Source organism: Carettochelys insculpta, chromosome 27, assembly GCF_033958435.1.
Source record: "Carettochelys insculpta isolate YL-2023 chromosome 27, ASM3395843v1, whole genome shotgun sequence".
In the NCBI taxonomy this organism is placed as follows: Eukaryota; Metazoa; Chordata; order Testudines; family Carettochelyidae; genus Carettochelys; species Carettochelys insculpta.
Window position 1 is genome coordinate 11,560,721 of NC_134163.1, and position 121,977 is coordinate 11,682,697.

At 48.6% G+C, this 121,977-nt stretch overlaps 7 protein-coding genes and 1 long non-coding RNA gene across 12 annotated transcripts in view; 5 read left to right on the forward strand and 3 right to left on the reverse strand.

Annotated features, from left to right (window-relative positions):
* Window positions 1–2,680, reverse strand: part of CIMAP1D (CIMAP1 family member D) — an 8,163-nt gene extending 5,483 nt beyond the window's left edge. Inside the window, exon 1 of the mRNA XM_074977939.1 lies at window positions 2,541–2,680. Within this exon, the coding sequence (XP_074834040.1) occupies window positions 2,541–2,592 (52 nt within the window). The 5' untranslated portion in view covers window positions 2,593–2,680. The remainder of the gene's footprint in view (window positions 1–2,540) is intronic.
* Window positions 2,681–19,393: 16,713 nt separating this feature from the next.
* On the forward strand, window positions 19,394–35,321 carry LOC142002265 (hippocampus abundant transcript 1 protein-like). 2 transcript variants are annotated; one of them, XM_074978241.1, is made up of 12 exons: window positions 19,394–19,708; window positions 24,208–24,303; window positions 26,401–26,463; window positions 28,298–28,425; window positions 28,980–29,094; window positions 29,579–29,797; window positions 30,964–31,077; window positions 32,226–32,297; window positions 32,561–32,673; window positions 33,006–33,103; window positions 33,892–34,055; window positions 34,143–35,321. In XM_074978241.1, exons 1-12 carry the CDS (start codon window positions 19,625–19,627, stop codon window positions 34,350–34,352), a joined length of 1,476 nt encoding a protein of 491 aa, XP_074834342.1. In that variant the 5' UTR covers window positions 19,394–19,624; the 3' UTR covers window positions 34,353–35,321. The 2 variants fall into 2 exon arrangements, with proteins under 2 accessions (XP_074834342.1, XP_074834343.1); XM_074978242.1 differs by having other exon boundaries at window positions 24,214–24,303.
* A 13,902-nt stretch (window positions 35,322–49,223) lies between these two features.
* MADCAM1 (mucosal vascular addressin cell adhesion molecule 1) lies at window positions 49,224–57,418 on the forward strand. 2 transcript variants are annotated; one of them, XM_074978369.1, is made up of 5 exons: window positions 49,224–49,420; window positions 51,518–51,772; window positions 52,988–53,305; window positions 54,388–55,041; window positions 55,886–57,418. In XM_074978369.1, the coding sequence occupies exons 1-5, from the start codon at window positions 49,369–49,371 to the stop codon at window positions 56,026–56,028; spliced, it is 1,422 nt and encodes a 473-aa protein (XP_074834470.1). In that variant the 5' UTR covers window positions 49,224–49,368; the 3' UTR covers window positions 56,029–57,418. The 2 variants fall into 2 exon arrangements, with proteins under 2 accessions (XP_074834470.1, XP_074834471.1); XM_074978370.1 differs by lacking the exon at window positions 49,224–49,420 and having other exon boundaries at window positions 50,263–51,772.
* Window positions 57,419–59,411: 1,993 nt separating this feature from the next.
* Window positions 59,412–62,594, reverse strand: LOC142002372 (uncharacterized). 2 transcript variants are annotated; one of them, XM_074978443.1, is made up of 2 exons: window positions 62,548–62,594; window positions 59,412–62,087 (listed from the first exon to the last, which is right to left on the reverse strand). In XM_074978443.1, exon 2 carries the CDS (start codon window positions 61,842–61,844, stop codon window positions 61,179–61,181), a length of 666 nt encoding a protein of 221 aa, XP_074834544.1. In that variant the 5' UTR covers window positions 61,845–62,087; window positions 62,548–62,594; the 3' UTR covers window positions 59,412–61,178. The 2 variants fall into 2 exon arrangements, with proteins under 2 accessions (XP_074834544.1, XP_074834545.1); XM_074978444.1 differs by having other exon boundaries at window positions 59,412–61,861; window positions 62,548–62,567.
* Window positions 62,595–63,042: 448 nt separating this feature from the next.
* On the forward strand, window positions 63,043–67,300 carry TPGS1 (tubulin polyglutamylase complex subunit 1). Its single transcript, XM_074978333.1, has 2 exons — window positions 63,043–63,368; window positions 64,882–67,300. Exons 1-2 carry the CDS (start codon window positions 63,043–63,045, stop codon window positions 65,411–65,413), a joined length of 858 nt encoding a protein of 285 aa, XP_074834434.1. The 3' UTR covers window positions 65,414–67,300.
* A 2,623-nt stretch (window positions 67,301–69,923) lies between these two features.
* Window positions 69,924–84,212, forward strand: CDC34 (cell division cycle 34, ubiquitin conjugating enzyme). The gene is made up of 5 exons (XM_074978480.1): window positions 69,924–70,245; window positions 77,567–77,653; window positions 78,847–78,944; window positions 79,398–79,532; window positions 83,128–84,212. The coding sequence occupies exons 1-5, from the start codon at window positions 70,069–70,071 to the stop codon at window positions 83,339–83,341; spliced, it is 711 nt and encodes a 236-aa protein (XP_074834581.1). The 5' UTR covers window positions 69,924–70,068; the 3' UTR covers window positions 83,342–84,212.
* Window positions 84,213–92,372: 8,160 nt separating this feature from the next.
* On the reverse strand, window positions 92,373–95,268 carry LOC142002445 (uncharacterized). The gene is made up of 3 exons (XR_012642671.1): window positions 94,797–95,268; window positions 94,529–94,572; window positions 92,373–92,980 (listed from the first exon to the last, which is right to left on the reverse strand). It is a non-coding gene; the product is annotated as an uncharacterized LOC142002445 (long non-coding RNA).
* A 373-nt stretch (window positions 95,269–95,641) lies between these two features.
* BSG (basigin (Ok blood group)) lies at window positions 95,642–121,257 on the forward strand. Of its 2 annotated transcripts, none has more exons than XM_074978251.1 (8): window positions 95,642–95,806; window positions 112,657–112,816; window positions 114,966–115,054; window positions 115,552–115,688; window positions 116,100–116,373; window positions 118,043–118,067; window positions 118,972–119,043; window positions 120,074–121,257. In XM_074978251.1, exons 1-7 carry the CDS (start codon window positions 95,731–95,733, stop codon window positions 119,027–119,029), a joined length of 819 nt encoding a protein of 272 aa, XP_074834352.1. In that variant the 5' UTR covers window positions 95,642–95,730; the 3' UTR covers window positions 119,030–119,043; window positions 120,074–121,257. The 2 variants fall into 2 exon arrangements, with proteins under 2 accessions (XP_074834352.1, XP_074834351.1); XM_074978250.1 differs by having other exon boundaries at window positions 95,643–95,806; window positions 120,070–121,257.
* The last annotated feature ends 720 nt before the right edge of the window (window positions 121,258–121,977 follow it).

Here is a 121,977-nt window from a genome sequence, read left to right on the forward strand (position 1 = left end):
AAACCCATCAGATCAGCCCCTCCAGGGCTTTGTCGAGGCGAGGCTTAAACACCTCCAGGGATGGAGACTCCACCACTTCCCTGGATAGACCATTCCAGTGCTTCACCACCCTCCTCGTGAAAAAGTTTTTCCTAATGTTCAACCTGGACCTTCCCAACCACAACTTGAGACCGTTGTTCCGTGTTCTGCCATCCGTGACCACTGTGAACAGCCTCTCTCCAGCCTCTTTGCAGCCTCCCTTCAGTAAGTTGAAGGCTGTTATCAAGTCCCCCCTCAGTCTTCTCTTCTGCAGACTAAACAGTCCCAATTCCCTCAACCTTTCTTCATAAGTCATATGCTCCAGCCTCCTAATTATTTTGGTCGCCCTCTGCTGGACCCTCCCCAGTGTATCCACATCCTTCCTATAAATGGGGGCCCAGAACTGGACACACTACTCCAGATGCGGCCTCACCAAAGCCGAATAAAGAGGAATAATCACTTCTCTGGATCTACTGGCAACGCTCCTCTTGATGCAACCTAATATGCCATTACCTTTCTTGGCTCCAACGGCACACCGTTGACTCATGTCCAGCTTCTCGTCCACTACAACTCCCAAGATCCTTTTCTGCAAAACTACTACCAAGCCAGTTGGACCCCAGCCTGCAACAATGCTTGTGATTCTTCCGGCCCAAGTGCAGGACTCTGCACTTGCCCTTATTGAACCTCATCAGATTTCTTGCAGCCCACTCTTCCAATTTGTCTAAGTCAGTTTGGACCCCGTCCCTACCCTCCAGCGTATCTACCTCTCCCCCTAGTTTAGTGTCATCCGCAAACTTGCTGGGGGTGCAGTCCAACCCCTCGTCCAGGTCACTGATAAATATGTTGAACAGAACAGAACCCAGAACCAAACCTTGGGGCACGCCACTAGAAACCGACCGCCATCCTGACATTGAGCTGTTAGGTAAGGGTACCAATGTAGGACAGCTGATAGAATTACAGTAGCAGATACACACACATGCTTCCACAAACAGCGGTGGAATGAAAGCATCTTTCATAAGCCATTCATCAAAACGCCGGCAGCAAACGAGTCTAGTGACAGCCCTAGGGAAAGGGCTGCCTGAATCCAGAGCATCACAATGAACAGAAACGAGACAGCACCCAGACCAGCTACCTCCCACCAGCTCCTGTTTCCGGCAGCGATGTCTAATGATTTTGCACTTATGGGACACTTGACATCTTCCTAGCTGTCCTGAAGAGACGTTTTAGCTTCACCACATCCCTTGTCCCTGCTGTGACAGGTCAATGTTACAGTCCTGCCTTTCGCGAATGAGGAAACTGAGGCACTGAAGACTCAAGGAATTTTCCCCAGACCAGCCCCACTGTGTGTGGTTGGGGTGGGTGGGGTTTTATTTTGGAACCATCTTAGAAATAAGCATGTTAAGGCATTTCAGGGTCCTTACAAATGGGCACAAAAAATGTGCTTCTGTAAAGGAGCAATTCGCAGGTGAGTTTCATGAGGTTCCCATGCTAAGGTGCCTGCCAGATAAATTGCTATCACCCAGTATTTGTATGATGCATATTGCTGTCATCCCAAGAATAACCCTCACTATTATACAGAATCACGGAACACTAGAACTGGAAGGGACTTCGAGAGGTCATCAAGTCGAGTCCCCTGCCCTCATGGCAGGATCAGGCACCATCTAGACTCTCTAGATCTTTCCTGGTAGGTGTCTATCTAACCTGCTCTTAAATATCTCCTGGGATGGAGATTCCACAATCTCCCTAGGGAATTTATTCTGGTGTTTAACACCCTGACAGTTAGGAAGTTTTTCCTAATGTCCAACCAAAACCGCCCTTCCTGCAGTTTAAGCCCCATTGTGTCCTATCCTCAGAGGCCAAGGAGAATAATTTTTCTCCCTCATCCTTGTAACCCTCTTTTAAGTACTTGGAAACAACTATCATGTCCCCTCTCAGTATTCTCTTTGCTAGATTAAACAAACCCAGTTCTTTCAGTCTTCCCTCATAGCTCATGTTTTCTAAACATTTCATCATTTTTGTTGCTCTTCTCTGGACCTTGTCCAATTTCTCCACATCTTTCCTGAAATGTAGCGCCCAGAACTGGAGGCAGTACTCCAACTGAGGCCTTATTAGCACAGAGTAGAGCGGAGGACTGACTTCTCATGTCTTGGTCAGCACACTGCTGTTAATATAGCCCTCTCCATTGGGAGATCGCAAAATGCTGTGCAAAGAAGTAAAAATCACTATTCCTATTTTACAGAAGGGGAAACTGAGGCGGAACAACTCATCTGCGTCAATTAGCTCAGCTTCCCAATGTGCTCAGGGCTGTACAAATGTATGGGAAACCAGAGTCCTTCCGAGAATATTTATTGTTCTCAGCAGCACCAAAAGATCATGGTTGCATGGCGTTAGACACCACACACACACACACACACACAAACACACACACACACACACACACACACACACACACACACAAGACAGCCCTGCCCCCAATGGCTTCCCCACACCAAAAGCAGCTGGAGCCTCACAGCAAAGCGTACCAGTCTCTTGTGCAACAATGGAAGGCGTCGTCCTGCGCCCTGTCTCAGCCATCCCGGACCCGTCTCTCACTTTCCCATCTCCAAAACTACCAGTGATCCTCAGTGCAGATGCTAATGGGGGGTGGGATTTCTGTCACCCCTGCCAAAGCCTCCCTACAGGGATGCAGGAGAGAAAAGGCCTTTGCAGCAGGGTTGTCCCCGGAGGAGCCCCGCGTGGGATGCCTGCTGGAGTGAAGCATTAGACCATCAGCTCTGGTGACAGCCACTGGCCACTTGACATGAAGAGCACTTGCTGAAAGCAGACACCCGCGGAGGAGGGACCAGGGGCGACACTGTAATCTTATCCCCGCATAGGCTCCACCGCAGCCCTACCGAAGTGATGCAAGATTGATGCCCACTTAGCAACCTGCAGATCTGCGGCAGAGACAGTCGCTCTGCCCTGCTCACTGGAGCACGACGCCTCTTGTTCCCCAGCTGCTGTCCGCGGGGGTCGAGAGGCCGGATTAGATTCTGATGAGCGAAGCCAGCATAGGCAGGATGCATAGCGTGTTGAGAAATCCACACCAGGACCACCACGGCAGGGTTAGGTTGCTGCCCATCTGCTTGATGCTTCTGGGACTTGTCAGCTGCCTGAGGAGCGGGTGTTTGGGCCTTTGCCTTCGTAAGGGGTGGGGTGGGCACTGGACCCCTTGCCAGTGCAGGATTGCTGAGGGCCAGCAACTGTTCTCCCTTGGGAAGGGCAAGTGCAGAGCCACAGGGAAGTGCAAAACCAGCAGAGCAGACTGGAGAGTTAATGTGAGTGTAATAATAGCTCCAGTCTGCCCTCCTGGGCAGGCACGTATGACTTCGGCCTCGGGCAGCTGAACCTGTGGCAACAAACACCCTGCAAAGGAAAACGCAAGGGGCAAATTCCTCACCTCTCCCTGCCTGCGTGGCCCCAGGTGGCTGTGAAAGGCTGGTTCAGTTTGCACCAAGGATGCGGAGGTGTAAACCACAGCAAAGAGAATCAGCGTTGAGGCCCAGGAAGGGAAGGGGGCTGGCAGGGCGCAGAGCACATTCATCTGCACAGACCTGCTGCAAAGCCGTGACAGGCCAGGATCAGCTGCCTCAGGCTCACGGAGCTCAGACTGTGGGGCTAGAAAATTATCATGTAGACACTGGAGTTTGTGCTGGAGCCTGGGCTCTGAAATCCTACAAGGCCAGGAGAGCCCCAGAACTGGGGGGTGCTGCTCCAGCCCTGCCAGCCTGAGCCAGCTGACTTGGGCTCTAAAACTGAGTGCTGTGAGTGTCTAATCCCATCTGGTCCCACCCTGGGCTCACCTGCTATTTGGCCTGCTGCTAAGGCCCCTTCCCTGGCTTAGTGGGAGGGACTCCTGGACCCAGGGACCAACTGAGTTTGGGGGGCAACAAACGAGAAAACGGGAGCGAGGTGCAGGTCACGGGTGTAAAATGAGGGAACCGGAGGGGGCCCCTGAGCAGAGAACCCCACCCAGCACCCACTGCTCCTTGAAGGTGTCTAGGGAGCCAACGGACATCTCCCAGAGGAACTCCGCTCGGATTTGTCAGACAAGGGAGCAACGGGAACAGGCCTCACAGTCCCAGAGGGTGAACAGGTGAGGGGGAAAAGTGCAGCCAGAACCTCTGGAGAAGTCTCTCGAGGAGCCAGAACCGGGGCTGCAACTTGGCACACTCAAGGTAGGCATACGCCAGGTTCTCCCTCACGCTGCAGAAGGGGCAGGCATTGGGGATGGGGGGTGAACTGCGCCAGGTTCATGCCCATGCTCCTGGCTCTGTGAAAGAGCCACCAACTGATATCCCCGGTGGACTGTGGGACCAGGGTGGAACAGAGGCTGCCCCCCCTGGGGTTCTTCACCCTCCTGAGGTGGCAGGTAGTCCCACCACTTGGTACCTGGGCAGGATTGGAGGGTGAGGAGGTGGAGTGTGTGGAGCACGAGCACGCACAGGCGATTTCTGGGCATGGTCTGGAAACGCACCAGCTGCAGGTCATGCATTTGGCCAGGGGTGCAGGGGGCATGAGGCTGGGAGCACGTGGAACAGGTGCTTGAGAACAAGAGCCGTAGGATTTGCAGTGGGCTGCGGGGAAGACGACGCACCCTCTCGCAGGGTTAACTGCAGGAAGGTGAGAGAGGAGCACAGCAAAGCTGCTGGCACCTCCTGGAGTACGCGCATTGGGTTCGAAGGGCGGAGAGCCCATTCAGCCACCACGCACTCAGGGATCCACCCAGCTCCCCATCATAATCCAGGAGGTCTCCTACCCAACTGGCTGCTGCCAGGACGACCCTCAGCACACCCCAAGGGATGGGCTCACCAAGGCAGCCTGCCTGTGGGCCCAGTGCTTGACCCCAGCTGTACAACATGCCAGGGTGGTGAATTAGCAGGGGGCTGGACTAGATGACCCTCCTGAGGTCCCTTCCAGCCCTAGGATTCTGTGATTCTGTGAATTATTTTGCCAGCACTGAAGCATCCCCAAGTTGCATGTCCTTTAGCTACTACAGGTAATAAGCACTGAGATAGATACAACAGTATGCTGGCCAAACTTTATGGAATCACATTAAACCTCAGGGAAGGAGGCTTGAGTATTTTGAGAGTCCGTTGTCATGAAAACGCAAATGTTCATATGCTACGGTGGGATTGCATGGGACTGCGTTAGCAGAAGAGACATGATTAATGAAATCTCCAGAAGAGATCAGGGCCGCGGCGTCCGGCACGCTGGCCACATGGGGCGAAGCGGACGCTGCAGTGGGGTGAATACGGCTCGGGAGCCCCACGTGGCTCTTAGAGCCTTTAAATGCGGCTCCTTGGCGTTATACAGGCAGCGTGCCCTCCACCTGCTCTGGGCACGCACCCCACCCTTTGGTGGGACAAGCACGTGGGTAGCGGTGACAGTCCCTGCTGCTCTTGCCCCAGCATGGCTCGTACGGCCCAGAGCCATGCGGCTTCTGCAACCCCACTTCAGCCCCGGCCTGGAGCCGTACAGCTCCTGTGTCCCCCTCTTCTGCAGCCCTAGGGGCCCCAGTGACAGTGGCTCCGGTGAGTTGCCAGCATATTCAGTTGGGGGGGTGCCTAGTTTGGGGGGGTGCATTGTTAGACTCTGGGGGAGGGGGAGGGCATTTATTTAGAGCAGGGGGAGGGGGCTGTGGTGAATGTGCAAGAATGACAACCACAAGTGTGGCGATCCTTGAATTGCTCCTGGACTCCAATATAACAGGGATTTCAGAGGACTTTCCTTTCCGGGGAGGGGGGCAATATGAGTGAATCATATTTCCTAGGAAGTCTTTGGAGATGAAGGAAATGCAAATGACCCAACTCAAACGCAGCCTTTTGAAGCAGAGACTCATTGGTGCCTCTTCACAGTCAGTTCACAGACCTTGCAAGTGTATGGAGAGTAGATTTGAAACTTTTCCGGCCTGGGCTAGTTCTCAGAGGAGGGTGTGATGAACTTACAACCAGAGGAAAATCTCTGGGTGGGGTGGGACGTCTGGGCATTTCAGTAGGACAGGGGTGTGTTCTTTTATTGCTGTTAATATGTTTTCTTTGTAGTGCTTTTACCTGAGAATAAAATACAGTGGTTTGTGGTACTGTGTGGTAACTTAGAACGGTTGGCAGTTTCTGGGTTGCTAGTTTCTGAGGAGAAAGCAGGAGAGGCCTGCTTCAGTGAACAGTTCTTTGCAGAGAGGAACACAGGAAGGGAGATGAAAAAGAAATGCCTCCACCCAGGACAGGCAACAGCTAAAATCCAGAGCACGGTTGTCTTTGCTGGAGCAATAAGGAAGAATACAGGAGCAGCTTTCCTGGACTGAGCCCCTGGTATAAAATAAATAACATAAAGGGAAAGGGGCTATTGCTGATGTCATGAATGAATGACTGTAAAGGGTGAAACCCAGACAGAGTGGGTTCTCCATTGACAAGCAGCCAGGTGAGCCAATGAGGAGAGAGGGATCTTTCGCGTTGAAGTAATTTCCTGCTTTGTCTGGCCAGAGCAGAAAGACCAAGAAGCCTAATCCTGAGTAGCCTTAGTGAATCCATTAAATATTCAGGCTACCCCGCAACCTGGGCATACAGCTATGTAAGTAGAAAGGAAACGTTTAGTCAGATGCAATCAAGTCGTTGTTTATTTTGGGTTTGGTGCAGGATTTAGACTGGTGGATGTATTCCCCTCTGCACACTGCAACTTGTAAACTGAATCCCAGGGAGTGATTCTCTGTGCTTTTATCTACCTTCTTTTGTAGTTGTTTTGTAATACCTAGCAACCGCATGGGTTTTATCACTTTCTTGGGATACTTTATCTTTTGTTTTAATACTTTTTTTAAGGCACTGATTGATTCCTGTGTCCCAGAGAAGGGTCTGTGTGTATATCCATGCCTAAAACAAAACAATCGGCTATCAGATTGCAGCTTAATTTCTTCCTCTTTGTTTTCAAGCTCTCTCCTAAGGGAGGATTAAGAGTTTGGGGTTATCCCACAGGGAGGCATCTCAAGTGTGTCTTCTTGAGTTCTAGGGAAGGGTTTTCTCAGTTGGGTGGGGAAAGCTACCTGGGAATCTGTGACCCTGGGAAGATTGTTAAGCAGAACCTATAGAGGCAAGGTATTTTAAGGTCTTTTGCAGACCCTCGTCTGCACTTGTCGTGTCAGATTGGGGCTCAGTTTTGGCAGCTGAGATGAACAAGTTGTCCTGTGGCACCTCAGAGGCCAGCTATGAGCTCTTGTGGGTAAAATCCACTTCATCGGATGAAAAAGAGTGTTCTACCCAGAAAAGCTCATGAGCTAATAAACATGTTAGTCTCCAAGGTGTCGCAGGCTTGCTTGTTGATTTTAGAGAGGTAGCTGTGCTAGGCTGGGAGACTTATTGCTGAGATGTTCTGCCTGCCTTCCACACGCAGCACAGTGACAATGGTTAAGCTCTACAGAGCCAAATACCTGTAAATGTTTCTGTCTTCCAGGGGTCCTGTGCTCAGCATGGGGAGCTTGGAGATCTGCAGCAGAAGAATGGGGTTTTTCCAGCAATCCCCCCTTTACCCTGACCACAAAAATACTGAATAACGATAGCAACGACATAGCACTTTTATCAGCCCATCGATGGGAGCCACTGAATGGATGAGAACTGTGGGTTCCCCCAATAAATGGGTTCCCATCTGCTGGGGAATCAATGGAACTGCAGCCGGGGAACTTGCCTGCCTGCACCAGTGGCACCCTGCATTACCAGGGCTTGGATTCTGGTGGGGAGACAGCAGGTAGTGTACATCCATCACTGTGCATGACTCATCACTTGGAGCCAGTTCCCCCTGGCAGGCTTAATTGTCAGCTGCTAATTTTAATGCAGCACATTTAGTCACTCCAGGCAGACAGCCGGTGGGAATGTAGCTCAGATGCTGCTGTGACCCCACTGTCACCCCTTCCCACAAATATAGCCTTCCCGAACAACAGCCAAAAAACCAACCCCGCTCCCCTGGAGTTTCTCCGCAGAAAGGCAGCTGCAGCTTAGAAGAGCATCGCTATCTCGCAGGAAATCTGGCCTGTCTCTCCTATTGAAAGGCGCGACGTTGACGCAAATGCTGGGCCCAGTCCTCAGTGGATCCTGAGGTTGGCCAGTGACCGAACCCAAGAGCTGTAGCAATGCGAAGCCATCTTGTAACGTCCCCTACAGCTTTATATCAGGCAAAGTTCCTCCCACCACCCCGGCCACACACACACGCTGCTCCACAGCCCTTTAGGACAGCTTAATGGTCAATTTTCATTGCTCCAGCTGTGTAAAATGACCTATAAAAAGGGCAAGATCTGTCACACCTCCTCTAGAATGTGCTTTGTAAGGAACTCGCCGTCTCCCCTGCCCCGCGGCTGCTTGGTTGTGTGTTGCAGGGGCTCTGCCGCTACCTCTGCCACTAATGAAGCATCAATCTCCTTTAGCTTAGCAGCAGCAGTCTCAGAGGACTAGCTCCACTCTTGGGCTCATGAGGACCCAGACATGGAGTGATGACATGACTTGCCCAATTGAAGCAAGACCCAGCTTCTGCCTTCGTAGTGCGGCCAGTTATCTGGCTTGCAACTGGGAAGTCCAGTCAAAAAGGGGGACCTGACAGTGTCCAGTCCCATCTTCTGACCAGATATTCATAGTCCAATTACTGTAGACAGGGAAGGACAGGGCCACCTCCTACCTGCGTCGGGCAGCTGCAGCTCCCATCTCTGGCTCTGCAGGTGAGTCCTTCCTGACCCAGGTGGTGTGGGAAGTGGTGGTGAGAGGAAAAGCAGCCAGCAACAGGAAGATGGGGAGAAAGGAGTGAACAGAGGGGAGGGCCTGAGGACGGGGGAGAGAGGCAGGGTGGGGCGGGGCCTGGGGGCGGGCAGAAAAATGAGGCAGGCACAGATCGTCAGGGTTACGAGGTGGGATGGGGGAGATTCCAGCCCTCCTGTTAAAAAGTCTGGTTTTTAAATACAGGTTGAACCTCTCTTGTCTGGATGAGGGAATTTACTGAAGCACAAAAGGTCAATATCACCAACATTTTCATTGCTTACTGGGCTCTTAGAAGGAATTTAGGGGTAAATTACAGCTAAATAACAGCACAGAACACTGAGAGCCAGGGCTGGTGGCTGGAAACAAACCTTATGGAACCACGGAAGAGTTGGCCACACCCAGATGAGTGGTCATCCAGCTAGCTAACGCTACGTCTAAAAAGAACCCAGAACTTCTGATTCCCAGCTGTGCTCTACCCAATATTGTTTTGCAATCGAGACCCAAAATTGTTAAAGATGTGATGACTTCTTCCTCTGTCCAGCACTGAAACTGTCAAGCAAAAGTGCTGGAGAGGTGCAGGTGGAGAGGATGGGTTCCCCAGAGAGCCAGGTATACTCAGTGTTTTGACGAGTGTCCAAAAACCTTGCCCCTCACATTGGAAGTGTCTCGTTCTTCCTTGTGTTTGATCAATAAGTCAAAGCAAGCATTTGTGCTGAAACTGCATAATTGACCAAAACAAACATAATTAAAACCTATTGAAGTCTCTTCCTTTTGGTGGCAAAACACCAGTCGCTCTTATTTTCACTCCCAGTTTTTCTCCGAGGAAAAGGAAAGGGTTAATTTTGCTCTCCGTCCTGATGTTTGAAGGCTATTTGCTTCTCCTGTTCTAAGGAACAGGGGGACGCAAGTTGGAGGAGAGACAGGCTGGGAAAGGTGGAGAAATTTAGCTTTTTTTAATGTTCTTAGACCAAGGGGCTGCTGGTTACGTCATGAATAGATGCTTCAGGCTGGCCACAACTCCTGTTGCTTGAACCTTGGCTTATATTCTGAACAGGGAGGTCACCCAGTCAGCTCCTGTCTCCTCAGACAGGGCAGGGCTCTGTCGAGCTCTACGTACAGCTGATTCCAGGATCTGCTGAAAAGCTGAGAGCGAGAGATGGGAGAGGAGGACAAACAGTTGGACAAAAAGTAACACAAAAAGGGAAGGGAGACGGAGCAGGCTCTTACCTACCTCTGACTGGTGCCCAGGCAGTACTAACAGTGAGGTGTCCTCACTGATAGGTTGAGGACAGAGCATCATGATGTTATGGTGATTTTCAGGACTGACAGATGAAAAACAATGGTCCTTAAACAAGAACCAGGCCTGATGGCCTTACTGGAAGGAAAATCCTTCAGTTTTCAGGCCTCCTCCTGCCCTCACGAGATCAGGGAAGATGAGCTGAGCTGAGGCAAGGCCAGCTGAGGTGAGATGACTTGTCAAGGTCTCCTTTTATGGCCCCTCAAAGGGGAGGATGTGGGTGACCTAGTTCCTCTCCTCATTATTTTGTCCAGCAATTAAATCCATTGCCATGAGTCCATATTCAACTGCTATCTGACTTCATGCCACATTTTCTTAAATCTGATTTCAATGCACTCCTTGAACAGCAACAGTAGGCTATTTTCTTTGGACTAATTTAGTCTCTTTGTCTGGCTTCCTTGCAGTGCTAACACTCATTACTGCCCATAACTTGACTTGTTTTTCACGGTTAATTCCTAAACAGGCAAAAGTTGTAGACTCAATTGTTACAACACTACTCTGCTTTCATCTGGTGGCTCTGTTTACATATGGATGTGGAGAGTTAATGTTGGTGCCCAGGCCAAATTCCAGCATTGGGTAATGTCATCCTGCTTCTTTATGCATCTCCTGTGGTTTCAACGTATGACTTGTTCTTTATTTCCCCATCTGAAAATGCTTCTGTGGGTCTGAACTGCAGGAATAGAACAGCTCCCCTGATGGTTTGTGCTAATGGGTGAATATAAAGTGCTTTGACATCCTTCTGCATGATAGATACAAAGGGCTGTTACTGTGTCCTGTTCTGGAGTGAGGGGTTCCATTATATGGAGAAATGAGCTGAGACACAGAGGGACATCTTCTGACCCCCCCGCCCTTCACTCCTATGTAACCCTACTGGAGTCCAGGTGAAAAACAGCCCCATCTAACAGGAAGATCTGAACAGACCCTGATTCAGTGCAAGATACCAAGATGAATACGTGCGGTTAAAACTACCCCAGGCCAGACGCTCCAAAAATTCTGATAATGCCTGTGACAGTAGCACCAAAAGTCCTCACTGAAAGCAGGACCCGATTGTGCCAGGTGCTGCACAGACCCAGAAGGAGAGCAAGTGTGTGCGCTGGAAAGCCTGCAGTTTTAAAAGCCAAAGGGAGAGATGTAGATGGAGTTGTCAGTGATATTTGCAGTGCTGGAAAAGAACCTGGATTTCCTGACTCCAAAGGCAAAGCGCTACTCACTAGACCATGCTGCCTCACTGCAATAAGCACAAATGCTCCAGGACAGATTTCCAAGTGCTCAGCACGCCCACCACCAGAGTTGCAGAAAGGCTCAGCTCCCAGTTAGGGGCACAAAGCAGGGCTGGGTTTTCAAGAGGGTGCAGCATCCAGCCAGAGGTGCAGGGCTGCTGCAGCACCACAGGTTTGTACCCAGCTTTCTTGCACCTGGGGACCAGCCCCACTAGTGGCTCCACCAGCCCCAGGTCCTGGCCTCAGGACAACCCCTACTCCATGGTTTGACCTATCTGTCTCCTCTCTCCCCACCCTGGGTTCCACAAGCCCTGCTGCAGGCTCCACCAGCCCATCCTCCCCCATCCAGGGTCCTGCCAGCCCTTCAATGTGTCCCACCAGCCTCCCAGGGCCCCATCAGCCCTGCTGCGTGTCCTATTGGCTCCCCGGGGGTCCTGACACCCGCCTTTCCTGCTCCAGCCTCCGCTGGCCCTCAGGTTCTGCCACTAGCCAGCCCTCCAGCAGGCCCTGTTGGCTGCTGGTCCTGACAGGCCTGGGATCCCACGGCCAGCCGAAGACTCTGCAGCTGCTTCCAGCTGTGACCGCAGCCTGGGGCAGTAAGGGTTGCCAACTTTCCGTTGCTGCAAACAGCATCCAGTTCATGCAGTCCGGGAGTCTGGTCCGTCCAGTCCGGGAGAGTTGGCAATCGGATCTAACCAGGTCTACAGGGGGGCTGCAGCTCAGCACCCCCACCCCAAAAATAGTTTCAGTACCACTGCATCCCATCAGCTGTTGAACAGAGGCAGCCCCCTCATGACGGCACCCAGATGAAAGCCAAGCCCTGGTGAAAATGTGATCTGAACATTCCAGCCGCAGCAGTTCCCGCACCTTGCTGAAGCAGTAGTCCTGAAGCAAGGGGAGAGGACTCCCCCCAGAGGCAGAAGGCAGGGCTGCAATGTGAAGATGCTGATGTTTTGTCAACAACTTTCACCCCTGAAAACCAGCAGGCTGTTGGCTAGTAACAGAGAAAGCTGTGCTAGTCTATATACCATCAAAACAAAAACACAGTCATGGAGCACTTTAAAGACGAACAAAATAATTTATTAGGTGACGAGCTTTTGTGGGACAGACCCACTTCTTCAGACCATAGCCAGACCAGAACAGACTCAATATTTAAGGCACAGAGAACCAAAATTAGTAATCAAGGTTGACAAATCAGAAAAAAATTATCAAAGTGAGCAAAAAAGTGATAATTTTTTTTTCCGATTTGTCAACCTTGATTACTAATTTTGGTTCTCTGTGCCTTAAATATTGAGTCTGTTCTGGTCTGGCTATGGTCTGAAGAAGTGGGTCTGTCCCACAAAAGCTCACCTAATAAATTATGTTGTTCATCTTTAAAGTGCTACTTGTTGGAATAAAGTCTGGATACTGTATGTGAAGCAACAAAGGTTTATTACAACCAGCTGGTGGAGTGATTCTGAACTTGGTTGAGTTTCAGAATGCACTGACAGGCATTGACTTGTGATTGGTTATATAGAGATCTGATAGACAGAGGAAAGGATAGGAGCAGACAGTGAGGAAATGAGCATAATCAATGAACAATCAATGAGCAATCCACGTGAATTAACAAACAATCTGGGAGTTACAAAGAGTTTCTGTGCACAGTTTACAGAACATTTTCTCTACAAACAACAAGGCCTTTGAAGAATGCAGTCCTCAACATCGATGTATAAAGTGATATCTCATCTGTAATACACTGATGTGTAGAGCAGTGATGTCTCGTCTGGCATCCTGATGTAATCTTCATAGGGACATGATCGTTCGTGTTATCTCTACAGAATCAAAGCAAGTGGGCAATACAGGATCAAAGCAGAAGTTTAGTCCAATTACCTTCCCCACAGGGTACCTTCCTGGAATGTGTCTGCCTAGGGACTTGTACATCAACTGGGATGCCCTTCCCAGATGGCTGGGGTTGAGGGGAGGTTACCAGACTCCATTTTGGAACAGTGGTTCTTAGCAGATATCATGGCCTACTTCAAATTTTTATCCTGCTTTTTTGTTTTGACAGCAGGCTGTTGGGAGTGAGGTAAGAAGAAGCGAAGGCCTGAAGGAGAGTTCCTTTTACACAATGCTCTACCCAAGAAGAAAAGGCTTTTTTTTCTTTAAACAACTAACAAAATCATCCAAAGCACAGGACTTGTTGGTGCTGGGGGACTTCAACTCTCCAGACATCTGTTGGGAAAAGAAAATAGCAGGGCACAGATTATCCAGTGAGTTCTTGGAATGAGTTGGAGACAATTTTTTAATTGTGAAGGTGAAGAAAGTTACTGGTGGAGAGGCTGTTCTATATTTGATTTTAACAAATGGGGAGGAATTGGTTGAGAATTTGAAAGTGGCAGACAGCTTGGGGAAAAGCAATCGTGAAATGACAGAATAAAATCTAAGGAGTGGAAGAAGGGAGGACAGCAAAATAAAGACAATGGATTTCAGGGAGGCAGACTTTAGTAAACTCAGAGAGCTGGTAGATAAGGTCCCATGGAAAGCAAGGCTACAAAGACAAACAGTTGAAGACAGCTGGCGATTTCTCAAAGGGACATTATTAAGCATGCAAGAAACAGGAATCACTCATTCCAGGATGCACAAAGCTCAGCCTAAGGTTGGATGTGTCCTACTGGGACCATCTATTCCTGCTCCTAGTTCCCTCTGTCTTTGACTATTGTTATTTGTATTGGTAGGAAACCTGGTCCCCAACTGAGATCAGGGCCCATTCACACAGTAAGAGACAGTCCATGCCTAGGGTTACCATATTTGACCTTTCAAAAAAAGAGGACACCCCTGAGAGGGAAAGTATCTGTATCAGTATCTACCAACGCACATTGGATTAATGTACTACAAGTTGAACCTCTCTAATCCGGAACGCTCTCTTCCAGCAACATCCATAATCTGGCATGATTTCAGTTAACTGGATGACCACTTATCATGGGTGTGGCCAAGTTTCCAGCGGTCCCATAAAGTTTGTTTCCAGCCACCAGGCCTGGCTCTCAGTGTTCTGCGCTGTTCTTTAGCTGTGATTTACCCCTCAATGTCTTCTCAGAGCCCAGTAAACAGTGGAAGTGTTGGTTATGTGCTAGACAATATTGCCCTTCCATGTTCTGACAAATTCTCTCATCCGGCACCAGTCAGGTCCCAAGGGTGCTGGATTAGAGAAGTTCAACCTGTACGTATACTGTAACACATTAATACAATATGAGTTAGTAGATACTGATACACTCTCTCAGGGGTGTCCTCTTTTTTATCTGATAACCCTAAAATGCTGACGGTGTAAACAGGAAGACAAAGAGCAGAAAGGGAAACAGAGACCGGAGAGGTGGAGTGATTTACGACATATCCCATAACAATTCAGTAGCCAAGCCAGGAACTGAATTCAAATCCCTGAGTGCCACTTTAAGACCCTCTGCTCTAGTCTTCACTGCCTCAGAGGCACACCACACTCTTTGTACTCCTGGGTTGGAAGTAACCTGTTCTGCCTGCCAAGCTGAATCAGAAGAATTTCTCTGTATCTTTATCTGGGGTCCTAGATCCTGATGCTTGATTTATGGAACCCTGCATTTTGCATCTAAATTGACCAGATCATTAGCCTCTGCAAACATTTCTCAATAGCCGGGACCTTTTCACAGCAAGAGAGAAAGTTTCAGAATTTTTGCTTCATTGATTATTTCAGTACAACAGAGAATAAAGTGTCAACACTGACAAGCTGCCCTGCCTGTTAGGTTTCCTCTTCAACCTTCACAGTTTGTAATATGAGTAGCCTTAGAACGACTCCATTTCTATTTTTTTAGGATATTGATGGACAATATCAAGGTTTACATTTATCCATTTAAATTTTGATGGCTGCAGGAAATGATGGGGAAAAGGGACAGACAATAATTATTCAACAACAGCACATGCTGAGATTCAAAGTTAAAGCTTTAAGAACCATTTAAACCCAAACTGGCAACATCACAAGTCAAAATATACAAGCAAATATCCTTAAACCAAGTAACAGAGAGATAGTCGTTTTAGTCTATATTCTTTCAAAACAAAAAGGCAGTCCAGTAGCTCTTTAAAGACAGAAGAAGTGGGTCTGTCCCACGAAAGCTCACCACCTAATAAATTATTTTGTTGTCTTTAAAGCGCTACTGGACTGCCTTTTTATCCTGAAATCAAATTCTACTAAGTTCTCAAGTAGTAGTTTTCTTACCCTGCCACTCTGTACATTTTTATCATCATCAAAGGATATGTTTTGTTACTTGCATGTGTGCGGTGAAATCAACAGCCACCGGCATTGACTGATAAGCCTAGAATCTTTCCTAACCCAAACCTGAGAGAGCATGCTAGGGCCAGATCAGATTTACATCAGCTGAGCATCTGGCCCTTTGGATTTGGTTTCTAGAATTGTATCTCTCTCACCTTGGCACAGCCAACTGAAAGGGTAGCTTCCACCCCAGCCAGATCTTTTGTTATTGGAGCCATTGTTCATTATTGAAGCCAATTGGCTCAACAGCAGTTTCAGTCAGAAGCTAAGGTTTTTCGCACAGAATCTACGACTTCAAACTAGATTGCCGGGGTGTGGGGGGGGGCACTCCAAGAATTTGGTAAATGGTCAAGGGCCACCATCTTCCATGATATTAATGGAGGAAGTGTGAGGTCTGGGATGGATGCTGGGTGCAGAAGGAAGACTGGGTTAAGGGCTTCGGGTGCAGGAGGGGATGAGGGATTTGAGAGGAGTTTGGGTGAAGGAGGGGATGAGGGATTTGAGAGGAGTTTGGGTGAAGGAGGGGGTTGTGACCTGGGGCAGGGACTGGGATGCAGGATCTGGGAGGGAGTATGGCTGCACGAGAGGATTCTGACATGGAGGAAGGGTGAAGCAGGGGGAACAGGGTCTGGGAGGGCGTTCTGACCTGGGAAAGGAGTGGGGGGGATTTGGGTTGTGATGGGGGGGTAGGGAATTGGGAAGCAGGGCCTGGGAGGGGATATATGTGCAGGAGGGAGGTGCAGAGAGTTTGGGTTACATGGAGCAGGGGTGCAGAGGGCTTGGGTTATGTGGGGTAGGGATGCAGAGGGGGGTAGAGGGTTGGGGGATGGAAGGGCTGGGGTGCCAGAGGCAGGATCTGGCTAGGAGGCGCTTACCTAGGTTCCTCAGCCAAGTTTCCTGCCAGCCCCACCTCCTCATGCTGCTCAGAGCAGCCAGCTGCTCTCAGCCATGTGCTGCTCTGAACACTGCCAGCCTGGAGGCTGGGGGGGTAGGGTAATTCCCGCCCTGCCTGGCCTTCAAACAGGCAGCTCCGATTGGCCAGTTTCTGGCCAATGGGAGCTGCATGATTGTGCTGGGGGCAGCGGCAGCACAAAGGCCTCCCCCCCAACTCCCTCCAGGCTGGCTCCTCTCAATGGCATGTGGGGACAGAGCAGGAAAGGAGCTTTGCTGAGACTCCCACTTCACCTGTGGACCAGATCTGGCCGAATTCAGCCCGTGGGTCATGTTTTGCCCACCCCTGCTTTGGACTGTACAGAGCTGAAGGCTCTGGCTCTTCACATTTGTGTCCACTTTCACATAAGAAGGATGTTAAGTATGGGAGGGGTAGCCGTGTTAGTCTGGATCTGTAATAGCAACGAAGGGTCCTGTGGCACCTTATAGACTAACAGAAAAGTTAGACTTTTCTGCTAGTCTATAAGGTGCCACAGGACCCTTCGTTGCTATAACAAGGATGATGCGCTAACAATCTGCATCTTGTGTCTGCCTCACCCAGGCCTGTCTCTCTGATATTTGTCAGTCTAAAAGGCGAAAGGATGAAGGTATTTGAGGACAGTTTATTTCCCTGTAACAATTCAGCCATTGTTAATCATTGATCATATTAAATTATTAATAATTATTTCTGCTTTTTTGCTTGGAATATTAACCACACCATTCTAGAGGCAACAGCGATGATGGGTCTTAAACTGATCACAATGTACAACCACCGACACACGAACAACATTTTGATAATGGGCTCGTTAGTCTAACAGACAAAGATACAGGTTCAGGCTGCAGACAGGGTGTGCATTTTTAACAGTGAGGGAAATTAACCACTGAAATGATTCACTAGGGTTATGGTGGATTTGCCCTCCCTGGCCATTTTTAACAAGAGTGGCTTGAGGAGTTTTTTATATATTGTGGAGTAAGGGAGGTGGATGCGAGAGTGTAGAGGCTGGGTCTTCACTAGGGAAAGAAGTCAACTCCAATATGTCAATTCTAGCTATGCAAATGCCGTAGCCAGAACTGCATATCTGAAACTGACTTATTTCCCTACTACAGACTTAACTTTAGACAGCAAATCGGACTATGATCACAGTAGTCCCATCTGGCATTGGACTATGACACTGTGATGAGAGCTTTCTGGCTAAGATCTCCCCAGGGGTTGGAAGGGATTCCTGATGATGCTATCCCAGGACTTGGCATGTAGATTTAACTGCTTCCCCTACTCGAGGATCTTAATCCTTCACCATGCCTAGCTTTTGTGAACTACATTCCTCCCTTTGTGATGCTGGCCCCTTGCCCATTCTCTAGTATCACGAGGCTTGTTGATGATCTGTTTGTTTGGTCTGAAGGGCAGCAGGGAAAACAGGTTGTTGGTTATGACTAAAACAATCCATAGCTCAGCAGTTCTCTAATTCTTGCTCAGATGGGGAGCGCGTGTTGGTACTGAACAGAGCTCAAACGCTGTTAACTAAACTGTATTCAGTGGAGAAGACTACAGCTTAGAGGACCGCTCCCAGTATGCAATGCTTCATTGTGACCCAAGTGGGCTAGATAGAAAACCTATAAGGATGATGGTCTCCCAGCACGCACTGCTTCCTCATGACCTCCAAAAATAACACCCAGGGTGCACTGCTTCATCTCGATCCCCTTTTGTGGCACATAGGGTTTAGGACTCCCAGCATGCCCTGCAACATCAGGTGCTTCATATAGGGCCCAGGGTGATTAGAGCACGCACTGCTATATCATGATCTCCATCAGGACACCCAGCACGCACCGCTCCATGTGGCTGTCCCTCATGACACAGGAAGATTAGGGCTCCCAGCAGGCATTGCTCCATCATGCTCTCCATGTTCAGCTCCCAGCATGCTCTGCTCCATCACCTCTCCATGCACAGTTCCCAGCATGCTCTGCTCCATCACCTCTCCCTGCAGTTCCCAGCATGCTCTGCTCCATCACCTCTCCCTGCACAGTTCCCAGCATGCACTGCTCCATCACCTCTCCCTGCACAGTTCCCAGCATGCTCTGCTCCATCACATCTCCCTGCAGTTCCCAGCATGCACTGCTCCATCAGGTTGTCCCTGGACAGCACACAAGGCTCCCAGCATGCACTGCTCCACGTGGATGCCCTTCTGTGCTCCCAACACGCACCTCTCGGCCCACTGGGGCAGTGCATGATGTCAGCACGTCCCCATTTCCCTTTGCCGCCCCAAATCTTTCACTGAGGTCGCTGGCACAGTTGAACTCAGTGGTACAGCCGTAACACACACCCCCTACGCCCACGCCGTGGTGGTACAGTCTTCCCATTGTTTGCGAGGTAGGGCCCAACCCCCTGTATTGTACCCCGTGGTGGTACAATCCTTCCCATCCCCACAGAGCCTCCCTCATCAGCTAGTGGAACAGCCCGATAAAGTGTTTTATCACAGCGACCGTTATTGGCCGTTACCCAATGGTTCCACCTTCCCCCCCCCGCCTATCTACAGTCTCGTCCAATCAGAGGGCTGGACTGCTTACTGCGCCGGTGTAGAAGAGGCAATCCCGAAGGGGGGTGGAGAAAACGAGGCTGCGCTGGGCAGCCCGCCCCCGCGTGGTCTTCTCATAGAACCGGCCCGAACGAAAGATGGCGCGGAGCTCCGCGATAGGCGGTCAGAAATGATTGACGGCCACGACAATCAATAGCCCGGCCGGAGAGGGCGTGGCAAAGGGCGGCACAGACCGGATGGGACGCGAGCGGGGGGCGTGGTCGGTCGCTGCCGCTGTGGGCTGAGGGAAGGGGCGGGGCTGGCGGAGGCCGTTCTGGGTTGCGCGCGCAGCGAGCGGAAGCGCGGGCGCGACGCTGAGGGGGAGGCGCTGACAGGCGGCGCCGCCGCGGCCGGGGTGGGGTTGGTCCCGGGAGGACGCAGCGGGTCGCCGCCGGCGGGATGGTGTGGGCGCCGCCGGCGTGAGGCGGTCCCGGTGGCCCTGAGTCCTCTCCCACCCCCCCCCGGGCTCAGTCTGGCCCGGCCCCCGGGGGGAGGATGGGGCAGCGGCGGATCCCGGGCAGCAGCAGCAGGGGCCCGTCCTCAGCATGACCGGCGAGAAGAAGAAGAAGAAGCGGCTCAACCGCAGCGTCCTGCTGGCCAAAAAAATCATCATCCGGGATGGAGCCAACGTGAGTCCTCCCGGGGGAGGGGTCGGTCCGGGGGGGGGGCTTTGCTCCACCCTATTTCCCAGGCCTCGCGCACGGGTGCTGGGCATTCCCTTTGCCGCCTGGTGCAATAGCCCCCGCACACGCCGCAGGCATCACTGATGGAGCCCGACGTGGGGGGCGGGAAATGTTTGTGAGTTGGGGGCCACTGACCCCCTCCCCAGGAAGATCAACTGGGGGGACACACAGGTGAGCAGCGGGCCGGGGTCCCCACGGATTTGGCCCCCAGGTGAGGAGGCGGCGAGGGTCACGTTCACCTCACTCCCTTTGAGCTCCAGCCCGAGGGAGGGGGATGCCAAGGCTCAGGAGTCACCCCAGGACTAGATTAACACTTCAGGAGGCCTAGGACGAGCAGATTTTGTTGGGGGCCCTCAGCCCTGCGTTGGGGCTGAAAATAGGGGGTGGTCATTGTCTGCCGGGGCAGAGGGGTGGGAGGTGGGATCTAGAGCCAGGGGGATGTAGGCAACATTATTTTAATTTTTTACATCCATATGTGGAATAAATGTTATGTGCACTGAGGCAGGTGCTCTAGTAGAAATGTGTGCTATGGGCGCTCTGCTAGTCAGCTGGGCGGCACTTAAATCTCTTCCACAGTGCACAGAGAAAGCTGGATGTGGGGTCTGAGTTGGAGGGAGTAGGGGATGCAGGTGTCTACCTGGCACAGGTCCCCAGCAGGGGGCAGCACAGGTGGCTCCCTATGGCTGTGGGCTTGTAGGCATTCCATCCCACTTGTCCTGCTAGCCATGAGCAGATGGGAGTGGACCCATAAGGGAGCACAGGAACAGAGATTCCCTGCACTGCTGTTCTCAGACCCACTTCTCCCTCATGCCAGGCAGAGCCCACAATCTGGATACAGTCCTGGTTTGCCTCATTCCAGCCTGCAAGGCTCAAGGCTGTCCCTACTGTGGAGATCCAGGCAAACCGTGGGCCATAGATTGCCCATCTGTGCCCTACTGGTGGGTGAGCAATGGGCAGCACTGGCCTAGTGTGATGTTCTTGGTGAATAGGGTGTAAATCCCAGATTGCAGCTATGGGGATCCCTGGTGGGAGCCAAGAGTGCATGTGCTGGTTGCACTGCTCTGGGCCCATCTTAAATGTGGGAAGACACAGCTGTGGTCTAATTTGGAGCCATTTTTTGAAAACCTTGGATCTTATCGGTGTAATGGTTCCAGTGAAATGAGCCCAGCTGGGCCAATCTGTCAGATGTATTCTTCTTTATTGAGGGCTTGGTTGCCTTGCTGGGTAGGCTGTCGCTTACTTTTGGATTTTAGGTTGTCTGAAGTATTTTGGACCTTCTGTTTGGAAGTATTTTTGAAATAGGGAGAGACCAGCAATGCACATCAGCAGATACTACCTCTAATGTAGATTATTATGCTCTACTATAGTTAAATTTCAGCACCATGCTTTTTATTTTAATCGGTTAGTGTACTGGGTGCACCAGAGTTTGTCATTGAGTGGTGAGCTCTTTCCCACCAGGCTGACCCTCATGAAAACCAATATACTAAGTTGTGGTCTTCTCCTGCTGTGCTGGTTCTCATGGTTCCCAAGCCATCATATCTGTAAAGTAGATGCTTGCTTCTGAGGCTAATAGCACCATAAAAACTTTTCATATGGCAGTTACAGCACTGTCCTGGGAGACGGTCTTTTTGGGTAGAGTGATCTCTCCATATATTGGAAGCAGTTTAACCATTTTCCTATTTCATCAGACTTGCTAAACTGGTTTGGACTAGTCAAAACAGAACATACTTATTTAAGTTGGAAACAAGGCAAGCCTGAGTTTTGCCTGTTTTTCCTTGTGAAGTAAGAGACAGCTATAAGCCAGTTTAACTTGTGATACTTAGCATTAAAACAACTTTGGAGCCATCTGACTCAAAGGGTTACGAATAGATGGGTTTTTGTTAAATCCTTCCCATTAACAGAATAAACATAAATATCTGAACATCTGTTTGATTAATGGTGTTTTCTCTAGGCAAACTAAAATCAGTGGGAACTGAACACTTGCAGTAAACAGACTAAATATGAAAGAGGATGGACTAAGCAACAGCAGAAGCCAGAGAAATGTTAATTATACTATTTCAGGGATGGCTATAAGCGCAAGCACAGTGGGTCATTCAGAACAGTAAATCATGCCTTGGTGCCTGAAAGTTTAGCAATTAAAGTAAACTTCACTTAGTCCTTAGTGACCAGTGTCCCTCATCTACAGTCCAATCTTAGTCCTTTTATTGAAAGTCCGAGAAGCTGGTTGAGACATTGAAATGTGAATTATAAAAACAGGTAGAAGATGCAAAATGCCGTAAAACAGGAATGAAATTTTTTCTATTAATGTTTTGTTTAACCAAGTCTAATAAAACAGGAATGTTTTATTACAGGAAAGTATGACTTTACAAGGTAACTGTACTCCAAATGCATATTAGTTTGTTGTGAAATTATTCAGATTCCTGACACCATCCACTGTGCCTGTTAAGGATTAGTCATGGCATTCTGAAATAATTTTCCAAATATTCTTCTGCCTGGCAAGGTTTCATCCACACCCAGCATAACTGCAGTCATGTTAATGAACCACATTAAATTGCTTAAAGAGGTTACATTTGTGCTGTTGTCTGGCATAATGTAATACACTGTCTCAATGGCTACATCTACACTAGCCCCAAACTTCGAAATGGCCACGCAAATGGCCATTTCGAAGTTTACTAATGAAGCGCTGAAATGCATATTCAGCGCTTCATTAGCATGTGGGCGGCTGCGGCACTTCGAAATTGACGCGGCTCGTCCTGACAGGGCTCCTTTTCGAAAGGACCCTGCCCTGCTTCGAAGTCCCCTTATTCCCATCTGCTCATTTGCATGGCCATTTCGAAGTTTGGGGCTAGTGTAGACACGGCCAATATGTGTTGATCACGTCTTCTAATGTCTGGTCATATTAACTATAACAGCATGCTAATGACAGCTAAAAAAATTATGGTTTTAACTTAGCTGTTGGGTTTGTGCTTTTGGTGCTGAATATCCCAAGTTCAGTGCCTGCTGACAACAAAGTGCCTTATTTGGCCACAGGTTGTTACATTAGTATGGCTCTTAAATACAATTTCCATGTAATGCTAGACAGGAAAAGGGCGTTTTCAAAAACAGTGTTGGGGAGAAATATCTAATTGTGGTTAATGCTTATTTTCTCCAACACAATTGTTTGCATGGTCTGTGCTGTGTTATAAACTGGTCCCTGCACAAGTTCTTTCTAGTTCTGTTGTGATTTAGTCTGTTTAAATAGTTGCTGCTCCTCTGAAGCAGCATGTAGTCTTTCTAACATGAGTTGAGAGCATACATGATTTTTGTTTTGATCTGAGTGACAAAAAGATCCAACTGCAGAGCTTTGGTTGAGAAGGGGTAAGTGAAGGCTCTGATGGAGGAAACTTTCTGGGATGGGAAGGGGTATCTCTCTTCCTACCAGGAAAGTGTAAACTTGCACTTTTCTCCAGCATTGCTGGCATTCCATCTTCACATTTTGTAACAACAAAGAGTTTTCCCAGTTGTTTGTGTAAAATAAAAATAACTTCAATGACCATATTTCCCTGGGGTGTTGACTGTTTTGAAGGTGTTTGTCTTTGAATGAAGTTTGCAACCTATTTAAAGGATGTACTAAAACTCTCAGTACACCCAGAATCTCAGAATCTTCTTTAGTTGTCTTCTCTTGCACTGTTTACAGTTACCCTAATTGTAGTTCTCCTAGATAATTCTCTTTATGTTTGAGGCAACAGCATGATATAAATTCCAGCATACCTTTCACACCATGCCACTAGTAAACCGAACAGGAAGCCTATTAGTTTACTCTAGAAAACACACACAGGGGCTTAGGTTTTCCACAACTGACAGGAGATTTGGACATACAACTCCCCTGAATGGAAGCTGCATCTAAATTCCTTAGGTGGCTTTGAAAATTTTAAACAGCTGCGTTGAGTTACAGGTGTATTTTATAATGCATCTTGACTTGTTTTGATGCTATCTGTGCTTTCTAGTGTGTTTAAGTTGCACTAAAAAGAAATCCCATTTTGTGAAAGGCACACCTTGCCTCAGAGTAATTGACCTGTGCAGTTCCCTGAAGGCTGAGTTCAGCCTTGTGTACTTTCTACACTCCCGTGTGTCTCCTGTTCTCCATACGCCTATGACCTTGTAGGTACACCCTACACAGGAAAGAAAAATCTGAGTAAGTAGCTGCAATTTAACACTTGGGGAAATGCTTATTCTGTAACTAAGTCCAGCATTTGTAGGGAAAATTGGTTGTCCCTAAAGAACTAAAAGGAAGACTTTTTCAAAGTCACAAAGGGTAGTGAGTTCCCCCACACGCTTTGAAAATCAGTGAAAGTTGAGCACCTACCTGCCTTTGGTAACTTTAAAAATCTCCCCTTGTATGGTTTAGAATTTGTGCCCAAAACTGCCTTTCAGATTTCAGGGTATTAACGTGTTTTTTCTTTCAGCGACAGGGGATTGGAGACCCCAGTGTATACCATGCCGTGGTGGTTATTTTCCTGGAGTTTTTTGCCTGGGGGTTACTCACGACTCCTATGTTAACGGTGAGTGACTTATGCTAATGGTAGCAATGCTGAGATTGAGGATATCAGCCAAGATCTTGGTACAGTTTGGGTTTGGCATGTGTGGTAAACCCGGTGGTAGACCCTTACCTGGAAGCTTCCGGAGCCTTCTAGAAGGACAGTATACTGGGTGGTGGGCCAATGCGTTTCTGTTCCCTGTCTAGGCCCAGACCTTCATTGGTCAGATAGGCCCTGTGCTCCCTATAAAAGGCTCCCCATCTGGTAGCAGGGGGGAAGGTTTTGGGAGGTGCACCAGAGGAGCAGGAGCACAGCAAAAAGATACCACAGGGAAGCAGTGGGTGAAGTGGCCCAGGGTGAGACTACTACTTTGGGGCAGGGGTAAAGGTCCTGCCGGTTGCCTCTTGTTCTCATAGGGACCCTGGGCCGAAGTGCAGGATGGAGGGTGGGTCTGGACTCCCCCCACCCTTCCCCTGAGGGATCACTTCAGTGGAGCAGGCACAGGCCTGCAAGGGGACTGGTCTTATTCTCCCTGTACTGGTCCTGCCTCTGATGAGGATGGCTCGCTAAGCGGAGACCCCTGCCTTTGGAAGGGCCTGGGCAAAAGGGGGGCCTCTGTGTGTCTCTGAGGCAGCACAGATCCGCCAGGAAGCGCAGGGACCCACAGAGGCTGACAAGGGACTTTGTCACACGTGTAAGAGTCAAAATCTAGAATACTGTAGTTTATATCTGTAGAACTCATTCTGCAATGTACTTTATGCATGGCAATTGCTGCAGCCACATCTTAAGTGGAACACGGTAATTGTTTAAAAGTGTATAGGACAGATAATCCCCCATTCCATTCAAATATAGTCTAAATTTAGGGATGGAAAGTTTAAGAACCCAAACAGAAATTTGTCCAGAACTTGTCATTTAGGTCTTGGATACTAGTGAAAAATGCCAGGGGAGATACTTAATGGTTGAGCAAGGCATTAATTTTTTTTCTAACTCATTTAGTGACCACAGCTTTTGCCCTTGTGCAGGACGCTGGTTTAGTACTGATATAAAGGTAGGGTCGCCTCTTTCTGAATTATCAGCACCACTCAGCACCTGGTCAAATTGTTGGGAGGGGCTCTGTCCAATTACTGACCATACCCGTCCACGTGGATCTGAAATCTCTGCAAGATCTCAATTGGTGATGACAAACTGTAGTAACCAGTTATTTTTTGGAGTGTTCTTTTGCAGTGTTGTAGCCTGTTGGTTGGTTAGTATTAAAAAGAAGGCGGGTGAGATGAAATGCTGTATTGGACCAACTTCTGTTGGTAGAAAACACAAGCTTTTGAGCTTCTTCATAGCTGCGTTAGAATTGCAATGTAAGGGTGAAAGCTTGTCTTCTTCACCAACCAAAGTTGGTCTGTTTAAAAAATACTATTTCACCCAATGTGTTCCCATGATGACCAATATAGATGACGCAGGAAATGGCACAATGAAACCAAGAACTAAGGGTTAGCTTTATCAAAAGAACTCTAATTCCCAACTCAAATTTTTCTTGAATTAATTTAGTGACTGGAAACTTCCAAACTGGCAGTTTCCAGAAGGATTCTCAGCTTTCAGAACTTATTTTCTGCAGCTGGTATGACAAGTCACATTAGAGTTTAATGTAGCATACTGATCTTTCAGCTGATTTCTGGGATCTATGTAATTGCTGTAGAAAGAAGTGCTTGTTCACAAAAGCCCTTAGAAGTACATCTGTTAAAGTAAATCATGTAGATAGGGGTGAGGGCTTGTTGAGTCAAATGAAAAGCGTAAGTAGGTATTAGGCTCATGAGGTGATGATGGAGATATCTTTGTTTGAAATGGCCTCAGTGTTAGAGAAATGTGGTCATGAGCTCACCCCCTCCCCAAATCCAACACAGTCCCTCAGAGTCCTGTGGCTAGTGAGGAGAAGTGGCTGCTATTAGCATAGATGAGGGAACAATAGGGCTCCCTATATTTTGTTAGCCGGTCATGTGGTGACTGTGTCATGGGAATAGGAGGACTGCTGCTATGGGCAAATGTAGATTGCAGACGTATTTAGTCTCTTGGCCTTTAACAGCAGAACATTGTGAGGGATCTGTAAAATAGTTGACTTGGTCTCCACAGGTGTTACACCGGACTTTTCCTCAGCACACATTCCTGATGAATGGCCTGATCCATGGGGTCAAGGTAAAGAATTCTTTCGTTCTATATTAAAGAACCAGTGCTGTAGAACTACAGTGGGCCTGGTCATCTCATCTGGGCTTTGTTCCAAGCTGAGAAACAGGGTCAGCAGCAATGGAAGGTCATTATAATTAGGGATGTAATCAAGTATCTGGTTACACAACTAATCAATAAGCTGATGCTTACGGTTATCGGGTTAGTGCTACCAGTTACTTGTAGCCTCCCTGCAAGTAAATAAGGAGTTGTGGTTTCACCTCTGTCCCTTCTTGTACTAGGATTAGGCAGTTTCCCTTGCTGATGTTCTGAGGTTCACCTTCTGTCTCCCCTTCCTCTGCAGCTCTCCATTTAAAAGGCTGAGTCAACACAGTGGCAGGGGTGGAGGAGGAAGAGCCCAATCCCCATGGTGGGGACAGAAGCTGAGCCAGCCTGTGTGCCAGCTCAGCCTTTTAAATGCAGAGTGGCAGGCAAGCAAGGGTAGGGGGTGGCAGTTAATTGAGTAATCATCAGAAATTTTAGTGGATATTCGGTTACCTGATTACTTGCTCTTTAACATCCCTAATTATTATCAGAGAGCTGTTTGTAGTTAGTCTGATCTATGGTGGGTAAGTGGACACATCATTGGCAAGCACAGCAGAAGGCCAGTTCTGTTTGCATACTCTGTTGATTCTGTTTGCTCACCCATTTAGGTATTTTCTTCCAAAATAGCACTGATAGTCTGCTGGATAGCTCTGGAAACATGCACCCTTTACTGTGCTTACAGCTAATAATATGCCAGAACAGCGTGAGAACACCCTAGAGGCCAGATACTAGACCGTAAGAAAACAAAATATTGGTACTGTTGTAGCTGTTCAGTAATAAAATTAAAAACAATGTAACCATAGAAACTCAGCCTTCCTGTGGAGAAGTTAGTGATTATGGAGCCATGCAGCAACTGCCGAAATGGTTACAGAATGGCCCAGTGCCTGTGGGGGAATTACAGAAGCTGGCAAGCACTAGCACAAAATCACTTTCTAATTTGCTTGGTAACATGGCAGAATTGATCATTGAGCTGGGCATTGGTTTTAGCAGGAGCACACCAGTACAAGGAGCATGATGATCATTGAAGGATTTTTCTCATGAGTAGGGCAACTCAGGTAATTCCACATACACCTTAAAGAGCTTTTGTTTGAGTATGAAAAGCTTCTAGATCTGGAGAATTATAGGATCTGAATGGACTTGGTTTCTCTTCATATACACCAGGTCTTAATGTTGAGCCAGAACTTTCCCTGAAATGTGGCAAATGTGACATTTTGAAGCTTTGCCAGCATCCCCTGGCAATGACAATTCCCTGCTGTAAAACAGGCATGGGAAGCCAACAGCTGCAGATTCTGATTGCTTACGGAGAAGAGAAATAATTTCTGAGCACTTAGCAGTTTCAACTTTATTGAGTTTTTCCAGTGTAGAGATTTCAACTGGCTAGTGAATTGTCATGTCTTAGTAACAGAGAGAGAGCTTTGTTGGTCTGTATTTTATCAAAACAAAAAAGCAGTCATGGAGCACTTTAAAGACTAACAAAATAACGTATTAGTTGATGAGCTTTCATGAGACAGACTTGTTTCACATCTGAAGAAGTGGATCTGTCCTACCAAAGTTCATCACCTAATAAATTATTTTGTTAGTCTTTAAAGTGCTCCATGACTGCTTTTCGTCATGTCTTGATGACCTTGCTTCTTCCTAGAAAACCAGTACAGTGGATTGCTGTCATCTGTACTGGTTACATTACAGTTCTTACTCTCCTATTGACAATCGGAGAAAGTGCCTGTAGGATCTGTACCGAGTATGAATCGCTCTCTTCTCCTAGGGCTTGCTGTCCTTTCTGAGTGCCCCATTGATTGGTGCTCTCTCTGATGTCTGGGGCAGGAAGTCCTTTCTTCTCCTCACTGTGTTCTTCACATGTGCACCGATACCTCTCATGAAGATCAGCCCATGGTGAGTCTATGGTTGTAATAGAGATGATGTGAAGATGCAGTGATATGGGAGGGATCAAATTCAGAAGATGAGTAAGCACGTCAGAAGAGGGAATTCAGAGGTGTAATCACTCAAGGTATTGGAGTGAGGAGGATCTGGAAGTTCATTGGCTGTGGAGAAGATCGGAGGGGCATATATGATGAAGGAAAGAGGCCTGAGGAGGCAACTTTTCCTTGACCCCCAGAGCTTCCTTCACACCACATTGGATCCTAACTCCTGTAAGAAAGAGAAGCCTTCTAGTGTTTGCTTCACACTGCTAAAAACTGCATCAGTACTGAGTCACATTGATATTCCCTTCCTGTGTGAAATTCAGCCAGAGATGGGTCTGGATTGGATTTTTAAGCCATGAAATGTTAAAATGAAAGGAAGTCCAGCCGCGTTTCTGTGCACTTCAGGATGAAGTAAGATAAAATGAATGGAAGCAGGGATGTGGAGAAGACTTTTGTTCACCAGCATTAGGCTCCAGTGTTTTTCTTGTGGCTTCCTCTCACTCTGTCCCTGGGAATCTCTTTTAGGTGGTATTTTGCAGTCATTTCCATGTCTGGAGTCTTTGCTGTCACCTTCTCAGTGATTTTTGCCTATGTTGCTGATATCACACAGGAACATGAACGCAGTACAGCTTATGGCTTGGTAAGGACTTGCTTCATTAGTTTATTCCCCAAAGACTGACTTTGGCTCTCCAGAATTCAGAGTTGGTGGGGTGGGACAGCTATCTTAAGAGTGGCCTCTCTGTGTGTATTCTGCTCAGGACTTCTGCACCATCCACAATCCACTGTGTGTGTTGACAGTCCCATTCCTGATTCCAAGAGTAACAACATGTTAAAAAAACAAAACAGTGGCTGAGCACCTGGAGCTTCTGCTGTTCTTGGATAGTGTTCTAATAAGATTACTGAAAACACCTCAAGTATTGGTTGAGATGCCTCTGGTTATCGCCTGTTGTCATGACCTAGCCTGAACGCTATCATGAAGTAATAGCACATTTCTATATTCAGGAGACCCTGCCCCTGTGATTAGGCTACTTTTGTTAGTGGCGCTGATGGCCTTGGACGACTCCAGGAAAGAGGGTAGGCTTTGGTCAGAAGACATTATAATAACATTTTTATTTATGCTGCAGGTGTCAGCCACTTTTGCAGCCAGCCTGGTCACAAGTCCAGCAATTGGTGCATACCTGTCCCAAGCCTATGGTGATACACTGGTGGTGGTGCTGGCTTCAGGGGTTGCTCTGCTGGACATTGGCTTCATTCTGCTAGCTGTACCAGAATCTCTGCCGGAGGAGATGCGCCCTGTGTCTTGGGGAGCTCCCATCTCTTGGGAACAGGCAGATCCGTTTGCAGTAAGTAGCTTACTCCTGGCTATTTTTCACTGCAGTTTAACTTCTAGAGCTAGTTCCCCAGGTTCAATTATGGCTTTTCTAATAAGAGGGTGATGACAAAAAGGGAATCATCTTGCAGGAAGTAAAGAATGTGAATTTAGACATTGTATCAGGCGCACAGATGATGTCTGGCTGTATCTAGCGATTATCCAGTGCTAGATAATGAGTTTTCAGTGTACACGGTTACATAATGACTGAAAACATCTCCCAATGCTCCTGAATAAGCTCATCTTTTGTTGTAAATAACACTTGGTGTGAAAGCAAATCCTATTGCTTTGCAGATGCACTCTCGGTAGTTATGCAAAATACCTAGCATGTTACTACTTCTCTTAGCCTGGAGGGTGCTGCTTGGAGCTCAGAAAAGCTTGAGGCTTTTTTGCTCCTTACCTTTGTGTCACTTAGGAGCAATGCTGACAGAGTTCTACAACTAATAATGCTCTTGACTATGTAAATTAAGATATGAAAGGTTAAGAGATTCCCTTCAGGATGCAAGCTGACCACCTTGGTCATGGTCATGGCTGTCGTTCCACCTGCCACGTAGGATTGCATGGATTCCCAGGAGCATTAGAGGAGTCTTTACCTTCCTCTGAAATTTGTAGTGTGTTATCCCAATAGGAGCAGAAATCTTCATGGAACAATGGTCTGATCTGCCAAGTCTTTGGATTCTCTAAGCCTCTCACTGCTTCCTGTAAAACTTAGTGGCTTTAGAATCTGGATGAAGTGAAAAGGAATGAAGGGGATTATCTTCACGATGAACTAGTGAATTAACGGAACTCCACTAGTGAACAAAGGCATTGTTGTCCAGATTAGCCTCTAACCCAAGTACTGTCAAAGTAGAGTCACTTCCATGTTAACGCTTTGAGGAGAGCCAGAGTTCCAGAAATCCATCTGGATTCTCGATGATGCTAAGCATTAGATGAAGTGTCCCACAGCTGGGGGAATGGGACAAAAGGAGGAGCTTGCCTAGGCAGAAGTAATTTGGTGCCAGGCTGACTGATCCATCCTACAGACTTGTCCCTCTGATGTGCAGAACAAGCCTTTCTAGGGCACGCAGTGTGCTAAGTAACAATCTGTGTTGGGTTTGGATCACAAGGAGCCTAACGGTCTTGTTTGTTTTTTCCCTCCAGTCTCTCCGTAAAGTGGGTCAGGATTCCACTGTGCTTCTCATCTGCATTACGGTGTTTCTCTCCTACCTACCTGAAGCCGGCCAGTACTCCAGCTTCTTTCTGTACTTAAGACAGGTCAGTCACTGGGGTCAGAAGGTACCCATTTTGAAATGAAAGGGTTATAGGGCTTGTTGTACTTGCATACATTTCTTTAATTTCCTTCCCGACTCCTCTGTCTGGTGCAGCAGCTTCTACCCACTCACGCCAGACTGTGGGAATTTGCACTTGGCCACACACCAGGGCCGTGTCTACACTTGCCAAAAACTTCGAAATGGCCATGCAAATGGCCATTTCAAAGTTTACTAATGAAGCGCTGAAATACATATTCAGCACCTCATTAGCATGCGGGCAGCCGCGGCGCTTTGAAACTGACGCGGCTTGTCCAGACAGGGCTCCTTTTCAAAAGGACCCCGCCTACTTCGAAGTCCCCTTATTCCTATGAGCAGATGTGGTGGTGGGGGGGGTTGGGGATGGTACAGGGGCTGTGGTTGAGGAGGGGGTTGGGGATGGTAGGCAGGGCCCTTTCAAAAAGGAGCCCCGTCTGGACGAGCTGTGCGGCGGTGAGCCGCATCAATTTCGAAGTGCCGCGGCCGCCCACATGCTAATGAGGCACTGAATATGTATTTCAGCGCTTCGTTAGTAAACTTCAGATGGCCATTTGCATGGCCATTTCGAAGTTTTTGGCTAGTGTAGACATAGCCCAGCAGTTCCAATTTGCTGCTGCTGAGTGGAAGCTGGTTTCCAGTCAAACTGTCACCTTCCATTGCCTCTCTCCCCAGTATAACCAGACCTCATCTGCTCTTTTCCCTTCTTCTGGATGATCCAAACTGTGGTAGCTTTAAATAGGGTGAGAGGAGCTGTGCAAAACTGGTCCCCATTCAGCAACTTCTCCTTGAGAGAGGTGTTCTGGGCATAGTGGAGGTGTTAATGAGGAGATGAAGGGTGTGGTTTTTTAATGCTCAAGCAACACATAATGTATATCAGTTAGCACTAGAGAGAACTCTTCTGGCATGGCTTTTCTCAGACACGGCACAAAACTCTCTCTGAGATATCAGAGGGGAAACCGAGTTAGTCTGTCTTCAAAAACAGCAAGAAGTCCTCTGTCACCTTATAGACTAACAGATATTTTGGAGCATAAGCTTTCGTGGGCAAACATCTGTTAGTCTACAAGGTGCCACAGAACTTTGTGTCTGAAATAGTGTCCCCTTCTGGTGTCTTGGCAGGTCATTGGATTTTCCTCAGAGACTGTGGCAGCCTTCATTGGCGTGGTTGGAATCCTCTCCATACTGGCTCAGGTGAGAATCCATTTTCTGCGCCGTTCTCTGGGTACTACTCTCAACCCCCTTGTTGAGTATAAACCAGTATTTGTAACATTGAGGATTGGATTGGCAACTGCCAGAATCCCTCTGTGATGACTTCTCTGTGCACATTACTTGCTTCAAGACAGCCCAAGGTCTGACAGATGAGAATTGCCTCCTTTTTCTTGGCTTTCCTATTCAGTCATGTTGCTGCCTTTCTTTCTATTGTTTGATGCCCTTGCTTCATTTTCTCTTTCCAGACGGTAGTGCTGGGGATTCTCATGCGTTCAATAGGAAACAAAAATACCATCCTCTTGGGCTTAGGCTTCCAGATTCTACAGCTTGCCTGGTATGGCTTCGGATCACAGCCTTGGTAAGATTGGCACTATTAAATAAACAGTTGGCCTGCCTCTCATCCCTCTCCTTTAGCAACTGCATATGCCCAGTATAGTTGTGAAGTGTTCTCCATTTCACCTCCAGAGGGAAGTGTGCGTCTGTGATTCCAGCCTTAGCGCGCAGAACTCTTCCCATCTATGTAGCGAGCTTTCCTCCTTTCGGCATAATACAGCGGTTTTTAATTTGCAGCCCATGGACCCCTGGGGGTCTGTGGACTAGCCTAAGACTTCCAAAGGGGTCTGCATCTCCATACAAATATTGTTAGAGTTCTGCAAATGTTTAATGGGGCGATTTCTCTTTCTCTTGGAGGATGATGTGGGCGGCAGGAGCTGTGGCTGCCATGTCCAGTATCACTTTTCCAGCCATCAGTGCCATGGTGTCCAGGAACGCCGATCCTGACCAGCAGGGTATGTCACACATGTTGTTTTTGTCTAATGTTTGGATTAAAATTCATCCAACAGTTATCCTAACAAGATTTCTGATTCTTCTTCATGGTGGGAAGGGAGTACTACTGAAAGTCTAAGTATTGTATGCATGTATTTAATCCTTTGAAACCCAGTGAACATCTGGGCACATCCTGTGCAACATCTCTGTATGGCTTCAGAGCTGTATGCCAGCCACTCTGCATGTTACATCTCTGCTGTGTACAGCATGAGTACTCTGGACATCCGTATACTCAAAAGAAGGGAGAATTGAGAACATATTCTATCACCTATACTAGTTTCTAGGAACTAGCTCACACCATCAGCCCCTCAAAACTTATCTGCATTTAATGATACCTGATGCTTGAGTGAGGATTTTGTAACACACTCCATAGTTCTTAAGTGCAACATTGAGCTGCTGCTCATTTGAAGTAGAGAGGAAGTTCCTTCTTGACTATCCCATCTACCTTGAGTTTATTCCCTTGGTTGCAAAGTCAAACTGCCTGTAATTCAATTTCCTGTTTTCAGCTGTCGTGATTTGCCTGTGTCCATGCTCTGGGAAAGGGCAGTTTGATTGTTGTTAAAGAGTTTGTAGGGAACTAATGCTACATGGGAGTTGAGATCTGTTTTCAAAATTGTCATTGGTTTGTGTGTTTTGTAGATCTTCTGATTGTGGACTTCATCCTGTTCTTCTGCATACAGATGTCTTGTCTGTAACGGATGCCTTTAGGAAGCTGGAGGTTTATGTCTTGTCTTCCCCTTTTTCCTCCCAGGTGTGGTTCAGGGAATGATCACTGGAATTCGAGGACTCTGTAATGGGCTAGGGCCTGCTCTCTATGGCTTTGTCTTCTACTTGTTCCATGTGGAATTGAATGAAATGGCTGAGGTGGAAACCCTGGGTAAGGCCACGAAGGTCATGGTCAACCCTACTGATGAGGTATCTTATCCAGCATCACTATATTTGGCTGTATTCTCACTTCACTGTATGTTACAGCATTAATCATTCCTGTGCTTTGCTTTACAGAGCAGCATTATCCCAGGGCCCCCTTTCCTCTTCGGAGCGTGCTCTGTCCTGCTGTCACTCCTAGTGGCCTTGTTCATTCCAGAACACAATCTTTCACTGAGATCGGGCAGCCATAAGAAACACAGCAATGGAGCCCAGACCCACATGCACAGCCCACAAGCTGGCGGATCAGATGGCAAGGAGCCCCTCCTGGAGGATAGTAGTGTATGAGAGTGAGAGGAGAGAACCTGAATCTCTTGCATTTTGACTCCAAGCCAAGGATGGACTGTATCAACTGGAGTTGGGGTGAGAAGTGGGGCGGGGAAGCAATGGACTGTACCACTAACAGCAAATGCGGGAGAGGAAAATTGTTCTTCAAAGCCAAATACATCCAGATGGTGCTGTAAAAGAGATTGTACTGTCTGGTGCTGAAGGAAGAAATGGAATTGTACCATGTAGAGGGATAGTTCTGAAGGAAAACCTGTTATTGTTTGTGAATGGTGAACGTCAGTATCGCCTGCCATATATTCTCCTTGCCAATGAAAGTGAGGAGCCAGAATTCTATCCCTGTTCTTTAATGTAAACAAAATGATCTGACAGCAAGAGAAAACCAAGGCATCACTTATATGTCCTCCCCCTCCGCCCCCAAGTATACTCAGCACTAGCCTCTGGCCTACCTCTGCATGATGGGCTAAACTACTTCAGGCTAAGGATTGGGCGAGTATAGGAATCACAGTCCAAGCCTGTGTACTCAGCTCATGCTGACAGTACAAGATCAGCTGGTGCATTAAATACAGGCCAGTGGGTGTGTAGAATAGACCAGTCACTGTCCAACAGAGTAGATTTTTATTTCTTGAGGATTGGAAGAATTTACCTATTCCAGCCCATGCAGTAAATTCAGGCACGATTGTATTTCAGTAATATTCTGAAAGAGGTGACAAAAGTAGAGATGATGTTGTCCCACTGCCGTTAAGTCACACAGGAGTGAGTTGATGAAAAGGCAGTGGAGAGTTAGTGATAAGCTTCAATTTCCTGTTTTGGAACAACTACACGGTTACTTCAGTGTAGCATTTTCCTGTGGTTCCTTCTGGAAGCCAAATAAGAGGTTTCAAAAAAAATCTTTCATGGAACTGAGAAAGTTCAGAGAAATGGCTTACTCCGTGTTACATGTTACATCTGTGTTTAAAAGCATATTAATTTCCCCCAAAATGCTGCTATCTGATGATTGTCTTGGAGTTACAACACAGCTGGGACACCAGCCTTTTGCTCAGTCTGTCTGAAAGGCTGCGGCATAAAAAATGTATGTAGATTTGAATTCCTCTTTGCATTACTGAACCTCCTGCAGGGGACAGCCATCTTGGTGAAAAATGGCATCTTAGGGACCTCAGTTGTAGGCTTGAGCTTTAGTTTAAAGAAGAGCAGCAGAGTCGAGTAAAGGCTCGAAACCTGAGTCACGGGAAAAGCTATTTACAAATCCATAAAGGGGCATTCGGAGAGGAGAGGAAGCAATTATTCTCTTCAGCCTGCGAGATCAGAATCTGAAGGAATAGGCTTAAACAGTTATGGGGAAAATATAAGTCAAATATTAGGAGTAATTGTAAACCAATGAACACGTAACCTAATAGATCTAATTTAAGGGGGCTGTGGATTCATCCACTGAAAATAGTCAAGGCTTGGACTAGAGCAGATTTGATGCGATAGATCTTTCTTGTTATGGAGAGAAGTCTTCTGTCCAGTGATTGTGGTTTGGGTCCGTTTCCTGCTGGCATGGATTTGTAGTAGGTAACTTAGCCTCTCCGTTCGTTAGGAACAGGAAATCACAGCTACCTTCCTTAGGGCATAGTGGCAGAGGTCAGTTCCTAGGATGCTGGTGTCACAAAAAGACACTTGAAGCAAGGCTCAGAAAATACCATTTATTTCTAAATGAATATTAGAGCTGGTGAGATGCGAGATCTCCAGTTGCCAGGACTGTTGTGCTCTGACCACATGCCAGGTACTTCCTCCCTCCATCCTGCTTGTATACTTCAGCCTGCCCTAGAGGGACTGATGGGGATGTTGGGAGTTCAGGCTCCAGGGCTCATTTGCTTTTTGGCCTCTTGTGAGGCTACCACCATGTGGGACCAGTTGATATCAGTGCTGTCGGCAGTGTTTTTTTGTGATGTGGACAGCCATCCAGTGGGAAGTGGGCTGGGGTTTGTAAAATGAACTTCACATGGGCTATTGAACAGCTGTTGACTAGTAACAGCTCACAGTTGCTGTTCACCTAGATGGGGTTTGAGCTACTGACATAGTTTGTATTCACCCAGTCCTCGGATTTAGCCAGTTATAAGAAATGGTAATATTAATTAAAGTGTATAACTCACAGTTTAACAGTTTGGAAACAATTTTTGTCACCCAAGGCCCCAGTTGGACCCATCCTCTTATGCTGTGTTAAAGCAGGGAACAACCTGGGTTTGCTCATGTGGATCTGATTGCAGGACTAGGGAATAAATTAGCAGAAAGCTTCACTAAACACATTGGCTCCAGTTTTCTCAAGACTTGTCTTGGTAGTGCCTCAGAGTCCGTGAATCATGATCAAGAAGATCTGGTACTGTCCATGTGCAGCAAAACCAGATCCTAAAGCAGATCGCCCCATTTAAATTCCTTTTCCCTCTGCCCAAAAATCCTAGCTCTGTAGAATAACATAGCTACAGATTTAAAAAAAAAAAAAGGTACAAAAGTTAAACTGCTGTCTCGTACTCTAACATTATGCATTAAAATTTGGCTACTGTACTTGTCTACCCACAAATAAAAATGAAAGTCATAAATACATTACTGTGGTCATACTGAGGCAAATATAAATGATGAAACACCACAAACTGTAAACTTAATATATTATATATTATAAATTATATATTTTTAAAATATCCTTCCCTTTATTTAATACCTTAGCTTATTAAAACTGACATGTTCTGAATCTAATGTCCTTTTAACTGTTGCTGCCTGTAAATTTTTATTCATCATTCTGCTTGTCTAGGGAAACTGGTGTGGCTAGTTTCACCTCTTTGTCCTTAGAACAATGTTCTGATGTTTTTGAGTTTTCAGCACTGCAGCAAAGCACTTAAATTCCCCCAAAATCTGTTCTGACACATTCAATACAAGTTTTCTAATAGATTATATGACAACACATAACCCTAACTTTTGGACCCAAACGACATGTTACTTTAAGCAAATTATACTTATTAGCGTAAAGCTGTCTGTTTACAAGCAAATCCCTGAAGCAACTAGTTTCTGAGGCTTGGTCTACACTTACTAGTATAAATCTTGTCATTCGGGCAGCAACTTTTTTACCAACTGAGTTATACCAGTAAAAGTCTTAGTGGGTTTGGAGCTATACTAAGTAAAAGTGCTGTGCTGATATAAGTATTTCCCCTTCTGTGTAGGGAAAAACCACTCTGGTAGAGTTAAATCAGGTCTTGTCTACACTAATAGAAAATGGCAATACTACTGAATTATTCACTCTGAAAGCCTGAGTGTGGCCCGGTGGCAGGGATGTTGCATTCCATAGGAGATTCCGTTAATTTTTAATAGTGAAGCAGACAGAGGAATCAGCAAATTCTTGAAATTACATCTACCTTCCCAGGAAACTGGGGAAGGTCTAACACCACCTCACCCCCCCCACCCAGGTCTAATCCGTCCCCTGTACATGTAAGGGTAAAAGCCACCATTCTGCCTTTTGACTGAGAAGGATTTTGGCCAGCCTGTAAAGGAGTTAGAATTACAGGACCTGAATGAAGAATGTCATTATTCTGAAGGGCCGATAATTCTGTATCACTCCCCATAGAAGCTGGAAAAACCTGTACAGAACATTCATTTTTCAACTAGTATTTGTTAATTTTTTTTGTTTGTTTGAAAAGTACCTTTTTTAAAAAACCCTGCAGCAGGATGCCAGATATTGGCTGTCCAGGATCAATATTATTTCTCCAGTTCATCAGCTCATCATCATAAAACAGATGAGTAAGAGTGTTAAGACTCAATTTTTGGCAGAAAATGTTGCACTTAGTATCTCCTGACGGTTAAGGTAATAGCAAGTTTCTTCTCCAGCAGTGATGCAGGGTTTCTCATTTAAAAACTAACTTTTGTTGGAGTAAAGATGCATTATAACAAACGTTACTTTCTCACGCGGCCTTTTGTTTTGCGAATCCGAAACAAGCCAATGAAAATTTACGATTTTATTCCATCTTTCTGTGCGCCTCGGTGGCTTCAAATGTTCTTGGTGATCAGGCATCTGGAATGGCAGGTTTTAATAAAGAATGGCAGCACCTCCACTTTTTTTAAATGAATGGAGTTTGCTATTATGCGTGACCTTGGTTTGTGTTCTTAGCTTACGAAGAAATGTATTTAGTTCATTGTGTTTAGAACTGGCTAATCTCTCCCACTGACGGGTTATTTATTAAACAGCTGCTTTCCTGTTGCAGTAAAGTCCTCTTTGCAATCTCACTCTTCTAACCCATGTGAAACAAGGTGACCTTTAAAAAAAAAAAATCTGTGTCTGTGGTGCTTTTGAAATGACTTTGCAAGGGTCCTAAATATTTCTCCATCCTTTGCCCAGGTGTGCTCTCGGAATTAGAGCAAAGAACTGCACATCAGGTCTCCTAACATCTTTCCTCAAGCTCTTACTGAGGGCTTATCTACAGGCATACTTGCATCCATTGAATTATGAGCATCCTAAAACAGATTATTTCAGGGCAAGCCTGTGTAAATGCTTATTTTAGGTAAGTGGTTGGTCAGATAAGGTCAGTATCCAACTTTCTTCTGAAATAAGTGTCCAGACAAAGTGTCCATACCTGTTGCATTTAAATCAGTCCTAGAATCCTCGAATACCAGGGCTGGAAGACATCAGTCGGTCATCGAGTCCAGCCCCCCCCCAGTCCTGAGCAGCTGTTCTTCTGAGTGAATCTGCCTTTCTTCTACCAATTTCCTATCTCATCGCTATTATAGTGAGGTTTACATAAAAACGGAAGTGTTTCTACTGTGCTTAGATGAAAGGTGCTGCTTTACTTGGTGCATAAGTACTGTATTTCTGAGATACACGCTTCAGTAAACCACACTGGGTCTGATAGAGTAACACTAGCTCAGCTGCTGGGGGCAGCATGACAGCCCTTCTTCCCCCCTACCCCATCAGTGCAGAAATGCTGCACGTTTGTCAAGTGTCTGACCCTGACTAGTACAACTTGTGGATTGTTTTGGATTTGCATTCACTAAGAAGTCCCAAATGCTTACCAGGACTCATTGGCAGTCAGGTACGATCTTGATACAGGTGTTCATCATTCCTGCCTTTGCCTATACAGGTTGAACCTCTCTAATTTGGAACACACTCATCTGACGACATCCATAATCCGGCATGATTTTAGTTAGTTTGATGACCGTTTACGTTGTGGGCAAGTTTCCTGTAGTCCCATAAAGTTTATTTACAGCTGCCAGGCCTGGCTCTCAGTGTTCTGTGCTGTTTGTTTAGCTGTAGTTTACCCCTAAATCTCTTCTAAGAGCCCAGTAAGCATTGGAAGCGTTGGTAATGTGCTAAACCAGCATTTCCCAAAGTGTGGTCTGCCACCCAGTACCAGTCTTTGCAGGAAAATATACTGGTCCTTAGAAAAATATAAAAATTATCACTATGTACTCTTACTGTGAATGAATAAACTGTGAATTTATTTGTTTTTCACTTTTTTGTGAGTTTATATTTTTGGGACGCAAAAGAAGGTACTGAAAAAATCTGGGTCCCAACTATATAAAGTTTGGGAAAACCTGTGCTAGACAATATTGACCTCCCATGATCAGGCAAATTCTCATCTGGCAAAGGTCAGGTCCCGAGAGTGCTGGAAGAGAGATGGTTCAACCTGTACTAGATTTACGTGTTTCTTGTGAGAATATTTGCTGTGCTAAAGCAATGTAATCATGAGAAATAAAATCAGATTTCAAGCAAAATCATCTGTTACATGAATGGAGTCCCACAATGGGCTGGAAAGGCAGGTCACATTTTACAGGATATGCAGCTTGTGCTAATCTGAAATTACTTTGCGGTGTGACCTCAGAGATGGGGAGAGAACCAGATGCGCCACATGAAATTGATTGGACTGGGGAACCTTTCCCTGTCGCACTCCATAGAGTTTAGACTGGGATTTTCAAAAGACACTGCAGTATTTGTTACCTAAATTCTTCAACTTTGTGGGAGTTTGTTACCTAACTTTCTTATGAAAATTCTGACAATGAAAATCTGTCAAACTTTTTTTTTAAAAAAACCCCACCATTTTTGGTGAAAGTGGCTTGTTATCTCTTGACCCAAAATCTGTTTTTCATGTAGGTTACTCAGCAGTGGGCTGAAAAGCCTCCAGATGGCAACCTTTTGTGAGTTTCTTGTCACCATTTGCTCATTCCTGGACAGAAATGGTTTGTTTACTTGAAAGACACCTTTGTTTTAGAGCCTTTCCTTAAGGATTTGTTCACCCACAGTTGGTCACAACTTCCAGCTCAGGACAAAACCCCAGTTAATAAGTTAACATAACCTTTCAAGGCTGAGTTCTAGCTCAAAGTAATGCAGTAATACAGATGAGCCCTAATGGCAGACAGCTTAGCAGAGGCAGTGGTGCTGAATGACATAGGATCTTGTGTTGGTTCTCAGGGCGTCTGGGCAAGCAGCATAGAGCAAGGGTCCAACATCATTGTGTCAGGGTGTAGCAGAGGAAAGGAACAATGCAATTGGCGGGTTAAAATAACCTTCCACCCCCTATGGACTAGCATAGAGGAGGAGGAAGTAGTGAAGCTACAGTGGAGAGATGAATGTGAAGGAGGAGGCCTATTAACGGCTGTGCCACAGCCCTTTGCCTCTGCTTGTTCCTTGTGCTAGAGTGCTTCCAGCCAGTGAACCTGGAGTTGACAACTCTGGTTCCTTCTAGTAATTCTAGCTCTATCTAACTTTCTTTCCCCACCCTTTAAGGGAGTCTAGAATGACTCCAGGGAATGGGGAATGGGAGTTTTATGTACCACTTACTTTCTACCACACTGTAAAGCCCAGATCAGAGAAAAGGCCACTAGGTGTATGAGCTGCTTGTCGCTAATCTTCCCTGAAGTGATTATTAAAAGCTAAAAATACCATCTGTTTTTTATCTACTTGACTTTGATTTATGCTTGCGCTGACTTTTCCACTAATTGGAGTTCCAGGTTGAGTTGGCTGTGTTGCTCTGCCATTTTGGTATTCCACACAGAGCACAGGCTAGCAAGGGCATGGAGCTGTACAGACTTTCTCCTGCTTCTGTGTTTGGTAATCCACAAAGGCAGCTCTGGAGCGAGTTGCACCTTGAGCATTCTGTGCATGAAATCTTGAAGCCTCACATGAGCAGGAGAACAGAAAATATCCTGTGTGCTTCTTGCTGTTAAACAGTTCTCGCTAACCAGACAAGGTGCGTCATTAGTATTAGTGCAGTAGCACCAAGAGGCCTGTATGAGGTTCGGGGCCAGGTATTTGCTGGACTGGGCAAATACAGGAAGATGTAGAACGTGAAGTTCAGATGACAAGCATGGGAAGGGTTGTGGAAATGAGATTGGAACATGTGCGGGACTGAGCATTGCCCCCTTTGCCTGGAGATGGTGCTGACTGAGGGGATAAGTTCAGAAAAAAGCGTTTCTCACCCAAGGGGCAGGATGGGTGATGGGGCAGAGACAAACTAGTGAAGTAGTGTCCTCACCAAAACAGAGGGGATGGAAGGGTGGCCCCCTGCATGAAGCTGTGGACGAGCAGCTTCAACATGAAGGGGACCTGATGCAGGTATCTGAAGGGGAATGATGTAACCACAGACCTAGGCATAGACAGTGATCCCAGAAATATTTTTGAACGGATAGAGGAGGGTGAAGTGGATGTCACACTAGCAGAGAGGTCCTTACAGTAACTGAGGAAGGAAACAATCTGGGGCTCCGGAGAATTTTGGCCATCTATGCTGACCAGGTCTCAGGAATCTTCCAGAAGAAAAGGCTGTGTGGAGGTGCTAGGAAAGGACGGAGTGCAATCAGACATGACTTTGAGATTCCAAGCCTGAGTTTCCTTTTAGAGAGTCATTTACATCACCAAAGCGGCAGAGGAAATTCCCTAGGCGACGGCGCTAGACGTTTGAAAGAGCTTCGAGAACCAATAGGAATCAGTCCATGCAGCTCCCTGAAGTACTCGTGGAAAGTCAGGAAATGGATTTGCTGACACAGGATGGAAGGGAACAAAAAAAGAAAACCCCACAAGCCATTAATCATTCTGGCTTGGGCTGTTTGCACACCATCTAATTCCAGCAAGTTTACACAGGGCTTCCTTTGCTATCAGGAGAAAAGCAAACGATCAAAGATCCGTTAATTATCCAGCCACGAAGTGGAAAAGAATAAGCCATCTACCACCAACCCTTGGAATCCAGCTGCTGGGAAGTCACTGGCTCTGTACAGATCTCCTTCCAGGGGTCAGGAAGCTTCCTCTCCTGTTGAGTTTTGTGATGGGAAACTGGTCCTTCTGGAGAGCCCATAGTAGAGAACAAAACCAAATGCTGGCTGTTGCTTCCTGAAGTTACTATAAAGGTTGGGCTGCGGTTCCCAGATGGCCCAAATCCCAAGCAGTCACAAGACCAAGCATCAGCACTGAGGACAAGGACCAGAGGGTAGGAACCATCTGTACCGAATGGGTGTGCAAGAGAGGGGCCAGAGAAATTCTTCGTGACGTTGCCAACTCCATTCCAAAAGCCAATTCCCACCCCCCACTTTCTGCCCATAGCATGTTACTGATCTTTGCAGAAATGCCTATCTAATAACCCCTCCTTCATCCCTGAGCATTTATGGTCCTGTGTATATAAATACTCTTCACTCACCCAAGGGGAAGTAGTATCCTGTTTTCGGGTGGCTGTGGCCTTCCCTTTCTGCCGCAATGATGCATCTTTGCAGCCTCAGCATTTCAGGAGAGTTGCACACTTGACTGACAAGATCAGTTCTTCCTGTTTGACTCAAGGTCGCCACTTAGCCTCGGCAGTGGGGAGGTCAGCTCCTACGTGCCTTATCTCCCGCTGCCTTTGTTCCTCGTTCTATAGCCAGGCGCTCAGAGGTACAGGAGGTGAGAGCTCAGGGGATCAAGCTACATTTGTTTGCTTACACAACCCGCTGACAGATGCTTCAGCTGTTACTGCTCATGTTTCCGCAGTCTGGTGCAGAGCTGTCCCATCCTAGGATGGGATGGGGCAGCCATCTCTGTCCCCATGCTTTGGAGGGAGCCCTGTGGCGGCTGTCCCTCCTGTCCTGGGGACAAGACAGGAGGCTTATCTGGGGCAGGGTATGGTGACAGGTGGTGGCAGCAGCAGGGGGTTGCCATCCCTCCCTGCTGCCACCACACAGGTTGCTCCCCTTTGCTGTGCTCTCCCATCCCCTTGAGCCCCACTTCTCCACAGCAGTGGGAAATGGCCTCTGCTCCTTGCATCCCATGAAGAAGCAGGACAGCAGGCTGGGAGCATGCAGCAGGTGACCCCCTGCCGCTGCTGCCACCCTCCCCGCTGCACCCTGACCCAGGTAATCCCCAACCTGGTTGGTCAGGGGAGGGGGTAAAAGGGCAGGGTGGGGGACAGAATGGGGGAGAGGTGGGGCAGTGGGAGTTGTCCCAGGTCCCACGTCTGGGGCACTGGGAGGGGATTTGCCTCACACTGCCCTTGGGTTGGTCCTGTATATCACATAAGAACGGCCATACTGGGTCAGACCAAAGGTCCATCTAGCCCAGTATCCTGTCTGCCGACAGTAGCCAATGCCTGGTGCCCCAGAGGAGGTGAACCGAAGACAACGATCAAGCGATTTGTCTCCTGCCATCTATCTCCATCCCCTTTATTCCTCCTCCTCCTGGCCCTCACCAAGGTGGGCTGTAATCATTTTCTATAAGGGTATCTCCGGTCTGGAAAGACCAAACTCATCTGGCTAAGTGATGGGTTCCTGCCCTGCCTGGCATCCAGTCAGCACAGCAAGAAAGGAGCAGCCCGGGCTGGGACATGGGCACCCAATTAGGGGCCCAGCTGTGAGAGCACGTGTCCTACACTGCATGCCCTCTGCCACACCCCCAGTGTGGCTTATGTTAATGATACAGTTAGGATGGAGCAGACGAGCCCATCTTATGTCTCCCTCCCACCTGCCTCTCCTGGCTTGTCTTTCTGAGAATGTGCTCAGTGGTGCCTAGGTGCGGTAAAGCCAGACTGTCTGGGGCACCTGGCACTAGCAACTGTTGGAAAACAGGGTAGCGGGTTAAAGGGAGTCTGGCCATGGACCCAGTCTGGCCATTCTTGTTTTCTTCCTCTGCCTAGCTGAGATGGTTCAGGACGAGTTTGGGTTTATAGGCCGAGTTTTAGGTCATCTTCTAATCTTGCCCAAACCCTACATGTGTATGTACCAGGCTAAGTGAACTTTGACCAATGTGACATCCTCTCCCAGGTAGTGTGCAATCTCTCAGGCAGACAAGACTTTGGGTCGTTTCTGTAAGTTGCTCTGAAGGGGCGACAGACATGCACGCCACGGTGCTTTTCAGGAAGCGCCCATGTGCTCTGCAGCGTGTTGTGATTCCCAGCAGCTATTCTTTCTGGAAGCACTTTGAAGGAAAGCTGCATTGTTCTGCTGGACAAGGCCAGACCCCTGGGCTGCCTGGTGGACACTCAGGGCGGGGTCCATAAACCCCCACACTCCATCAAAACAGAAGCTTGAAGACAATTGTCTGAAAGGAGATGATTTTCCTTCTGAAAAATTGTGCATTAGGTAAACATTTCCCAAGGCCTCTTACAAAGTTTGAGCAATAAGCGGCGCCAAGTTCCAGCTGGATAATGGAAGGAGATCAGAATGTCCGTCAGAGGCCGGGGTCAGCAAGGGGACAGGAACAGGGGAATCCCAAGCTATTCAGCACCTTTTAGAATTTATCTTGAAGGCTTTCTGGGAAAAGCTCCCTCCACCCACCAGTAACCATAGCTGGGATTTGCATCTTTACTGGGCTGGATCTGTGGTTCTCCAGTCTTCTCCCACCCCCGCAGATCACTTGAAAATTGTTGAGGGGGTTGGTGGACCACTTAATTTTTACAGCTGGTTTGTACTCTACGCTAGCTATTGTAAAACACTTTGGAGAAAAGTGCTATATAAAAACCCTTCATAATTAACGTTTTTTGTTCTGCAGATGAAAGCAGACAACTCCTGTTTTAAAACAATAACCCTGCCAAAGCTGTGAAAAGTCACCTCTTTGGCCATCAAAACCCTGCATGTCCCAGATTCCCTCCCACCCTTTCTTCTCACCCCATTGGCCCTCCATCTACCTATCACCTATTCTCCTCAGGCCCTCACCTGACCTTATATGTGCATGTTCTACAACCACCTAATTAGTGGAGCCATGCCAGAGAGCCACTAATTAGGTGGGCAGCCCTTCGTTCTACAGTATAATGTGTGGCTGCAGGTGTGCACCTTAGACATAACTTATCTGCAGACCGCTTAAATGGAGCTCATGGGCAAGTGGTTGTCCATGAATCAAAATTTGCAAACCTCTAAGCTAGATAAATTATCTCATCTACACAGGGCGCTCATCAGCCTAATCTCACTTCTCTAATGTATTGTTCTTCCCACCAGCCTTTTTCCTTCAGAAAAGGAAAGAATCACACCCAAGAAGACTGTGGAAGGGAAACCTATGTTTAATGTCTCCAGAAGCCTATGCTAATGCCCAGACCGCTAGACACCCTTGCAAGAGATGAACGTGAGCTTGGACTGCACAGATTGTGGCACTAGCAAACTGTAGGTGAGCTGAACTCCCCCCACTCTCCCTGCAGAGAACCAAGACGTGTCCCAGGGATGTAGATTTGAAGAGCTGGAGTCTGCATAATCCGAGGCCCCAAGGAGCCTTACCTGCCCCTGGCCCTGAGCAATTCCTCTAAGAAGTCTCAGACCAAGAATGTGATAAAATTCCAGCAAGGGAGGTTTAAGGTTGGACATTAGGAAAAGTTTCCCAACAGTCAGGGTAGTTAAGCCCTGGAATATGTCACCTAGGGTGGTTGTGGAATCTCCATAGGAGATATTTCAGAAAAAGGTTAGATAAATATTTGTCAGGGATGATCTAGTGGTGCCTGATTCTGCCAAGAGGGCGGGGACTGGACTTGATGACCTCTTGAGGTCCCTTCCAGTTCTAGTGTTCTAGGATTCTATGCCCAGAACTTTAAATGATCTCTACAAATTGGAGAATGACTCTGAAGTCAACAATGAAATTTAATAAAGGCAATTTTATAATAAAGTAATATTGTCTACAGTGAGCTGATTGGATTACTTACCATCTGAGGTGTAGAACCCCGGCTTTGTATAGTCTAAAGGACGGGCCTCAGGAGGAAGAGTACTTGAAGCATTGCCCTGGTTGCAAATGAAGACTGGGATTGCGCTATTGCTGGCTGCAAACCTTGAAAGGTCATGAGTCTGAAAATGAAAAGTCAGGAGACTAGCTTAGCACACATAGCTAAAAAAATACCTTTTCAGCCATTTTTGTTTGCCCTCTAGTTTCTAGGCCTCCAGGTCACACTCAGCTCCCATTTTCAAGCTGTCGTCCACAATCCTGGGATCTAGAAACTCAGGCTAGTTTGGACTTCTTTTTTTAAACAAAATTGGTGATCCTCTCATGACTCCGAGAGTTGGGTCTTTGCACAAAAACCCAAATATTGCAAGCCTTGTGATAAAACCACGTGAAGTAGCCACCCCGGGATGAGAGACTGGCTAAAAACAGATTTTACTTTAGGTTTGGGGGATCTTTAAAATCCATTGGAAGCAGTAGGGTGTGTTACCTTGAGAGGTGGTGGCATCTCCATCCCCTAGAGGTTTTTACATCCTGGTTGACGTAGTCCTGGCTGGGACGGTTTAGTTGGGGTTGGTCCTGCTTTGGGCAGGGACTGGACTTGATGATCTTCTGAGGTCACTTCCAGCCCTAGGATTCTATGATTCAGTTCTGGGCCCATTTAAACAAGAATGACCAAAGGTGGGAATTGTAAAATGGGATGCAGGCACACATTGGCTGGGCAGTCAGATTTGAGGGGACCTACCTAATCTTCATACGCTCTGAGGAAGAGGCCTTTCTCAGTCACGCCTGTCAGTCCCTGCTCCCGCAGTGCTGCTCTGAGTGAATTGCTTCCTGACTTCTGCATCAGTTGGACGTCAAAGCCTGCCTATAAATAATAATCCTTCCGGCGCATGCAGATTTCTTCTGCAGGTCACAGAGGTTTGTCAGTCATTTGGTCAACGGGGAAACAGGCATGGAAAGGGACAGTGATTGGCCTGGGGTCATGCTACAGGCCTGGGAACAAGCAGGACCTGGAACACAGGTGTCCTAGATCCTACTCTTGTGACCAAACACCAGACTGGCCCCCGTGTGAACTGCCTATAATTTTAGGGCTGCATCAAACACTTGCCTTTCCTGCAACCTTGTCCCTGAGCCTCAGTTCTGTTTAGCTATAAAATTACCATGGTCTGGGGTTTATGCTGTCTCAGGATGTGCTCTATGAAACTGAGACGGAACAATTTGCTGGGAGAGGAGAGGTTCTCTGGAACACAAGGGTCTGGAACAAGTTGGCACAAGTTAACTCTGGAGAACATAGGGAGGGTAACGTGGAACTTCCACAGACTGAACTGTGCTTTGCCTCCCAGAGTTAACCCTTGCTGTGCTGCAGGACTCAGCCCAGCTTGTTACAAGTAGATGGTTTTCCAACTACTACTTGAAACGTGTGCTGGCTTGTGAGGAGTTAAGGATGGCCTCACGCTTTTTCTTAGGCACGTCTGACTCTTCTTCCCTTCCCCACTGAAGGCTATGGCAAACCCCCTGGGCTCTCCCTTCCACCTCTTCAGCAGTGGAGGAAGGGAACAGGATTGGCTGGGGGAGATTTCAGCATCTCCCTTTGTTGCAATGCTGAGAATTGATTGGAGGGGCACAGCAGTTCGGACTGCTCTCTTCTGAGGCCTTGGCAAGTCTCCCTAGGGGGAGACTGGAGGGATTGACAATGTTTGTGTGTCACAGCTCAGATCTAGGAGCAACCATGAAAATGGCTTCCAAATACTGAGACAAAAGGGTTTAATTTGCAGGGTCTTGGGATGAATTCCTACTTCCTATCTGTCCAAATGCCTCCTGCAGAAGGAGCTGATGAGTCACTGATGTCCCTCATTTTAAGACTTCGCCCTTAGAGGATTCGGGATGAGCTGGATGTGTTCTTTAATTTCTCTCCATAACTCTTCTAGGCAGAGCTGATGTTTTCTTCCCCAGAGGTGTCCACATATCAGAGCTGGACAAAGCAATTCCGTAACTAGTTTTTGAGAGAACTTGGTGCTTTGGGTGGCTGGTTTCCATAAATGTCTGTTGTTGTCTATTATAGATGCGTCTCGTGGCACTTGTAAAACTCAGGTATGGGGGAAATGTGTCCGGAAAGCAGATCACCACACAAGCGTGTCAGATCAGAGAGTTTAGTCCCTAAGGATCGCAAAGTGCTTTACAAAGGAGGAGCAGTACCATTGTTCCCATTTTACAGATGAAAAAACTGAGGCTCTGGGGCTCACCTATGATCACTGGCAAAACAGAGCATGGGGTCTCCTGACTTACAGTATGGTGCTCAATCTGCTGGATGAACAAGATCTGCATCCACTGTGTGTCTGTAGGGGGCACATAGCTATGTGGCAGAAGGGGTCAGAAGACAGCACATAGGATGGTATGTTAGGGAGTGAATTGTGCCTATACGTCTGTTCAGTGTATAGAAGTGGGAGGGGGAGTAACACAGAGCTGTTCTGTGGAGGAGGAAGAGGGGAGGACGGGTAGGAGATTCAGTGCATGGATGGGTGTGGTAATGGGGCTATTCATGTAGGATCTGGGTGCTTACTTGGGAGAGACAGCACGAGAGATTCAGGGGTTAAAGCCATTCGTACCATGTGGCTAAAATTCCCCCTCTGGAAATACCCAGAAGACCAGCAGGGTCAAGAGCCTGCTGTCAAAAGGGTGGCTTTTACCATCAGGGGGCGGTTCCACTATCAGGGAGAGCGGGAGGGTGGTTCCCACCTTGCTCTTAAAGAGCTGCCTGAGGATGGGACGTCCAGGCAGATAGAGAGCAGCCCCAGGCAGCGTCCAGCCAACCGTCTGGTTGGGAGGGAGGGAAGGAAGCAGCTGCCCGCAGAACCAAGTCACAGGGACGAGATTAGCTGGAGCGAATACATCCCTGCGGGCACAGAAATGGAGCCAATTCCTCTCCTCCTGCTTCTCAGCCTGGGCGGGACCTGCAGCGGTAAGTTCCCTGGAGACCACATCAGGTCTGGGCTGGAGGGATTGGGGGTCCCCTGCCTTCATCCAGAGCTGAGCAACTTGTTTCAGCTCTTTCTCCGTGCTGGCCTGGGCAGCGCTTTGAAGTTCTCCCTCTTCACCCTCAGCTCCTGCTCTGCCACTGGCCTCCCTTGCAGCTCCGCTGCCTGGGGTAGCTGGCTGAGCAGCGGCGTCTCCATCCAGCTGTGGTCTGTGTAGAGGGCTCACAGCCCAGTCGGGAATGGCTGACAGGCAATCCATCACAGTGCTGTCTCTATCCTTCCACACATGTGCATCTGTGGTTAGTTGGTGCCTGGCACAGTGGGGTGCTGGTTCATGACCTGGGGTTCTAGGCATGCGGGTAATATAAGCAATAATCCCACTTCCCTTCTGACATCCCCACTCCCTGAATCTCCCCTGAACATGGCACTTTGTCACTGATTTTTTTTTGCTCTGAGCTTAATGTTAGACCTGGCTCCGAAAGGGAGAACGCACATCACCTTCATCCCCCAGACACTGGCTCCATCTAGAATGAGATGACTAGGGTTATAACATGTCAACTCATCTATTGTAGCTCTTAGAACAATACAGATAGCTCACCACCTAAGTAATCCGTGGACGTTTTGATGCTGCACAGACCTGGCTATGGCATGAGATGGGAGTACAGTGGCTACCCAGGGCTCTTGAACTCTAGAGCAAGGGGGCCAATGTCCACACTCAGGGCCAACGCTCAGGTATTTTTAGAAACACCCAGTGAGATTGCTTTACTGCATGTTGGAACGAAGTCTGGACACCGTGTGTGAAGCAAGCAGGAGGGTTTATTACACACAGCGCTGGTAGAGTGCCACTTTGTCCCTCAGGACTCAGTGAAGCACTGCCAGACAATAGATTACAATTGATTATGTAGATTATTGATGGGCGGGGGGGGGAAACTACTATATGGGCATCACCCACGCCTTGATAGGTTCTAGCAGCAGGAAGGAATGAGCACAATTAAGCCAATAATCTAAAAAGGTTACAGAGTATCTCCGCCCATAGCTTATAGAACATCTTATCTCTAGCACAGGTGGTTTCCTCCACATGTTAAACAAAACAGATATACAATGACCGATTCATGTCAAGATAGGACAGAGGATGTGGCGGGGAGCTCTGCTTCTGTGTTCTCCCCTCAACTCCTTACAGTTGTTTTGTAAAACAATTTTTAAATGCATGTTTCATTTTCTTACTTGGAGCAGTCAAGGGTTTAACAAACCTGGACTGAACGAAAACAAGATTTTCAGCCCTTTGTCTTTCAATACAAGAACGAGAATGAGGGATTTATGCAGCTTGCCTCTGACTGGCAGACCTTTCCCAGGAGAGCAGAGCCAGCAGTAGCGGGTTAATTCCTAGAGGATGATGGGTGTTCAGGCTTATTTTTAATAACCACTTGTAAAATCGTTTTGGGAAGTAGAGACTTGGATGACGTTAAACCCAGGCTGTGTAATGGTAAATCTCAGCCCATGGAAACATCTGTGGCTAAATAACATTCCTTCCACTAGAGCAGCACCTTTCCTCTGTGAAGGGTCCCAACACTGAAATGCTGCCGCCTCGGTGATGGTAGGACCCTGCCTTGCATTGCTTGACACTTGTGGGGAAGGGAAATTTAAGCTAGCAACCCAGGAGTAGATGCTTGCTCTGCAGACAGAACGTTGGAGTCTTTGCTTGAAGTTCCTTTTTGAGGTCACACGCAAAGACCCAAACATGACCTGTTTGAGGGGAAGTGAAGATCTGTTACAGCCTCAATGCACCAGACCCCTTCCATTTTAGTGCAACTCGTGTGATATTCAGTGTTTTGAAAGCTCTGGCTCCGGGAGTCCTGGGATTATGGGGGCATCTCATCTTTAAGAACAAAACAAGATTATGCAGAGAAGCATAAAGTGACCAGCGTGCAGCCTGGTGGCTCAGAAAGCAGAAGCCTTAATCCAAAGATCTCACCATGTCTCTGCTGCCCTTTCCCCTGGCAACTGTTGTCGCTCACACTGTTCGTTTACTGCTCTTCTCTAAATGATCCTTGTTTTCTCCACTTGTTGCTTCCCCTCTCCAGCCCAGCCATCCATACTGCCCCAGGAGCCCCTGGTTGAGATAGGAGGATCCATTCAATTGAACTGCTCCTGGGACTGTCCAGATGGGAAGGTCCAGTGGAAGGGGCTGGACACCAGTCTCGGGAACATCATTTCCACCCCCACCTACAGCCTCCTGCTGGTGACCAACGCTACCGTCGCCGTCGAAGGCACCAAGATCTGCGTGGGGAATTGCCAAAGGAAGAACTTCCAGGCATCGGTCAACCTTCCAGTGTACTGTAAGTGGCCTAGTTCGATATAGCTACCACCCCCCCAAGTTGCATGACACAATCTAGACCCCATGCCCTTCATAGCTCCGAGGGCACACAGTCAAACTGAAACCTAGAAGTCCTCTCAGCTATTGCCCTGGTGCTTTTCTGGCCCAGGCAAACAGGAGGGACTGGCCAGCCCGTGCTGGAGAATCAGTCTGACCAGCACAAAAAGCCGAACCACAAAGACTTCAGAGCGGAAGGAAAACCACCTTCCTGCTCATCCTTTTGTTTGCTTTACCTCTGGAGTTATATGCAACAACGTTCAGCTAATGGTCATTTGAATGACTGTGTCCCTTGCAGGGGCTGATCCTGTATCATCTGCAATCTCTCATCCTCTCCAGCTCCCAGAATGCAGCTAACATCAGATCTTACACACTAGAATAACCTAAGAGTCCACCTCAGGTGATACCCCAACCCTGACCCAGGCAGGATATGTAGAGAAAATTATCAAGCCTTCCTACCCCCTTCTTAAACCCTGGGGTTCTTCCTGGCCCAGCTTATGTCCCAAAGCATGAGGACAGATCACTAAAATGCAGCCCCTACTGGGGTGGAGGGTGGCAGCAAACCAGGGCAAGAGATCAGTGACGATCAGGAAGCTTGTATCTCAGAGGTGAGAGGTACCTGCAGCAACCACAAGAGACAAATGGGAGTTGTCAGTACTCTGCCACTCTGAAAAATCAGGCCCTGGGGCTGAAGGTCTGACTTGAAAGGCCCTCTCCCCTGCATGAATGGCTGGCCACTGTGGAAGGAGAAAGGGCTGAGCTGACTGGTTGAGGGTTTGACTCTTAATTCCAGGCAGCCCCAGGACTGTAAACCTGAGGCCTGGCTTGCTAAGGCACCCCGGCCTCTTCTTACAGGCATGAATGTGCCATTAACAGACCATGGATGTAGTTTTGTGCATCACAAAGTGACCACTGGTCCCTGGGCTCTGCAGATACCACCACTGAGGGTACTTGCACTTCATAGGTGGTCAATGGGGAACAACCTTAGAATAAGGCACGTTACATACAAGCCCAAATCCTGCAGCCTTTTAAAAGGGCTGTTGTGCATCTCACAAAGGTGCCTTTGAAAGTCCTGTGATCTCCATTGGGTGTTGCAGCCCTGTTCCCCCTGGGCACCCTGTCCCATGGCCATGGGGTGGCTAGACAGCCCACTGTTCCTCACATACCCTTCTTTTCTCAGCTTTTCCAGACACACTACAGCTGGATACCCAGCCCACGGAGCTGGTGGCTGGGCAGCCGGCCCACCTCCGCTGCTCTGTTAGCAAGGTGTACCCACCCGGTTCCTTGACTCTGAGCTGGTACCAGGGGGGCCAGAGATTGGAGACCCCAGAACCTGAAGAAGTGAGTGAGGATGAGGAGCTGTTCAGTTATCACTCTGAGCTGGAGGTGCCCGGGGAGAAGGTGACGGAGGGCCAGGAATTCAGGTGTGAGGTGAAGCTCCTGCTGCCATCGGAGAGGAGTTTCCAGCGAGCTAGAGCAGTGACTGTAAACACAAAAGGTAGGTGCTGGAGATCTGAGGGAGGAATCCTTGCATGGAGGGCATATGACTTCTGCCAAAACCTGCTCCAGCCAGCACACCCCCGTTGCCGGCAATTCCTGGCTGCAGGGCGAAAAGTCTCCTGCTTCCATGCTGCTACTGGTCTGTGATGCCCTAACCCAGGCCCAGCAACCCCCAGCACAGGTGCCAAAAGGGGCAGATGAGCCAATTCTCATCAGTTTGCAAGCCTGGCGCTCAGCCCCACCCCACCCCACCGTGCCTTCCCCATGCAGCCAGGAGCTTGCTCAAAGCCATGCAGCTGTGCATTAAGAAAAGACCAGGCAATGCAAACAACCCCACCTCAGCAGGGAAGTGCTGCCGCTTTATTTGTGAATGAAGCTGTTGTAAGTAGGCCTATTAGTGGCTTGAAAAAGTATCACCGGCACTCGGACCGCCCCTAGAGGTCAAAATGTCAAACTTCAGCCCTCCGCCTCGGAAAGATGGCTGACCTCACCCGAGGCAGCATGGGAACCATAAAGCTGGCTAGGCCTGAATCCACCCCTGTGAAGACCCTTTGCTAAACCCTTCCCCCTGTCCAAGAGGCACACAGCTCCCGGCACCTTGCCTCCACACCAGCTGGCCTTGGTTTATTCTCTTCTCCCAGCCCTGCAGCCTTCCTTCTGGGGACACCATCCCTACCTGTCCTGGCTAAAAGCCACTGATGGACGGAGCCTCCATTAATCTAATTAGTTCTTTTCTGAACCCTGTTAAAGTCCTGTCTTCCCGACATCCTCTGGCAGGGAGTTTGGAGTTCCACAGGTTGACTGTGGGCTGGGTGAAGACTGGGCTCTATGGAAAGGGGAGAGCAAAGGCGGGGAGAGGGTGTGGGGTTTCTGACACAGCCATAGCTCTGGAGCTGGTTCAGAGGGTTGGAAGGAACTGACAGCCGCTTCAGTCCCCTGCAGGGTGACGCAGGATCATTCTGTGACCACAGGGGTTAGAGGGCCACCTCCCTGGCTTGCCTGCTCACACTCCTCATGGACCAGGGCATGGAACATGCGTAGCCAAGTGGCAAGAGACTAATCAAAGCTTTCTGTTCGCAGCTGTAGCCATGGAGCCCACAACTGAGTCAGTCACTGGCCAAGAGCATCCCACAACCAAGTCTGTGGCTCCTAGTGAGAGCCCCACAGCTGGGCGTGTGGCCCCAGAACTGACAGCTGCAGAGAGCTCCCCTGTAACACTCACTGTCACATCATGCAAGCCCAGTCCCAAATCCACCTCTGCCCACCGCTTGGCAACCACAGAGACCCTCACCACCGACCCCACCACTACCCTGCGGCCCCCCAGCACTGGTGCAGCCACAAGACACTGGAACCTCCACCACAACCTGAGCTCTGCTGTGGAGAGCCCCACTCCATTGGGCGTGGCTAGCACAGAGAGCCCTCCACCCAAGAAAACCACCAGTGGCTGGAGCCCCAGCCCGGAGTCTGTCTGCAGCCTTCGGATCAGGCGTGTCCCGCCAACAGGGACCACCGGGGAACCCCTACAGATCATATGCGAGGCAGAATGCAGTGACCGCGTTACCATCAGATGGGTGCAAACCCCTGTGGCGCTGTCTCAGTATCGAGAGGAGGTGTCCGAGGGCAAATCCACCCTGACTGTTGACCGTGTAGGTCTCCACTACCAAGGGGTCTATGAGTGCGTCATGCTGAGCAGGAGAGCCCAAACAGCAAGACTGCATGTCACTGTGTCTGCCGGTGAGTTGTGGTAAAGGGCTTGGCCTGCAGGTGTGGTTGGTTCCTCGGGGGAGGTACAAGCCAAGTCGGGACCAAGGGGGCTGCCCAGAACTTGTTTGTTTCCTTCTCTGCTCTGCACTCCCCCAGGTGACAACAGAACTCAGACTACTGTTCCTGGTCACGGTAGCCCTCTGCCCCAAAGTGGTGGCATACGGAGAGGCGGAGTGCATGCTCGAGGGCCCAGCGTTACGCAGGCACCTTGGCCACATGCTTTTTTTGCCTGCTGAATGCTACAGCGGATAACAGCTGGGGCAAGTTGCTGGGTTGACAGCCCTAAACGTCCACGCACAGGCCCTGTACAGGCAGTGGCAGTTCAAGTTGCCTTGTCAGTGTGCCTTAACCCTTGCCTGGAAGATCCACCTCGAGGCATGAGCCTGTTAAGCCCATTAAATCCACACACCTGAGCTCCTGATCAGGGCCACAGACAGGGAGGATTCGTTGGATGTAAAGACCCAGCTGTGGGTGGTCAGCTGGGGAACCTCCCGCTGGTTGTCAAAGAGCTCTTTGTACCCTGCTCATGGCCATGGCTGGATTCCATAGGCTGTGCCGTGCTACTGAGGCCAGAGCCATCCAAATTGGCTCACTCACCTAACCCACACGGCGCGGGGGGGAGGGGGGGAGCTGTTCCTCTTGAGACAATCAGCAACACCTGCATTTTAAATATCTTCGTTACCCGAGTGCCAGTGAGAGCCGAGCTGCACCAGGAGCAGCCCGGCTGTGATGCTTATAGTTGTGGGGGTAGAGACTGGCCATGCGAAGGGCTGACATATGGCAACAGACGGTTTCTCTTATCTCTTCTTTGCAGCCACCTTCAGCACCGACTTGGCCATTGCCATTGGGACAGCAGGCTCTCTCCTGGGGCTGATAGTCACTGCATTTGCGTCACGGCACCTGTGGAGACGACTCCAGGCACTGGGCATGAAGAGCCCTATGGGGAATGTCGTTTAGGTACCGGTGGCCCCATCACAACTCATTTTCAGCATCCATCATTTTTCCAGCCGTGAGGTTATGGAAAGCTCGGTACAGTATTAGACTCAGCCAGGCCTCCTGGACTGCACCTGTCCAGGGACGGGGATGGAGGATCTGCCTGATGTTTGGGCTGCTGCTGGGAAAGCTGGGTGTATGGTCATGATGAAATGTGCTCTGCAGAGCTGGGTTGACTCCACTTCACTCCTTGACATTGTGGTTTCCTTTGCTTCCAAGTGTAATGGCAGCATTTTGGTCTGAAGTCCAGACAGAGGCTGAGACTTGGCTGCTAGTCACACCTGTGTGTCTAATAAGTGGCTTCCCCAAGAGCTGCACAAGGGACACGAACAAGACACAGGTGTCAGGTACAGTCATTTCTAAGAGACCAATAGGTTTTTCCCTTCACGGTATATTTAAAACTGTCTCCTTGCTCGAACCTTCTGGCTGACGAGGTGCCAGTGACGTCTCCTGTGGAAGAGGACTGGTTTGAAATTCCAAAGCCGTTCTGGCCTTGTTCCCTTGGATGTTGTCTTATTTAAAAGCTCTGGACTCGGTTGCTCCCATTTTTGTTTCCGAATATACTTCACACTGCCAGGGGGTGGGTGGAAATTCCAGGTGCATCAAGGGCTGCTTAGGGAGAAACAAGGTGAGACTAGTCACATCCTGAGAATTGCCTGGGGTCTTTAGCAAATGCACAACAGCAAGGAACTATCAATGAGACGCTCTGTGCAGCTCTACATGGCCACATCTCCAGGCACTGGATTTCCTTTAGCTGGTCTTTTGCAGCCACTCTCTCCTACTCCGAGACGGGACTGTAACCCCGCCTGGATACAGCTGTGAGGCAGCTGTCCGGTTTCCTTTTACCCTGCCATTATACATGTGCCAGCTCCATCTCAAAAATGGGATGGAAACTGAAGTCAGTTAATCTGTGCACTTAAAAACAATGTCCTAGGAAACCCCTCCCAACAGCTGTAATCAATCAAACTTGGCTGCTTGTAAATAACCTGCACCGGATGTTGAGAATGTAGCAGACCTGCCGCGGGTGCGGAGTTTCTGTTGTATAGTGCAAACTGCTGCACTAATAAAGGGTCCGTTTTTACGTAGTCCCTGTAGTGGTTTCCTTGGCATATATTGCTTCTCCATACACCAGCCCTACTGCCTGCCTGCACCAGCAGAGCTTTGTGTTACACACAGAAGGCAGGTGGGGCCAGAGAGGATATTCACTGCCTAGTGTAGTGGCTGGCAGGTCTGTAAGACGAGGCCCATTGAGTATAATCCTGGGGGCATTTGGATCTCAGCCCAGTACAGCGGATACCATCAGGATTTGCAAGCGGCTCTGAATTGCGGTTTGCTGATAACAAACCCACTTGCTGGCTCCCAAGCAGAACACCTGGCTGGCACGTCTCAAGCAGAGGCAGAGAGAAGGGAATCCTAGAAACAGCGTAGAGAAAAGCCAGTTCTCCTCAAGTCCTGCAACAGAACTATGCCAACTGTGTTCCACATGTGCCTGTCTTCCCCCACCGGCCCACGTGCTCAGTTCCTTACCGCACAGCAGCTCTTCTCTCTACACTAGTTCATGTGGAAACCTCTGAGCAAGGAACTCCCCAAGGGTCTGGGCTGCCGTATATGGACCCTTTGAAACCTTCCCAGAGCCAATTCTGCCAGTCTACGCTTGGATTCCTGCTACCTGGGGCACAGGGAACAATGCCATGGTTAGCAAGGCCAGAGGAAAAGGAACAAGCAGAGAGAAGCTCATTTAGTCCTACTCGGTCAATAGCGGCTTTAGCAACGTACCCTTCCTGTCTGGCAGGGTGGAACAGCCCCGGGCCTCATTGGGTCAGTATTCCTACGCCTAGCCCTGCAGGTGGCCTAGCGTTTGTGCTCAGCCGGGGTGACAGTGGCTGAAGCAGCTGCCAAGCAAGGGTGAGAGTGTGACCTCTCTGCAGGGAAAGCTGTGAGGTTTCATGATGCCCCGTAGGCCACTCCGCGGTAGCAGACAGCACAAAGCTCAGCTGGGTCATTGGCTACGGCAGGGCTGGCCCAGTCTGTCTGTGCAGCTGCCGCAATCAGAGCTGTTCCTCTCAGGCTGCCTGCCACATATGTGGTGACTCAGGCCAGGACTTTGGAGTGGGGGGGCAGAAGAGAGCCACAACAGAGAACTACTCCCCTCTCCGGTAAGGTCAGGAGGTAGCTGAAGGTTTTCCTGGGGAAAGGGACAAAACTCCTTTCAAAGAACTTGGCAATAACCCATCTCAGTGAAAGTTCCCAGTAGGGCAGGAAAAGTGACTGCTTAGGCCTCTCGTGCCTAAATTAAGCACTCGATTCCTGCCTCTGTTCCTTGTGCCGAGAACTCCTCTCTGGTCCAAGCTCTTGGAAAAGTCATTTCTCAGCCTGTCAGAAGCCAGATGGCCCAGCGAGGGTGGGTGAGCCTCCTTGCACCCTCTGACTTCCCAGTTCCTATGAGCAAATATCAGATTCAGAAGGGCTCAGAGCACTTACCAGAACAGGAACCTTCTGCCGGCAGCAACCAGGCACTCCCACTTACGGAAAAGGAGAAGTTCTCCTGCACAGCCAGGCAGGAGGGGAGATTAATTCTTCAGAATATAGTGACCCTGTTGGATTCAAGGGGTGAATGAAGGCCTCACAGCTTGTGTGCTCTGCAACCACGCTTGGTGCAGTTACACAAACCAGTTCCCCCAACTCTGAGCTGTAGCAGTGCACCCTGACGCTGCATTGGGGTCCTTCCGAAATCATCACCAGCTCCTGTTATCTAAAGCTCTCCCCATACAAACACAGCCTTGGTCCAGCCCTGTGTGAGATGAGAACAGATGAAGTCCTAGCTAAGGCCGAAAGACCTTGGGCTGCTGCTCTGTTAGCAGCCACGGTTTGCTGCTCTTCTCAGTTCACAATGTACAAGCCACAAAAGCCTCCCTTGTTAAAAATGAAACAATCATCCCTGCATGAACCCAAAGGGCCCCTCCTCCAGCTCCCGCACAAAACAGTTTTAAACGAGCAGCCAAGGGTTGTCTTGTGTTCGATAACAGACTTCTCTTAAAGCACAGCCTGCCTGCTGCAGGCACACCGCCTGGGCCACTGCTACTTACCCAGCCTGCTGCCCCAGAGCAGATTCAAGGGCAACACCAGCCTTTTGACAGATGCTTCATTTAAGTTTTCTTTAGCTACAAGAAGACCTCTTCCCCCCTCCCCCCACCGGTAAGCAAAACACAGCCCAAGGTTCTGCTGTGACCAGCCAGCTAAACCCCTGGGCAGATCCTGACTGGAGATGGTTGCTGGGCTGCATTTCAAGTGAACAGCGCTGGAGAATGACACCTTTATTCAGAGAACAGGCAGCAGAGAAGCTTCCCTAGCCCCGTCCTCCCAGCCATACCCCAACTGCGAGACCCACAGCTCAAAGGCAGAAGACAGGTGACATACTGCAGGGCAGCCACCGTGTGATCCATCTGGAACTGGACTAAGACTATTGCATGGTTATGGCTGGCACAGCTGCCCTGAGTTGAAGGGTGAGTATTCTGTCTGGGGCTGAGGAGTCCAATCCACCACCAGTCTGAAGGGTATTTAAAGAAAAGCAAAGACCCTCAGGGTGTAAAGGGGAAGCACCCTCCTTTTCAGCCATGATTAATGGAAGAATGGTTAGAGCTTTGGATGGGCAATCCCCTCGTGGTGTACACCACTCCCACTGGGGAGACAGTGGAATTCTCTTCTCTCATCCCACCCTTTTGGGGAAACCAAAAAGCCCATTTTTTCTCCGCACTGAAGCCACTAAATTCAGAGCAGTGCTTTCGGTTCCACAAAAACAGATCACTTCCCTCCTTGCTGAAGTCCCCACTCTGGTGCCCACACACATGCCTCAACTGTAACCAGCTGCACGTCTGTTCTTACAAGACAGGCTCCTGTACGAGCCCAGAGCAGCTGCTTTATAGCTGCCTTCAGACCCCGCCCCCCACTCCGCCATTTTTCTAGCTAGGTAGGAATCAAGGAAGCTTTTGACGGCTTTGTTTAAAATAGCCCTTTGTGGCTCTCCTGTGCCTGACTCTTTATAGGCAGGATGAGTGATGCGGGCCCAATTCTGCAGAACTGACTTTGAGCTTTTTTATTAATAACCATAGGAAAATACTCAGACTTTCAAGTTAAACCTGGTCCTTGGGCTGGAGCCCATCCTCAGCAGAGGTATACGTTGTGGGGAAATCTCCTCCTCTTCACATACGCTCCTGCAATTTTAAATCTGTTCCCACCCCATCCCTTCTTCTCCCAACACCCCATCCCTGGAAAACAGGCCATTAGGCTCTTAGAGGCAGGGACCTTCTCAGCTTGCGTGGCCTCTCCCTGGCTGGAGAGCACAGTAAGGTGGAGGAGTTTAACCAAACTACAGTGACAATCAGATTACAGCAAAAGCCTCCTAGGGACATGATGCAGAATCCCACTTTCTACTGCCACACTGAGGTAGGTTTGTTTTTGAGAACATTGATAGGTTCCTGATTTCAAGCAGCTGATGGCAGTGTTACGGTCACAGGAACATTCTCACCCTCAAACACATGACGCTTTCTGGAAACCATCCTCTTTGGGATTTTTCTTGAGTGTGCATGGATCAGTCATAATTTAGATGCATCCGCTGAAAAACCAGCCACTTCCGGGAAACGGGACATCAGGGCCCATTGCCCCCTTTTCTCACCACCACAATCCCGGAGGCACTAGACATGTTCGAACAGCACTGAAACCAAGATGAGGGGGACTAAACCCAGGCAGCAGAAGCAAAGACACCTGCTGCAGTTTGCATTGTAGTATAGGAACGATCTGTGGGACAGACAGCAGCATCACTTAGCAGCACTCTGCTCAGATCTGAGCTTGAAGCACCCAAGGTCTCTGTCCTGGGCTAAACTGGCAAGTGTCACCATCCTGAGGGAAGCTTTGGTCGGACTGTAAACCAGAGTCCAGCCAGCTGATAGCATCACCAAAATCTATGCACAGCCACTGCCCACAGCTGCCTCATCAACTGGAGCTGCTCCAAATCCCAGTCTCTTTCTCACATTTCCTCAGGGTTCTGCGCACATTCCCAGCCTTCCTTAGGCTGCTCAAAGCTGCATGGAAGCAGGACCCTGGGAACTTGCACGTTCCTAGCAATGGACTGTGCGCTGGTGCTTCAGAAGGTTGGATTTGTGGTTGAAGGACCTGGAGCAGCGTTTGCAGCTGAACTGCTTCTGGTCCTGGTGAGTTCTCTTGTGCTGCAGGAAAGTGGAAAAGTGGGTGAAGCTCTTGGTGCAGTGCTCACACTTGAAAGGCTTCTCGCCTGTGTGGATGCGTTGATGCTCCTTGAGTGAGGCTTCCCATTTGAACCTCTTGCTGCACTGGGAGCACTTGAAAGGCTTCTCCTCAGTGTGGATGCGGAGATGCTTGATGAGGCAGGATGTGCGCTTGAAACACTTGGCACACACGTCACACCGGAAGGGCGCCTCATCCGAATGGACCTTGCTGTGCTTGGCCAGATCTCCAGCCAGCTTGAAGTGCTTGCCACAGGCATCGCAGCAGTGGGGTCGCTTGTCCGAGTGGACCAGGCGGTGCTTGATGAGGTCAGCGCAGCGGATGAAGTTCTTCTGGCACGTTTCGCAGTGGTAGGGCCGCTCACCTGTGTGGATGCGCTGGTGCTCCTGGAAGTTGGAGAGGTGCTTGATGTCCTTCTTGCAGATGTCACAGCGATAGGCCTCCAAGGGGACGGCCACCCGCCTGAGGAGCCGGTGCGATCGCTTCCGCTGTCTACGGACTGGGGAATTTGGAGCTTCCATGGGGTTCGAAGCCGCACCTGGAAAAGCGAGGATTTAGCTCAAGACCGTGTCTTCACGCTGCACTTTACGAAGCACGAGAGAAGGTAAGCTGCCTGCCTGGAGGGCCTTCCGGGCTCATGCAGGCCAGAACAGGGCATCAAGTCAGGCTCTTCAAAGCTCCACTGGGCACTGCACCAGGTTCAAACACAGAAGCAGCTCTGCGGCAGGGCAGGAGGAAAGCGAGACGGTCCAAAGGCAGGCGGCCTCAGGGGAGAAACAAAGGAACAGTTGGGAAAGAGGCTGCAGAGAACAGGGAGCGGGCGGAGGAAATGCGAGCACAATGGGGGGCTATTAGCCGCATGCTGCCCTTCCCTCTCCCAGCAGCTGGCGGCGGGGAGGGAGGAAGGAGACAAAGGCTGCATCCTCCCCCTGCCCTCACAGCGGCCCTCCCTCCGGGCACTCAGCGCCCAGGCCCCTCCCGGCCGAAGGGGGGCTGGGCACAGGCCTGATCCCTGCATGTCCCTAACGCGGGGGGGCGGGGGGAGGAGCCTCGGCCTTCCGGCCCCTGCTGTGGGGGAGGGGGTAGATACTCCCGCCAGTGTAGGACGGGGGGGGCCCAAGCGCCCGCGTTCCCCACAGCCCCCCCCCCCCCGATACAGGACGCGGGGACATGGTCCCTGCCGCCCCCAGGCCTGGAAAGGGCATTAAGCAGCTCCCCGCTTACCGGGAGGTCAGCCAGGCTCCCCCGCACCCATCCACCTTCCCACCCGCAGGGAGGGAAGAGGTCAAAGGGCACCGGATATAAACTCAGAGGTCAGCGTCCGTAGATACGCGTTGCTAGGCGTCCGGCACTCGCCCGCGGTAACTACGGCACTCGAGGTGGGTCAAAGCGGAAGCGAGGGCGTGTCCGGGTGTGGACGCAGACTGTGCGTCGCCCGGGACCCGGACTAAGAGGGAGGCGACCAGGCTTCGTTGCCCACAGTCAAGATGGCGACCACCACGCCCCCTAGGATTGAGTCGTAATTGAGCAAGATGGCGGCCAGCAGCGCCTCCCGCGAAAGTTGATTGGATGTAGTGGTGCAAGATGGCGCGCCGCAGTCTCCTCCGCCCACTGATTGGCTGCCAGTAAGAAATATGGCGCTCAGGCGGGGTCTTTACAAATGGATTGGTAGCCCATACTCAAAATGGCATCAGAGTGGCCTCGATGCCCACAATCAAGATGGCAGCTTGTGAGAAGCGGCGCTCCGCACCAGCCCCGGTGACTGGGAGCGGGCTGGTGGAGCCGGTTCGCGGGGGAGCTGGAGGCCGCGAGTCAGAGAGCGAGGCTGACTTCTTGCTCCAGGCCGGGGTGACCGCCATGGTGCGGGAGGCGCTACTGAAGGTGCTGGAGGCTCGGCCCGAGGAGCCCATCTCCTTCCTGGCCAGTTACTTCGAAAAGCTGGTGCTGAGCGGCCCGCAGGGTGGCGGCCCCGGGGAGCTGCACGGGCAGCAGCAGCGTCTCGTCCGGGCCCTGTGGTACTTGCGCCTGGCCCACCATTCACACAGGTGCGGAGTCGGGGGATGCGCGGCGGCACTACAACTCCCGGCGTGCTTCGAAACAGGCCCATTAAAACGTCTTTGAACGGGCGCGTAGAGCATTCTGGGAGTTGTAGTCTTGCGTAGACTGCTGGGTCGGATGGGTAAGCAGTGCATGCTGGGAAATGTAGGCCCCGTGGCTGTCGTCATCCTGGGCTTTTGTTCCTGTTAGTGAAGGAGGCCCTCAGGTGGGCTGGTACTCTCTAGGGGCTGCTGTGAGGTACCAGGGCCGTGCACTGTCTTTCGCCTGCTCATCCTGGACTATTCTGCCCTTGGTCCTCAAGTCTTCTGCTGCAGGTGCTGGAGGAGGGCCCTACTGCTTTGCAGATCAGGTGGGAGGGTGCAGAGCAGCTTGTGTGCGCTCTGTATCATCTGCCCGGAGTAGGGCCAATCGGTTTTGGTTGCAGGTTTGATAGTCCTGGGCGTTTCATCAAGTGACATGAAGATTATGTCCTGGAGACTTCAGGGCAATCCCACAGTGTTGGCAACTGCGACTTGAGTCGTAAGGGAGCCAATATACCCTGTTTTGCTGTCCAGAGCACGGGATTAAAGAGGCTGGAGCAGTGACAGAGAGTGGGTTTGGGGTTCAGTGTTTTCTACCATGTATTTGAGAGAGACTGTTCATTCAGACTTGTTACTAAATAGCAAGAACTAGGACTATTGAACACACTTTCCTCTTACAGCATAAAGCAAGGTGAGGAATTGATTGTGCCAGGAAAACAGCATGTGCCCGAAATGGGACTGCTCCTCATAAAACCACACAGAAAAGCAACAGAATCACTAGGAAGGCAAAAGGGGTTTGCTTGGGGTGCATTTCCTCCCACCCCCAGACGCCCTTTAGGGAGAGTGGGGGGATCTGAAGGTTGCCTCCCCTGCCTCAATTCGTACAGAAACATTGCTGGCTATTCCCCTTCATCAGGGAGCGAGGGGAGAGTGCAGTTTACTGCATTCCCCCCTCTGTCTGGGGATGCAGGAGTCAGTGGAGTCTGAACTTGCCCCAGATGAGGGGCTATTGCACTGCTCTGCTCGTTGTGCCTGCTGGAGCTTTAGCAGCCATGGAGAGGTGCTTCCCACCTGGCCCCAGGCTGCTGCAGTGAGAAGGGGCTGGGACAATCCTCTCTCCCTATAGCAGCCTGCGTACTGAACCCCTCATCTCCAGCTCTATCCCCAGGGCAATGATTTAACTGAAGCATGTACACTTTTTTTTTTAAATAAAATGAAACACAAATTAATCGTGTTAAGGACTGGAGCAATGCCCGGTACATCGTCTGGTTCAGTATAATTCATCTTACATGGCAGGAAAATATGCCCAGAACTGTAGGTTGTCTGGAATGTTGCAGAATGTAACAACTGTAGGTTGTCTGGAATGTTCACCCAGTTGTATTTTCATAGCAGTTGTGTTAGCCATAGATATGTAACTTCCTCCTTCCCGCCAACCCAAATCCTGTGTGCTAACAAATTCTTCGATTGTGTGTCATGATAGGACTGCCTTTAATAACAACGTCAGCATGGCTTATGAGTGCCTGAGTGCCAGGGGCAGGAAGAAGAAGCCAGGTGTCAATGGGAGACTCTACAGTGAGTTACTCAAGAAGATCTGTCAAGATGGGGAAGCTCCTGAAGAAGTTGTTTCTTCTTTGCTGAGGAAGACCCAGTGCCGGGACCATGAGGCAGTGCCTTTTGATGTCTTCCGCTATGGGGTGCTCAGCTGCTTTGTGCTGCTTGAGTTTGTGGCCAAGGCTGATACCTTATATGATGTACTTGATGACAGTTCTGGTGTGGCAGATAAAAGGGTTTGCCAGGCAGTCTTGGGCACTCTGGAGGAGGCTCTTGGAGCCAGTGACTTCTCTGTACCCATCCATTACTTGGAGGCCGGTTCCAAGCTGGGACCAGACTGTTTGGCTTTGGCCATGGACAAAGCATTGGTAGAGAGAAAGACTTGCTCCTCTATGAACAGGGAAGAGTTTCTAAAGAAAGCCACAGCCCTATTCATTGCAAAAGTAAAACCCATTGACTGATTTCTCCAGTAGGGACAACACTCTCTTCATTCTCCTAGGGCTTCAAATGGAGCAAGTTACTCTGGGAAAACATCAGATCAGGTGGCCAGAGTAGGCCACAGAGGGAACAAGGTGGGACCTGCCAGTTCCTATCCTTCCCTGAAAAGCTCTGGATCTACTTGACTAAAGAATACTTGTTTTAAATTTCCTATTCACTTCCTGACTCCATCCTGAAAACCTTAAATGCCAACCACTTGTAGCATTTGATCAGCTGACTGCTATATCTGGGACTGAGAACCTCCTATTTAAAATACCTGCTTATTTTCAACTCCTGTTGTAAACATCTACTTAGGTTATAGCTTGGAGAATATCTGGGAAAGTACCTAAAAAAGAGACATTATGGCCTGAGCACAAGACTAGGAATGGGGGACTTCTGAGCTGTTGTCCTGACTCTGTCACTGATACAATTTCTAATTTTGGGCAAGTCATTAAGTTCTATTTTCCCTGTTTATAAAATGGGGGTAAAATACCTCAGAGGGCCATGGTGAGGCATAACAAATAAATGAAGTGCAATTTAAGTGTTACTAGTACAGACATGTAACTTTATTAAATACATAAGATGATATATCTGGCAAGAAAACAGATTTTAGCAAAGCTATGGCTAGTTCTGCTTTGGCCAGTAGCTGAATTTCAGAGCCCTTTATTAGCATTAAACTCTTGAGTGTTTCATCCTATAGCAGTGTACTAAATTGCACCCTGTAATGTGGCCATTCCCAAGCAGAGCTTGTACATGATTGAAATCTATAAAGCAAAACTGTGGTATCTTACAGACTTGTGAGGAAGTTTGGGATTTGAACACAGAATTTAGCCTGTTTTTGCTGCTTTAATTCCCTGATGGGATGATACACCTTGTTATGTTTACTTAACCCCTCATGTTGGCCCATACCCTATTTATTTGTGAGTTTGATTATTCATGCAACGCAATTGCTGAATTATTAGAGGACATTAAACTATTTAAATTTTTGTTAGTTTGGTTGTACACATATTTATAGGATGGTAACCTTTATTGCCAGCAATCTCAAATGTTGTAGCTTTCTCTGGGGATCTCAATGCACTGGGTGCCCTCTGTACATTTAAGAAATACCCCATTTTGTAGAACGGGGCAGCATGGGACATGGAGGGAAAGACTTTGAAGTCTAACTTTGGGTGTTCCATGTTTAACATCCAGAGTGTCGTTTTCTTCAGAGATGCTAAGCGCCTGCAAGTCCAGCAGGAGCTCTGCAAATCAGGTTTTTGATGTTAGAATTTGGGCATCCAAAATTAGAGGCCACCGTTCTAGATTAGCATGGGCTATTACATGCCTTCATGAGGCAGAGGAGGGAATACAACCCTCAGACATCCTGGCTCATGGTTCTGTGCTCTAAGCAGCTAAATCGTAGAGTTTTGGAGGCAAAAGGGTCACTGTGATCATCTAGTCTGACCTCCTGTATAACAGATCACACTGCAGCTTAGCTCTTTCCTAACTCCTTTACAGCAGCAAATGCTGATACTACCGTAATTGCATTCCCTTTCTTGGCAAGGAGCTTGAGTGCTTTCAAAGAGAGTTCGGTTGTCAGCTAGTCTGATTGAAGCAGACTCAGTGGCTGCATAGACCCCCTTTCCTCCATTCTCTGTTCCGTAGCTGTGGTTTTAATAGGAGTAAGTTTGCTGTCTTGTTGCAGAGTATGTGATGCATGTGATCTCAGCCAGCTAAAAGCCAAGCACACCCAAATGCCAAATTGTACCAGGAAATACATTCTGATTCTTTCATAGAACATGTGCACTGCTAATGTGTTTTGCCAAACTGCTTGGCACTGTTGCATTCTCAGTAAAGCCAATTGCTTCAGCATTTCCTGTTTGTGCCTTCGATGTTTACCACTAAAATGGGGACCTTGCTCCATCTTCCTGGTGAAACAGGGTTATTGTGAGATGGATGGCAGGAAGGTGATGTAAGTTTTGGGTTTGCTCTCACTGCATATTACAGAATTGTCAGTGCTGAAACTTGTGTCCCTGTCACTTTTGCCCAGGTAAAAAGCAGGCTACTTGAAATATGCACAGATCCTGTGTTCTGAACCTCTTCATCAATCAGGTGTGTTCCATGTTTCAGTGTGATAAGTTGTGAAAGGGCCCTGTTAACTTCTGAAATTGTTGCTGTGGTAGAAAACGTGGACATGCCACCACTAGTCCAGAGATCTGCTCTGTCTACTTTAATACCTTTTATCTGAGGAATAGGAGAGAAGTCGTGAAGTCATTGAGTGGATGTTTTTAGAACACTATGCACAATGTGCAGCAGCAGTCAAATAAGCGAACAACGTTAGGCATCATTTTTTAAAGAAAAACAAGGATAGAGCATAAGACAGAATATCTTACTGCCTCTGTACAAATCAATGGTGTGGCCACATCTTGAATATGGCATGCAGATGTGGGCACCTCATCTCAAAAGAGATATCTTGGCATTGGAACAGGTTCAGAAAAGGGCAACAAATGGTTCAGGGTTTGGAACAGGTGCCGTATGAAGGGAGTTTTAATGGACTGGGACTCTTTAGCTGAGAAAAAAGGAGACCAAGGGGGGATATGATAGAGGTTTATAAAATCATCATAGGTGTGGAGAAAGTGAATCAGGAAAAGTTATTTACTTGTTCCCATAACACAATTTCATTTGGTGAACCCTAGTTCTTAATAGGTAGTGGGTTTAAAACAAACAAAAGGAAGTATTTCTTCCAACAATCTACAGTCAATCAGTGGGACTCCCTGCCAAAGGATGTGAAAACCAGGACTTTAACAGGGCTCAAAAAAGAATGAGAAATTCGTGGAGGATCGGTCCATCAATACTTAATAGTCAGGATGGGTAGGAATGGTGCCCCTAGCCACTGTTTGTTAGAGTTTAGAAATGGGTGAAAGGGAAGGGATCACATGACAATTACCTGTTCTGTTTATTCCGTCTGGGGCTTCTGGCATTGAGCATGTTGGAAGACAGGACACTGGGCTAGATGGACCTGTGGTCTGATCCAGTATGGCTGTTCTTATATTCTTATTTAGAAACATTTCATCCCCAGTGAATTAGGACTCGCAGTTTTTAAAACAGCTGGTTTTCAGAAAGTGTTGAGTACAATTCTCCTGAAAATCAGGATGAGTACCCAAATTCACTAGCTGTTTGTTAATCTTGAACGTTAGGCCTCAGAATAACAGTGTAAGATAAGTTATACACCCATGTAATTTAGAGACGAGAGAAGCAGAGGCCCTTGAGTGTAAGTGATTTCCCTTAGGTAACCAAACAAGGTAGCACCAAACTCTGTGAGGTAGCATGGGCCTCTTTTCTCCCAGTAGACCGTAGCAACTAAAATTGGCTGCAGTCTCGCCAAGTTTTGATATTCTAGTAGTAAAGTAAATCTACTGTATTATGCCTCATCAGTGGGTGCACAATCTCTTGGTTCATAGATTAACAGAAGAATGTTTCTCCATATGTGATGCCAGCATCAATTCCAGCTCCTCTTGTAGATTTTTTTGCAAAGTCCTTACCTGAAGTACGGACAGCCACCGTCTCTGTTAAGCATGTAGGACTTGTCATTCCCAGGACTAGATGACCTGGCAAAGAGAAGAAGGCCAGTGGTGTGTATTCTCTGAAGGTAGGTGCAGAAAAGAGCATGCTAATGCATCCAGAAAGGACTCTCCTGTAAATTTGGATAGTAACAGAGGTAGCTGTGTTAGTCTGTAGTCCAACAAAACAAAGCAGCAGAAATGTAGCACTTTAAAGACTAACACAATGATTTATTCAGTGAAGAGCTTTTGTGGGACAGACCCACTTTTTCAGATCAGAGGATGTGGGTCTGTCCTACAAAAGCTCATCACTGAATAAATAATTTTGTTAGTCTTTGAAGTGCTACATCAGTTCTGGTTTATTTACATGCGGTGGGAGGGGAGGCTTGTTTATAAAAATTTTCACTTCCATGGGGAATAACTGGTCTGCAGAATCATGTGTTCTACACCACCATCTTCTCCCCAGCCCAGTCCCATCTGACACCCTGCCCCTCTAAATCCCCCACCCAGGAGAGATTGAGGTGCCATCCAGCTGTTGTGCAAAGTGTGCACAGCCAACCCAGGGTAGGCAGCGTGTGTTGCTGCTGGTGGGGCACATCCACTCGTGCCTGGTGGTGCATAACAGTTTAATTTACCTATGAATGGAAAAGAATTAGCGGGAACTCTGCTTCTCCCCAAATTCCCCTTCCTGCTACCCCTCCCGACAGCCCTCTCCCTGCTGTCTGTCCCGCCCACCTCCCCTAGGGGGCGGTAGCTCCCCCTCCACCCGCGCCCTTCGTGAAGTCACAAATCCCGACCTCCCTCGCAAAGGCTGCTGGGAGCTGGAGTCCTCAGCGGGCGGCCTCATCTCCCGCCCCGCCCCCCCCCCCCCACGCCCAGAGCGTGAGCCTCCCATAGGTTGGCGTGAGCGCTCTGGGCGGGGTCTGCCCGCCCCCTCCAGTGAACTACCGATCCCGTCGTGCCCCGCGAGAGCGAGCGAGCGGCTCGGTCCCTCAGCCGTAGGAAGTGCGGCCCGCCCGGCGCCATCCGTCCATCCCGCCCGCCCTTCGCCCCGCTCAGGCGACTCCCCGGCTTCTCCGCGGCCTACCCCGGCTGTCGGCATGGCCCGGCCGCTGGTGCCCAGCTCGCAGAAGGCGCTGCTGCTGGAGCTGAAGGGGCTGCAGGAGGAGCCCGTCGAGGGGTTCCGGGTCACCCTGGTGGACGAGGGCGACCTGTACAACTGGGAGGTGGCGATCTTCGGACCCCCCAACACCCACTACGAGGGCGGGTACTTCAAGGTGAGCGGGGGCCCGGCGTGGGGGGCGGGGCTGGTCTGTTGAGGGGCATTGTCCCGGGTGGGGGAGGGGGCCGCCACGGGGAGGTTAGAGGCCTGGCCTGGCCTGGCCTGGCCTGGCCTGCGAGGGGCTGTTCCACGGCGATCGGTTGGGGCCCTGCAGCGAGGGGCCTTGTCCGTGGGGGGTTCCCCGGGGGGTGGGGGGGTCTCTGGCGCGGTGAGCGGTGATTCGGAGGGGTCCCGCGCTCTGGGCCTTCCCGAGGGGTCCCCTGCGCGCGGGAGGGTCGGAGGCGGCTGCGGAAGCTGGAGGGGTTTTTCTGGCGAGCGCGATGTGGGGGCATCTTGGGGGTGCGGGGGAGGCGGGTGGTGGCAGGGCAGCTCCCAGGCGAGGGACTTACCCGAGGGAGCTGGGGCGGGGGCGGCGCGATCCAGTTGGGGTGGGTATGGGCTTTTCCCTGGTAATCCCTTCCCCGGGGTGGGGGCCTTAATTCCCAGCAGTTTTGTTGGAGACCTGCTCCCCGCCCGATCCCTGGGTAGAGGAGCTGTTCTGTTGCCATCCGCGATAGAAGCTACTCCGTCTCTGTCATTTGGAGGGCTGCTGCTCTCCTGTAGGGGGTGCAAGGGTCTGCTGGTATCGTCACACCCTCGGCAGCCCTGCTCCAAGATGGAGACAAAGGACTCAGGCCCAGTCTGGGGAGGAGAGTAGTTCTGGCCTAGCGGTGTGCTCCTCGTTGACAGAGTATAGGTGCTTCTCCCAGGGGAAGGAGAGCATAGGTGCTGGAATTGGGGCTCTGTGGGGTTGTGCAGCACCCCCTAGCTTGAAGTGCTTTCCATTGTATACAGAGATTCCAGTTTGGTTCCAGCACCTCTGAAGGAGGGTGGGATATTATTTTAGCCGTGACCCTGCGGGTTATGTGGGGGGTGTCCTGCCTGTCATGCAGAGGTGTGTATGTAAATATTAAGTCTATTGTGCAATATGGGAAGCTGCTCCATTCCCTTATTCATCCTCTTTTGATCTTGGGGATCGCTGGGTGAAAATGAGCACAGGGAGTGAGTCAACCTAAGGTCATCTGTGCCCAAGAACCTGACAGGCTCCTTTTCCCAGTGCCAGGGCAGGCAAATCTGGCACTGCAATTCCAGGTTTGCAGTGTAAACTGTAAATGGGTCTCCACCCAGTCACGATGGGACTTGACTATCCCTACCCAGGCTTTGAAAACAACATGCAGTTGTGCCACCTTAGAGACAAACGAATTATTAGGTCATGAGTTTTTGTGAGTAAAACCCACGAAATCACATGGCCTGATTTGTTAGTCTCTAAGGTGCCACAGGACTGCTTGTAGTTTTTTAAAGTTTACAGATTAACGTAGCCTGCCCCTGTGGGACTTCCTACCTGGGCTGTCAGCATGAGGCTCTCATGGCTCCTCTCGGAAACACTGGTTTCAGCAGCTTTTGCTTTCCCCATTTTACCCGAGTCTTCTAGTCCAATACATTGATCCACAGTCACTAGACATCTTGTATACATGTATAGTGGGGGCAAGACAATGACGACTTCTTGAACTTGTGTTAATGTCCACATGCTTTGTTACTTGAAAGCAACAGCACTTTGCTATGATCCTCTTCTTGTGAACTTTCTGTCTCTGGAAGGTTTTGTTCTGATCCCCTCTAGCACAACAAAGGGGATTATTTCAGAATGCTGTTCCTGGCTAGAGCTTGGATCTGTAGAGTGGGTGCAGGGCGGGCAGAACAATATATAGCTCTAAAAATCTTATTTCTAAATCCCAACTTCTCCTATTTTCACCCCTCTTTCTGCCTCCTGGAGAACAGGATAGTGAAAGGGCTGTGCTTGAAGGCAAGTTGGTGCTATATTTGAAGGGATAGTAGACTCAGTAATAATCCCCCTTCTCCTCACAGTTGTGCAGTGTTCTAAGACACAAGACCTAATTTGTGTTTGAGGATTGAGTTTGGCAGAGAAGAGCGATGGATAATAGAGAGAGACATTTGAACAGTGGATCAAATTCAGGTCCATTTTGCGGGTTGGATAGGGAATCTGTTGGAATCCAGTGTGGCAAAGCAGATGTCTCTTTGTTTTACACTAATCTTTTAATGGCTGTTACCCTGTGGCCCAGTAAGGTAGCATCGAGTGATGTTCATGTTGTAATTACAGAAGTGTCCTAAATATCATCTATGATAACCTTCCTGAATGGGGCCTGTGTTGGGATTATGGGCCTGGGACCGCAGAGGCAGCCATGGGCTGAGACTATGTTGCTCATTGGAACAGGATTATTTTACTGAGCCAGAAGCACTTTTAGTTGGCGCTACCCCTTAACAGGCTTTACCTTCCAACTCTCATGTATGGGACCCCAGGGACTCCAATGCAAAGCACATCGTAAACCTTAATCTTTCCATTTCATCTGCTGTGGTTGTGCAGTCCTTTCTGAGAGCTGAGTGCTCTGTTTTGGTGCTGGTACTCCTCTACCTGCCTCTGGAAATCCCCACAGGCCTGGGGCATCACCCCCATCTTGGACAGTGACATCACTGGAACTCTGCATCTTTACTGTATGGCTCTCTGTACGTGGGACATGTGGAAGGTCTGAGTGCTGACAGACTGGAGTCCTGGCTCTCAAGGGAAGGGTACACTTGGCAGGGGTGTTGCTTGGCTTCCCAAACACTGCTGTGCATGTGATTTCACCCCCCACTCAGAAAGATGAGTGAAAATCTGTCTCCCTGGCCCACTTTAATCCTTGGATTCCCTGTTTCTAATGCCTGTGAGTGAGATTGCATCATGACAGCTTGGTTTGCTAGAGACCTGGACTGATGTGCAAAATTCAGAGGGATTTATTTTTAGCATTTGAAGTATGCACCCCTGCCAGTTTTTTGCGTGGTCTTTCTCAATGGGGGGTTGGTTATTCTTAGGGATTAAGTCAACTTGCATTAGTCACAAAGCTCCAATTCTCCACAACAGCTGAGGATCTGCAAGTAGCTTACAGGCAGCTAAGCTGTACTGGAGGAAGACACTATCCCATTCTGCAGATCAGGGGACTGAGGCACATAGGACTTTTGGTAGCTGTGCTCAAACTTGGCTCTTCTAGCCTCAGCTTTCACCAATAGACTTAACAGATTTCTGGGTTTCAAAACTAGCTTTTCTGTATGGGGTGGTGGTTTTGTGCAGACATGCTATAGCTGCTCACCTGGGGTTAGTGCTTTGAGCTATTTTTGTCTGAGTGCTATCACACTGAGGGTAAGGCTGTTTTGCTTCATGTTAATAAATTGGATTGGGAGCAATAGCCCTGTGAGAGTTCGCTGACTGTGCTTAGCCAGTGTGTTTCACACACCTACTTCTTGGTGGGGAATGCTGGTAGGGAGAGGTGGCAAGTGCAGGGACCGTGGAACAGTCTGTAACCACTAACAGCCTCTCTCTCCCTCCCCACCTCTGCACTTCACTTCTCCCTATTACAGTACAAGATGGGTGTGAATGTGCCACTTCACCCTGAATGGCCCCCTGGAATGTGTTAACTGCCACTGCCAAACAATCTGTTCCATCTTGTATTTAGCTGTGACAATCTGTGTAGGTTTCCCAGATCTGAGCTCTGTTAAAGCTCAGTTTCTCTCTCTTACCAGCAGAAGTTGGTCCAATAAAGATACCATCTGGTCTTGCTAATAACCTGGGACTGACACAACTAGAACAACACTTCAGGAACACCATGTCTGTCCCAGGATGGTCCAACATTCATGGTATTAGATCAGCCTAAGATCTTATTTATTTCCTGGCAGCTCTTAACTTGTCTGACTCCTTGGCTTCTGCATTTATCCTCTAAAGCAGATGTCAGCAAACCTTTTATGTTGAGCCCCACTTTAATTAGCTGGGCCCCACAACCTGTCTAATATTATCCAAACTGCTGGAAATTGTGGTTATGTTCATATGAAAAAAACCCTTTCAGCATGAGCAAGAAAATAAGTTTGTAGAATGTAAAACTTTATTGATCAGTATATAAATGTGAATCCACACACACACAAACTAATATATTTTCTGATTTTTAATGATGAATGAGCCTGCGACCCAGCAGTCAATAATGCTGTACCCCCTTACGAAATTTCATACTCAAACGCACCTTCCCTCTCTCTCTCCCCCCCCCCCCCCCCCCGAGGGCCTGCTTCCCACTTCGTGCATCCCTCCTTTAAGGCAACTTCTGAATAAACTGCTGATCTTTTATCAACACCAACATATAACACTTCCAGCTCTTTCGTTTATGCTGTTACAGGTTGAACCTCTATAGTCCCGCACCCTCAGGGCCTCACTAGTGCCCAACAAGAGAATTTGCTGAACCATAGGAAGTCAATATTCTGTAGCAGCATTACCAACAATTGCAGTGCTTACTGGGCTATTAGAAGATATTGAGGGATAAATTAGAGCTACGTAACTGTACAAAACACTGAGAGGCAGGACTATTGGCTGTTTAAAAAAACAAAAAACCTTTGTGGGATGATGAGAAACTTGGTCACACCCATGATAAGTGGACATCCAGCTAACCAAAATCATGCCAGACCATGGATGTTGCTGGACGAAAGCGTGCTGGATGAGAGAGGTTCAGCCTGTGCTTGTATTTGGGAAGGAAACTGTTTGGAAACCATGGCTGGGATCTGGATTCCTGAGTTATGTTCCTGACTCTATTATATACCCTGCAAGTGCCTTAGTTTTAGTCTGTAAAATGATGAAATTTGCCTGCACTGCCTGCTTGCTGAGATATTTAATTTTTGTACAGAACTAGTAAGGTCCTAACATGATATTGCTCTAGAGAGCAAAATGCTTGATCTAGGAATGATGACAGGTATCAGGGAGGTAGCCGAGTTAGTCTGTATCTTCCAAAACAAGAAGTCCTGTGACATCTTATAGATTAACGGATATTTTGGAGCATAAGCTTTCATGGGCAAAGACCCGCTTTGTCAGATAGTCTGTAAGTGCCACAGGACTTCTTGGTTTGATCCAGGAATGTTTCTCGAAGTTGTGTAAAAGGTAAACAAAACTCTCTTCATTTCAATTCTAGTTTCTTTATGCCACCTGTAGCTATAGCATTCAAAAGTTTTAGACAATCTAGGTTTATAATGTTGCTTTAAGTCATAGAATCATAGACCTGGAAGGAACCTTAAGAGATCAAGTCTAGTTCCATGCATTCAGGGCAGGACCAAGCACCATCCCTGAGAGGTGTTTTTCTAACCTGCTCTCAAGAATCTCCAATGATGGTGGCTTCAGAACCTCCCTAGACAATTTATTCTAATGTTTAACCATCCTTGACAGGAAACTTTTCCTAATTCCCAACCTTAGTCTCCCTTCCTGTGAGTTGCAGGAAGGGCAGGGGAGCACTGGGGGCCGGAGGAAGCTATTGAAGGACATGGCACACATGGAAGAAGTATGGCCAAAACTGTCCCCAATAGAGAGCAGTAATCCATGAAGCGGTGGCACAATTCGAGAGGTCCCAATGCAACACAGGCAAGGAGAAAAGAGCGACATAAACTGCCCTCACTCCTCAAATAGCGACCAGTGCCTTCCCCTTCTGCAATCAGATATGCAGCTTCCCATTAATGGACTCGCAAATAGGAGGGTGACATGAAGGCCTCGTACTCATTGAGTCACCAGTAAGAAGACTTTTCTGTTAGTCTATAAGGTGCCACAGGACCCTTTGTTGCAGTAAGAAGAAACTTCCATTACTGTTCAGTCCTGACTAGATCTGGCCAACTGTGTCTAGGCCCTAGACTGAATTGATCTTTTGAAACAAAGCAACTCATATACCTACTTCTGTGCTGGCTCTGCTGATCTCCTGTTTGTTTCTTCGTCTGCACTTTAACCTGGTTTCACTTCAGCCTGTGGAGCAAGAACAAGAAGACCTGGAGCTGCAGGCTTTCACCCAAACTTCAGCAGGATTTTTGAGAGACCACCTTGATCTAGGATGGTGGAGTCCATCTTTCTAAATGAAGGGGAGAGGCTCAAGCCACTTTAGCTATTTCCTGTCTCTAAAGGAATTAACCCAGAAGAACTTGTTAGACAGAGAGCCTGAAGTTCTTGCCTTAAGCTATTATAATTATAATACCACAGGAATAAAGTTTGTTGCTCGCTGTCTCTGCAGTAAACAAACTGACTGCCAGCAAACCTGACCCAGTTACCAGGCTGCATGGTATGGTGCCCCTCCATAGAATTGAAGAGAAAAACTGATCTGTGGGTAGACCCCTCATGCCAGCTTAGCAAGAACACTATCTGGAGGGTCACAGTTTGCTGGTATCTTTTGTCATTGCTGTCCGTCGCCATAAGTGTGTCATGGTTTGTTCTGGGTTTTTTTCCCCCCTTACACTAACTAGTCTCTTGAGCACTGACTCATCCCTCCTCTGGGGAAAAAAACGTGGGCGTTAGAGGGAATCATTTGCTGGGGAAATGGCAGAGAACTGGTACTCTGCTGAGGCCTCCTGAAGAGGGAAGTGATGTGATGGGGAATACACAGAAGCAGATTAGGTAAGGAGGCAAGGCCCTGGAAGGTCCCTGCCAAAAAGTGCTAGCCTGGGAGCTCTCCTTGCCTCTCTGCTCTGAGTCTTAACCTGAGCTCTGACCACCAGTGCTCCTTCAAATATCTTCCTGGAAACCTTATCACTGTATGGATGCCTCTTTCATCAGCCAGTATTGCTGAGTAGCAAGGCACGTTCCCCTTTCGTAGGGATAACGTGGCCTCCATGCAGCAACACGAAGCTGTTCCACTAGAGCTGCAGGGATTGACCTCCACCTCTCAAAGGAGAGGGATTTCCAGGGGTCTGTTATCGCCTGAGGCAGTAGAAAGTGCCTAAAGCCCTCTGAGCTGGTGTAATGTGATCTTCCATAGCACTGTCTACTTATGAGCAATGGCCATATCCTTCTACTTATACACCCCATCCGGGGAAGCTATTATCTTCACTTCACAGGTAGGAAAAGCGGCACTGAGAGTTAGTGACTTGCTATGACTCAGCTGTAAATAATATTCTAATTTTCTGTGCCTGTGTTCTAACCATTCACCCATTCTTCCTCCCCCACTCAGCTGTAGAAAAGAGAATTTGGAAGCTTAGAATTTAGCCACTGTGTAGGAAGTGGTACTGGTGCTCCCACTGCACAAGGCTAGTCAGTCATTTCTTGTTGGGTGTGCAGGTCTTCTGTCTTGTGCGGAGGGCCAGTGGGGCATGCCTGGGCTGTGTGCTTTCACAACTCATCTGTATTTTTTGTACAGACTTGACTGGAGTTCTGCAGCTCCTCCAGAAGCACGGCCATGACACACCCCACTCCTGCCTCTAACAAATCTTTTGTTTCTTCACAGGCTCGTCTCCGGTTTCCTATTGATTATCCCTATTCACCCCCTGCCTTTAGGTTCCTGACCAAAATGTGGCACCCTAACATCTACGAGGTAGGTCACACAGACTGTCTTCTCATCTGCAGCCCAGGTCAGATTGAGTTTCTGCTCAGCTGCTGCAGAGGTACCAAGCCCCCTCGATCGCACTTGAGTGTTGTCCACAGTGCTGTATCAAACACCAGCCTGAGTTGGTCCATCCTGGGGTTTGTAGTGGAGGGTGTGTGTGTTAAGCAAATACATTGGGATTCTCCAAATGTACCTATTTTGGGGTGTGTTGAAAACACAGCAGCTCGCTCAGGCTCGTGCTTGTCTCGGACAGATCATCTCCTTTCCTGGAATCCATTCCAGAATTAGGTTGTTTATCCAATCTTGCAGCCACCATTACTTAATTTTGCCAGCAGCGCCTGGCTGGGATGTGATCATGCCCTGTGAGCTCTGTGGGGAGACCCTGAGTGAGCAAGCAACCTGCAGACTCCCAATGCGCAGCTGTTGTGGCTGACTGCAGAAAGTATCTAGGGAACAGTGTATACTTGAGTCTTGCTCAGAGCCCTGGGGGATATGGCCTAGGGCAGCAGCTCTACAAATGTCCCAGGAAATCAGTGTTTTGTGCAAATGATTCAATGGTCATTCCACTACTAAGTCATTTGCTCCCATCCATTATCTGTCCTATCTGCCATGCAGCAGCTGTGGCAGTCTCCAGTACACGTAAGGGCTGGCAGATGGGTAGTGGGTATGATTTAGATCAGTGCTTTAAATCACGACACGGGTGATTGGCATGAACATCTCCTTAAAGACTCTCCACAGGGTGCCATATTTGGCTCAGCCCATAGGCACATCTCAGTAGCATCCAGTCTGGGGAGGTTCTTTGGCTCTGACCCAGCAAGATGCCTTGCATTCTCCCCGGGAGACCTTTCAGGCTCACTGAAATCCACCCTAACTACCGGTTTAGGGGAGGCCAGGAGAGCTTTGAAGTCCATGTCCTGGGACTTGTTTGCCAAAACGTGGTTGAAGATAGGACGGCCAAACTGACCTGGCTTTTCTCTGGGCATTAGCAACCACAGTTGGCTGTCCATTCTTTGGTACTTGTCAAGTCACTGGGTGGCATTTTCCTCACATCCACCCTAGAAGTAAAACGTGGAGGCAAACAGGGTAACAGGTACGATAAATCAATTACTCTGGAGATGGCTTGAAGTGCCCAATCTTGGGGCATTGGCTCATGGGTAACCAGATTTTCTCTGTGCTTTCAGACGGGCGATGTCTGCATTTCAATTCTCCACCCCCCGGTGGATGACCCGCAGAGCGGGGAGCTGCCTTCCGAGCGATGGAACCCCACCCAGAATGTACGGTAAGGTCTGGAGGAGGGAGGGAGGAATGCGTGGGATGCAAGATGCTTCGAGGACCTGATGCACAGGGTGGAAGCAATGGCTGGGTTTACCCAGACTTAATATCCTTTGAAGTTCAAAGGCAAATCAGCTTCTCTTAAAGCCTGCATGCCAGCCCTGTTGAAAGATGGCATCAGCTAGCAAAGGAATTCAGGTCTTTCATGAACCATGGACCAGTTTGCCTCCTAAGTGGCATTCAATTTCTCCTTCAGCTTACAAAAGTCACGGTATCTACCCTGCTCCTGGGAATTATGATGTGATCATCATTGTAATGTGCAGAAGTGGCTGCTGCTCATGTTCTATTAAACTTCATGCCATGCAAGAAGATACTGTGATTTCCAATCCCTGTCAGGTCTGGGTGGTGCAGTTTAGCCGATCTCATCCTGGCTTCCAGCTGCTTATTGACTGTTTTCCAGGACCATCCTTCTGAGTGTGATCTCGCTGCTCAATGAACCCAACACCTTCTCACCAGCAAACGTGGATGCCTCTGTGATGTACAGGAAGTGGAAGGACAGCAAAGGGAAGGACCGAGAGTACACAGATATCATCAGGTGCGTGGCAAGCTGAGATCTGACTTGTCAAAACTTGCATTTAAAGAAGAGAGAGGAGCATCTTGCACGGACTGCCTTCTTGCAGTGTGTTTGTCTAAATAGACCCACTCAGACTTTGGGGCGAACACATGTGAGATAACTGAATGCAGGAGTGATTCTTGTTCCTGTAGTTTACTGTGCTGTCCAGCCACACCTTGGTTAACATCATGAAAGCTTGCTGCCTCCGGCAGGTCAGGGACTACTCTTTAACATAAGACATGGATTTTTTTCAGAGACCGAAGCATGCACAGATCTCAGCTATAGCTCCTGCTCTTCCCACAGCCTGGTGAAGGCACAGCAAAGGACCTGGGCAGGGTATGAAGTGGTGGTCTAGAGAGGAAGTTGCTGTGTGTGAGCCTGCATACTTAGGATCCAAGCCTTACTCAGTCCCTTTGGCTTAGTGTAGGGGCCCAGAGCAAGTCTTCTACCCTTCCCCTGTACCTCACATTAAAACAGGAGGCATGTTGAGGCATTGAAATTGGCCTCTGAAAGGTGCTGGGGAAGCACCAATAAATGGAAGATGTGGAGGTGTTGGGGGTGGAATAGTGATGGAAGCATTTTCACCTTAGTCACACACTGACACTGTGGCCACACTTGGCCAGATCTCCGAAGTGGCCATGCTAATGGCCCAATCGAAGAACACTAATCAGGCACTGAATTGAATATTCAGCACCTCATTAGCATTAGCACGCTTCTGGCCCTGGCACTTCAGGCGCCGCTACACAGGGTCCTTTTTGAAAGGACCGTGCACATTTCAGCTGAGAGGAATAAGGGGATTTCAAAATGTGTGGGGCCCTTTCAAAAAGGGCCCCCGTGTAGTGGTGCCAAGCCACGCACATTTGAAAGTGGCGCTTTCAAAGTGCCGCGGCCAGAAGTGTGTTAATGCTAATGAGGCACTGAATAGTCAGTTCAGCACCTCATTTGTATTCTTCGATTTGGCCATTAACATGGCCATTTTGAAGATTTGGCCAAGTGTGGCCACAGCCTTAGTGTCTGGGCTTGGTTCTTTTTATTGTGGCATTGTCTAGAGAGATGGATCGGAGCTCTGAAAGCAAACAGGCCCTGCTCTGGACAGCTCACAAGGTGTTATTTGGCATGGCACTGTCAGAAATGACACTGCTTCATTCAGTTACAGATATTAAATTAGGGTTCTTGACAGATAGATGTCCACGGCAGACACCTTTACGCTGTGCCTCATTGGAACATTCTGGGGTGCAACCCAGGCCAGTGAGCGGTTGTTGCCACCTGCCCTGTAACCTTGAATGCCTTAAAAGGCTCTGCTGCTCGCTCTCTTTTCTGGATGCTCTCAGCCAGCAAACAAACATGTGCTGAGTCTCTGGCAGTGTCTACACTTATGAAAAACTTCGAAATGGCCGTGCTAATGGCCAGATTGAAGAATATTAATGAGGTGCCAAAATGAATATTCAGCGCCTTACTAGCATGCCTGTGGCTCGTCTACACGTCAAACATAGAAATCCCCTTCTTCCTTTCAGCTGATAGGAATAAGGGGATTTCAACGTTTGCAGGGTCCTTTCGAAAAGCACCCCCCTGTAGACGAGCCACGGGCAAGCAAAACGTGGCACTTTCAAAGTGCAGCAGCCAGCAGCACGCTAATGAGGCACTGAGTATTCATTTCAGCGCCTCATTGGTATTCTTCGATTTGGCCATTAGCATGGCCATTTTGAAGTTTTTTTTGTAAATGTAGACGTAGCCTCTGTGCGATAAGCAGACCTGTATAAGCAACGGTGCCTAAGTCTACGCCAACCCAGAAGATCGGCTGGCTCAGGGTTGATCTTTCAGTTTTCAGTTTCACGCATCTGGTAGGGATGTGCAAAATCAATCTCTCAGAGGTGGCAGTTGACCTCTGTACTTCTCGCCAGATGCAAGGAGTAAGAGAGGTCAGTTGGAGAAACTCCCCCCGACTTTCTTCACTAGGGACGGCCAGCTAAACCGAGCAGAGAGATGTTGACTCTAGCTCACACAATTCTACCTACAGCAATTGTGATCTGCAGTCAACTTACTTTACCTACTGTAGACACAGCCTCTGAATCCGGCAGCCTGCTTGTTACCCCACAGCTACACTCTAGTTTCTACCAGTCTGCCCCCAAAATACTCCAAGACCTGAATTTCCTCCAAACCATCTGCCCCAAGAGCTCCAGCCCTCTCCTGGACTACTCAGAAGTAGTAAGGTTTGTTTGCTCCTGCCAAGAGTGAGTACTGGAAAGCTTGGCATATTAACTGGAAGCACCAATCCCTTTAGTCCAAATTCAGCACTAGGTTGGCTTATTGTAAATATAACAAGTTTACTAATAGAACACAGGATAAGTGATGACAGGTAAAAGAAATAAAGGTAGAATTGGTTACAGTAAAAAATTTTACTAGTTACCGAGACTTACCAAATCAGTCTTGGTTCAAGATGGATGTCTTCCAACCGATGGGTGATTCCTGGTCAGGAACTTCCACAGAACTACTGGGTGCTGGTTTCTCTTGTCTTCCTAGGTGGAAAGATCCTTGCCCCAGCAGGTGTCAGGCCCCAAAGACTTCATCCTTCTCGGGTTTAGGACCCATCCTTAGTTTGCAAGAGCTCTGGTCTGGTCCCTTGTGCCAAGATGGCCTCTTCTCTCCCTGTGTTTTCCTCCTGTTGGTTTTGTCTGTCTAGGGACTTGCTATCTCCCTGCTGATTCGTCTGTAAATTGATCTTGCTTTGGTTTTGGTCACACCTTGCTTAATTTCATTAGAGACAGGTAGGTAGCTGCCTTCCTTCCTGTCCGGGGTATGGTGAGGGAGAGCCTCTTTCTTCCCTGTGTTTGGTCAGTTTCTAAGGTGTGATATTGAGTACTGATGTTTCCTCATAGTGTTCATTCATAGATTTCACTGTGACAGTCATCTCCAATGTGTCATTAGCTTTCATAAGAGACCTTCCTGGTTACATGTTGCATAGAATATTTACTGTATTATTAATTAGTTGATTTAATTACTTCTCATTAGAGGTTTAGACCTCAGGTGCTGCTTCTGGAGGCTCTCCTTAGGTTGATGGCTTTACCTTTTTTACCTTTGCCTGACAACCAGGCTGGCCAGACAAATACATGTTCCTTTGTGTAAGGGAAATTGAGCTTATGTATTGCTTACCAAACTTAATTCTAGCCTATATTCATCACTTGTATGACTCTTGTACGGACACTGTACAAGAGTACTAATGATCAGTGAGCTACTGGTTTTCCAATCGCAGCTCACAGGACACAGTTTAGATGCAGATTATGGCAGCGTGTTAGGTGGAGTGATGTCAGGCCTGATAAGAGCTGCTGATACAGAGCAATAAATGACTAAAAGGTATCTCCACACCCATCTCATGCCTGCATCATACTCTACTCCTGATCTCTGGAGACGTGACCATGGATCAGTACCCATTAACACTAGAATGAGAGAAGCACGTCCAGCTCTGTAGAGGACTTTAGCCTCCAGGGCTAGCAGGCTGGCACCTCTTAGCCTTCACACGTTGAGGGGATAGCTGCTCAGTGTCTTTGCCCTGTTCTCATCTGCTCCTTTCCCTTTTCAGGAAGCAGGTCTTAGGAACCAAGGTGGATGCTGAAAGGGATGGAGTGAAGGTCCCCACCACGCTGGCAGAGTACTGTGTGAAGACCAAGACTCCCGCCCCAGATGAAGGCTCAGACCTCTTCTACGACGACTACTACGAGGATGATGAGATGGAGGAGGAGGAGGCAGACAGTTGCTATGGTGATGAGGATGATTCTGGCAACGAGGAATCCTGACGCCTTCCTGGCAATCACAAAACTTATCATAAACTATTGAATTTTACCTCAACTAGGACATACAAACTGGCTTGAATTTACGATCTGTCAGCCCTGAAACTAACTCTCTACCTCACAGGGAGACTGTTCTGCTGTAAAGGAAAAACCACAACTGTCTTTGTAAAAACCCTGTTTTATAAACTTCCATGGGCTGGGGTGAGGCGGTGGGAGGCTGGGGGCAGAATTCATAGAGCAATTACAAATCCACCTTGAGCTGGGAACTTAGCAAGCCTGGTTACACTAAGCAGACAGTGACAGACAGGTGTGACAAATCATGTGTGGTACCTGGGGATGTGTGTCTTTGTCTTAAATCCAGCACAGGGGAAATGGTTTCTGGGAGTTAGCAGCATTAATGAAAGGTGGAGAAATTGGGGAAAAGTGTGTGTGCTTATGACTAGCTTCCTGCACGCTATCAGTCAGTCAGTAGGGCGGATCATAGTGGTACCTGGTTCCCTCTCCCTCTGCGCTTACTTCTAAAGTTTCAGCTGTTTGATACAGAGCCAGGCCAGCAGAGAGTACTAGGCTCGAATGGCTGCCCAGCCAGCATTAGTGGCTAAGTAGCTCACTTATTCCCCAGCACCTTTCTGCTGCTCTACACAGAGCCTCTCTTCTGCAGTTGCCAAGCTTGGACAGTGGAGCATTGTGTGGAAAAACTAGCAGGGATGGGGAGAAGTGAAGAGTGTTCCAGGGCAGAACTTCAGGGCTGCACTGACAAGCCTGGGGTTGGGGGAGGGAGTTTTTAGTTCTTAACTGGGCTGGGGGGTTAATTTTCAATCTTTTGGCTTCTGTTTTGGTTTGTTTTTTGCAATGTATTTAATAAAGTACTTAAGGGAGTAGGCGTGTGACCATATGCTGCCTCAGCATAATTTGGTGATCTGCCTCTCGGGTTTGGGGACTTAAGTCAAGCCTTGCATGGCCATGACAAGAGTAGGACTGGAAGGAGAAGTGGCATCTCTGCAGTACACAGCACAAGCTGCCCTGAGTGAATTGGAAAAGGATTTAGGTAACCAAAGTGCAGTAGAACCCCAAGGTATGTGCACTCAAGTTATGTGCATCTCAGGTTAATGTGACTGTGAGTGGCGGGGATCTGGCGCCTGGCTCTGGGCTGCCTGATACTTGAGAGTCGGGAAACTGACCAGTGCACCAGTGCTGGTCAGTTTTCCAGCTCCTGTGAGTTGTGGGCAGCCAGGTGGCAGCTTCTGCCACTGGCAGGAGTGGGGAAACTGACTAGTGCTGCAGGGCTGGGCAGCCCAGAGCCAGGTTCTCCACCGCCTGCCACTCACAGGAGACAGGAAACTGACCAGCACCTGCTAGAGACTGATATATTTATTAGGGCATAAGCTTTTGTGCATAAAACACAGTTCATCAAGTAAACTAACGTGGAAATGCAAAAGCAGGTAAATATGTAAGGAAATTACTGCAAAGGAAGGTACTATCCATTGTTAATCAGGGTGATCAGCCGGCGTGATTGTGTTAACCAGTTAAGTTCCTTATTGCAAATGAGCTCCACTTGAGCTGTTTCCCTTTGCCATCGAGGGCTTTTGATTCTTTTGTAGAAGGATGGCTATTAAAGTCTTTACTGGCTGTCCAGGGAGGTTAAAGTGGTCCCCTACAGGTTATAATTTCATGAAGCTGTCCACATCTGAGTAATTCCAGCCAGCAGGACCAGGTATGTGCTGAAGTATTTTTGTGAAGCGGGGCCTTGAGTTACAGATTCTTCAAAGCTGGGGGCCTCTTGGGCTGAACACACAACTGTGCTTACTTGCTACCTCAGGCTACTACAGACCACAGATGGCTATGGAAGAGTAAATTGGATTCTACTTCCCCTCCCACTGGCATCCCCAGCAAAATTGACTCCTCGCTGCTGAATACATCACCTTCTGTGCTGGAGATGACATGGAGAAAGAAGCTGATGTCTCTCGCGTCCCAGGCTGAGTTGGTAGCACAGGCAGCTGGGGAAAGGTCTTAACTCGAAAACGTAGATGCTGAAATTGAGATTTATGGAGTCCTGGTGTGTGCTGTCTCTCATGGCAGAGGCAGGACAGAACTCGAACCATCCGGGATCCAGTGCTGTCCTGCAGGTGGCAGTCTTCACCCGTCTCTGGGAACTGAACTGCCCAGATTCCAGGGGCTGGAAGAATAGGGCTGCTTGCGGGGGGAGAGGAAGTTTGATAACGTGACCTTTAATGGCAAAGAGAGAGAGAGAGAGGCATTAGGGGCTGCAGCCCACACCCTGGGCTAAGAGGAGCCCCAGGCTGCAGCCACTGAAGCCCCTGCATGTTGGGGCTCTGCACATTGTGATTTCCCCTCTGCTCTTCCCATTGGAGCTGTGTGAGCAATCACTAGCAGCATTTGGCAGCAGGCTCCACCCTGTTGCTCTCATTGGCCAGGAATCACAGCCAATGGGAGCGGAAGGGGCAGTGCTGGCAAGCACAGCTGCACAGAACCACCTGTTCCCTCCAGGAGCTGCACCAGGTAAGTGCCCCATACCTCCCAGATCCCACATCTCACCTGCTCCTGCACCCTTCCTCCTCCCTAGAGCAGAGCGGGTTGGTGGGACAAAAGGGAGCTATCCCAGGTTGGTGACAGAGCTTGTTTTAGCAGTGAGCTGGCAAGAGAAAGGGATGTGACCTACTGCCTAAGACTCCACAAACCCTGACAGACTCCTCGTTCCCCCTGCCCCCAGTGGGGGCAATACCTGGAAATATCCCGGTCTCTGAAGGCTAAGCTAAGGCAGAGAGGGAGAGAAAGTAACTTGCCCAGGGCTATGCCGCAAGTCAGTAGCAGTGTCCTGTCTCCAATGCTGCCTCCTCCCTGCAAATGACAAGCAGTTCAGTGGCACCTGGGAGATTAACAAATGCAGGGGGTCAGAGTTTTTGTGGGTAAAGCCTACTATTTCAGGTGAAAAGGGAGAGGAAAAATGGAATCCAGGGTTTGCAGAGGGGGGGCAAGGGAGGAAGGCGTAACCATCACTAGTAGGACCAGTTAATGAAGCAAATTTAAGTTGGATCTGTCTCATTCCTGTGAACATAAAGATGGGGAAATTGCCCTTATAATGCAGAAGATAGTTAAGATTCAGGCCAAGGGTGAAGGTGTCCAATCTGTAAATGAATCATAGAACAATAGAGCTGGAAGAGACCAAAAAAAGCCGTCAAGTCCAACCCCCTGCCCGAGGTAGGACCAGACCGATCAGATCAGCCCAGCCAGGGCTTTGTCGAGGCGAGACTTAAACACCTCCAGGGATGAAGACTCCACTATGTCCCTGGATAGACCATTCCAGTGCTTCACCACCCTCCTAGTGAAAAAGTTTTCCTAATGTTCAACCTGGACCTTCCCAACCACAACTTGAGACCATTGTTCCGTGTTCTGCCATCCGTGACCACTGTGAAGAGCCTTTCTCCAGCCTCTCTGCAACCTCCCTTCGGTAAGTTATCAAGTCCCCACTCAGTCTTCCCTTGTGCAGACTAAACAGTCTCAGTTCCCTCAACCTTTCTTCATAAGTCATATGCTCCAGCCCCCTAATTATTTTGGTCGCCCTCCGCTGGACCCTCCCCAGTGTATCCACATCCTTCCTATAAATGGGGGCCCAGAACTGGACACAGTACTCCAGATGTGGATTCCAGTTCAGATGTTTCCCTTGGTAATCTTGTGGTAACGTTCTTTTCAGGAAGAATGACTGACTACTTTTAAAGCTGTTCTTGGATGTCCAGAGAGGGTAAAGTGGTCCCCAGTAGGTTTGGGTATGTTCCCATCTCCTGCCTCCATCTCCCTCGCAGGTACAAAAAATACTCAAGGGCAGGCATGTTGTGTCCTGCAGGGCTGAGTTTCAGGTCTCTCAACAGGAGTTGAAACCTGCCCAAGTAAAGCCAGAAATTCTGCTGGCTACGTGCCAGTGCAGACCCTAATCCACCTTAGCAGTGCCTAATAGTGCTACGGGGATTTGTTTTGCTCCCAAGCATATCTAGTGTGCCTGTGTTGTGTATCCCTGACCTGGGCCAGCCTCGAGAGGTGTACAGGCTCTGCCCCCCTTGAGCCACTCAACTTGGACGTGGGGGGGGGCAGTGGGGTTGCTTTCGAAGGCCTAGTACGTAGTCTCTGCCCCCCCAAAGAGTTTACACGCTAAATAGCAAAGGCAGGATAATCTTCCTTTTACAAATGGAGAAACCGAGGCGGGGTGAGTGATTTGCCAGCAGTCACCCAGGAAGACTGGTGCAGCTGGGAATTGGGCCCAGGCCTCCTGGCTCTCAGTCCAGTGCCTTAACCACAAAAATGCAACCTTCCTCTGCAAACTGGATAGCTCAGTGGTGTGTGCACACGGCATCTAGTAGAATGGGTCCTGGCCCACAGTTAGATTTGTTCCCCCTCAGCACCTACATTTTCCGCTCATAAGGGCAGTGGGCTTGTCCTGGAAGTTTCCCTCGCTAGAAGTTTCATGATTAGTCTGGGCATGCCGCCCCAGCAGTGGCTGCATTTCAGCCTTGTGCTGCACATATATTATTTGTGACATGCTCCAGAATCATTCCAGGACAGATGGACACTGTTCCCTCAGTGGGACTGTGATTCTGTTGCCTGTCTCCAGCTAGTCTCATTGAAAACTGTCCCTGACTTTCCCCCCGGTTGGTAACCTGATGCTGGAACTAAAGTCTCCTCCCAGTTACTCATGGAAAGGGAGAGCCAACAAACTGATCATGATGCCTCCCTGGGAGAAGACAAGCAAATCCCTCTATGGCCCTTCACAAAGTGGGGGCGGGGCCTGGTCATTGTCCCTTGTTGCTGCATCATTGGGAAAGTTGTGCGGGCCTCTTGCCTGCTCATCTAGGACTGTCCCAGTTTGGAGCGTCTCCAGAGGGCAGCAGAAAAAGAGGTGGAGCCGAGAGAAATAGAAGATTGCTTAGGGTGAGTGTTCCATCCACTCTGGGCCGGAGCAACTCCCTGGGACCAAGGATGGAGTCCAGTTGCAGCTGGATCTGTTCAGCCCTGCCCACCTCCCTCCAGGCCACATCAAGTGGGTCTCGAGGAGCCTTGTGCTTGTTTTTGTTATGATAGTGCCTGGAGCCTGACCCCACGGTGCTGATAGGGGTTTGTACAGTCAGAACAAAGAGACAATCCTTGCTCTTAATTTTTCAGAGGAAATCCTTTTTAAATTAAAAAAAAAAAAAAAAAAAAAGGCAAAGCACAGGTCCTGTTTGCTCTTTAGGAGCACCAGACCCCACATTGCCTCTCTTAAGGGCAGGGGGTCTTGAACAAGAAGCTTCATTAGGAAATTGGCCCTGGCACGCCACCCCAGAAATGGCTGCATTTCAGCATTGTGCTGCTATGTATTGTTTGTGGGGCACTTTCGAATCATTCCAGAGGAACAGGTGGACACTGGCATGTTCTCAGAGCTTTTAGGTTGGTGAGAAGTGGGTAATGGAGTTCCTAAACGCTGGAGGGGGATGGTCAGAAAGCCATGCACCAAACCCACAAAGGGCAGGAGATAACAAGGGCTTTGAGCAAGTTAGCATGCTGAAAATAGCAGAGAAAAAAGGGTGAGCTGTGGGACTTAATTTGGGTGTAAAATGCCTGGAGATCTGCCCATGAAATGCTCAAGAATTATCTTGTGTTTTCCTTTCTTTGGTCATCCTTTCTTAGCCCATCACGTGGGTGGTGGCTCAAAGCTGCAATGCCTCAGCTGCCCCCCTTTTTTTTTCCTCCTTGCTTTATTTTTACAGACTCTACGTGAATTTTTAAAAACTTTCCTGTGTCTTTGCAAATATCTGGGTTTCTAGACATATTTCTACTTTCCACATCTCGTTCAGCCCCAGTTCTGCAGACACTAGGTTGCCTACTGCCGTGGTTTTACCATGGGCCTCCCGAGGGCTATGACTACATTACAGCCAGATGGGGACAGAAGTTGGAAGATTTCTGTCAACTGATTGCGGCAAGGGTGGGGACGGTGATTCTGCAAAGTGGCCACAGGGTGGCAGCCGCACCTGTAAGAGAGCGGCCAGCTGGAGTTGGGACTCTGCATGTTACAGGCCACTGGTCACAGGTAAGTAGTCTCCCTGCCCCAAAGCCAAACCACTTCCAGGTCCTCAGCCCCTGCCCTGCCAGATGTGGGGAGGGGAGCCCCATCAGCCAGCAACTCTGCTACCACAGCCCTCCCCTGACCCCTGTAAGAGCCGCCACCAGGGCAGTGCAGCCCCAGCCCCTGGGGAGCACAACCAGTTGGGGCAGCCCACGCAGCCCCTCTCTCTGCACACACACACCCCGCCAGGTGAAGCTACTAGCTGGGCAGCACAGTCCCAACCAGCCTTGGGGCTCCCCTTAATCTCCCATACCATCTAAACCTCTGCCCTGAGCCCCCCAGGCCCCTGACTTGAGCCCCAACATACCTCCAAACCGCAGGCCCTGAGCCCCACCACACACAGGTCCTGGCTGGACCTGGGCAGTGCCAGGTTGCTTTTCTATCTAGTTTCAGTATATAACCCAAAACAAATGTTGTAACTTCAACTAATTGTTCTAGAATGCTTTTGTTTGTTTCTTTTGTTGCAGGAAAAATTCAGAACTTTGATCCAACGCAGAATGAAATTAAACTGGAAAATCTCAGGATTCCACCAGGGTATGCAACCTTTTTTAGTTGAACCAGCTCGCAGTAAGAAGGAAAAGCCTAAAAACTGCCTGAAGGCAAAGTAAAGGAACCCGGCTTCTAACATCTCATGATTTTATTGGGCTTGACTTCTAACAAAACAAACCAGCAGCCATGGAGGACTTCAAAGACTAACAGAATAATGCATTAGGTGATGAGCTTTTGTGGGGCAGACCCCCTTCTGGGTCTACAGCATTTCCAGTCCAGACTCAGTTATATAGCACAGAGGTCCAAAAAAAGTCAATAAAACCTGACAAATCAAATACATGGACCTGAAGGAGATTGTGTCTTGCCTGAGATAATTACAAGCATTAAAGTCAGGGAGACAGTCCTTGTAACGTGTGAGATAATCGCTCTCCTTGTATATGCTGAATGTTAAGGTGTCGAATTCGAGTATGAACTTCAATTCACAAATCTCCTCATGTAATCTGCTTTTAAAGTCTCTTTGTTGTAGGACACACATTCTCAGATCTTTAACAAAATGGCCCACACCACTGAAATGCTCACTGACAGGCTTATGTGTATTGCGATTCTTAATGTTAGCGCTGTGTCCATTCATTCTTTGGCAAAGCGTTTGCCCCTTTTGTCCAATATACGTAGTAGAGGGGCATTACTGGCACATGATGGCGCATAACATTGGTGGAGCTGCAGGAGAATGAGCCCCTGATCTTGTAATTAAAGTGATTGGGTCCAGTGATGGTATCCCCAGAACAAATATGTGGACGAAGTTGGCAGTGGAGTTTGTTACAAGGAAAAGTTACAGGGTTAATATTATTGTGGTGTAGCCTGCGATTGCTAGCGAGAATGTACATTGGGTTAGCAGGTTGTCGAAAGGAGAGAACTGGCCTGTTACCTAGGGCCTTCCGGAGTGTAGCATCATGACCTAGAATAGATTATAGGCTTTTAATGATGTGTTGGAGGGGTTTGAGCTGGGGCTATAGGTAATGACAAGTGCTGTTTTGTTATTGACCTTCTTGGGCCTATCTTAAAGTAGTTGATTTCTGGGTATTCATCTGGCCCTGTCAATCTGTTTTTTTACTTCCTCTGGTGGGTAACTAACCTTTATGAATGCTTGGGAGAGATCTTGAAGTTTTCAGTCTCTGTCAGTAGGAGCAGGGCAGATGTGATTGTATCTAAGGGCTTGACTATAAACGATGGATCGTGGGGTGTGTGTTGGATGGACGCTGGAGGCATGTAGGAAAGTGTAGCAGTCTGTGGGTTTCCGGTGGAGAGTGGTATTGATCTGGCCATCAGTGATTTGTACCATGGTGTCCAGGAAATGGACCCAACTTCTAACATCTCACAATTTTATTGGGCTTGGCTCCTGACAGTCAAACACAAGGGATTTAGTGACATGCCAGACGCACTAGCTTGTTCCTTTCAAACCCAGCAAGTTAAGTCTCAGGAAATGCCACCATTGACCAGACCAATCCTTCGTGTATCCTGCCCTTCACAAGAGTCTGCTTTTGGGGGAAGTCAACACCCCTCCTGAAATAATGCACCTGGCTATTTGCTTGGTGTGATAACCATTCTGAAAGCGACATACTTCCTGATCCTGCCATGATCCTAGTGGCTTGAAAAACAATGTGAGCTTCCTGGAGTGGTGGATGTGCTATCAATTGACCTAACCCCAAGGGATGGCCTCAGACTTTGAAGTCAACTTGCTCCTGGCTTTGACTTTGTTGTGCAGCCAGAGCATTGTTCTCTTTCCCTACCCCACCTCGCCCCATGTTGTCCCTCCTGTTTCAATAGTCGCTCCTGGGCAGGCAGATTATGTCAAGACCAAAGCAGCTCTGAGGACCAATGAAAGTGCAGAGGGTGGAAAATGGAGAAATGAGAGGCACTATCTGAGAACCAAGCATCCTTCATTGCAACTAGAAGCCCCTAGATCCTTAACAAATTTTTGCTAATTGAGTGCAAAGTGTAGACAAAGTTTATTTCTTCCCTTTCTCTCTCCTTCCAGTTAAATCTAGTGCTGCCAACTGCTTTTTCTGAACAACAATCCACTGCACAGAGGGTTCAAGAAGGGCTGGCCATCTCTGGTCTCCAACTCCTGTTAGCTATTGGCATTCAGTTTGTGCTCAAGGGCCCATAAAAGATTCAATGCTGGATTCTGTAACGCAGGGGTGAGCAAACTTTTTATGTCAGGCTCCACTTTTCATCCCTGTAATTAGCAGGGCCCCCTTTCCACCAACCTATCTTATATAATCCAAACCCACCAAAATTTCGGTTAGGTTCATATGGGGGGGGGGGGCAGGGGGAAAGAGAGCTTTTTGGCATGTGTAAGAAAGCGAGTCTGTAGAAGGTAAAAACTTTATTAATGGGTATATAAATGTGAATCCACAGACATAAAACCAGTAACATATTTAGTATATTTCAATGTTTTTAATGAGCTGGACAAGCCTGAGAGACAACAGCTGATCCTCTATGCCCCTCCCCTTATGAAATTTCTTGCCTCCCCCTACTTTGTGCACCCCTGTTCTAATGAAATGATCCAGCTTGGCTCTGAAGCTGTAAGTTGATGCCTGTGAAAGTGCCCCAGGAGAAAAGACACGGCATTTAGTGCGGCTCAGAAACTTGCTCACGGCTGCACCCATCTCTTAAAAGAGGCACCGCTGACCTGGGTTCCTTCCATAAAAATTAAAGTTTAACACGCTTGTGTGTCTGCAACAGAATCCGCTGGAGAAGGCATGTGAAGCAGTCAGGCTTATTGTTGACTTGGAAAACAAAGTCCCCAGGCGTGAGACTTGTGGGGAGTGGCAGGTTGGGAGGAAAAGTCAAAAATGGGGAGGCCTTTGCGACTGAAGCACTGCAGCCGTCCCCTGAACTTCTATTCCGGCACTCTTGTCTTTAAAGCTGCACGTGACTGGTCCTGATCCTGCACGTGCTGCTCCCATTGACGACAGACCCAGCTGGATTCAGACTTCGACAGGCGACAATTTCATTCTCCCGTTTCCAGGAGCTACTAGTGCCTGTAAGGAAGAGGGTGCAAAGAGGACTGCTCAGAGGGAGGAGGATGTAAGGGCAACTCCTTTACCACCTCCTGAGTGTTACCATAAGTCACCTGTGCTCCCTTCCCTCCTTCAAATACATCCATGTCTGGGATCAAACACTGAAGAGCTCCCAGCAAGACCACAAGCTTGCCTTAACAACAGTGCGTTTAAACACAATGGTGACTGTCCAGGGAGGCTTACAGACAGTGACTGGATAGCACAGTCTGAAAAGCAAAGAACTAAGGCAGCTGAGTTTAGGCACTATGGTGCTGTCTTCGTAATTTTTGTTCAGCTTTTTTTAGCTGTTCTTTATGCAATTAATATTCCACCTCAACATGGGGAGGACAGTTTCAGCTGGCAGTGACCAATGGAAAAAACTGAAGAGGTGAAAAAATTTTGCCTGGGCAGAACGTAACGACTGGAGCTGGACTTTGCCCGGCATGCTAATCCGCAGGGGCCCTGGGATCTGCAAATACAGACCTGGTCATAGCTCAGTCAGTGACCTGGAGCATCAATCCCTAGAGCTATTGTTGCTTGGCTTCTAAATGGGTGTGTGGGGGCAGGGACTGTTTTTATAGCTGCTTCTAACCAGCCAGCCCTGGCAAGTAGCCCTGACTGGAGTAGAGAAGACACTGTCAGAGTGGAGGTTATATCCAGTGCTCCCAGTAAGCTGAATGCTTGTGCAGACACCCACGAGAGATTCCAATGCCGCCCAGCTGATTAGCAGAGCTCCCACAGCTAGTTTTTGTTTCGGTCGGTGGTGCATATTCATACATGCCTTGGTGCACAGAAAAAAATTATTCTGCCCATGGATGGAAAAAGTCCTCACATAGACTAAAAAGATTGGAGGGTGGTTGTTGTTGGTTGTATCTGTCTGGGGTCTTTTACGAGCTGAAGAGAAGATATGTGCCTCCCCATGTGACTTTTATGGTAACAAGCACTGCTGAATAGTCACAGAGAGGTGGCCATGTTAGTCTGTATCTTCACAGACCAAAAAAGCAATCCTGTAGTGCTTTACAGATTAATAAAATTATTTGTTAGGTGATGAGCTTTTATGGGACAGACCCACTTCTTCAGATCTGGAAAATCCGATGAAAGTAAACTGGCACAACAAAATATAAGAGAGAGAAAAGAGTGAAATGAAAACTAACAAATCAGCGTCTGTTCTGGGCAGCTGATTCATCAGTTTTCATATCATCATTTTCTCTTTGTTATAGTTTTGTTGTGCCAGTTTACTTTTATCACAATCTCCACTCCCGGACGCCCCACCCCCAAGTAAAAGGCTAGCAGACGCTGGTCCCCTATAGGAATGGACGGCTTTACTGTCAAATCAGCCAAGGCGAGGCAGTATAAGTGCTGCTCAGTCATAGAGACAAGCTGGTCCCATTAGATGCAACTTAGATATAAAGATGATGGAGAGGGAGTGCCTCTCTCAGGGTGTTCCTGGAGAAAGAACAGATCTTCAGCCCTCCTGTAGTGCTGGGATCATTGACAAATCAAACCCCAGAGTGTGGAGTGTTTCCATACCATCTAGGAGTCTATGTTGAAAAGTGGGTAGAGGTTCTGCATTCCTATCATGAAATCAGAGAAAGGAAGATACGAAAAAATTAAAAGATCAGGTAGTAAGTAGCATGGTTCAGAACAGATCCTAGATTTTAAGATCTCTTTCTGAAGATGCTGAATGAATGGATCACTGCCCAATAATCCATGCCATTAGCAAATTCGGAGCTAAATGTTGTGATGGCAGTTTTATTGCAGCCTTGAACAATTTCTCTTGGACTACATCTATACTCACCATAGATGGACTGCTTCAAGTCGATCTTCCAGGGTGCCGTTTTGCGCGCACACGAAACAGCGTGTTCCCGGGTCAATGTCAACCCTGGAGCTCCTTGCAAGCCGTGAGGATGAAGGAATGTTGACAGGAGTGCTCCAGTCGACCTGTTGTGAAGACAGGCATGGAAGTCGACAGCTGCAAAGTCAATTTCTGGTACACAATTGGCGTCGACCTTCAAGGTAAGCATAGAGTAGCCTTGGCATAGGAGGTAGTGAGCTGCCAGAGGGAAGGTAGGACTACGGTTGTGCTTATGTCTGTCCACAGATGTGCCGCTGCCTTACGGTGTGACATCAGGCAATTTAATGCCTGGAGAATAGCTCGTGCGATGCCAATTTTTACAAAAGGGCTCTAGAGGTGATCCTGGCAATTATAAGCCAGTAAGTAACTCAGTGCCTGACCAGGGGGGTTGAAATGCCAGTAAAGAGCAGAGGTGGTGGAGGAAACTGACTGTGAGGGCCCAGTCCCTGCTCCCCCGCACCCTATACTCTGTCCTTCCCCCCCCCCACATTCCCCTTGCCCTTCCCCCATCTCCCTCACCCCCTCCTCTCCCTGCCCTCCTCGCCGCAGCCCCTTCCCCCTCCCACAGGCGCACGTGACTCTCCTCTCTCAGCCCCGCCCCCTCCCTGCTCTTTGAGGACACGGCCCGGAGGGGTAAGATGTCCCCTCCTGCATTCCGTCCTTCCCGTCGTCGAAGGTCAGTGGGCGGGGCGTATTGTGTTGCGGCTCCGCGGCCGCCCCTCCCTCCCGGGCGCTGTGATTGGCCGCCGCGGGCGGCGCGGGGGCGGGGCCGAGGGGCGAGCGCGAGGGCCTTTGGCGCGGCGGGAGGCGCGCGCGTGAGGCGGCTCTTGGCTGGGCAGGTGGAGCAGCAGCGGCAGCAGCAGCAGCGTCGTCGGAGATGGGAGCGTCCGGGGCCACGGGGCTGGTGCTGCTGGGAGCGCTGCTGTGCGCCGGGAGAGGCGCCTCCGGGGCAGGTAGGGACCCCTCGGAGGGGCGCGGGGGCTGGGACCGCGTACGGGGGGGCGGGACCCCGTCGGGGGCAGACTGGGACCCCCTCGGGGAGAAGCGCGGTGGGGCTCCAGGCGTGGGGGGATCCTGCAGCGAGGGGGAGGCCGCGACCCCTGGGGGGGGGGGCTCGTGGGGGTCCGGGAGTGGGAGGGAAGCCTGGGCCCCGCGTGGGGAGTTCTGGGGGGGGGACGGACTCCTGGATTGGGAGGAGGGGCACTAGGGCTCCCTGGTGGGGGGGAAGCTCGTGGGGGGAGCCTGGCGTGGGACGGGGGCTAGGACCACCCGGTGGGAGACTCCTGAGGGACCCTGCCGTGGCAGGGGGGCGTCCTGTGAGGGGAGGCTGGTGGGGGGGGGAGGGGAAACTGAGGCCCAGCCGCTGTCGGGCGGGAAGCGGATCCGGGGGAAAGGGAGGCGAGTGTGTGAGACAAGCTGGCTCATGGGGCAGTTAAGGGTGAGGGAGAGCCTGGGACCCTGAGGAGAACCCCACTGGTGAGGGAAGACTGGGACTCCTCTGGGGGAACTCTTGTGGGTGGCGGTAGGGACTAGAGGGGTAGGCCGGGAGAGTAATGATTGGGGTGGGGAACTTAGGCGTGAGGGGCAGAGTGTCTAACGGGAATCCCATGCTGGGAGCTTCCTGTGTGGGAGTAGAGTGGGAGCCTGTCTGGAGTAGGGGCACATGTGAACGGAAGGAGTCCCTCTCTGTCCCTTCCCCCGTGCCCCCAAGCACATACAATTCTCCCTAGAGGGACCTGCCATCTTGGGAGGGAATAGGGGACGTGCAGCTGGGACTGTTGTATGACTCCAGGTCATATCCCTCTGGGGGACAGGAAGGTAGGAATTGTATGTGGGACGACATTCTTTATACCTCCACCCCAGGGTAGGACTTGGATGTGCCAAAGCACCCGGAGATCTGCAGTGATTACCCCTGCATCACCATTTCCCGTGATGATAGATTAGGGGTGGGATTAGGGGTGTGGAGGAAACTGGCTCTGGACTGAGGGAGTGTTGGGAGGCAGGTGTGCATAGTTTTCTTACGGTGAGCTCTCTACCAGCAGCTTGTCCCCAGAGTGAGTTGTGAAGAAAATGGTGGATGGGGTGAGTGGTTATGGGTAGGACAGTCCCACTCACCCGAGAAGTGCTGTGAGTTTCTGAGAGGGCAGGGAACTGGACTCGATGACCTCTCGAGGTCCCTTCCAGTTCTAGTGTTCTATGATTTCTCAGCCCATCATCTTCCCCTTGGGGCCCTGGGCGTGCTTGGTCATGGGAGCTCTCCCTTAAAAAATGTTTATGACGGGTAATCTTTTGGTTTTTAAGGTGAAACTGATTTGACACTCTCATTTCTGTGTGTTTGTTCATTTCTGTGTGTGTGTGTGTATAATGCAAAGCAAACAATAAAGAGTGAAAACAATAAAGTGGCTCCTTGTTACTTTTCTAGCTGCTGTGTCCGAGTTTTTATTCATTGACTTGCAAGGTTTGTGAGTAGTAACTAATCTGAAGGTTTTAGAAAGCGTGTGTATGGTGCTTCAATTGGTATTCTGCTAACGGAAAAACGTGTGTGTTTTAGGTGTTTATAATCTACCAGTTGTACCTGAAATGCCTGTGCGGGGGCCCTGTTAAGAATGTTCAACTGCATGATGTTAGACGTGGATAGGAATATGACTGTAAATGAACCAACCCCTTTGGCATTTCCTGACACTGAGACACGTTTCGGTTTCCTGTCTTTTGTGCTCTTGTCAGAGATGTTTGTTTTTGTTTTACCCCAGAGCTACAGGTGTGTCTTAGGCCATAAGGGGGCTGAGAGAACAAATAGGACCTAGGACTCTAATTCAAACCTAACGTACAGAGCGATGGGATGTGGTTTGCAGTTATTTCTTGCCTATTTCATGTTGTGTGGCTGTCAGATCTTTGGTCTAGGTGTGGTTTTTCTGAATGCTGAATAAATGTGGTACCCCATGAAAACTCACAGGCAAGTAAGTATATGAGGGGGAGAAATTCATGGCTAGTAATCAAATGATTTTGCTGTCATATTGTTTCACAGAAAAAACGTGTCTTGTTTATGCAGCAGGATTAAAGGCAGAAGATGGCATGTGTTTTCCTTGCACATCTATCTTTGAAAGACTGACATGCTATCCAACAAATTAGAACAGCTGGTGTTCTGCATTTCATGTGGGGCATTTGTAGTCCTCCCTCCCCTTGAATGCTTCTGTAGTGACCTTAAGTTCTCCTAGAAAGGACCAAGTAGCACTGTTTCTCAAAATTAAGGTAGTCTCTGGCCATGTGGAGGATGTGACCAGATATTGTTTGTGCTGTATGTAAAGGTCTCATTTTCCATGAGATGCTTCAGAAATCAGAGTTTACACACACATCTGCCTTTTTTTCCCCTGCCCTGGTAGAGCGACTTTGGCTGGTGAATGTCCTGTGTCCTGCAGATTAATGTTTTGTTTTTCAGGCGTTTCAAAGTACAATAGCCTGGTAAGTGACTAGACCAGCTAGGCAACCTGTCAGTATGGAACTTTCTTGGTTGGTCCCCAGTAAATCACATGACTGTCCCTCTGATCAGTTTACATCTGACTTTTGATGCCAGTTTTGTTCTGTGATGTAGTATGACAAATATTGGTCTTGCTGTAAACTTGTTCTGTTGCTACTGGACTTCGTGCAACTGTTTTTGCTTTAACATAGGGATGTCTGAATAGGCAACTTCTTTCCTTCCCTGCTCTGTCAAAGCCTTATCCTGAAGCTAACATCTTAACCTCCAGGAAGGCGTGCAGGATTCCTTAATAAACCAATCAGTTCTGCAGTGCCCCCTTAGTCATAGAGGGTTTCTGCAATGATGTGGATTTCCTTAGCCTTGTATTTTCAGCTCCTTATTTCCCCAAGGAGTGAGACCCTGGGCCACAGTGTGCGAGCTCTAGGCAAAGCCCTGGAAAAAATAGTTAAGTGGGATAATTCTGGCCATGGTTTGGGCAGCTGAGTAGCTTGCCGCTCTGAGAACTATGCAGCATGTCAGTATAGTTGCATCCTGGCTTCTTTTATTAGGACTTTAAAGGTTACAGAGGGAGCCTGGTTTGTAACAAAACCTTCAAAAGGAGCTCAGTGGCTTTCCTCTTAAGTGCTTGATTCTGTTAATGGGACTGAGGAAAAAATCCTTAACTTGAAATGAGGAAATACAGAAATATCTCACATGAGTGCATAGGTAAGAGATATAACTTGAAATTTCTGGGTCTAATGCATTGATTCTCTCAAACAGTTGGTCAAAAACTGCCTTGACTGCATTCAGGATTTGAATTTAGCTGCTTTTACAAATTCCAGTTATGCATCTTAGTCAATGCTTACAATTTTTTTCTTCCACCTATTCAGTTCCTTTTGTTCATTCATACAGAATCCTAAACTAATCTTTAAACATTTTGTGAGTGTGATCTGATGGTTAGCCATATTAGTCTCTATCTGTAAAAACAACATGGAGTCCTGTAGCTTCTTGCAGACTAACGGATTTATTAGGGTATAAGCTTTCCTGGGTAAAACCCACTTCATCAGATGAATCTGATGAAATGGCTTTTGTCCACAAAAGCTTATGCCCTAATAAATCCGTTAGTCTCTATGGTGCTACAGGTCTCCTCGTTATTTTGATAAGTGTAGTGTTTAAAAATGAAGTATTGGATTCCTTATCCCCAAAAGCTCATTACTGTATAAATAAAATTGTTAGTATTTAAGGTGCTTCTGGACTGCTTTCTTTATTTTGTGACACTATAGACTAACTCGACAGCTTCTCTGAGTCCCCTTGACAGTGTCTGGCTTTCACGCCATGCTTTTGTCTTTTCCCTCCTGTGTTGCTGTGTGATACCTACACAAATTACACTGCTTTTAGTGATATAGGCATGTTGCTAAATGTCGAACAGTGTAACTCCTGCTTCCACCCCCAGCGAGTGGTTTGTGTGTGATCTCACCATGTCGGAACGTGGCAACGGGCTAGGGAGAGGGGATGCCAAGTACTACCCTAAAGTGGTACAGGGTATCTCCAAGTCAGCTTTTTGCCACTTGACTTGACGCGAGGGTAGGGGGGCAGCCTATTTTGGGGCTGATCTATGAAGAAACTGGTGGAGTGTGGAAGGTGTTCTTGGGGAATGTTGTTTGCAGTGCTGTCACTTACACTGAATGTGCCAAGTGAAAGACCGTAACGGCTGTGAATGTGGTTTATGCTCTGACGCAGCAGGGTCGTAACCTCTGGCGTTGGTGGCTAAATGGCTCACTACAGTCAACAGAATCCCCAAACGAGTGGCTTTCCAGTTGTCCACCGGCCTGGAAACGTGCTGTTTATGTTGACACTTGCTGCAGCAAATCTTTTGTCTTGGGAGCTGCGGGGAGAGAGGGTAGGAGAGGAAGATGAGCACCTATGTTTGTCGCTCAATTGCCAGTGTAGACTTCGGGTACGTGTATTCTTGCTGGGAGATCAACCTGGTCAGGGTTGATCTCTGGGGTTTGATTTCACGCACCTAGTGGGGATGGGCAAAATCAGTCTTCTGGGGCTCAACAGTTGACCCCTGTACATCTCGTAATCACGAGGAGTAAGGGAGGTTGACTGGAAATTCTCCCATTGACCTCCCTTAGTGAAGACAGACATGTCAATCATAGGTAGGTCAATCCAGCTACTCAACTGAGTTTTAGGCCTAGTGTAGATCTGCCCTCAGCCTAAACAATATTGAGGGGGGAAGGGGAAGCAGATTCTTTCGTCTCTGATCTCTTCATTATGGTCAACAGAGGGGTAAAAGAAAACAGAGGTAGATGGGTGAGATTTCTGTATGTTGTGATTCTCCTTATTTCGCAATGCTAAGAAATAATTTTTTGGCTATTCTTATAGGAAAGATCAAGCTGTGACTGCCTCAGAAAATCTAGGCCATGATAATCCCCCACAGAAGTATCTGCTGGGCATGTTTGGAATGTGCTTTTCTTGCCAGATTCGCAGAGAAGGCTGAGAGAACTAACTCCCTGAAGTTCTCTCACCTGACTACGCGTTGACTGCCTGATCGCCTATAAAACCTTCCCTTTGGTGTTGGTGTGTGGAGGCTGTATCTGGAGCCTCCATCAGTAACTGGAGCATCTGTAAAACACCACACATCCCTTCCTGAATTGTGGAACAAGCATCAACCCTAAGGAAAGAGGTCTTCTGTGCTGAAAGGCCAATATTCTGCTTTGGAAGAGGAGGCAGCCGTCTGTTAGGCTTAGCTAAAGGAAGACAGTCAGTTGGATGTTGCAGACGTTGTTATAAAGCAGCAGCTCCTCCCTCAGCTCAGAGGGAGTGTCTGTTTGTTTTTAGATGAAGGTGACTTTCATGTAGAAACATTATTTAGCAGGTCATGTGTTTTTTCCTGTGGGGCACAGCAGGGTTTGAACAGGCTGTCAAATGGCAGTCTCTCTCAATACTGGTGATCTCTCAGTTGTCAAAGAATGTTCTGTTCTTTTCTTCCTTGTTACCCCTCCTAGACCAGGGCCAATGAAATACAGTTAACGTTACTGTTCCAGTGAGTTGAGGCCAGTTGTACCTATATGTTCTGTCACACAGCCGAAACTCTCATCAGTTATAGAGAATGCCCCACTGCCTTGTGGGTTATACTGGGAAGGAGCAAGGCTAAGGGAGTAAACCTTCACAGAAAATCCGGAGGGGAGTCCTAAGGCGGTTCTGTGCCAACTTCTGGCATTGACCTGGCAACTACTGCAGCTGAGCTGGTACCAGATGTAGAGGTTATCCTCTCCTTTGGACTATCAGTAAAGCCAAGAAGGGGACACCGGCATCTGGGCAGCCCAAGGTCCCAAAAAAATTGCCCAGGCTCGTGCCTGGAGAGGTACTCCAGCATCGCTTAACAGCGTTGAACCAACACAGGAGGTAACAGATACCGGTATAAGCTCGTGCTCAATTGGCGTAGAGAACAAGCGCCAGGGGTTGCCTTCGACGGTGGGAAAGATCATCACATCTCACTGGACAGTCACCGCCTACCTCAAGCTGGGCAGCCCCCAGCCAGTAGGGTACTGTCCTGCCACAGTTCACCTGGGTACGTGAGGCTTAAGGTTCCTAGACCTGATAAGTGACTGAAATTTGAGCACCAGGCAAATCAACAAGAAAAGGAAAACATCAAAGTTTTAAGCTTGCTTGCAGGACTGTGCAGATGCTGCTGACCGGTTTGACTGAAGATCTTCAGGACATCAGTGACACCCGAAAGACCGCTGTCATCAATGAGGAACTGAAGAGGCTCCAAGTTGACATTGCTGCTCTGCAAGAGACATGACTTGCAGATTCAGGATCTCTAAAGGAAAAGGACGACACCTTTTTCTGTCAGGGTAAAGCCCAAGAAGAACCTCAGGAGCATGGTGTTGGCTTTGCCATCAGAAACACCCTTCTACAAAGGGTGGAATTAGTCATGGGCGGATCAGAAAGACTCCTTCAGGTCATACTTCAAACTTGCGCTGGTCCTGTTCACCTGATCAGCGCTTACGCTCCAACCCTGCACACCACACCAGAAGTAAAAGACAAGTTCTGTGACGTGCTTAGTGCTGCCATAGCGCAAATAGCTGCTTGTGAACAACTGTACGTTTTGGCTGACTTCAATGCAAGAGTTGGAGCCAATCATGACTCATGGCCTTCCTGCTCTAGGCCACTTTGGTGTGGGAAAAATGAATGAAAACAGACAGCGTCTTCTCGAACTTATGCACAGATTGTGGCATGTGCACACAAACACATTTTTCCAAACCAAGCCACAGCAGTGTGTCATGGAGACACCCATGCTCGAAAAACTGGCATCAACTAGATGTGGTCATCACTAGACGTGCTGACCTCAGAAACGTCCTTCTGACACTCAGCTATCATAGTGCCGACTGTGATACAGATCACTCACTAGTTTGCTCCAAACTTAAGGTGATTCCCAAGAAGCTGTACCACTCTAAACCAACTGGAAGGCCCCACATTGATGCCTGAAAGACGGCAAACTCAGAGAGACCTGAAAAGTTCAGAGAGACCCTCGAGGAGAATCTGCACAGGAGCCCTGGGAGTACTGATGTGACATCCAGATGGCAGCTTCTGAGGGATACAGTTTACAACACGGCCTCGTTGGTGTTTGGAAGAAGAGCTAGAAACGCAAATGACTGGGTTTGAAGCTAACTCCGATGAGATGATTCCAGCCATCGAAAGTAAGTGTGCTGCACTCCTGGAGCACAAACGCTCACCGAGCCAGAGTACCATGCAAGCACTCAGAGCAGCCAGAAAAACAGTACAGCAGACAGCCAGGCGCTGTGCCAACAACTACTGGCTTGAGCTATGCGGCAGCATCGAGACCAGTGCTGACTTTGGTAGTCTCAGGGGAACGTACGAGGGTATGAAGAAGGCATTAGGACCCACCCAGAACAAGATAGCACCTCTGAAATCCAAATCTGGTGAAGTCATCACTAACAAAGCCAAACAGATGGAGCGCTGGGTCGAGCACTACTCCGAGCTGTACTCACGTGAGAACATTGTGGTTGATACAGTCCTCAGTGGCATCGAGCTCCTACCAGTAATGGATGAACTGGATCAGGAACCAACTGTGGATGAACTGAAGAAAGCCATCAACAGCATTGCATCAGGAAAGGCCCCAGGCCAGGGTGGTATACCACCAGAAGTAATCAAGTGTGCCACGGACATCCTCCTGGAACTCTTACATGAGCTACTGTGCCTGTGCTGGAGAGAGGTAGAGGTTCCACAGGATATGCACGATGCTAACATTGTAACCTTGTATAAGAACAAAGGAGACAGAAGTGACTGCAACAATTACCGTGGAATCTCCCTCCTAAGCATCACTGGTAAATTGTTCGCTCGCGTCATCCTCGGCCGACTCCAGAAGATTGCCGAGAGGGTGTATCCTGAATCACAGTGTGGATTCTGCACAGAGAGATCTACCATTGACATGATCTTCTCTCTGAGGCAGCTGCAGGAGAAATGCAGGGAGCAGAGGAAGCTGCTCTATATTGCCTTCATCAACCTGACCAAGGTGTTCGACTTGATCAGCAGGGCTGGACTGTTCAAACTGCTCCACAAGAGAGGCTGTCCGCCACGGTTAGTCAAGATGATCCAGTCTTTCCACAAAGACATGAGAGGAACCATCCAATAGGACGGCACATTATCGGATGTTTTCAGCATCAGGAGTGGCGTCAAACAAGGATGCATCCTTGCTCTGACATTGTTCGGGATCTTCTTCTCACTCCTCCTGAAGCACGCCTTTGGATCTTCAACAGAGGGCATCTTTTTGCACACAAGATCTGATGGGAAACTGTTTAATCTTGCAAGGCTAAAAGCTAAGTCTAAAGTGCAGGAAGTCCTCATCAGCGATATGCTGTTTGCAGGTGACGCTGCTGTAGTGTCACACACACAAGACCAGCTTCAGAAACTGTTGGATCAGTTCTCCAAAGCATGCAAGGACTTCAGGCTTTCCATCAGCCGTAAGAAGACAAACGTACTTGGTCAGGATGTTACTGAACCTCCATCAATCAGCATTGACAGCTATTTGTTAGAGGTCATCCACGAGTTCGTTTACCTCGGGTCCACCATTACTGACACTCTGTCATTGGAGACTGAGCTAAATGGGAGGATCGGAAAAGCAGCCACAACTCTGTCCAGACACAGCAAGGGAGTGTGGAATAACATCAAATTGTACACCCACACCAAAATGCAAGTCTACAGAGCCTGCATCCTCAGCACCCTCCTTTACGGCAGCGAGTCTTGGACCCTGTATGCCCGCCAGGAAAAGAGTCTGAACGTCTTCCACTTGCGCTGCTTCAGGCGCATCCTTGGAATATCATGAAAGGACGGAGTGCCCAACACCACCATCCTTGAGCGAGCTGGAATCCCAACCATGCACACCCTCCTCAGGCAGCGGCAGCTCTGCTGGCTTGGCCACGTCCACAGAATGGATGATGGAAGGATCCCAAAAGACATCCTGTATGGCGAGCTAGCCTCTGGCAAAAGACCTCCTGGACGCCCCCAATTGCGCTACAAAGAGGTTTGCAAGAGGGACCTCAGGGAGGTAGACATCGAGCCAGGCAGCTGGGAGGAGCTGGCAGACGATCGCAGCAGATAGAGGCAGGAACGATACAAGGGCCTTCAGAAGGGTGAGATGAGGATCAGACAGCTAGCAGAGGAGAAGCGAGCCCACAGAAAGCACAGTAGGGACCTGCCAGACACCCACTACATATGCAACTGATGCAGCAAGGACTGTCACTCTTCCGTGGACCTTCACAGTGACACTCAGTGCTGCAAACGATGATCCCAAATGGAACTATGAAGGGCGTGATCCATAGTCTACGTAGACTGAAGGATGCCGCCTACTACTACTACTATAGAGAATACCAGATGTCCTGTTGCTTGTTAACTTATATTTGAACTCATCTAGTTTAAGGATAATGCTCAGAGAGGATTTTTGTAACTTCCATACGAAGTAAGAGCCATACCTTAACTGCAAGTACTGAAGAGTGCCAGGTGAGGAATGCAGACCTGCTGAGCTTCTAGCCTGTTTGAATTGTGAATGAGGAGCTCTTTAGCTTAAAGAGTAGTGATCTTAGAGCAGCTTATTTTGCTGAACACTCTCTAGTCAACTTGTATGTGTAGCAGTACCTTTATTTTAATGGCCTCCTTTAAACCAGGCTGTAGTTAAAAGGGGACAGGCTCTTACAGGAATGGTATTTGCTTCCTGGAGCCTTCAAAAATTAGGTAGTTAAGAAAGTTTAATCACAGGCATGTGGTTCAAAAACAGTCAGTTTTGCAAAATGGAAAGATTACTAATCACATCATGAACGTACTTGTCCTTTGTGATCAGATGAATAAAACCTTGCAAAGCTGTGTAAATTGTGCTTTACTTCTTTAATAGTAAGAGGGGATTTTCATAATTTCCTTAGTGCTAAAAATATGCAACACTTGGGTGCACAGAGACAGTAAATGTCCTCTGATGCCTTTGTGTGCATTTTCTAGACTGCTTTTGAGGGCCCGGAGAATTTTATTGTACCCACTTTCAGGCATCAAAAATGGAGGGAAAACAAAATTACTACAGAAATTCCATTAGAGAGACCCCTTAAATCCTTGTTCGTCACTATGGACGCCGTAAATTCAAGAAAATAGTGTTAATATTAAATCTAGGATATTGTGTCAAATAAAATAGTACCAGACACAGTTGTTACGCATCTAATGTATAATCTGAGAATGAACACAGCTGTTTTGAAAAAGTGTTATTTTACAGTCTGAATACTTGTAGCTAAACATTTTCCTTTCCCACGTGACCCTCAAAACCCCTCTTATTTATAACCAGATCAAATAGTTATCCATTAAGATAATAACTTAACTTTATTTCACTCCTCTTTCCAAGTCTCAGTATTGTTCCTGGCTACACTAAACCTTTTTTTCTTCTGGCTGATATCTGATTTAAGTTTTGTGGTGGAAAAGGTGGGGAGTGTTTATGCAGTCCTTTCTTCTCACTTTTTTTCTGCAAGGTGCTGCAAGGTCAGTTAGGAATGCAGGAATGAGAATCTGCATGGGACAACCTATGAAATGATCCTGGTGTTTTGGTTAGAAAAACTTCAGGAATTTTTCCTTCTTTTTCAAATAAATTTAAGGCAAAACAAAGAGACCTCCTCTTTGTCTGTAAAATGCTGCCGTTGGAGTTTCCCTTTACTAGTGAAACTTCAGGTAGGCTCTCTCGTACCCACTAATGTAGATGGTGGTGGAGTTTGAGTCCCATCTTTTTTCCAACCCTTTTATCCCCATCCTTTTAAAACATATTTCTTTGGCACTGGCACAGACTTCTCCCACCCAGAACATTGCATTACCAATTGTTCTCTGTTGCTCTGTCTCTATATCTGCGTGGGTGAACGGGGGTCTGAACCAAACAAGCTAAGGTCAGTTTGCAGGGCTGCTGGGCCTCAGTTTAACAAGAAATGTTGAGGCTTTTTCTTGTTAGAGCATGAACAAGGGGCCTCTCTGCTATACAGCTTGACGTTTTCTTATTCATGAATACGTAGTCCCTCAGGAAATTGCTTGCTTGATTATGTAAAGGTTGAGTTCGTTTCCTGGAGGCCTGGCAGTTGAGGTAGCTGGTAGTGCTGCCATTAGCACGCCTGAGAGCTGCAGTCTGGAGTGACTGCACAGGAAGCACATCACAAATACAGCTGGGTTTTTTTGCAAGTCTTCCTGAAAGCCCTCTGATTCAACATGGTCATTTTAGCTGAGTATTTCTTCACTCAGTATTTCTTCACTGTCTATAAATTACTTTTCTAGAAATAGGTTGTTTTCTGCAAAGCAACTCCTCGGCCTTGGCGAGAAGCAATGTAGCCCATAGTTCTTGGAGCATATCTACACTAGCGCCTGGTTCAGAGTGAGTGGCTGCTGCTGTAACTTAGCTGTGTCTTGACCCAGAGTTAGGTCAGCCTGACCACTCTCCTGGTGATGTGAAATTTTTCACAGCCCCGAGCATAGTTGTTCAGTATAACTTTTAAACGTGGACCAAGCCCAAAGCAATACTTACCTTTGAGCTGGAACAGTAGCTCCTGGCTCCAAACAGTTAACTGTCTGGAGGCCATTTTAAAGCCAAATAATCTGGAGTGGTGTAGTGTGTGGTAGCTCTGACTGCTGTGAGGCTATTGATTTACAGATCCATCTGCAGTGAGCTGTTTTTCCAGCTAATGGAATGTGTGAAATAAGCAAACCCCTGGACTTTGCTACCTCAAGCATAATAGAAACAAATTTTGTTCCGACTCCTGCCCTCTAACTACTCCCAGAGTCTGTGAAGCCCTGCTGTATGTATACTGACACAGATAACTTGCCCGGGCTAAGTAAAAAATACTTTGTTCTCTGTGTCTTGAGTTGTTAGCAAGTCAGTGTCACGCCTGGGCTGGTGAATTTTCCTAAGTCCATTACAAAGCTGCTATTAACTCTTACATTGTAATTGCACTTGTTTCTTAGCTGACATATCTGAAACTTCCACATTAGGGTGACTCAGAGCAAGTCTGCAAGAATCTCTGAAGCAGAAGAGATCCACTAACATGGAGAAGGTTGCCAGCTGATGCAGTAATTAGAACACTGAACAATACCACCCGGTCACTGTGACTGGGGTGAGAGCCTGGCTTTGGCCAGTTCTTAACTGTGGTCAACTGGAATTTGCATGTGTCTCACTTGGCAGACATGGGGACACATCTTTATAAATTGCTACACAATTTTTTTTTTACTATGTTACATATGACTAACTTGCTTATGTGCCTCTGCCTTGGTGTGTCTGCTTATATCTAGAGTGATTTTTAGCCCATGGTATGATATTGATTGGTTCTAGTTTTAAAGGAGCCTGCGTCCGGCCCTCTTCCTTGCAAATCTGTTTGCTGCAATTTAGGAGCCTTTTAGGATTAAAAAGTGGTGAGCAGTGGGAATCCTTGGCTTTTGTCTCCTCCAAGCTCACCTTTACAAAGCCTTCTTTTAAAGACCTGATAATGTGATGGGCACTTTCGAGAGAGATTACTCTAACAGTCCAAATGGAGGTCTGAGTTCATACATCTGTAGCCTTGGTCAAGTCAGTCAGATTTTCTGCCTCTTTTCCTAATTTCCCATTCTTAGTGTTCATGTAGAAATTAGCATGTTTGCATAAGTGTTTAGAAGACTTAGAATGACCAACAGAATTGTGTAGGTTTTCAATATCACAGACAATGTTTGTGTTTGTATCCAATTGCACTTAAAATGCTGAATACCTGGAATAGCTTGATTTGTGCCCGTTTTCCTGTTGTTCAAATAGACTATAATTTAAATGGTAAATGATGTTTGCTGAATTTCTTTAGTTATTTGGAGCACTTGCCAATTCACCTTAAAGGGGGTGCAGGAACTTAAACTGCATTTGACTCCAACTTGTGTATACATCTTATGCCTTTTGATCCTTTCTTCTGACTTCCAAGTCTGATATCAAGGGTTTGCTCTTTTCTGCTGGCGCTGTGATCCTGCAGCCATCCTCACTTTCATAATAGTCATGTCCCCCAGGGGTGTGACTTCTCTGCAGGATCATCTAGGAGGAGAATCTGGATCATGGTAAGAGAGACCCTGCCAAAGCACTTGTAGATGACCTATGCTCCACCCAGAGTACAAAGGTTTAAGAAAACAACCACAGCACACGCTGTTCCGATTAGGGTTTTTGTAACCTTGCAAACTCAGCATAATTCATTAGCCTAGATACAAAATGCTCTTGCCCATTCTACACCAAAAGGGTAACATTTCCCTCACCTGTCGGAACAATTCACTCTCCAAGTGAGAAGAATTTTGGAAGCTGCTTTATGTGTAAGTTTCTAACGAGAAAGTTGGCAGTGGCATAACTAGGCTCCTGAGGCAGTAAAGGAGAGAGTGCTTCTCTGAGGATCATCTGAAATCATTTGTGTTTCTTTCCTAATGGAAATGCTGTACCCCTTTTGTTGAAGCCATCCTGCTGCCCAATAGTCCTGTGGCACGCTGGATCTACACTCTGCAACGCAGGCCCCTCACACTTCTTGCAGCTGCACACCTGTGGCAGTTTCAGTATACTCCCAGAAACATGGGGTGGATTTGTAACCAAATTTAACTAAGATCATTCACCCAATGCAGTGGATAAGGCAGAAGACCAGAGTCCTCTTACAAGCTTTGCTACTGACCTCGGTTAGTCATGTTCTCTTACTACCTCTGCAAGGGGGAGGGCGGGAAAAAAAAGTTTGCTCTATTATCATTTGCAAAATGGGGTTGGTAATGTGCCCCTCCCTCCCCCCAAACGCATACTCCTTCAAAGTGCCTGGAGCCTTATGAGTGAAGGGTGGCTGGAAGCTTTGGGAGGAGGGCTCTTGGCACCTAGGCTCTTGATATGTTGGTGCTCAGGAAAGGACTGCCTCCTTTTCTTTACCTTTTGCTTCCAGGGAGCCATGGGGAGGAGATGTCTGAAGTGAGTTTTACCCATGAAAGCTCATGACGTAATAAATTTTAGTCTCTTAAGGTGCCTCAGGACTGCTTGTTCCTAATTCCACTATATGCGTCAATCCTAGACAATGAGCTCATCCCAGAATATCCAGTGTTTTACTTAAGAGTGAGGGGTAATCCACATAACTGGCAGCAAATAGTTAACTATGCTATCATTAGGTTCCAGAGTCAATATCCTGCCCTCCTCCTCCTAGATTCTTTGCTGGTTTGAGCAGATAGCACTGCCTCAGTTACTGTTTGTGTGTAGAGAAGATCCTTTAGGCTGTAAAGTTTAAACACTTCTATTTCTCAAAGATCAAAGCCTAGAACCTGTGATTGAGGTGCATTCTGGTGCCCCAAAATAAAAAAAACCTGATCCTTCTGGTTCAGCCTCCAAACTATGTAAGTGCGCCAACACACTGTCAAGTTTATCTTCCACCCCCTGGATACACTTATCTGCTGTGCGCACACATCAAATGTTTTGCACAAGCAGTTGACTTTATTTGCCTCCTCACTGTACGTTCAGTCAACAGGGACTTCTCGCCTTGCATGCTTGTGCATAGGGCAATGGTGCTACAGTGTGGTAACCAACAGTTGTGTTGCATCTGCCACTCTTGAGTAGTGTGTTTGAAACTCCCTTCTCTCATCTGCTTGAGGTTCTGATTCTGTAATAACTTGTGAAGTGTGGATTAGCAGCAGTGATGGAAAGCATTGTTTTGGGTCGCAATATCGTAATGGCTTGGCTGGATAATAGCACACGGGGGCCGGGGGGAGGGGAGAGGTAGATGGGAAGATGTGCTTACCTGAAACAATAACATGTTGCATCTTCTTAAAACAGCTAATATCTCTGTGGCGCTGAATCCTCTCTTTGCACTAACCCTTTGCACTAATACCTCTCGAACTCCTAGCTGGCTTTACAAAGTCACCGTTGTCTCAAAAGAAACTGACCGAGGACAGTGTGGAATTGCACTGCGAGGCAATTGGCAACCCTATCCCTGAGATCCAATGGTGGTTTGAGGGAGATGAGCCGAATGAGACCTATGCTCAGCTTTGGGATGGTGCATGGCAGGACCGTGTCAAAATCAACGCTACCTATAACCTGCACTCTACCAGTACCATCTACATCGCAAACCTCACTGTCAACGACACGGGCACATATGAATGCCGGGCTAGCAACGACCCCGACCGCAACCACTTGTCGAAGAGCCCCAAAGTCAAGTGGATCCGTTCCCAGGCTAACCTTTTTGTCATCGAACGTGAGTGGCCACGTTGAGGCCTTGGCACTTGCTCAGACGCTGTGATGTTTTGAGTGTCTTGCCAGGCCTGCCCCCCCGCACTTGTGTCCTGTGACGTCCTGAAAACTCTCCTCACCCTCCCGTCCCGGCTGTAGAACCAAGAGACTCCTACCCTCCTGTGACCCTCTTCACCATCTGTGATTTGATACACAGTGGCTCTGCTCAAAAAGGGTTGTGACTTCCCAACCAAACCACTACAACCATCCTGTACCTTTCACAGCCCAAAGAACTAGAATGTGCTGCTTGTCCTAAGATGCCTCATGTTCCAATGCTGACCCGCAGAATTCTGCTGGTAGACTCTGCCTTCACCACCACTGACAAACCAACCCTTTCCTCCAGTTTCTTCCAACTTCTGCTCCTGAGACCAGTTTTGCTTTATGCTTTCTTCCTTGCTAGCAGTATGAGCTGTGGGCATCAATTTTTTCTTTTAGATGCTCGTGATACAACCATTTTTGAAATGGCCGTTACATGTCTGTGTGTGACACTGATATTGTGACTGTAGTTATCCGTACTGTGAAAGTCCAGTTTTTGAGCTAGATGAGTTTTTTCCTCTCAGTAGCTGAAACTTGCACTAATGTGTAGAAATCAAATTTAATCTCACTAATTAAGATGGTGTCTTGGTTCTTGAATTAAATGGTTGTAGCATTTGATGTGTATGTTCTAGGTAATGCAAATGTTCTAGATAATGCAAAGAAATTCAGTGGAAGATAATATTGCTAGAGTCTGTTCTTAGCTTTTTTTACTCATCCGAAGTGCTTTTCAGCCCTGTGCAAATTGTTCCTTCAGAGTGGGCTGTGGTAGGTGGGAGAGTAGAAGATCTTGTGTTTGGTTTTTTTTTGTTTTTTTTTTCCACTGGCTGCTTAGTAGTTTCCATTGAATTGTTTTTCTTAGTCTTTTCTCTCCCTTTGAATAGAATTTTTCCTCTATCAATTGCTTAGCTGCATGACAACAGGTTAGATCAACTTTCTTGCTGGACACCAGAGAGCCAGGACCTGATTCTTGTGTTAAACTGGCATAAATTCACTCAAATGAGTGAAGTGACACTGATTTCAAATCTGCAGGCTGGATTCCAGTCCAAGATTTGTTTCTCTGCATCCAAAAAAGGGACTGCATTGTGGTCCTCTGTTCAATCACTAGGTGACATTAAGCCCTAACCGTTTCAGGTGTGAAACAAAGTAAATGGTAACATTTCTTATAGAATGGTGCCCTTGTAATTGTTTAAATATGCCTAGAAAAGTTTACACTTTGGCACTTAGCTGCAATGGAACATTAAACACAACCGCTTCTGAGACAGCAGGAGGCTCCCAATGGTCTGGGGAGGGTTTGGGGAATGATTGTGCCTTGCTCTGCTAAAGGATGTGAGGAGAATGTAGTTGCCTTCTTGCCAGACAGGAGCAAGACTTAGTTATTAGGCTCTCCCTGCACCTTCCATGGTGATACCATTTTTCAGTTTCTCACGAGTCAGCAACTGATCATAAATGTTTGTTTTAAAGGTCCTAAAGCAGGCAAAAATGGCCCCATATAAATACCACATGTTAACTTAGGTTTGTTATGAATGCAGATCCCATTATAGAAACCTCCCCAAATGTGACTTCTGGCTTGGATGTGGTGATCTCCTGTAACCTAACTGATTACGAGTCTCCAATCCTGGGACATCTGTGGAAAAAAGGAGACAAGATCTTGGCGTCGGATAAAGAAGCATCCAGATATACCTCTTACAAGTAGGTATCTGAGGGCATGTGGGTGGGGGAAGGATGATATTGTTCTTGCTCTGGTCTGTTCCAAGAAGGGATCTGAAAGTGGGAAAGTTCGGGTGGGATTTTAATGCCTCCCACATTGCGTAGAGGTACTGTGTGGCGTTGAGGGGCCGGAGAGACGAGGAACCTGGTTTCTGGTGACAACATGGCTGCTGTCAGGTGTCGCACCAATGGGGAGACTAGGACTTGCCCAGTAGAAATAACACACTGAGCCCCATGGATGAAAGGCATATTTAAAAGTGTGTGTTGTAGTGGCCTGTGTTCGTTTCTTAAGGTTTGTCTGCTGTGTTTGCTTTGGCGAGAACTGGGACAGCGAGGTTCCTCAGGATAAGTTCTGGGAAACAGCTGTGATGAATATAGAGTGTTGGAAGGCACTCAAGCCAAACCACCGTTCCCACCCTCTGTGTAGGAAGTGAGCTGTTCTGCTCCTGCCGAGGGCCACATGTGGTGCAGGAGACTCCAGGATGTGTTTTGCTTTTCTGCACTGGAGTTGGGGAGGATTTTGCTCCACAGTCCTTCCAGGATCCTGTCCAGTATCCACAGAGAGCTGCCCTGCTTGCTGCAGTGGTCCCCTGCTCACGCTTTTCTTTTCCCAGGCAGGGTCTGAACAGGAACTGGAATCCAAGCCCCATTGTCACAGGGCAGCGAGCTTTCCAGTCTCATTACCATCACCCCTGTTGGCGCTGGCCCAGTCAGCCAGAGAGGCATCACGTCCTATGGTACGGCAGAGTCGACGTGCCTCTCTCCCCGTAGCAACAGGGAGCTGAACAAGGATTAAAGTATTTCTAACCCAGCCTTCCTCGTGTGACCTCAATTCCTTAGCTTGAGTGGCTTTTGAAAGGGGAAAGCACCCAGTGCAGCAGAGCTAACAAATTGCCCATTGTGTGGGGTACAACAACAGCCCTTAAACTCAGGCCCCGCCCCACCCCACCGGGAATCACCACACTGCAGAATCGAGTGTTTGTCGTGAGGCAGCTTTAAGCCATCAAATCCTGAATCCCATCGCTGCAAACCTCCCAGGACACAAATGCAGGCTCAGGATTCTTCTGCCCTGATCTGATTTATCTGATTTGCCTGCTTTTTGAAAGCTGCTGAATAACCCCACTGGCACCCGTCCTTGGTGGGCAGTTGTGAATGGGAGTCAAGTAGCCACACCCCCAGTAGATTGCATTTAAACCACATCCTGCTGCTGCTTTGCCTGTCTGATTTCTGGTCACAGGATTAAAGTCTCATGTGAGAGGAGGGATGGTTTGCCTGGAGTTAGACTATTTTTTGGTTGCCTGTTTTGTGATAACCTGGCTCGGCTGGGTTCATTTTAAGTTTGCCTTGGGAGCCTTGGCTACCTGAAAGAAAGAGGAGCCTGCTGGGGGAGATAGGGTCCCCTGAATACCACCTCATGTTTGGTACATCAGAACGTGGGTTTCACAGACTGGTTTTGTTCTGGTATCCACAGCTCCACTTTAACTTCAGAGGAAAGAAAACTCAGTCTGGTTGCTTGGTGTGTGTTGATGCTCAATTAGACACCTGTAGACCACATCAGCTGACTCGGGCAAAGCAGCTAGGACCACCTCTCAGGGTCCTAGTGTCCAATGCGGACCTGAATGACTATACCATAATCTGAGCCCTTCTGCCCAAACTCCATGAGTCTGAGTCAGCTGGCACTGACGCAGGCCAGTTACGGATGTCTAATTGCAGGGTAGAAGTATCTACAGGGTGCTGAGCGGGCCAAGGATAGGAAAGGCGCGGGGGTGGTTTACATGTTCCTCTGTATGGGACAAGAGCTTAAATTCCAGTGATCTGAGCTGGCTGGACGGTGCTGTGAGTTGACCGGCTGTAGGCCCAGTACAGGTTAATGGCTGGTATGGAGAAGGCTTGTCCTGGGTGCTTTTGCTAAATACCTTGAATGGGCTTAAATGTTTTAGATCCCATTCAAGTGCCAGAGGAGGAGAGTTGGCCTGTTGCCATCACCCATAGATAGAAACATCTGCCCTGCTTTTCCTATAGCCTGGAGTTGGCCGTTTCTTTCTGTGTGGCGTGGGCTGCCTGCTCCAGGTGGTGTGACAGGCCATAACATCCCCTATATCTCCCTGCTCATGTCCCTTTCTTGTTGCAGCATTGGGGAGGTGAATGCAGACAGCTCAGGGGTGTACGAGTGTGTCTTTGAAATGAACCCTCCTGCAAGTAGCACAGTGCATGTGACAGGTAACTATTTGACCGTCTCTCATGGGTGTAGGGTTGGGGAGGGGAAGGCAGATTTGATTTCCTGGGTCACTCAGCTCAGACAGTTTTTTCCTCCCTTGTACTAGCTGTTCTGGACAGTAAATGAGGAAGAAATAGAATAGATTCGTGCTAAGCAGCTTTGTCTAGGGTTAGGCTCAAGCAGTTTGTAAAAAAACAGTTTTGCTACTTGGGGAAGCAGAATCATCAACACTCTGCCTTCTTGAACAAAGGGGTGTGATTCCCATGGAAGCAGGGGCTGAAGATACCAAATAGCTGGGGAGTTGGCCATGAGTTCCTCATCATCTGATTGAGAAGCACGCTAAAAGCTTGGACGTCTGAGAGAAGGGATGGGAGTAGAGGCCAGTTCCTCAGTTTAACATCCAAACCTGTGGCTCCCTGGTGCATGACACTGGCTAGCTTGACCGATAGCCCTCGTAGGCTGGCCAAACTCCTCTTGTTTGAGCTGCCTTTCTCCACAGTTAAGCCACACGTGGTGGTCTACAAGAAATCTGAGCATGGGAACGAAGGGGACACTGGTGTTCTGATCTGCAAGTGTCACTCATACCCTCCCGTTAATCAGTGGACCTGGTACAAGATCAAAAAGGATGTGAATGAGGTGAGCATCTTGGGTGGACCTCTCTTCCCAGAGGTCTGGTGGGATGTGGGCCCAGCTTAGCCTTGGCATGGAGCTGTAACCCTGAGGTAGACCTCTCTGGAGGGATGTCAGTGGTAGAGGAGGGGCACATGAGATGGAATTGCTGGCAATAAGGTGGTCGGCAATGTTCCCTCTAACTTTTCCCATCTGTGCCCAGAATAAATTTTGTTACCTGCACTGAGGCATGTGCAGCTGTGCACCACCAGTGGAAACGTGCTGCTGGCCCTGGGCGCTCTGCTCGTCAGCTGGGTGGCATTTGAATCTCTCCTGTGGGGCAGCCCAAGTGCTTAGCTTACATGGAACGCAGGTGGTCAGTGCCTGCCCACGAGAGGTTCCCCCTGATGGTTTCCTCCCCTGGCCCTGCTCTTCCAGCCCATCGTCAATGGCACAGAGCAGTACTTTATCAAGTCCAGTGGGAACAAGACGGAGCTGCGCATTGCTAATCTAGACATCGAGAAGGATGTGGGCGAGTACATCTGCAACGCCACCAACGAATTGGGCACCGAGGGGGCCATCGTGGGCCTGCGGGTTCGCAGCCGCCTGGCAGCACTCTGGCCCTTCTTGGGCATAGTGGCCGAGGTGCTGGTTCTTGTCACCATCATCTTCATCTATGAGAAGAGGAGAAAGTCGGATGAGGTTCTGGATGGTAAGGTGCACCTGGGGCTGTCAGACTCTGGGACTTAGGGCTTGTGTTTAAGCCGGGGACTCGGCAGCATGTTGGTGTAACTGCTCTGGGTAGGGTAGGAATTAAAGTGCCTAGATTTCAGAGGGGGCTCCCACGGCTGCAGAGATGCTTTGGGAGGGGTTTCCGATCCAGTGAGAGAGGAGAAAACTCCTTTGCCTGGTGCTGCCTGCCCCAGCCAGGGCTAGAGACAGCTTCTCGTTGTAGCTGTGCTGGCTCAGCTCATCCCTGATCATAGCCAGAAGGCTGAGATCCTCCTTCTGTCTTCCTAACACAACGATATCGTGTCAGCAGCAGCCAATCACGTTGCAAGCAGAAAATGCTTGATGACTTGGAGTGTGGGTGGTCTGAAACCCCCCCGAGTAGAAGCTACCAGCATCTTCCAAATGGGCAATTACAGATGCCCCTAAATCATGTGCAGAGCACTTCAGCCAACCCCCTCAGTTCTAGCTCTATAACAAGGTGTGTCAAACTTTGGTGCTGTGAGGAAGGAATTGCAGAAAGCTTATACTGAGCCAGCTCAAATGCCTTTCCTAAAAGTGTGTGTGTGTGTGGGAGGGGGCAGGGAGGGATGGTTGAGAACACAGTTGTACCCAGTGACCCTGCTGGCATTACCTTTCCGTTCTCTTCCTTCCTCTGCCACTGGGTGGTACCTCATATGGTAAGTGGAAGAGACAGCTCCAGCTGTCGCTCTGCATCAGTCCTCTCACCAGCTGCCTGTCACCTGCCAAGTGCCCCATGGCCGCACCCTGAACTGGGTGGTATCTGAGGGCAACGTGGGCCCTGGAAGGAATGGCACAGAGCCCTCTCCGGTTAGAGAGCGGCAGATTCCAATGAACTGGTGAAAGGTCTGAGTGAGTCAGGTGACGCCAGAGGTGTCTCTCCCTAGCGACAGTGCTGTTAACGTAGCCAGAGCAGTGTTTGGCAGAATGTGTGTAGGGCAGTGTCCACCCCACTCTCCCTGAAAGTCTCCTGTTCAGTGGAATGTAATCTTCCCTTGCTGTCGGGCTCTGTGTGCGTCAGTGCTTGGCTCCGCTGCCGACTTTGGCACAGGGCTGGCGTGACTCGCCCAAGAGGAATAGTACCTCTCGGGTGCGAATGAGGGTTGGTTTTGTGCCCAGCATGCTGAAACTGTAAAGGCTGCTTACACTCCAGCATTGACTGGAGACGTGTGTTGGCAAACAGCTGCCCAGCTACTGCTTTGCCAATTCCCAGCCGTGTGGCCTTCAGATCTGCTTCTCAGCTAATGTGCTGCAAGAATTCCTCTGGGGGGAAGAAGTTTAGTTATTCTGGGCAGCTATCGGTCCTGAAGGATCCCGCAGAGGGACGTCCTTGAGCCAGCCAAGCCCACTACTTAGCTAAAACCAGGTGATCCCCGGAGAGCAATACCGGTCTCTTGCTGTTTCACATCCCTAAATGCTGCTGAGGTGACAGTACTGCTGCCTGATGGGGAGGCAGCTTAAATGTAATCTCAACCCATATGCAGCATTTTATACAGGCTGGGTCTCTAGAAGGCTGGCTGGCCCTTCAGGTTAGGGGCCCAGTGGGTGGGACATACAGGATGTGATGTTTGGCTTACACCTGCATCCTGACCTTTCTTTTTCCTTCTTATCGTGTGATCCTGGACCTGAAGATGATGATGGAGGGTCTGCACCACTGTGAGTACCAACTCTGTTATGTGATGTGGTGTTACAGATGCAGTGTGTGCTCTGCACATTTTTGTTCACAAACCGTCTAGTGCCTTAGGACAGTGGCTCTCAATCAGGAGTATATATACCCCTAGCAGTACGCAGAGGTCTTCTGGGGTACGTCCGCTCATCTAGCTATTTGTCTTATTTTATACCAGGCTACATAGAAAGCACCACTGAATTGAGTGCAAGCTAGAATTTTGTACAGTGACCTGTTTCTGCTGCTCTGTATGCTATACACTGAAGTGTAAGTACAGAGTGGTTTGAGCATTGGCCTGCTAAACCCGGGGTTGTGAGTTCAATCCTGGAGGAGGCCATTTAGGGATTGGGGTGTTAGGGATGGTGCTTGGTCCTGCCAAGAGGGCAGGGGACTGGGCTAGATCTCCTGAGGTCTCTTCCAGTCCTAGGAGATGTGCATTATATTATAGTGATCAGTTGATCTAGAATCGTGTGGTGAAAATGAGAATGTGAGCAGTTCTGCGGTAGTAGTGGGCCTGCAACTCTCTTGCATGTGTGTCTGGTTTTATAAGCAAGTTTATTTTTAAATGAGATGGAGCTTGGGGGTCCATAAGGCAAATCAGCCTCCTGAAAGGTCTGGTTTGGAAAGGTTGAGAGCCACTGCCCTAGCAAGCCAGTGTGCTGCCAGAAATGCCCTCCCTCTTTGTTGCCAGAAATACGATCTTTATTCAGGGTGTCTAATTAGGGGCAGACTTTTTTCTTATTCCCCCATGTCCTGGGTGCCTGCCTTTGAACCGGGTTCCACCAATGGGGAGGGAGCTGGCTCCTTAGCTCTCTACGCAACCAGGTCATGTTTTTGTTGTGCTGAGTAGCCCTAGCTCTCTTCTGATTGCCTTCTCTCTCCTCCTTTTCCTAGGAAAAGCAGTGCCCCAAACCACAAGGACAAGAACGTCCGTCAGAGAAACGCTAACTAGGAGTGGGCGACCAGGTGAGATGTCTCGCCAGAGTCTGATCCCTCAGCTGGCGTGGCCGTACGGAACACGGTGTAGTTTGCTCTCCCGATCGGTGCTTAGGCCTTGGTCTGCTTGCTGGAAACACAGGCTGCCCAAAACGTGGGGAGCCAATTCCAATTGTGGTGCCTGGCATCTCCCATTGGGGGCTGCTGGGTGTGGATGGCCCCTCGCAGGAATGGCCAAAATCAACACTGGGAAAAGGCTCCTCACTTGAGCTACTTCGCCCAGGTGCTGGGCCTTGGGCACTGGTGCAACACAGTCTTTCCCGTTCTCTGCCTGGAGCATGTCGTAGCCTAGCCTCTAGTAGGCTGTAATACTGGGTCTCATTGTGGGTGTGGGTGCGGGGCAGTGCTGGTGGCCTGTGGCGTACAGGCAGTCAGACTAGATGGTCCGGTGGTCCCTTCTGGCCTTAAACGGATTCTGGCAGTTGACTGTTGTTGTAACAACACATGTTCTGGGCACAGTGGCAGAGTAACACAGTCACTGCCCTGAAGAATTAGAGAAGGAGCACAGGGACTTGGGGTACGTCCATGCAGCAGCTGAGAGCATCTCCCAGCGCTGGTGACCCAACGAACTAGCTCCTCTTGAGCTCACATGCTAACAATAACAGCGTGGCTGTGGCAACTCTGACTAGCAGCCTCAGGGTATTCCCAGGGGCTTCTGCAGGGTTCGACTCCATGAATTAGATCATGCGGCTGTGGTCACAGTTTTCAGTTGGCTGCTTCAGCACAGCTAGTGTCTGTTTACTCCCACTAAAATGCACTTTCCCAGCTGCTTGGGTAGACTGACCTTCAGGGATTTGCGTGACATCAGACATGGAGAATGGCAGAATTAGGACTTGAACCCAATCCAGTGTCCTCTCCATCAGGTCATCTTCTCTCTGGCTATAGCGTTTAAACCACCGTAGTGCCTACAGGCCCAGCGCATCCCTTGAAATAAAACTGCCCAGCATGGGTCCCTGCCCAGCAATGCCTAACTGGCTTTTCTCTCTCTTCTCCCAGGTAGCGTGTAGCTGAAGAGGTCACCTGGATGTTTTGTTTGGCAAAATAGCACCAAGAATATCCTAGGGCATCCTTGCAATTCAGTTACTTCACTTTTTAAAGAAACAAACTTAAGTTGTAGCTTCTAAAATGTACTTTTTTTTTTTAAAAGAGCGTGCTGTGGGTGGGGTTTTCTACCTGTAAATTTTAGCCCCTTTGTTGCTGGTAGTCTTGGTCACTGGCTGGTGTTTGTCCTAGGTCTCAGAGCTGGTGCAGGAAGGGCGGAGTGTCTTGCTGGCTTTATACAGTGCAGAATGTTAATGCAGACAGGAGGGGTTGCAGTGCTGTGTGCAGACTGAGCTTCCCTGGAGTCAAAGTACCTCCTCCTGCGGTTTGTGGGCAGCGGCCCTGCAGGGAGCCAGAGAGAGGACCGTCATCTCCATGGAAGCAGCTTGAGCTGTGAATCTTCCTATTGGATGCAGCTGGCATGCCAGTCTTCCCAGGAGCCTGTTGGCCTGCTCAAATTGTTTCAATAGCTTTTCAGAGGAGACTGACCCTGACCCAAGGGGAGGGAAGCCAGTTATGCACTGGTTACAAGACAGACTTTCGATAAGTCCCGAGCAAGCTTCCCTGGGCTGGGCAGTGCGCAGGCTCATTTCTCTGTGGCACCAAGAGGGGGGTCTCTGGCTCTGCCCCCTGGGGAATGGATGGTGGGGAGGGGTTGATGTGAGAAATCGTGTGATATCTGCAGGAATCCCCCTTTGTCCCTCTCACAGTTGATCAATGCCTTACAGACTCTCACAGGCTTCCTGCCCCATTGTCTCTCTCAGCGAGGCTGCTTTATTTACCCTCTTAAACCACAACAAACCAGGCCAGGGATAGTTTTTCAAACTGAAAACTGAGCAAACGTGACTAAAGTTAAGTTATTTCACGCTGTTCTGTTAGTCTCTTTTTTTAATGTCGCTACACTGGGGGCCGGGGACCGAGGTGTGGTGTGGTAGTTGGGCCACAGGGCTCCTGTTCAGATCTGCTTGGAGCAAATGAACTGCTTGTTTCCTTGTGCTCAAAGCCATCTCAGTGTTTCTCTGTGACGTAGATGCCTGCGGGTGGATGAATGCTCCACGAGGTTTGTTCTCATTGGCTGTGTTAGCGTCAAAATAGTCCATCTGTTAACAGACTTCACAAATAAAGATGATTCCTTTTTCTGTTCCTGCTTGCACGAATTCCAATTTCTGCTTTGAGTTCCTGGCCAGCCAGCAGTGGTCAGGGCAGTACAAATCTGCAGCATGTCGCTAGCACCTCGAAACAGAGATGTTGGAGATCTGGGATCAGGCCTTGACTTCATGGTTATGCCTATGGCTTCCATTGCACAATCATTCCTTGCTCTTCCAGAGTGCTTTTCATTGGTGGAGTTTGAAGCACTTTGCCAAGGGAAGTATCGCCCTCATTTGGTAGCTGAGGAAACTGAGGCGGGGGTTCCCTCTGAATGGTCCAAAATTGCACATTCTCCCCCTGCCTCTTGTGGGGGGTTCAGTCCTGAACACTGAGTTGTGAATGTTTTTCATGATGACCATTCTGATTAGCGAGGCTGAAAGCAGGCACTAGCAGCAGTCTTGGCCTGCAGCTGTCTCCACCTCGACCTGGAGGAATTACTGTGGGTGGCATGAAGGGGTAGCTGAGGCCCATTCAGTCTTTGGCCCGAGATTCCATTTATAACCCTGGTGAATGGGATTTTGTGATGTGGCCGTCAGTCTGAGTTGCGCCTCAAATGAATCTTGGTAGCAAGTACCATTGTCCATCCCTCCCAACTTCAGCTGGCCTGGTAGGGATTTTCTGTGTGTGGGTGGGGGGGAGGGGTATGATAAGCAATCAGTCACTGGCTCGTTACTTGTGGAATCCATTCCTGCCACAGTGGAGGGAGCTGCAGCC

Bases quoted from the DNA above. Each gene is read 5' to 3' on its own strand.
- TPGS1 (XM_074978333.1), top strand. From the start codon at position 63,043: ATGGCAGCTTGTGAGAAGCGGCGCTCCGCACCAGCCCCGGTGACTGGG. The intron at 63,369-64,881 runs GTGCGGAGTCGG...GTGTCATGATAG, and splicing joins CTGGCCCACCATTCACACAG to GACTGCCTTTAATAACAACG.
- LOC142002372 (XM_074978443.1), bottom strand. From the start codon at position 61,844: ATGGAAGCTCCAAATTCCCCAGTCCGTAGACAGCGGAAGCGATCGCAC.
- LOC142002265 (XM_074978241.1), top strand. From the start codon at position 19,625: ATGACCGGCGAGAAGAAGAAGAAGAAGCGGCTCAACCGCAGCGTCCTG. The intron at 32,298-32,560 runs GTGAGAATCCAT...TTCTCTTTCCAG, and splicing joins TCCTCTCCATACTGGCTCAG to ACGGTAGTGCTGGGGATTCT. The intron at 32,674-33,005 runs GTAAGATTGGCA...TTTCTCTTGGAG, and splicing joins GGCTTCGGATCACAGCCTTG to GATGATGTGGGCGGCAGGAG.
- BSG (XM_074978251.1), top strand. From the start codon at position 95,731: ATGGGAGCGTCCGGGGCCACGGGGCTGGTGCTGCTGGGAGCGCTGCTG. The intron at 115,055-115,551 runs GTAACTATTTGA...CTTTCTCCACAG, and splicing joins TAGCACAGTGCATGTGACAG to TTAAGCCACACGTGGTGGTC. The intron at 115,689-116,099 runs GTGAGCATCTTG...CTGCTCTTCCAG, and splicing joins TCAAAAAGGATGTGAATGAG to CCCATCGTCAATGGCACAGA.
- CDC34 (XM_074978480.1), top strand. From the start codon at position 70,069: ATGGCCCGGCCGCTGGTGCCCAGCTCGCAGAAGGCGCTGCTGCTGGAG. The intron at 70,246-77,566 runs GTGAGCGGGGGC...GTTTCTTCACAG, and splicing joins ACGAGGGCGGGTACTTCAAG to GCTCGTCTCCGGTTTCCTAT. The intron at 78,945-79,397 runs GTAAGGTCTGGA...ACTGTTTTCCAG, and splicing joins AACCCCACCCAGAATGTACG to GACCATCCTTCTGAGTGTGA.
- MADCAM1 (XM_074978369.1), top strand. From the start codon at position 49,369: ATGGAGCCAATTCCTCTCCTCCTGCTTCTCAGCCTGGGCGGGACCTGC. The intron at 51,773-52,987 runs GTAAGTGGCCTA...TTCTTTTCTCAG, and splicing joins GGTCAACCTTCCAGTGTACT to CTTTTCCAGACACACTACAG. The intron at 53,306-54,387 runs GTAGGTGCTGGA...TTCTGTTCGCAG, and splicing joins AGTGACTGTAAACACAAAAG to CTGTAGCCATGGAGCCCACA.